Source organism: Perissodus microlepis, chromosome 23, assembly GCF_051167445.1.
Source record: "Perissodus microlepis isolate ML-2025 ecotype Zambia chromosome 23, ASM5116744v1, whole genome shotgun sequence".
NCBI classification, from domain to species: domain Eukaryota; kingdom Metazoa; phylum Chordata; class Actinopteri; order Cichliformes; family Cichlidae; genus Perissodus; species Perissodus microlepis.
Window position 1 is genome coordinate 3,593,404 of NC_140482.1, and position 144,179 is coordinate 3,737,582.

General features: G+C 43.2%; 5 protein-coding genes across 7 annotated transcripts in view; 1 reads left to right on the top strand and 4 right to left on the bottom strand.

Moving 5' to 3' along the window:
* Nucleotides 1–2,130: 2,130 nt before the first annotated feature.
* On the bottom strand, nucleotides 2,131–33,642 carry LOC146360756 (double-stranded RNA-specific editase 1-like). Its single transcript, XM_084921998.1, has 8 exons — nucleotides 32,598–33,642; nucleotides 28,137–28,251; nucleotides 17,421–17,589; nucleotides 16,495–16,649; nucleotides 16,207–16,375; nucleotides 14,268–14,449; nucleotides 11,567–11,745; nucleotides 2,131–10,534 (listed from the first exon to the last, which is right to left on the bottom strand). Exons 1-8 carry the CDS (start codon nucleotides 33,639–33,641, stop codon nucleotides 10,358–10,360), a joined length of 2,190 nt encoding a protein of 729 aa, XP_084778124.1. The 5' UTR covers nucleotide 33,642; the 3' UTR covers nucleotides 2,131–10,357.
* A 16,947-nt stretch (nucleotides 33,643–50,589) lies between these two features.
* slx9 (SLX9 ribosome biogenesis factor) lies at nucleotides 50,590–63,795 on the bottom strand. The gene is made up of 7 exons (XM_084922006.1): nucleotides 63,391–63,795; nucleotides 62,775–62,895; nucleotides 60,930–60,962; nucleotides 55,232–55,300; nucleotides 53,285–53,459; nucleotides 50,951–51,016; nucleotides 50,590–50,859 (listed from the first exon to the last, which is right to left on the bottom strand). The coding sequence occupies exons 1-7, from the start codon at nucleotides 63,559–63,561 to the stop codon at nucleotides 50,733–50,735; spliced, it is 762 nt and encodes a 253-aa protein (XP_084778132.1). The 5' UTR covers nucleotides 63,562–63,795; the 3' UTR covers nucleotides 50,590–50,732.
* A 4,787-nt stretch (nucleotides 63,796–68,582) lies between these two features.
* On the bottom strand, nucleotides 68,583–112,404 carry plcd4a (phospholipase C, delta 4a). 2 transcript variants are annotated; one of them, XM_084922243.1, is made up of 15 exons: nucleotides 112,380–112,404; nucleotides 111,721–111,879; nucleotides 111,052–111,280; nucleotides 106,925–107,054; nucleotides 106,141–106,372; nucleotides 105,787–105,988; nucleotides 97,604–97,748; nucleotides 93,382–93,534; nucleotides 93,071–93,238; nucleotides 75,040–75,196; nucleotides 74,839–74,955; nucleotides 73,559–73,737; nucleotides 73,314–73,446; nucleotides 72,693–72,842; nucleotides 68,583–68,798 (listed from the first exon to the last, which is right to left on the bottom strand). In XM_084922243.1, exons 1-15 carry the CDS (start codon nucleotides 112,402–112,404, stop codon nucleotides 68,707–68,709), a joined length of 2,271 nt encoding a protein of 756 aa, XP_084778369.1. In that variant the 3' UTR covers nucleotides 68,583–68,706. The 2 variants fall into 2 exon arrangements, with proteins under 2 accessions (XP_084778369.1, XP_084778370.1); XM_084922244.1 differs by lacking the exon at nucleotides 74,839–74,955.
* A 22,991-nt stretch (nucleotides 112,405–135,395) lies between these two features.
* Nucleotides 135,396–136,316, top strand: LOC146360759 (uncharacterized). The gene has a single exon (XM_084921338.1). It carries the CDS (start codon nucleotides 135,396–135,398, stop codon nucleotides 136,314–136,316), a length of 921 nt encoding a protein of 306 aa, XP_084777464.1.
* Nucleotides 136,317–140,346: 4,030 nt separating this feature from the next.
* Nucleotides 140,347–144,179, bottom strand: part of LOC146360760 (histone-arginine methyltransferase CARM1-like) — a 15,343-nt gene continuing 11,510 nt past the window's right edge. The window contains exons 10-15 of one of the 2 annotated variants that reach the window (XM_084922078.1): nucleotides 143,255–143,340; nucleotides 142,659–142,748; nucleotides 142,291–142,428; nucleotides 141,804–141,893; nucleotides 141,667–141,701; nucleotides 140,347–141,549 (exon numbers count right to left, since the gene is read on the bottom strand). In XM_084922078.1, the coding sequence (XP_084778204.1) occupies nucleotides 141,542–141,549; nucleotides 141,667–141,701; nucleotides 141,804–141,893; nucleotides 142,291–142,428; nucleotides 142,659–142,748; nucleotides 143,255–143,340 (447 nt within the window). In that variant the 3' untranslated portion in view covers nucleotides 140,347–141,541. Of the gene's footprint in view, nucleotides 141,702–141,803; nucleotides 141,894–142,290; nucleotides 142,429–142,658; nucleotides 142,749–143,254; nucleotides 143,341–144,179 lie in introns of both variants that reach the window. The other variant, XM_084922077.1, reaches the window with a different exon arrangement.

Consider the following 144,179-nt stretch of genomic DNA (forward strand, 5'->3'; position numbering starts at 1 on the left):
ACCTCCTCTGTGTAGGCTGAATCACTGTTGTTGTCGACCAGTCCTATGATGGTGGTGTCATCAGCACATTTTATAATGGTGTTACTGGTGTGGGTTGGAGAACAGTCATGGGTGAAAAGTGAGTATAGGGCTTTGGAGTTGATGTCACGCCGCAATGTATTGTGGGAGCGCGGCACCATTTTAGCAGGTCACGAATCAAAACAAACACACTGTGTTGGAAGGAAGATTGCTACGAACCATACAACATACAAAAGAAAAAGGACGGTACAGAGACAGATTGTGTCCGGATGCAAAGAGACGGTACTTGCAAAAAATAGCGTGCATTGGAAATGTGGACCCCGAGGACCAACCGCTATTGACTTAGCCTGATATATTCTCGTACCTGTGGAGTCAGCGCATACACGACGAACCAATTTTGCCATGAGGCGTACATCCACCAAGGATGGGTACAAGATTTGGGGCACACCATGTACCCCAACCAGAAGCCTTGGATGAACCGGGATGTTCGTCTCCTCCTGAAGGCCCGCAACATCGCCTTTAGGTCAGGAGATGCACACGCCTACAGTACAGCCAGGGCTAATCTAAAGAAGGGTATCAAAAAAGCCAAACACCATTACAAAAAGAAGGTAGAAGAACACTTCTCCAACTCCAACCCCCGACGCATGTGGCAAGGACTCCAGACCATCACAGACTACAGGACCACCAAACCCTCCCCCACATCCTCTGATGTCTCCTTCCTCAACGAGCTCAACAACTTTTATGCTCGTTTTGAGCGAGGTAACCGCACAGCCACAACCAAACAGACATGACGCCAGACCACCAACCTCTGACTGTCTCCCCCACCGATGTAGGAGCGGTGCTGAGCTTCTGTGGAGGAGTTGGATCAACTGATGGGAAAATATTTCTCCAAGCATAGTTCTGTTCTGAATAACCCATAATGTTTTAATTTAGGGGGGGCCTGTAAATAATTTGCATTTACTGATTATGTACTTACTAATTACCACTGTTCAAAAGTTGAATGAAGAAACAAACAAATGTTTTCCTATTTTTAATTAAAACCACTCTGTAGAACATCACATCAGTTACAATGTAGAATCAATGTCATGAATAGTTTACAAATGACAAAATGTTCACATAAAATCATGACAGCATTTATATAATATCACCCACTATAGCATTCTGTAATTTACTGTCTCTTTTGAAAATGTATCACTATACATATACAGCACAAGACTTTTAAGAGTATTTAAAAAGAGCATTTTTCCCTTGTTTTACTACCACACTGGGGCACATGTTCACCAAAACGCGGCAAATCTTCACCATCAGGAGGTTCACCTCTTCACCCTGACATGGACGAAGTAATCTGATTGGCCTGATGGTTTGTAGCATGTGGTTTGAAGCAGGGATTTCGTAGTGCCCCATGTGTAGCGTTGGAACTCAGTCACGATGTGTTTCATTCATTTCATAGGCTGGTTTGCTGCAATAATGAAAAACAATTAGCAACTCTATAAATAGAAGGTAGTTCTGCAAAATCACTCATTAGGATGTTGTTGCCACGGTCTGGCTGGCAGACCGTGGGGATATGGGGGAATGAGGACCCAAAACGCATGGTTCTGCGATGCAAACAGTGCACTTTATTTACAGTGAAGGTAACAGATGCACAATAAATCCCCTTTGCTCCCTAGACTCCCATGTGTGTGTTCCCCTCCGACGTCCGTGCTCGTGCTCCCGGCAGTTGTGTTTCTGCACACCCTGTGCGTGCTGCCCTTCTGGTCCCTCGTTCCACCTGCAGGACAATAACAGAAGCAGCCGTTAAACTCTAAACCCGCGCGCACCCACGACCCGCACTTCCTACTACTACACACACTGACTTGGAGTCTTAGCTTAATGATCCCGCGCCGGTGGGAGCTCCAACACTCTCCTAAGTAGCTCCCCCGACGAGCCCTGATCACCAACAGGTGTGTGGCAGGAACTTCAGGTGTGGCCAGTCCTCCTGCAGGGCCACACCCATCAGGCCTGCATGTGGCTGTTCTCCATCCTCCAGCCACACATGTACACACCCTGCCTCTACATATGAGTGGAAACCCGAACACAGCATAGTGCAGAAAAACACACATCCCCAAATAACAACACTAATAATAATAATAATAATAATAATAATAATAATAATCCATCCTGCTCACGGACCCCCGAGTCCTCCAGAGCCGGGTCCGTGACAGTTGTTCTAATTTGCCATGACCTCAGAGCGCATTGAAAATAAAACTAATAGTCTATAAAGAGTGATATGAACTTATTTAGATCTTACCTGAATGAAAATGTGTGGAGCACCAACAGATATCTGTGGATGGTAGAGAACTGGATATCAGCTCGTCTCACAGCTGCTATCCAGGCTAGACGCCTTCTTTTGGTAACATCCGATACATGAGCTCCCTCACGTTGCTTCCAGGTGAGGAAATGATAAAAACAGAGCCCATTTTCCAGCTTATTCCCTTCCCGAAGTGCATGCCATTGCTGATGCTATCTGTGTGCTTTCGCTCCTTCAGCCCTAAGCTTGACCTGCTAAAATGGCGCCTCGGCGGTTACGCCCCCTCCCGTGACATCACGCTCCAAAGCCCTATAAGAGGGGACTGAGGACACACCCCTGTGGGACACCTACATTCAGAGTGAGGGTGGAGGAGGTGTGCTCTCCCATCCTGACGTTCTGGGGTCTGTCACTCAGGAAGTCCATTATCCAGCTGCACAGTGAGCTGCTGGGTCTCAAGTTGCTTAGTTTATTAACCAGTTTGTGGGGTTGAACTGTGTTGAAGGCCGAGCTGAAGTCCACAAACATCATTCTAACATAGGTGTTACGACTGTCCAGGTGTGTGAGGGCTGTGTGAAGAGCTGTTATTATGGCGTCCTCTGTCGACCTGTTTGCCCTGTATGCAAACTGGTGTGGATCGAGGTCTGCAGGGAAGGCAGCTTTAATGTGTGACATGATGATTTTCTCAAAGCATTTGGTAATTATGGGTGTTAAAGCAACTGGACGATAGTGATTCAAGCAGCTCACTGTGTTCCTCTTGGGCACTGGAACAATGGTGGCTGACTTAAGGCAGGATGGTACTACAGACTGTAGCAGTGAGAGGTTGAAGATGGTGGTGAAAACCTCTGCTAGTTGGTCTGCACATGCTTTAAGCACTCTACCGGCTACACGTCAGGACCAGCTGCCTTCCTCGCGTTGACTCTACACAGTGTGGCTCTGACCTGATGCTGCTCCGGCTGGATGGGGGCGTCGTCCCTCTCTGTAACGGCAGGATGGGTGATGGTGTCCCTGTTGTGTTGGTCAAAGCGAGCGAAGAACTGGTTCAGGGTGTCAGGTAAGGTGATGTCCGGGGAGTTTGTTTGTGTGCGACCGTCTTTGTCTGAGTGAGTGTCTTGATCCCCTGCCACATGTTTCTGGAGTTGTTTGTGTTCCTCGATGAGCGTTTTGTATTTGCGCTCGGCTTCCTTTATGCCTTTAAGTAGAGGTTGGCGTGCCTCTTTGTAGACTTGTTGGTCTCCTGATCTGAAGGCGCTGTCACGTGCTCTCAGTAGGGCTTGTACCTCACTGTTGAGCCATGGCCTCTGTTTCGGGAACACTGTAACAGTCTTTGTTGTTGTTACACTCTCACTACAGAAGTTGATGTATGAGAGTACGGCAGACGTGTGGCCCTCCAAGTCTGATCCTTCTACAAATACACTCCAAAACGTGTTATCAAAACAGTCCCGTAGGGCCGTGGTGGCTTCCACGGTCCACACTTGTACTGTTTTTTCAGATGGTTTTTGCCTTTGAATTAGAGGTCTATAAGCAGGGATCAGGGACAGAGAGAGACGGTCAGAGAGTCCGAGATGAGGCGGGGAGGGCTTTGTAAGCATCTGGGATGTTGGTGCAGACTTGGTCCAGTGTGTTGTTTTCCCTCGTCGGAAAGCTCACGTTTTTAAAAAAATCCAGGCGGGACAGATTTCAGGTTTGCGTGGTTAAAATCTCCTGCCAGGATCACAGCGCAGTCCGGGTGCGTTGTTAGCTGTTTATTAATGGAGCGCTGGAGTAGCTCCATGGCTGACTTAGCATTAGCTTGCGGCGACACATAAACTGCTATTATTGTGATCGCTGTGAGCTCTCTCGGCAAGTAGAAGGGTCTACACTGAACCATCATGTACTCTGTGTCCGGGCAGCAGTGGACGACTTTAACTGTGTTGTTGGTGTATAATGTATATTTTATTTTACACACACACACACGCACATACATATATATATACATATTTGGTATATTCAGTAATGTGCATACATTCTTGTACATATATTTATTCTTATAATTCTCAGATTCCCATTCTTATATTTTGCTTTGTTCTTATTGTATTTTGCACACCTCTGTTGCTTGTGAAGCTCGCACACAAGAATTTCACTCGCATGTGCTGTGCCAGTGTACCTGCACATGTGATGTTACAATAAAAGTGATCTGATTTGTTGTTCACTGAGCGTGAGTTGGTGAGGAAGAGACTCGGAATAGCCGGTCTGTGTGGGTTAGCACGTAGCCTAGCCCTCAGTCCCGCTCTCTACCCTGTGCCTCCGTCGCCTACGCCACTTCAGCGGTGGCATGGTGAAATTAGAGTCCGTGTCACTTTGGATCTCTGGGGGGATTGAGTCCCAGTCATTGTCAGCGAAGGTGTGCAGGTTTTTGTGGTTTAGAAGCGTGAGCAGTTCAGCCTTACTGTACTGCATATGTGCTCCTGCATGTCGGAGGAAAAGTGAAACAAAAACACACAAAATAAAAAGAAAGCCGCAAAGTTGTGGAGAGCACCGGGCAGCTGTGACTGCTCGCGCCGCCATCTTAGTTAAGATAACATCATTAAGATGTTAAACTTGCCGTTTAATAAATCAGGACGCTGTCACTTGTACAGCCTACTTTTCCTTTATCTTTCTTTGGAGGACCAGACCTGGATCACTCTGTTAGAGAAGTATGAATGTTTACAGGGCGGTCAGGACATTACCATTACCATGGCAACCATCTTTTGTCCTTCAGTCGGGCCTGTAGACTTGAAAAAGGTGGGAAGAGTGCATTCCTCAACAGGCCCAGGCCACATTCCTTTGAGGGGGTCTGTCAGTATCACAGTGTTACAGACTGCTTCCACCAACACCAGCGGCTGGCATAAAACACGATGTTCTGGCACGGTTTCCCCGACGTTTACGGGGCCGATTGATTAAATGGTGATTTTTAGGATGGTAGCGTTGTCTTTGGAAGGAGGAGGACTGATTATAAAGCCTAATGCTACGTGTGACCAGGGTCCTTGGGCAAGTTCACTGCACTGGTTTGTTTAGGTACTAATTCTCTCTGGATTGGTTAAGCAGGCACACTCCACCCCCTGGGTGGATTCTGGAGTTCCCCACTCCTCAGACAGACACCTCATCATCTCTGTTTCTTACAGGGGGAGAGCCTCGTTTGGTCTCTAAATGGTCCACACTGTTCGAGTCCAAAGAACAAATCCTTCCAAAGCTTTTCGTCTTTCTTAGTCAAACATAGGATACTAAGGGTGAATATAAATAGTCTACTTTAAGACATTTGCGTGACATTTGGGAGCAACTCCTCATTATGAAAGGCAAGCAGCAGTCTTTTAAGCAGTGCTGAAGGATCGCGTACACTATGGGAGACAGAACATGATTTCAGATTGATGATACAAGACTGAGAACTTGTTTGAGCTGACTGATCATTCGTAGTGTTGGAGATTAAGAGTTGAGTGCTAATCAAAAACACCCACAGACGACCTCTTTGGTGACATTAACAGTGTTGGATTTTCGTGGGAAGCTCTGGACTCTCACATGGCCTGAAGTTTGCACGAATATTCTGTTTACAAAGTTACACTGCTGGGTCTAACTTTGTATCAAAACAGTGTGGTAAGAGGGAGTATTCAATAAAGTCACGCTGTCAGACTTGTAGCTCAAAGATACTATACATCCAACTTAGAGTTGGATGTCTCAAGAGTGGTCTTGGTCTCGATCTTGGTCTCGCTGTCTCGGTCTTGCGTTCTCAAATCCACATAGTGTTCGCGAGATTTGGAGTCAACCATCAGCGGAGCGGGGGGGTGGCACACTGGGCTTACACCCGGGTCATTTTTTCAGAAGCATGGGGTCCTTTGGAGTGTAATTTGTTAGTTAGATGCCTGACTGACAACTGTATAAAACAAAAACAACACACGAAGCACAGAGCGCACCGTCGTAAATTCCCCCTAATTTTGGTATGATCCGAGCTCAGGCACTGGGCGACTGAGCACAGCACCCATGTGAGCGAGGGGGGAGAAGCTGCTGCCTGCGAGTTTGCTGCAGACAGAGGAGAGCTTAAGTTTGACCAGGTACCAAAGCAAATCATTCGTACTGTACAAATAATGTAAATATGAAGGTGAATCATAAAAGATTGATATCAAACTGATCACTTGGTTGCGTTACTTGCTCTTTGAGTGAATCAACAAATGGATAAATAAAAAGCCGAACAACAACAATGCTGTTTTTTTAGAGAGTCTTAGCTTACATTTCATATTTTCAGTTGTTTCCCTCCACGGCTAAACAAACTCTCTAAATCGGTTTCAGTTGTGTACTGATGAACACAACAATGGACACAAGGAGCTTCTTTCAAAGAAAAAACTCTGGTAGATGTTATTTTATATATTATGCTTTGGATGTTGTTCAGTATATTTCTATGCAAAACAAGAGAAATTTCAATACACAGCAGTATATTCACAGTTGAAACCAGATATTTACACTTTAGGGAGAAAACATAAAAACTTTTTTACTGTTAAACATCAATTTAGAGTGAACTTGTTTTGATTTAGATAAAATTCCAGTCTGGTTTTAAACCTCACCACAGCACCGAAACAGCCCTACTGAGAGTTTTTAATGACCTCCTTGTAACTGTTGATACAGGGCGTCCTGTGGTTTTAGTTCTTTTAGACTTGTCCTCTGCCTTCGATACGGTTGATCACGACATCCTCCTTTCAAGGCTTGAACATGTAGTTGGTCTTAAAGGCAAAGTACTTTCATGGTTCAAATCATACTTAAATGAGAGGACTTTCTCTGTCTCTATGGGGAATCATTCTTCCTCCTCTGCACCCCTCTGCTGTGGTGTGCCCCAGGGGTCTGTGTTAAGTCCTACCCTGTTCTCTTTGTATCTGCTACCCCTGGGACAAATTTTCAGAAATCACAATATTTCTTTCCATTGTTATGCGGATGATATCCAAATCTATTTTCCTCTGGATTTGGATCTCCAGTCCCCGCTATTGCCGCTGTTCAACTGCCTGCTGATGTTAGAGACTGGCTACTGCACAACTCTCTCACCCTTAATGAAAACAAAACAGGAATGATCATCTTTGACAGTCACATGCCCTTCAAACAGCTATCGGATACCTTGGGATCCTATGCCAGTCATCTTTCGTTTACTGTCAGAAACCTTGGAGTAGTGCTGGATAGTTCCCTCAAATTAGACAAGCAAGTGGCTGCAGTGGTGAAAACCAGCTTCTACCAACTGCGCCAAATCTCTAAGGCAATGGCCTACTTATGACATAATGACCTTGAAAAGCTCATTCATGCTCTTGTAACTTCGAGATTGGACTACTGTAATTCTCTTTATTTAGGCCTCCAATTTCCCTCATCCAACGCCTGCAACTAGCCCAGAATGCCGCAGTACGCCTTTTAAGCGGCACCAGAAGACATGACCATATCACACCCACCCTCGCCAACCTTCATTGGCTTCCTGTCAAATACCGTATCGTTTTTAAAATCCGTTTATACACTTTTAAAATTTTAAATAACCTGGCACCCAGCTACTTAATCGACCTCCTTGACCGATACATCCCCACGAGAGCTCTCAGATCCTCTAACCAGGGGCTCTTAATGCAACCAGTGTCTCGACGGAAGAGAAGGGGGGATCGTGCTTTTGCCGCACCAAAACTCTGGAACAGCTTGCCGATTGATGTCCGTGCGTCAGAATCCATCCAATCCTTTAAATCACATTTAAAAACCCACCTGTTTAAGCTTGCCTTCCAAACAACTTAGTTTTTAACTTTTCCCCGGTTCATGCTTGTTGTCACGTCACCCTTTTATAACTGTATTTCTTTTACTGATAATTGTATTTCCTGCTCCTTTACTGCTGTAACCCCACAAATGTGGCTCGTCTGTGAAGCACTTTGATGTACATCAAATGTAGGAGCACATATACACTAAGTTTATTGTTAATTAATAAGAAAACTCTGGACGATTCCATTCTGAGCTGAAGAAGCTTCTGATTGGTTAGTAGAGTCCATGTGAGTAAATTGGTGGCACAGCTGTGGATGCATATAAGGCAAAACACAGAGCCTGTTTCTTTGAAATGGGAAAATCAAGAGATGTCAACCAAAACACCAGAAAAAGAATCGTGGAGCTCCATAAGTGTGGCTCAGTTTGAATACAATTTGGTGCCATTTACAATTAAGAAATACAGACAGTTTCTCTCTTTACTCTTAAAGTTAACAAATATGTTTTTATGTTTATCTAAAAAATAAACATTTAGTCTGATTTGATGTTACAATTAAAAAAGTGTTTTTATCTGAAGAGTTTGTATATATCTGGTTTCAACTGTATATTTGATGATGTTGGTGTTTGGCTTGAACACACACACACACGAGAGAGAGAGAGAGAGAGAGAATGAGCAGGTGAGACACACATGTTAGTCACATGGTTGTTTGCCAAAACTCATCAGAACATGTATCCAGTGCCTAGTGTAACTTTTTAGATGCCATTTGTTACTTTTCAAACTATTTATTAAGTTTTGCAGGCTTGTTTGCACAACGAGGCTAAATAATTATATAAACTTTTCTGAATCTAAATAGTGGACTTTGGTAGAATTAAACAATAAGTGTAGTGCAGGTCTATGATAATTTTTAGTGCTACTATCATCTAGTTCTGGTTCTTGTTCTGTCTTGGTTAAATCCTAAGTAGTCCTGATTTTGATCTGTTGTAGTCCTGTTTTAATTCCGGATCAGTTCTGGGTCTGGGTGAATTGGGGTTTAGTCCTCGTGTCTTGATGCAGCCCTGACTTTGTTCTGCCTTGCTGCTTAATTACAAAACTAGTTTAAGGTGTCCTGCATATGTGATATTTATTTTTTTCCTATATGAAGTCATTCTTTTTGAACAAAACTCAAAACAGAGCCTATTAATCTTTCAGTCATTTCTACCCTCACTTCATTTCCTTTCGCTGCTCAGCTCTCACACAGTGGCTCAGCTATGCTCCAATCCCTCCATATTGTGGCCAATCACATGCGAGGATATAGGATAATATCATTGTGTGAAAAACAGAGAGGGTGATGGACGCGACAGTCAAGTGGAGCGTGCATCTGTCCTCTCAGTAAGTGAGTGAGACAGTAGACAGCGGTGAGGAGGGCTGTGTGAAAGCAAAAACACATAAATATGTCTGAAACCCGTAAACGAAGCAGCATCTGGCTGCAGTTTAAAGACTTTTTTTGACTGTCTTGGTCTCGTCTCGACTTGGTCTTGGTCTCGATACCCTCTGGTCTTGGTCTCGGATTAGGCGGTCTTGACTACAAGTCTAATCCAACTTAAGCCAGACTGAAGAGTCACAGACTGCTAGAGTGTTTGTTTACTGTGAAGAAAGATGGGATTGAAAGATATTGAAGTCTGCCCGGCTTACCCTTCATGAAAAACTGAGCTAGACCGCAACACTCTGCAAATCTTGCAATTTAGAAATCCTGGTAACTCCAAAGTGTTCACAAAGGTCTTTTCTGTCTTTTTTTCCCCCACTGGAACTCAGGAATTATTCTTCATTCACATTTCAGTTTCTGTAATTTATACGAAATTGACTAAAAGTAATTAAAATATTGTAACTGTTCCAACATTTACTTGGTTGTGAACATGGCAGTTTAAGCGTGCCCAGGCACGTTAAACCGCCATGCATAAAAATAAAGTTGATAAACAGACTGTAGGTGTGCTTACCTGAGAACAGAAGATGCAACGACACACATTTTTCAAGCAGATAAGACATACGAGTGTGTGTATTAGAACTCAGAAAGAAATGCTGTGTCCTTGTGAGTTTAGTCAGTGAGAGATGTGCAGCTCTGATCATTAGAGCTCCCAATACAGAATGTGAAAACAAAGGTTTTCATACTTGATTAATTTAGCATAACCATACCTGAGAAAGAACTAACAGTTTACGAAGTTACTGCTATTCTCAGTCTGTTTTTACATTTACCCTTTGTATGAAGTTGTATAATTGACTGAATATTGACCTTTTTAACATGTAGTCCAGGCTAAGAGGGAGTAGCACAATGCTACAAAATGAAGGTAGAATGAGGTACATCAGCTGGAGAGGGCAAACTGGTCCTGCTCTATAGGCTTCTTTATCCACGCGCCCAGTCCAGCATTGTGGAAGGCCCTGAAGAGTGTCTGCTTTGCAGAATGATATTCCTTTGCTGCCTGTTTGGCCTCATGGTAGCTTCTGGGTCTCACCGTTCTGATTCGCAGCATGGAGGAGAGCTATGGTATAATGGAGAAAAGCCTTCACTTAGACAACAGCAACAATGTGCAACAACCAGGAATGACTTTTTAAAAATACATCTTTTTGGCAGTGCAGGAAGAGAAAAGGGCCATGGGTCGGGCTCACGCGCAGGCTTTCTGGCCAGACCTCCTGCTCACACACTTTCATTATATATCCGGTCGTTAAGTCTGACGTCATTAGCCGTAACTGGGCCTAAACTCCGCTGCAGGTCACACAATCACTGGGGCATCACAGAGAGCTAAAAACTGTCTAAACTCTTTCATCTGTAATAAAATGATCAGCGTTGCTGCTTTACCAGGTATAACAATGAAGTTTAACATCCAGGCATCCATGAAAACAGGATTTATTAAATTCAACAGAGTTAGAAGTTAGCAGGAAGTTAGCTCGCTAGCTTCCACCTAAACATGATATAGCATGTTCTGACAGAGATTTCTGAAAGAATTCAAACGTACTGCTCTGCTGTCACTTCCAAGATAAATGAAGACAGGAAACTAAACAGTGACGTTTGTAGGGTTACTGAAGTTGGGCTAGCTGGTATATAATGATGTGCTACGTGATCACTAGTGCGACAAAGCTATGTTAGCATAGCATAAACAGTGAAGCTGGAGGACTTGATAAAAGTTAACGTGAGGGTTGCCGATGGTTAGGGACAAATGCAATCGCATGGCAGGATGCTGTAAACGGACCAAACTTCAGTCAGGAGAACAACTGAGATAATCCATCCACAATCCAAGGTTAGTCATTAATATACTGCTGCATGGGCTGGGCTGTAGTTACATCGTAATTGTTTAAAAACTGAGCTTTAAAATGAATAGCGGTAATAAAAACCGAGGCGCCGACAGTGATCACTGACTGTTTTTAAAACATGTTAAAAACACAACAGCCTTATTAAATGCAGACTACTTTCGGCCCGGAAGCAGGATTCAGCACGTCATCACTTAAAGACCGGATAGATACAGTATGCAATCTCACACTACAGTACATGCATTGAAAAATCAGCACTGTGTTACCTTGCAGTGTAGATTCATCCATCGGCTGTAGAGGGCATGTTTGCAAAGCCTGGAGGGTCGACCCAGATCATCTTTCCCAGTGGTGGCATTGATCAGCTCTAAACCCTTGTCCCCCACTGTCCAGTTCACACTGAAGTTTGGAGCTTTTCCTGGCTGACGGGCTTCTGTGTTACTTATTCCTGCATATTGGGCACATTAAACCATTTTAAAAAACATGAATGAGATAGCTGTTTGGCTGTACAAAAGGCCCGAGTTTCAGAGTCGGCTCATTGAAAACACCAATCCAGCCCACCGGACAGTTTTAGAAAAGGTGAGGAAATGTGTGTGTGGTGGAGGTGTGGTCCCTGGCGTAGCTGCAGGGGAGGGGTGGAGTGGTGAGCTCAGGGGGGTGGTACCGGGAGGCAGGGGAGCCACAGGTGGTGGCGATTGTGTCATGAGTGTCTTCCTTCTGTGTGTCTATATAGTGACGGCAGAGTCGAGCGGGAGGCTGGCTGGACCGGAACGAGCTGTCACGGTCCATTATTATTATAAATAAACACTTGATCGTGAGCAAAAACGGTGCGTGTGTCGCATACTTCACAAGTGGTGCTAAAACCCAGTGTGGGATGTCTGACCCCCACGATGCGTCGCCCACTCAGCCTGTGCAGTTGTTGGCACAGATGCTGGCGGAGTTGGTGACGATGTGCCGGGACCAGGCCGTGGCCCAGCGGGAACATCTGATGAAGCTCCAGGAACATTCAGACCACCAGACCAAGGTCCTGGAGCAACTGGTTAAAAGGTGCTGCGTCGCTGAAGTCGCCGCCTCTGTTAGTGGCGATGCCCAGGATGGGGGACGGTGACGATCCCCAGGTTTTTTTGGAGGCGTTCCGTGCGACGGTGGAACGTGCCAGTGGCTGCGAGCGGAGTGGGCCCGCAGCCTGCCGCCAGCCTCGTGGAGCAGCTTCGACGACGTGTGCCGGGCCGTGTTGGACCGGATGGGCCTCACCCCGGAAGACCATCGCCGGCGGTTCCGTGCCTGCAAGCTGACTGGCGAGGATCGGCCGTTCGAAGTGGGGTGCTCGACCTAATTAAAGAAAGCTGGGAGGATGGTCCGAGCCCCGCAAAAAGACGAGATTCAGTACGTGTTGGACCTGAGAGCGAAACTCCACACTTTGGGGAGGTTATCACGGGAGAATTTGCTCCAGGCTCAGCAGCGTCAGCAGCGCCTGTATAACAGAGGGGCTAGACTCAGGCAATTTTCACCAGGAGACAAAGTGCTTGTATTACTCCCTTCTTCTAGCTCAAAGTTACTCGCCAAATGGCAAGGTCCCTTTAAGGTCACACGGCGAGTGGGGGACGTTGACTATGAGGTCGCACGAATGGACAGGGGAGGGGCCACGCAGATTTATCAACTCAACCTCCTGAAAGCATGGAGGGAGGCTGAGTCTGCTTCTCTAGTGAGCCTGGTTAAGGAGAGAGATGAGTTGGGGCCAGAGGTGCCAAATTCTATCATTCCCGCCTCCCTCCATTGTGATGACCATCTCACAAAGGCCCAGAGAGCGCTGCAACAGCGCTTTGTGGATATGTTCTCCCCCCTGCCCGGCTGAACGTCTCTCATTGAGCATCATTTTGAAACACAGCCTGGCGTGACGGTGCGTTCATGGCCCTACAGGCTCCCTGAACACAAAAGGCAAATCGTTCAGAGGGAATTGGCCGAAATGCTGAAGATGGGAGTAATAGAAGAGTCGCACAGCGCCTGGTGTAGCCCCATCGTTCTCATGGTGAAGAAGGATGGGTCTATACGGTTCTGTGTCGACTATCGCAAAGTGAATGAGGTGTCACAGTTTGATGCTTATCCCATGCCCTGGGTCGACGAGCTCCTGGACCGGTTAGGCATGGCCCGTTTTTTCACGACACTGGATTTAACCAAGGGCTACTGGCAGAGTCCCTTGTCTGCAGAGTCCAAGGAGAAAACCGCCTTCTCCACTCCGTACGGTTTGTGCCAGTTCATCACGCTTCCGTTCGGCTTGTTGGAGCCCCGGCCATCTTTCAGCGCCTCATTGACCGGATGCTGCGTCCGCACGCTGCGTATGCTGCCGCCTACTTGGATGACGTGATCATCCATAGTGACACCTGGGCGGAGCATGTGCAGCGGGTGGCCGCAGTCCTGGAGTCCCTGAGGCAGGCGGGGCTCACGAACAACCCGAAGAAGTGTGCGGTTGGACGGAGGGAGGGGGGGGCTCCCTGGCCTCAGTTGTGCGGTAGGGGTGTGTGGCGGAGGTGTGGTCCCTGGCGTAGCTGTGTGTCGCATACTTCACAGTGTGGATTTTAACTTTTAACTGTATTTTTGTACATTTTACTAATTATTCTAATAGTAATGAATAAGTGAATACGATCCATACTACTGGCCCACTTCACATCAGAGTGGGCTGTACATGGCCCATGATGTAAAATGGGTTTGATATCAATGCTGTGTATTGTACACAGGTTCAAAACATGTGAACACATTTTGCCAGCCATTTTCATTGCCTCATGGATTATTTTACTAATTAATTGGCAACCTTTCAAATGTTAAAAATTAAAACAAAAATAATATCTCTTGGTTTGGGAATTTTCCATAAAATCTGTGAGCAGGACCTGGTTTCAGATTCTCAGAACAATCAGGTCCGAATGAACAGATCAGAGAAATCAGTGAACTGTGGAAAAGTACAGTGCCTCTCACCACTGAGCAGTGGCCTGTTCAGGCTAAAGGACTGTGGTAGCTCTTCAATTTCAGTAATCCGCTGGTACATGGCTCTGGAGAGGTGGTCGGCATGGTACAGGCTGCCCAGGATGATGCTGGAGAAATAGATGGGCTCAGTAAAGTAGCTCAACAAAGAGCCTTGAAATCCGACAACGTTCCACCTGAAGGAACAGAGTAAAATCTTCAGAGAACAGAAACAAAGAAATAAAGCAGATTAGTATTTCCTGAAAATATAAATCTGATACAGGCACAGAGGGGTCTGCTGCTGTTAGTGTCCTCCTAGATTCAGCCTCTGTACACATCAACAGGATTCCCATTGATCTCTTCCAAAACACTTCAAACTAAAGAGATTCTGCAGAGCTGGTTTTAATATTTAGAGCAAATGGATAGTACAAGGCTATAAATATGAAGATGGAGTGTTAAACTTGTGCATTTAGACGACAGCATAGACAATGGCTAGTAGAAATGAGTTCACACCAAAATCTATTTTGCCTATTCGACGACCTGTGCAATCAAAATTCTTCTTCGCCGCCTTCTTCTCCTCCTCCTCCTCCGCCGCCTTCTTCGCCGCCTTCTTCTCCTCCTCCTCCTCCGCCGCCTTCTTCTCCTCCTTCTTCTTCTTCTTCTTCTCCTCCGCCGCCTTCTTCTCCTCCTTCTTCTTCTTCTCCTCCTCCGCCTTCTTCTTCTCCTCCTCTGCCTTCTTCTTCTCCTCCTTCGCCTTCTTCTTCTCCTCCTTCGCCTTCTTCTTCTCCTCCTTCGCCTTCTTCTTCTCCTCCTTCTTGCCATTAGCTCACTCTGAATTAGGAGGAAACCAAATGTGTCCAATAATGGATGATGACAGCTGAGCCCATTTCATTTAAGTTTGCCTGGCTAATGTTATCTCACGAGGTGGAAGCATAAGATGCTTGTTCATAGTATTCCCAGAGTACTTTATTTAATAAAACATTAAATAAAACCATCATGGATGTACTTCTATTACATATTGTATCGGCCCAGCCTCTCAGCAGTGCCTTGTATAATTTTCTTTCCAGCCACAAAGGCCACCTTAGAAAGTTAGTAATTAGGGCACATACCATATTGAAGAAGGTAAAAAGGGTTAGTATGTTTATAAATGCTATGTTGAAAATCCCTTGCTCAGCTAAAAATGAACTTCAGAAATTTTTGACAAAACTCTCAAATTTATATGAGGGGGTGGGGAGGGTATAATTTTAATGTTATCTGTATATCTGTGAAGGTTCTCAGTCATCCAGGTCATGGTAGTCTAAGGAGCTTGGAAAGAAAAGCGTCTGGACTTCTTTCAGTTGCTTGAAGACGTTTCACCTCTCATCCGAGAAGCTTCTTCAGTTCTAGAACGAAGCATCTATGTCCACTGTGAACAACCATCTTTGAACAGGGGGCGGGGCTCACGACACCAACTATCTGCCATCTATAATCCAGTTTTGAGATCCTTCCCAGATGCCTTAACTCCCACTCACACCCTGGGCCATCTGACCTCAGGAAATCACGTGATAGGGTGGGGCCAGGTTTCACAGTAGGTCCACCCGAAACCTTAGCTGATTGTGACCCACGCCGATTTTCACACCTTGCCTTGTGTGATTAGGTAGTGGATCATAAGGGGGTCCATGACCGTCTTGGGGGGACACTCCCATAGGGCTTAAAATCTGGTACTCTCCACCAATTTTTCTTAGAATTGAAGAACTTCTCAGATGAAACGTCTTCAAGAAAACTTAAGTCCAGACGCTTTTCTTTCCAAGCTCCTTAGATTGTTATCTGTACTTTCATACTTTACAAAGATTATATAAAGGGCCCAGGTATAAGAGCTTTTATGTCCTTATACCTGGCCATAAAAGCCCCCAGAAAAGGACAACATGTGATGTTGCTAATCACCATGTGAGCATGTAACAAACAAAACAGACACCTTGCAATCTTGTCGCTGCAAGACATGGTAAGCAGCCTTTCTCCGTGAAGAACACCACCCCATGTCTTGATGGTGTTACTGGAGTGCACAGGTATGGTTCCCTCACCAGACTCAATTTTAGTGCGCAGCTGCCCACGGGCCTTTCTGTTGGGATGTCCATCTCCCTGATCTGACACAGGTAAAAAGTCACTGACGACATAACAGTAATCTACATATTTTCAGGCAAAAAACAAATATTGTTTCATCACTATGAATCTCTATTTGTAACGATCATAATAATCCACTTACCGTCCACTCCGCCTTCATGAGGTGAAAAGATGCGAGCATCTCCACAGGGGGAGGTGCTGATATACAGGTGGAATTGGACATTTTCTTTTACTCTGAAGCCTTGACTGTTATCACACCGCATAAACATGGATTTCTGATGTTCTTCTTCACTGTTACTAAAACAGAAATGCAGACAAAAGACTGGTAGGCTAGCAGTGCTTTCTGAAATGTTCAGAACGGCTGGTTGACAGTAATTGCTAATTTGTTAAAACACTAGAGTGGTGTGAAAAAGTGTTTGCCTCCTTCCTGATTTAATATTTTTTCCATTTCTATTACACTTAAATGTTTCAGATGATCAAACAAATATAAACATTAGAAAGAGATAACACTAGTAAACAAGGTCAAAACAAAGTTTTGACCTGAAACCGGTTGAGATGCTGTGGCATGACCTTAAACAGGTGGTTAATAGTCGAAAACCCTCGAATGTGGCTGAAGTACAACAATTATGGAAAGTGGGCCAAAATTCCTCTGCAGTGCTGTAAAAGAGTTATTGCTAGTTATTGCAAATGCTTGACTGCAGTTGTTGTTGCTAAGGGTGGCCCAAAGAGTTATTTGGTTTCGGGGCCATCGCCAATCACTTTTTCCACACATGGCCATGTAGGTTTGGATTTTTTCCTCCTTAATAATAGACATGTTTACTTGTGTTATCTTTGTCTAATATTTATATTTTTAATGATCTGAAACATTTAGGTGTGACAAACATACAAAAAAAATAGGAAATCAGCAAGGGCCCAAACACTTTTTCACACCACTGTACAAACAGTCAACAGACCAACTGTATTTAGTTCTTTTGAATCAGTAAGTAAGGGTAAAGACTGGTTTGGTAGACTCAGTTCTATGTACAGTGTGTGTAGGGAGCACTTTGAAAGTAGGTGGGAGGCTTTTACCTGAGGAAATACTCCAGCTGGGAGTACAGGAACCTAATGAGAGACCGACGAGCTACAATCTCTGCATGGCAGTCATTGAGGGCCAAACCTCGGTTACTCATGTATTCACGACCGATGCACTTTGTCCCTGTGGATACGCAGATGACCTGAGCCTCCTTCACATCTGCACCTGGATGGGTAAAACATTGCACTGGTTCATAAGGTCCCTAACATCTTGTCACTTCAGCCGAATCAATTTGACCGCTTCAACTTCAGCATATTTTATTATCCTGAAAATTTAAGATGAATAGTGTCTGGAACAGTTTTTCTTCAAGGAAAGATGTCCTGCTGAGAAACCACTCTCAGAGTAACCAGGCTACCACGTGCCTGTATTTTATGTGGCTTCAACTGAAAATCCCCCTGTTTCTTTTATCTTTCCACATATCTCATCTTCCATTCTGCATAATAAGTATACCTGTCCAAACATGGCCCTGTCTCCCTCCTCTTACCCCAGCCAATTGCTTCATATGGCTGCCCGTACCTGAGCCTTGTTCCACCAGAGGTTACTTCCTGTTAAAAGCTGTTTTACCTTCCTACTGTCACCAAATGCTTGTTTATAGGAGACCAGTAAGCTCCAGTATGAAGAGTTGGACAGCATCAGGCCCTGACATGATTCATGCCGGCTGAAGGAGCTGCCTGGACTCCACAAGCGTCTGGCAGCACAAACCAGCTGATCTGGAACCACATAACTACTGACCATTTTCTCCTGACCCATTGTCTGCAACAGAATGCCAGTTTTCCTTCCTGAAAGATTCAGCCTATTCATGAGCCCTTCAGTACAAAATGAAGCTGAACTCCCAGGATCTAGAAAAGCAAAGGTTATCAGTGACTGATTGCCTTTCTTGGACTTCACTCTAACTGGTATTATGGACAGAGCACTATTTTGCTCACCGGCCCCAGTAACACCACTGCTTTGCACAGCACATGAAGGACCTTCATCTGGTGGTTCTCCCTCTCCTTTAGTTTGCGCTGAAACACTTTCCCTCTGCTTGGTGTGGACATGTAAGAGTGTGGGGTGTTTCTGTTTACAGACTTTACACAAGAGACGTTTCCTGCAGTCCTTGCTTCTGTGCCCAATGCGCAGACAACCAAAACACACCATTCTCTTTCAAAAAAGATAATCTTTCACAGTGCAACTTTCTTTCAAATGAACGACACAAATCCAACATATGCCCTGCTCCACAAAACAAGCAAACCTTGGTCACAACTGAACCACTCTCGCCTCAACGCTGGCTCAATCTTCCCTTCCACCTTGGCCACTGTAGTAGCAAAATTACTCCTCTTAGCCTTAGGGTAAAACTGAGACTTAACATTCCTCGCCTCTTTTCTGATGTCTGTTGGAGGATCCTGTATATCTCCAAACAATGGGTCACTTGCGATCTTAACTTGCCTTTCCACAAACTCAACAACATCGCTAAAAACCACTTTACGTTGAAACCTGTCCTGCAGATCGCAGACAACATTCCTCCATTTATCCCTGAGCTTATAAGGTAACTTTTTTATAACTGCTTGCATATTAGCAGAGACATCCAACTCATCCAAGGACTCAACGTCTCCCATTGCATTACAACATTGCCTTAATAAAAACCCATATTCCTGCAAAGCCTTCACATCATCAGATTTTATAGGTGGCCATTTACTGACCCTTTCAATGTAGGCAGCAGCAATTCTCAGCGAATTGCCAAAGTTCTCTTGGAGCAAAGATTTAGCTTTAGCATAACCATACTCAGCAGGCATATACTGACAGCTTCTGACCATTTCTCTTGGATGGCCTCTAGTGTATTGCTCGAGAAAATATAAACAATAGAATAGAATAGAATAGAATAGAATTCAACTTTATTGTCATTGCACATGCACAGGTACAGGGCAACGAAATGCAGTTTGCATCCATCCAGAAGTGCTTTAGTGATATAGATATATTACAATATATATTAGCAATAATATAGATATGTAAGTATATTACAGAAATGGGTCTATTATGGTATGTTATAATGTAAACGGTATGACGTATGTTGTGAATATTCTATAACTATAGGTATGTACAGGCTGTAGTGAGTACAAGCCATGTACGGGCTATGAACAGGATATAAATATGAAAAACTATACAGAATATGAAATAAATAACTTTACAGAAATCTGAGATATACAGTTATACAGAAATGGGAACTATGCAAGTTGTAAACAGTTGTAGGGTTAAAAATTATCGTATGTACAGAATGATTATTTACAGAGCTATACAGTAGTGCAGTTAAGATAAATTAGATATGTGGATCATTTCTACAGAGGCTATATAAAGTGCTAGTGGTTGTGAGTGGTGGTTCAGTCCATGTTATTATTGTGTGTTTGAGGGTACAGTTGTCCATTGTGGGTGTGTGTATGTTCAGTCCATGTGTTAACGTGGGTCAGATGTCAGGAGGCAGAGTTCAGGAGTCTGACAGCTGTGGGGAAGAAGCTGTTCCGGTACCTGGTGGTCTTAGTCCGGAGGCTCCTGTAGCGCCTCCCAGAGGCCAGGAGGGTGAAGAGTCCATGTGATGGGTGACTGGGGTCTCTGATGATTTTCCCAGCCCTTTTCAGACACCGCTTCCTGTAGATGTCTTTTATGGCAGGAAGTGGTGCTCCGGCGATGCGCTGGGCAGTTTTCACGACCCTCTGCAACGCCTTCCGGTCCGAGGCAGAGCAGTTCCCGTGCCAGACTGTTATACAGTTGGTCAGGATGCTCTCGATGGTGCAACGATAGAAGTTCACCAGGATGTCTGAGGACAGGTGGTTCTTCCTCAGAGTCCTCAAGAAGAAGAGGCGCTGGTGAGCCTTCTTGACCAGCTTGGAGCAGTTGGTCGTCCAGGTGAGATCCTCGGAGATGTGGACTCCCAGGAACTTGAAGCTGCTCACACGCTCCACAGCCGTCCCCTTAATGTGGATGGGTGGATGTGGGTCAGCATTCCTCCTGTAGTCCACGATGAGCTCCTTGGTCTTCTCGGTGTTAAGCAGCAGGTTGTTTGTGTCGCACCACTCAGCCAGACGACCCACCTCCTCCCTGTAGGCGGCCTCATCGTTGTCACCGATGAGGCCAATCACCGTGGTGTCATCTGCAAACTTAATGATGGTGTTGGAACCATCAGCAGGTCTGCAGTCGTGGGTGAAGAGGGAGTAGAGGAAAGGGCTCATCACACAGCCTTGTGGTACACCGGTGTTCATTGTGATGGTAGATGAGCAGCGGTTATCCAGCCGGACATGTTGGGGGCGGTTGGTCAGGAAGTCCAGTAACCATTTGCACATGAGGGAACTGATGCCCAGGTCTGTCAGTTTCCTGATGAGTTGTGAGGGGAGGATTGTATTGAACGCTGAACTGAAGTCTATAAACAGCATTCTGGCGTAGGTGTTGTTGTTGTCCAGGTGTGAGAGGACAGAGTGCAGTGCGATGGAGACTGCATCCTCTGTGCTCCTGTTCTGGCGGTATGCGAATTGGTGGGGGTCCAGGGTGGGGGGGAGACAGGATTTGAAGTGTGCTAGGACCAGCTGCTCTAAGCACTTAGTGATGATGGGGGTGAGTGCTACTGGGCGGTAGTCATTGAGGCAAGATGGGTTGGAGTTTTTGGGTATCGGGACGATGGAGGTGGATTTGAAGCAGGCCGGTACCACAGCGTGGGCCAAGGACAGGTTGAATATGTCTGTCAGCACTCCTGCAAGCTCCCCAGAACACGCTCTGAGAACACGCCCGGGTATGCCATCAGGGCCTGCAGCCTTGTGGACATTGATCCTGCTCAGCACCGCTCCTACATCGGTGGGGGAGAGAGTCAGAGGTTGGTGGTCTGGCGTCACGTCTGCTTTGGTTGTGGTTGTGGGGTTCCCTCGCTCAAAACGAGCATAAAAGTTGTTGAGCTCGTTGAGGAAGGAGACATCAGAGGATGTGGGGGAGGGTTTGGTGGTCCTGTAGTCTGTGATGGTCTGGAGTCCTTGCCACATGCGTCGGGGGTTGGAGTTGGAGAAGTGTTCTTCTACCTTCTTTTTGTAATGGTGTTTGGCTTTTTTGATGCCCTTCTTTAGATTAGCCCTGGCTGTACTGTAGGCGTGTGCATCTCCTGACCTAAAGGCGGTGTTGCGGGCCTTCAGGAGGAGACGAACATCCCGGTTCATCCAAGGCTTCTGGTTGGGGTACATGGTGATCCGTTTCTGGGTGGTGACACTGTCTGTGGTTTTGGAGATGTAATCCAGTACAGATGAGGCGTACTGGTCCAGGTCTGTGTGGGTGAACATATTCCAGTCTGTGTTTTTAAATCTGTCCTGGAGCACTGCGTCTGTCCCCTCTGGCCACACTTTAATTGTCCTCACAGCAGGTTTCACACGTTGGATGAGTGGTGAATACCGAGGTGTGAGGAACAGGGAGAGATGGTCCGATTGTCCAATGTGGGGGAGGGGTGTGGCTTTGTAGGCTCCAGCCAGGTTGGAATACACATGGTCTAAAGTCTTGTCTCCTCTGGTGTGGCAGGAGACATGTTGGTGGAATCTGGGGAGGACTGTCTTTAAGTTGGCGTGGTTGAAGTTGCCAGCAATCCTGATCACTGTGAGCTTGACTCTCCACCATGTTCTCAAAAGCTCTCATAAATGTTTGATATTGCAAAGGATCACCATCAAAGAACTGCATGTCACGCCTTGGTAGCAAAAACAGAGACTGCTGCTCAGCCAGTAAAGTTGTAATTTCATTTTGTTTCTTCAAAACTGTGACTAGATGATCATGACCCTCACTACCTTGTGCTGTATGTGTAAGAGGTTTCGATTGTGCGTGAGACTGCGACATCATCCGAGTAGTCGAAACTGCACCTGGAAATACTTGATGTAACTTCGTCTCTGACTGTTCCAACAAAACGACCTTAGGCTGAGAAATATTTTTAACCTTGGGCCTCACATCCAATACATGCGCTTGATGATCACTTGCATCAACACCCTGATAGGGTCGCTCTGGTAACACCGAACATCGGAGCATTAGGATTTAAAACACCTAAACTCCCCTGTTCTTGTTCTCAATACGAATTCATTCCATCAGATTCACCATTAACAGCACTTGAGACTCGGGACACTTCAGAAGCTTTTAAAACCTTCACCTTTGCTGCCGAAGCTGCTATTTCAGTTTCTAAGTCAAGCAGCTCCTTTCTTTTCTTAAGCTGTATTTCTTGTTCTTCCAAAGCATGCTTTTCTTTCAACAACCTCTGTCGAACAAGAAGGGCGGCCATGTCAGCCTCTGCCGTTATGCGTGCTGACAAGGCAGATGAAACCATGGAGCCACTGAGTGATGATTTGCTTTTCCTACAACTTCTGTTTGCAACATTAGAGATGCTATCACTTGGATTAACATCATCTATCACAGCACCTTTACCAACATTCCCGGTGTGCCTAGAAGCACCAGAACCATTTCCAGCAGGTAATACATCAGAGGACTCAACACCAGGTGGATTTAACTGTGGCAAATCAAGCTCAGACTCCTGATTTGTACTCTGAGGGGTTCCCTTTGCATCATGAAGCCATTTCTTTATCTCTTCCAGAAACTCAGTATTATGTGCTCGCACACTTATAAACCAAGCAGTTTGTTTTTCTTGCTCTTCTTGAGGAAGCAAAGGAAGCAAGGTTTCATGCAGACGAGTTGCCTCATTAAGCAACACAGACAAATTCTCTAACTGAGCCTGAACAGCAGAAACATTATCTTCAGATTGCTTTAATTCTTTAATAACATTTATGACATTTTTAATTGTATTAATCTTAGTGTGACGTTCTGTTTGCAGCCTTTCAATCTGATTCTCCAAAGCCTTAGCAGTCGGGTTTGGCTGTCTTTTCTTTCCATCCACATCAACACATTGTATTAATTGGTGTGTCTCCATTTTTCTTCAAAACATTACAAAATCCAAACGCTGAACTGCACCTTTGACACACATTCCCTTCAATAAACCCTGGACACACACAATTAACAGGAGCAATATCCCCCACTATCTGCCTATTAAACCTAACTAACTCAACCTAGTCTTCCGTACATACTAGCGGTGGGTATTTATGTACCTCCATACCGTCAGCTGTGAGGAAGACAAACTGTCTTAAACACAAACTGCGGCGGTACTCCCAAGCCAATGGCTTCAGCCGCCTGATGCACAACAACTAGAAAGCAAATCAGTACAACGCCTAGTGCAGCTGTACTGCTGAAACCTAACAGGGAAATAAGACTCCTGAGAGAAATCTGTTGTGTGTAGCCACAGGCCTAATCTAAAAGCTGGGTGGACAAAGGCAACAGCAAACCATAAAACTCTCACCAATAAAACTCATCTATATATAAATAATCCAATAAAACTTACAAACGCTTCTGTTGACAAGTTATTGCGGCTCCTCCAACCAACGGCCGCGGCAGGCTAAACATGAGGACACAGACGCACAACAATAAACACATAAGATACACTTCTGGACCATTTGCTCCTTTTATTCCACATGCAACTGTCCAATATACAAATCAGCACATGGGATTAACTATTAAAAAAATCTACAGACTGCACAAATAAATAACTGCAACTCACAAAGAACTGCACCAATTACTATGCCAAATTACAACATTGGCCTATGGCATCAATTAGTGCATAAATATACATAAACCATCAAGTTACAGTCAAAATACATCAAAATAATTCAAGCTGCGGTCAACAGAAGGTTTTGCCTCATGCTCGCCCTACCTTTCTGCTCATCAATATCAGGTGCTGTGAACAGGTGAGTGCAACCACATTTATCACCTAACACACCCATGAGACACGCCCCACACCAATACAGTGAGTCCATTTAAACCAACGCACTTAATCAAAAAAGGAACAACTCATATGGCTCCTACACCCCCAAAGGAGGTGGAGAATGAACGAGCTAAGATCCTGTGGGACTTCCAGATAGAGCTTTCTTGCTGCAACTCGTCCTGTCAAACCTGCAGCTTGAAGTTTTCTCTTCACAGCTGAAACTGAGACTTTCTCACTACGACCACTATGAAGCTGCTTGAAGCTGTTGTCCTGTGAGCTGCTGTCACACAGCAGTTAACTCTCAGAAACTTGTCCTCTGAGTCAGTCGTGTCTTTGGGTCTGCAGACCTCCTCCTGTCACAGTTTCTGAGCCTTTGATGGTGAAGGAAACTGGACTCACTGACACCTTGACTTTCTTTGCAGATCTACATTTATAAGTGTTATGATGGTCTGTGTCTCTTCCACTGTTAATTGCCTGTTTCTCACCATGTTTGTAGCAACACATTACTTTCTGCAGTACAATACTGTTCAACTGATGCTCACGAGGGTACATCAGTGTGTTGCAGCACTGCTTTTATGCAGACAGAGGGGGAAGTAATCCAGAAAAGTTGGAACAGCTGTAGGAATTAGTAGCAGCAGCTTTGAAGGCTTGATCAACCTCCATTGCTGCAGAACAGCTTTAAACTGTTAACCCATGTTGTCCCTGAAAAAGGCCTTTTTGTATAATTCTGAAATGTACATTATTCTTCAGTTTTGGCTAACCTTACCTTTTTAGCCTCTGGCAGTTCAGCACTTACCTTTGTACCATTTAAGCTGTTCGTTGGACTTGAATGACTTGAACTGCAATAAATAACTTGAAAAATTGGGCTGTTCTGAAACTTTTGACCAGTAGTGTATAATGTTACTTGTACTATGTAAGCTATTAGTTTGACTAAGTTGGTGTTGTTAAGACTTTTTAAACAAGAACAAAGATATACACTTGGGCTTAATTTGGGCTTCTTAAATGCTTATGGCTTAGTTACACCATTTGTAAATGTTGTTTGGGCCATGGATCAAAAGTCTTAACCTAAGTATTGTGCAGAAATAATATCATCAGAGTCATTGTTTTTTACCTTTTTGTAAAACATTGTCATATCAAATCTTGTTTGCAATGCAGGGAACGTGTTTTGCATAATAGCTAACACAAACAAACACTTTACAATGAATTAATTAATTTTGGCAGCAAAACTAATATGGTACACATACCTTCTTTTTATAGGCTGTGTATATTTGTTCACGAAGCCTCAAAATCAGAAGAGTAGAAAACATAAACGGTGATTTTCAAATGCTGCTAAAAGTCATAACTAAAATGTGCCAGTTTCACTTATCATGTGACCGAGTTCTTGCAGGTCGTAGCTGTTTTTCAAGAGTCTCCTAGTTTTTGCTCTCCTTGCAGTATCCTTGAGCAAACTCAAATCCAGGCTTGATCTTTGGGATTAACCTTTTAAATCAGAGGTTTCTCAGGCAAAGGGGTAGCTGTAAGTAGGAAGGAGGTCCCTATAATTAAACATCTAAAATGTCCTTTTGTACATTTTTTCCTTCATTCCTTGGTGCAGCATGAGCGCATGATGGATGACTGTCCCTCCATGAACATGGTTCTACCAGATGTTTCTTCCTCTTAAAAGATAGATTTTCCTTCCCACTCATGCTTGCTCACATGAGCCATCTGTTGTTGTGAAGTAGTGCTTTCACTGAACTGAAACTTATCAACTTGGTAGATTAGTGTTTTCTATCTATAACCTTTACTCAATTTTGATGTAACATCGTCCATAACCTCTTCACTAGTACATTTCTGATCATGACATGACCTCGAACAATTAGCCGGCCCAAGTTATGATAAATCGGATTTGCATTGGTTCTTGAAGAGCACTGCAATGCACAATGAGCAGCATGATTTAAACTTGGAACTTTTAATTACTTTAGTTGAAACACCTCCACACAATAATCAAGCTGTGACTAAACTAATGTATTCAAAATATTTGGTGTCATTTATTTTGGAACTTTTCCCACCGCTGACAGAGCTCTATCCATTTTACTCACAAGATTATCAAGTTGTGTAGCCCATGTGCATAAACTGTAAAGCAGATATAGACCATCAAACATTATACCAGTCTATTGTTGTTGGACCTTGTTATGAAGCATGATCATGCACCATGTTTGGTTTCACTCGTGTCTTCTCACTGTTGAGACTGACAGAGACTGCTGATTAATTTTTAAGTGTTTAATCCCATATAGTCCCACACGGGGGAAATTTCTAGTCCTCTGCATTTAACCCATTCACTTAGTGGGCAGCTACCAATCCAGCACCTGGGGAGCTGTGTGTAGAGATGGTACCTCAGGGTAACCGCTCAGTGGATTCAAACCCCCGACCCCCTTCCGATCATGGGGTGACCACTCTACCTACTGAGCTATCCCTGCCCCAGCTGGTTTAAAGAGTTCAAATTGGTTGATTTGATTAACAGCAGTTGCTTGACCTCCAACCGACGGCCACTTTGCCCCTGAACTAATGGTTCAGCTGATACTCTGATTTAGATGCATTAAGATCAATGCCAGGCCACCAGATGTTGACATGCTAGGAGTAAGGGTTACCTTATCTAATGTAAATGTATTATTTTCATGCCTCCTCTCAATGCCTCCCCATATTGTACCTGTGTCCCTTTGTGTGCCTGCTGTCATGTATAGAAAATATGCTCACATGTACAGTTACAGTGCAGCCCAGAAGAAACAGAATATTAAGTATCCCAATAGTCTGGTCTTTGTAAGAAGTGTAAAAGTTTATCAGTAATTGAATTTGCCTAATTTACATATTTGATTCTAAGCTGTAGTTATAGTAAGATTGATCTTTCTGAATTAAGCCAGCTTTACATGTAGTACTAAGAGGCTTTCATTCAAACTAATACTTCAATATTTGACTTGTGAATAAACAGATTATAAAGAGAGACGGCATCCATCCCACCTTGGATCCATCCCACAAATTTATTAAACCCCCCAAAATATGACTATCCAGAGTTGGGACCAGGAAGCAGAGTCGCAGTCTTACACGCCTCTCTGCAGCTTCTCTCCTCCTGCTACCCCCCAAAACCCCGTCTCCATAGAGACTGTGTCAGCTCCCAAACAGACAAAAAACAAACTAAAAACCAGCAACAAACAACTTAAACACTGAATTCAAAATCCTGCTCCTCACATACAAGGTCTTAAATAATCAGGCCCCATCTTATCTTAATGACCTTGTAGTACCATATCACCCTATTAGAGCACTTCGCTCTCGCTCTGCAGGCCTACTTGTTGTTCCTAGAGTATTTAAAAGTAGAATGGGAGGCAGAGCCTTCAGTTTTCAGGCCCCTCTTCTGTGGAACCAGCTTCCAGTTTGGATTCAGGAGACAGACACGATCTCAACTTTCAAGATTAGGCTTCAAACTTTCCTGTTTGCTAAAGCATATAGTTAGGGCTGGACCAGGTGACCCTGAATCCTCCCTTAGTTATGCTGCAATAGGTGTAGGCTGCCGGGGATTCCCATGATGCACTGGGAGTTTCTGCTTCACTCACTATGTGTTAATAGACCTCTCTGCATTTTCCTTCCCACTGTCACCAAAGTGCTGCTCATAGGGGGTCATATGATTGTTGGGTTTTTCTCTGTATGTATTGTAGGGTCTACCTTACAGTATAAAGCACCTTGAGGCGACTGTTGTTGTGATTTGGTGCTGTATAAATAAAAGTAATTTGAATTGAGTTGAACAAGTACGTTCAGGGTCGGTGGCATGAGCCTTATGTACACATTTAAACTGCTGTGTAAGCATTTTTGGAAACTATCTGAACCCAGAACTCTCGGAGCAGCTGGGATCAGCAACCTTCTAATTAGGAGATGACCTGGGCTGCAAGAATACCTGCTGTCATGACAACACCTGCCAAGACTTTCCGTTGAGCATGTGGAGCCCTGAAGTTATCCGTCAGTTTGCTGAACTTATCAATAACGAGATGAGAGACTGCATCTGCCAGGACCTGAGGAGTGACACATAAGTGCAACAGTGAAATTATGTGAAATAAGACATAACAAATATCCAACCAACAATTTTAGAGAAGCAACTGTTATTCAATTGTATTTAACAAACATTAGCAAAAGAAAATGTTAGTGAAGGAGGATAAGAAATTACTTTAAGCAGCTTAAATCCATATTTCAGTATATCATTCCTTATTTCATTAAGGCAGACCTTCCCAAAGTGTGGGGCCCGCCCCCTAGGGGGGGCGCAGAGCCATTTCAGGGGGGGCGCGGCATGAGAAGGGGAAAAAAACAACAAAAAACAACAACGCTTGGACACTGCTAGCACGGGGCGCCCACAGAAACACAAAGCAGGAGATGAAGCATCGCTGAATATGTTTCCAAACCAACTTCATTCTAAGCCAAAGACTAGAAAATATGGTGAAGCAAATCTTCCCTTTGGCTTCACCTGCACAAGTGCCGAGGTAGGTCTCCCTGCAGGATTGGTTTTCCCTGTCAGGAGCAGCGCTGGGCTGTTCAAATCACGGACAAACAGGATCCCACATTCTTGATTTTTAGTTCACAAACACTTGTTGTAATGACTAACTACTCCTGACATTTTGGAGATGTTTGCTCTTTATACAGTAAAGTTACAGCGGGATACAAATAACATCAGGCTGATCCTGCCATGATTTGTTCCCCCGGTTCAAATCACGGACAAACAGGATCCCACAGCTGTTTATGTTTTTGAACCCATTTTGCAGAGGGATTGAAAAATGTATTGACAGCAATGTTGAATATTATTACACAGGAAAAAAACAACTACATGTAAAATAATCACACCGTGACGCCTCTGCCTTTGTGAATGGAGGGACAGTAACTGCGTGTAAAACCTGCACAGTCAGATTAACAGTGTTTTGTCTCTATCTCCATTCTGCAATTCATCTCATGTAAACAATAACGTGGCCACAGCGTGACGTGGAAAAAGGCACATACCTTTGACGTTGTGTGACGAACTCTGTATTCCTCGTCCACACGTAAACCCCAAAAAGAATTTTTAAAAAAATCTTCGTTTTCGGTGATTCGTAACGCCGTTTACGTGGACAAAACAGCTGCGTTTTCAAAAATACCCGTGTAGGTGCGGACTCAGCGTAAAAGAGTTAGTAGTTTATTTTATTACTACCTGTAATTTATTGCAGATTACTTGTATTTAATTGTTTACTAAATGTTTGAGGTGTGAAATAAACTGCAATGGAGCAAAATATGGGTGTGTGTGGTTGGAGGATGTGTTCGTGCGTGCGCGAGGGGGGGCGCGAGCAGTTTTCTTGTAAAACAAGCGGGGCCCAGCAAAAAAAGTTGGGGAACCACTGCATTAAGGAATGCTGCATAACTGTGAATGCCACGCAGGGATGTGAGTAGCTTCAAAAAACACCCAAATCCTTTAATTCAACAAATGACTTGGAAAGGCTGGTATAACAAATCGCAGTGTTTGAATAGCACACAGAGGGTTAATATAGCAGCTTTGTTGTCGTATAGGAATTAGAAGCATGTTTAAATAGCTTCTCAGCATCATGAAAGTTCTCTCCTAAAGCTATCATCTTCAATCAGCCTTAGACAGGGTGGTCATGAGCAATGAGGATCTGTCCATGATCAATACAGCCCACTGCCTCATTCAACTCAGGCTGTAGTCCAAAAGAAATCCTCACTCCTGATTTCTTTTTCTTATATTTGTCACACTTACATGGTTCAGGTAATCACTTTAAATCCTCCTCATTAGAACAGGAATGGATTTGTTGCACAATCACATCCGTATTCTCCAAAAGTTGATTCTGTTCATCTGGATGTTTTCAGTGGGAGAAACGTTTCATCATCATCAGGTGACTGCAGGTTTCAATCTTATAAACAGGACATGTGCATAATGACTGAAACCAGCCCACTGAAGGAACAATGGGCTGGGAGGTCAGTTCCTTAATCTTAATTATGCAAATTCTCCTGACCATTGATCAACAACCACTGATCAATGTCCATGAGTCCCTTTCACAGAGAGTTGGGGAATGGCTGCAATCACAGCATTGTAAGATGGTGACAGATGTACCCTTAGGCCCCCTCCTCCATTCAGAGACGGTCTTTCCCTTTTCACGTAAATGGCCTCCTTGACGCCGCGCTCAAACCAGCGTTCCTCCCTGTCCAGGATGTTACATCCTCATCATTGAAAGAGTGTCCACTGGCCTGTAGATGTGAACAGACTGCAGAGTCCTGGCCTGACGAGGTGGCTCTTCTGTGTTGTAGCCAGAGGTTGTTTGGTTTCCCTGATGCATAAATCCTGTCAATCCTCCTATGGCGTTATTTTTGTGCCACTATTCTGGGCTCACGTAAAAAAAATTTGCAGGTGCAAGTGTTGCATTTTGGGGAGAAATTTATTTTGAGCGAAGAAAAGCTGAATTTGAGTGAACAAACTTCATTCCTGCGTGCAAAACATGTATTTCAGTGTTTGCTATTATCCACACACACACACACAACAGCAGCCCCTCCCGCTCAGTTTTTGTATTTGCGCTCGTTCACAATGTGTTGCTCGCGCTCTCAACGTTTCTGCCCGTGCGCGCTCAACTCTTTCTCTACACCGTTATATTTGTGTCACAAAACCAGCCAATCACAGACTTGGATGCAAAAAAATCTGATTGACTGTTTTGGTCTCCAATCAGCTCGAAATGACGAAATGCAATATCCCAGAATGCATTTCATCCAAAACTCAAACGAGGCAGTGGCGGAGGAACACAGAGTGGCGGAGTTTGAAATATTTCTCTTTCTGGGTCACAAAATAAACTTTTAAGATATTTTCATGCGAGAATGTTTCTGTGTAAACTTCAAATATCTGCTCGATTCATCAAGACATCACATATTTGCATAAGTGCTCTAATGTTTTCGGAGATGCCTGTTACCCACCAGCTGACCGGGTGGTCACTCGGGTTAAACATAATATAAAAGGCTGAACTGACAAAACCACCACCAGGTATCATAGGAAAAGCCATAAAGCCTTTGAACTAAAACAAACGCTGCTGTGACAGTGAGGTACACTGTCTTGTTGGTATGATTTGTATCACCTTCATGTTTCCAAACCGATATCATGACCAGCAGCTTTTACAGCAATTTTTTTTTACGTGCGCTCAGAATAGCGGCACAAAAATAACACCATATCCTCCTGGCACTTAACAGCGTACACTGTGTTACTCTGTTTGTGTCGGGGACCCGATCCTCGGGGTGGACCTGTTTTTAGCACAGCGTGTTTTGGGGTTTAAAAGCCACAGAGACCCGGTGTTTAGAAAAAATGCGTCTCAGCTGTTGTGATACTCCTGACACGTACGGGATCACTACAGGTTTTCGCTTGGGCGGCGGTTGTCCTTCTCTCCTGGATCGGCTGGAGCTTTCTTTAGGAGCCTTTCCAGCTTTGACAAAAGTCCAGCTGGGATAACCACATTTACTCAGGGCCGTCTTGATGTGCTGTTCTTCTGCCTCCCTGGCTGCTGTGTCTGTGGGGCTGGTGTTCGCTCTGTGTTGTAGGCCTAAGGGTACATCTTTCGTCATCGTACAATGCTGTGATTGCAGCCATTCCCCAACTCTCTGTGAATGGGACTCATGGTCTTTGATCAGTGGTCTTTGGTCAGTGGTTGTTGATCAATGGTCATGAGAATTTGCATAATTATGATGAAGGTGACCTCCCAGCCCATTGTTCCTTCAGTGGGCTGGTTTCAGTCATTATGCAAATGTACTGTTTATAAGGTTGTGGAAACCTGCAGTCAGCTGAGACTGAAGACGTCACCTGGATGATGACGAAACGTTTCTCCTGGATGATTGAGCGTGCATCAAGACACATCCGTGTTCCACTTTTCCATTGTTTCTGGTTAGAGAAAGGGGCTCTTACAGAGTTCAAGAACTCTCAAAATAGAGCATCGCTGAAGTTCATCAGAAACCCCGGCCAGCAAATTAGATAAAAGATTTAAACATGAGCTAAGATCAAATGCAGGGTTACTCTTCTATGTAGTTACGGTCAGCTAAGCACCTCGAAGAAACTGTTGTTGTGATTTGGTGCTATTTAAATAAAATTGAATTGAACAGTCTTTGCTGCTGGTCCCAATGCACAGACATGTATAATTCTGGCCCTGTGTATTAAAAGAAATCCAAAATAAATACAAACTTGTGCACCCAATTCTTGTTTTTTAAAGTTGTTAAAGATGCTGTATAATTATCTCACCCTCACCAATGATGATCTGAAACATGTGTGACAAATATGCTGTCATCAGGAAGAGGCCACACATACGTCAGTCTGTCAGTGAGTCAGACGGAGGGACAGACTGATTTCTTCCATGCTCACCTGTGGCTGGTGAAGCTGCAGTCCCTCCCTGGGTATTGGCTGTTGTGATGGTGTCTGGTCCAGCTGTATCTTAAAGAGAGCAGACAGAGCAGCTTGGGCAGCCCGAGTCTTGGCCAGCTTCTTATTGCGCCCAGAACCCTGGAAATTCTCAGAGTCTACCGTCACCGACATGACAAAGTTCTTGGCATGACTCTCCCCGCTTTCTGACACAAAGTCATACTTGAGGCCTGGCCGCACCTCATTGAGAAACATGACAGGATTCTTGCCAGCTGTTAGGGAGATGAAGGCGGAGGGTGCTGGAGGTAAGGGAGACTGTGCCAGGTTTGGGACAGGAGAGGATGGCAATGGGTACTCTATTCCCAGTGAACTGAAGAAACTGGTATTGGAACCAAGGTAAAAAGTGTCTTCTGTAGGGTTGAATGTCTCCGATGCATTAAAGAGCATATCTGGAATGGCATGGTCCGAGGTGAAGTCCGTGTGAGCAGACAGGGTCCGGCCCATGGCAACATGTGCTTCCGATGCATTAGGAAACTGGACGAAGGAGCACAGTGCCTTTTCTGCTGCACTCAGCTTAGCCTTCTTCTTGGTAGGACCCTGACCTTCAAAAACCTGCCCATTGACCTCCACAGTCATCTCAAAGACTGGTGCATGGACCGGCCCGGTCTGAGAGAGGAGCTTATACTGCAACCCTGGCTTGATCTCGTTCAGCTGCATAAGAGCATTTTTGGGCAGTATGGGCCGAGGGACTTTCTTACGCTTCCTGGGCCTGTACCTGGAATTGGTATGCCCATTATTGCCCTCTTCTAAGGGACGTTTCCTCCCATGCCTCGCATTCCCACTGGGGAGTTGAACAGCCTCAGCTGCAATTCCCTCTTTGGAGACGTGGTTGTCCAGGTTCTGATTTTCCTTAACGCTGCATGAACCTGCAGTGCCCAGAAAGAGTAGCTCACTATGGCTTTGTTGAAGGATCTTGTAAATGTAAAATTTAGAGATTGCTTTATCTTGAGGATGTAGATTGCTAACATTTAATACTTTCCCTAACATGGAAAGCTTAATATGTATCTCAGTATACATTACTCACTATGTATCTTTCCTGAAGTCTTTCTCGGAATGATTTTATATTTTGGGAATACAGTAAAAGGAGCTTGGAAAGAAAGTGACTTTAAGTTTTGTGAAGACATTTCACCTCTCATCCAAGAGGCCTCTTCATTTCTAAAACCCAAGGGTGGAGAGTCATAGGTGTTTAAACCCTCGTGGGGGTTGTCCCTACACTGCTTCGACCTGGATGACTGAAAACCTACATAAACAGTCTGGGAGCACACATCACAAGGCCCGGTCAACAAAGCCAAACTTGGTGCCAATTTTCATTTATAACATCCTCACGTAACAGCTTAATAGGTTACTCTGTCCAGTGTTACGTACAGAAAACATTCCCATAAAATGCAGGATTCACCTTATATATATGTAGCAAAGGTTTTAAGGAAATTTAAAATGTGGTTACCAGAGATCTGAACAAATGTGGAGTAAACCCATAATCTCCCCTTCTGTTTACAGACTATTATGCTTAAAATGTTATCTTATTTAACAGAAATTGTATTCTAATTACTTTGTAAATTCTGGATATTTGGCCAAAAATATCCTGGAAGCGACGCTGGAGGAACGCTGGGCTTACACAGGACAGGGACAGGATTACTGCTGTCTAACACGAATAAGAAAGTGTGTACTGTACTACTTCTGGAACGTAACTCTTAGGGGTCTTTAGAGGGAACTTCTTTAAGAGCAAGGGAACAAGCATAATCTGCCATCAAATCAGACTGAAGTCTCATAGTAGATCAATCCTAAAAAAAGCTAAAGATGAGACATGTTCAAGGACCATCCTATGTGAATATGTGGGATATTTAAATAATAATTGTGTTTCCTCATAAAATACCTGGACATACATTATGTATTATTCATTTAGTTTTATATTTCAAATGAAGACTTTATCGTTAGCAGGATTTGAAACAAAGACATTAGTGACTCACTCATGCTTTCTACTTTGTGTCCTCCAATGATGAGCAGCCCTTCACCTGCAGGAAACATGCAAAGTTGAGTCAGATATGTTACAGGTGTTGACCATTTCTAATAAAAAATGTAAATATTGGATTTGGTGGAAGAGACTCTGTTTTTTCAGCACTGTTATATTCATATCGTCTATAGAGTCGGGGTTGTCAGCAGAACTTCAGGCCAAACTCAAGCAGCAGTGCAGAGGTGGGCGGAGTCAGAGAAGAGGGGTTGTATCAACTCCTCCTCATCAAGGAGATCATCTTTGGTGGTTTTGGCCCAACAAACACAGTCCTTGTACTGTTTACTTTCTGAATACCACCAACCACTAGACTAAATTTAATGTATCCTCATGGGGTAAAATATTCTAAATCGCTGTGCCTTGGCTTTTGGTGGCAACAGCTGAACTCTGAACTCATGTGAAGATTAAGAGCCCTCCAGTTCTGCAGACAGTGAAAATATTAGCAGCTGTTGCACAATGAATGAATGAATCTCTGAAACTATGGGCTTGAACACGAAGAGTGTCAAACTGAGCCAAATCGGTTGACCATACATACTGTATATGGGGAGCCAGAAGCACCACATCCATGTACCATAGATGCCAAAATTGTTATTGCACCTTGTCATTTACTTGACTTTATCCACAAGACCTCACAGAATGGATACAAATACCTATGGTTTCATGAAGCTGCTGATCAGCACCATCGTAACATTCTGCATTCTAGTTAATATCATAAAGGTGATGAACAGTTTGAACATTATCCTGAGAATGTTTAGTGGATGTGATGCTCCAGTGTTTAATCAAGCAAACTTGACCTGCCTCGTGGAATCTGTGGGAGCTCCAGCACTGCAGAACAGTGGGATGAAGAAAGGGGTGTGTAAAAATACAGTATAGTTAGTAATTCAAATCATTTAAGCCACTCCAGAATCTGCTTGTATTTCATGTCATGTGTGATGTCAAAGAACATCCAAAGAATTTTAAAGCTATGGGATAGAAATAAAATAACCAAAGTAATTCTGAGGTATGTGCTTGATCTTCTGCAATAAACACATTTTCCCTCAATCTTCAGTCTTCAGCTCAAGTTCCTTGCTGCCATTTTTCTTTATGTTGGGAGCTTTTATCTGTAAAGCCACTCCACTGAACGAGTCCCCAGAGCATTGCTGAATTTCACCAGCACAGTGGCCGTTCGATTGACTGTCTCTTACTGTATTGGAAAATGTCTGTCTTTGAGCCGGGTCTGTCACAACCCAGCTCAAAGGAAGTGACAAGCAAGCGGGAGACCACACACAGGCTTTTAAAGGCTGTACGATATATTTAATGAAAATAAGGTGAAGAAACTTAAACACAATTGAAATGATATAACAGCCATAACTGAAGCCTCAAATAAACACGATGGATGGAGACAGCCGCCCATGGTTCAGTCAAGGTGTCTTTATATACTGGGACTGGCCTTCTCAGGTGTGCTGCATCTATAATTGGGTCAGCCCCACCTACCTGCAAGAAACAGGTAACAGAAAAAAGCAAAACAAAAGGCCAGCCCACTGGCTGTCACACTCCCCCCATAGAACAGAGTTTCACCCTGAGTCGACAAACACAATCATGTACATTATGAATTTGCAGCTAGAAGAACATGTAGAGATTAATGTCCAACATATGTACACCCACGCAACACCTTTCTGCATGCTCAAAGTCCTTCCATCTTCAGCACATCTCCAACCTCAGCAACCTTGGTACCTAGGAGCAATTTAAGAGGAAGGAAAACGATACTGGAGAGGACATACTTCAAAGCATATGAGGAGTGAAGCTGCTGGTTACAAAGGAGCACGGGACAAAGCATCTGCCAAGACATTATCTTTGCCCTTAATGTGCTGGATGTCCAAAGTGTAAGGCTGCAAAAAGAGAGCCCAATGCATGAGCCTCTGATTTGGGTTCTGCAATGAGTTCAAGAAAGTGAGAGGGTTATGGTCAGAAGATACCTCAATTGGCCGAGCAGAAACCAAATATACTCTGAAATGCTGCAAGGCCAAAATTAATGCCAAAGCTTCCTTTTCAATGACTGAATAATTCAGCTGATGGGAGTTTAACTTCTTGGAATAGAAACTAACTGCATGTTCAGTACCTTGCTTGTCAGCTTGGACTAGAACAGCACCTGCACCAATGTGGCGTCCACATACAGCTTGAAGGGCTGATCCAGACGGGGTGCTAAGAGCACAGGTTCAGAGCACAGTAAAGCTTTTACATCCCGAAAAGCTTGCTGGCATGCCGCAGACCAAATGAACTTTACTTTGGCCTTCAACAAATCAGTCAGAGGAGCAACCACTGTTGAGAAGTTTCGACAAAAACAGCGAAAATAACCGACCAGACCCAAAAATCTCATGGGTTCTTTTTTGGTTACTGGAACAGGGAACTCTCTGATGGCCAACACCTTTGCATCAACTGGCCTCACATAACCTTGGCCTACAACCTTACCAAGATAGGTCACAGTTGCTTTCGCAAATTCACATTTCGTCAGATTTCCCCAAACTAATCGTTCAAACAGAGTGCGAATACGATCCAGATGATCCTCCCAGGTGCTACTATATACCACCACGTCATCTAGGTAAACAGCACAGCCTTTCAGCCCATTAACAACCATATTCATGAGTCGCTGAAATGTAGCTGGAGCATTGCGTAAACCAAAACCCATGACTGTATATGAATAAAGACCGGATGGCGTGATGAAAGCAGATATTTCCCCAGCTCTGGGAGTCAGTGGCACCTGCCACAAACTTGCTCACATATTCTGCTGCACCAACTCTGTCAATACAGTCGTCAACGGTATGAACGGTGAACGGTATGACATGGCCCAGCCCTAGTCTTAATACAGTCGTCAACGGTATGAACGGTGAACGGTATGACATGGCCCAGCCCTAGTCTTAATACAGTCGTCAACGGTATGAACGGTGAACGGTATGACATGGCCCAGCCCTAGTCCCAACCCCATTAAGAAGGCAAGAAACTCCACCAATGAACCCTGACAGGCTCACCTGTGAGGTGAAACCATGTCAGGTGATGACATCATGGAGCTCACTGAGAGAAGGCCGAGGGTTTGCAGCGCTGTCAACACAGCAAAGGGCGGCTACTGTCAGGAATCTAAAACATAGTTAGAGTTATTTATCTTTTTTTTTTACATGATTCCATATATCTTGCTTCATGTTGTTGATGCTCACAAGCCGCAGCAAGATGTCGGGCGCAGCTACAGGCGGGTGGCGTGGTGAAAATTTTTGGTGATTCTAATTAATTTTATGTAATTCTAAGTATCCTGCCTGGAACTAGGTAACAGTAACAAAGGCAAACGAATAAACTAAGGATAGATATTTAAAAGAGGAGAAAATGGCAAAAATGAAGAAAATCGAAGAGGATTTGGAGGAGATCAAGCTTTCACTTAATTCATTGTCGACGGATGTCGAGAAAGTAATTAAGCAACAAGGATTACTTACGTCTCTGATGGACCAAATTAAAGAACTAAAAAACTTGATTACGGAGAAAGACAAAAAAATCCAACTCTTAGAAAGGAGAGTGGACGAGTTGGAACAGCAGACACGACTTGAGGATGTCATCATTACTGGTCTGGAAACCAAACATAGGAGTTACGCGAGAGTCATCGAGACTGGGATCGGTGTAAAAACTGGTGGTGATGAGCCCCGATAGAGAAGCTGCAAACACTGGAGCGGCAAGTTGTGGAGTTTTTTGCCCCTGCACAGTAACAACATTGCAGCATGCTATACCCTTCCCAGAAAGAATGCTAAAGCACCTCCAGCGATAGTAGTGAGATTTGTAAATCGAAAACACAAAACTGACTTACGAGGCAGTCCAGACAGCTGAGAGGAAGCGGAGTATACTTGAATGAACATCTTACAAAAAAGAATGCAGACATCGCCAGACAAGCTCGCATATTACATTATAAAAAATCCAAGCAACTTGGACGAGAAACTGTAAAGTGATGATAAAGCTTAATGGAACACCAGCAGAAGCTGAGGTCATCACGATTAAGGATCTCGAGGAACTGGATAAATATAAGTGACAATACTACTGGAGTCGACTATGGAAGAGGACCAGAGTCAGGTTGTAATTTGGACATGGGACTGTGGTCACCGGATTTTCTCAAATGCACGACTGCTAATGTTGTTTTGTTTTTTGTTTTTTTGTTTTTTTGCGAGAATAATAGTCATTTAAAGAACACTCATTTATAATGAGCGATGATTTAGATTATAAATCATATGACTTTGAAGCCAATATTGATCTAGAAGGGTAAGTGCCTAACACGATTAATGAGACGTGAATATTATACGGAGGAGCAATTTAGAGATAACGTTGATATAAGTAATATATTTTCTTTCATTTATTTTAATTGTAGAAGCTCTATAAAAATTTTGCTCCGATTAATGATTTTTTGCATAGTTTGAGAGGCAAGTTTAAAGTAATTGCTTTATCTGAAACATGGCTAGATGAGAAAAGGGGCTGTGAGTTTTATATTGATGGGTATGAGTTATATTACATAAATAGATCTAATAAGAAGGCAGGAGGGGTGGCACTTTTTGTTAACTGTGATCTGAAGTGTAAACAACTTAAAGATATGTCTATGGTTATTGACGACTTAATGGAGACTGTTACAGTAGAACTAGAAATGGAAAGAAGAAGTAATATAATTGTTACGTGTATATATAGAAAACCTGGAACACTGACAGAAAAATTTATAGATGTAGTGGAAGATTTATTAAGTAGGGCTAAAGGAAACAAGACTTTCTGTTTGTGTGGAGATTATAATATTATAATATTGATTTTCTAAAAGAGACTAATCACATGGCATCAGAATTTATGGAATTACTACTTGGAAATGGATTATACCCTCTGATTTCAAAGCCGAGTAGAATAACGGATACATCAGCAACATTAATTGATCATATTTTTATTAATAGTTTAGGGAATAATATTAAAAGTGGCCTCATCATAAATGATATAAGTGATCATTTACCTGTTTGTTTGTTTTTTACCTTAGATTACAATACAAGAAATCGTAAGGAGGAGGAGGAAGATGTATAAGGATAAGAAATCAGGATGCAGTAAATAAATTTAGACATGACCTCATAGAAGAAGATTGGAAGGAGGTTTATGTAAATGATGCCCCGTTTCTGTGGAACAGCCTCCCTCAAGATGTTAGGCAGGCATGCTCTGTGGAGGTTTTTAAAACTAAGCTGAAGACACATTTGTTCACCCTGTCTTACATGTCTTAATTCTATGGCTTTTAGTTTTAAAATTTTTACTGTTTTTAACTTGTATTGTGTCTTTTACCTGTATTGCTATGTATCGCTTTTATTATTATTTTTTTAAAATCTTTTTAGTTTTAAATAGTTGTACAGCACTTTGTTTGAAAGCGCTTTATATATAAAGTTATTATTATTATTATTATTATTATTATTATTGATGTTAATGTTGCATATGACGTGTTTTTATATACTTACTTGGCCTTGTATGGAAAACATTGTCCACGGGTACCACTTAAGTTTAAGAAGAAGAAAACCAATTTTAAACCATGGATAACTAAGGGGCTAGTAAATGCGTGCAAAAAGAAGAACAAACTATACAGTGATTATATAAAACTCAGAACAAAGACCGCTGAAATGAAATATAAAGTCTATAAAAATAGGCTAGCATTAATATTGAGGAAGGCCAAGAAAGAATACTATAACAAACTATTTCAAGAAAAGAAAAATAATATAAAGGGTATTTGGAATATTTTCAGAGAGACATTAGGCAATAAGAACGTTTCCTTAGATTTGCCTAATTATTTTTATAAGGAAGATAAGATTATAAAGGACATGAATGAAGTGGTAAATGAATTCAATTCCTTTTTTGTAAATATTGGCCCTAATTTGGCAAATCTAATTAGAAAACATGATAAGCTAGAACAAAAGGATGATTGGAAAGGTGGAAGCAGAGTAGTTTATATTTTTAGCTGATATCACTGAAAAAGAAATTGCAGCAATTCTAAAAAAGACTAAAAATAAGACATCTACTGGTTGCGATGGTTTAGATATGGTTATAGTTAAAAAGACATTGGACTGTATAATTACTCCTCTTTGTTATATTTTCAATCTTTCATTCCATGCTGGCGTATTTCCTGACAGAATGAAAGTGGCACAAGTGATACATCTGTATAAAAAGGGAGACAAACATAGTTATAATAACTATAGGCCAGTGTCACTTCTGTCACAGTTTTCTAAAGTACTTGAAAAACTTTTTGTGGAAAGACTTGATAGTTTTATTGAAAAACATCAATTACTAAGTGAAAATCAATATGGATTTAGGAAAAATAGATCAACGGCATTAGCATTGATGACGACTATTGATGATATTTCATGTGCAACAGACAATAATAAATATACAATAGGAGTATTTATTGACTTAAAAAAAGCTTTTGATTCGCTGCAACATTCTGTTTTGATTTCTAAGCTTAATACTTATGGGGTGAGAGGAATCACATTAAAGTGGTTAAGTAGTTATCTAGAAAATAGGTCCCAGTATGTGCATTATTTAGGCAATTCCTCTGAAAGACTGAAAATTGAATGTGGGGTTCCTCAAGGGTCTGTTTTGGGACCAAAACTTTTTAATTTATATATAAATGATATTTGCGATGTGTCCAAAATGTTAAATTTTGTTTTGTTTGCAGATGATACAAATTTTTATTGTGCTGGGGATAAATTGAAAGAATTGGCTGAATTAATGGTTTCTGAAATGGAAAAACTAAAAAAATGGTTTGAGGTAAACAAATTATCTTTGAACTTGACAAAAATGAAATTTATGATTTTTGGAAATCAGGTAAAAGAGGATGAAGTAATCCTGTCCATTGATGGAGTTCCGATTGACAGAGTTACTGAACTCCAGTTTTTGGGGATAGTGTTGGATGATAAATTAAAATGGAAATCTCATATTGAACATGTTAGAAAAAAGATGGTTAAAAATATTTATATTCTGGGTAATGTCAGAGATATACTAGATTATAAGGCAATGCGTATTTTATATTTCTCACTAATTTTCCCCTATCTCAGTTATTGTGCTGAGGTGTGGGGGAATTCATATGCGACTAACATAAATCCTCTATACGTGTTACAGAAGAAAGTGGTACGAATGGTTCATAATGTTAAATATAGAGAACAAACAGATAATCTGTTTATAAAATCAAAATTGTTGAAATTTGAAGACTTAGTGAAATTACAGACATTATTATTCATGTGCAAGGCAAGAAATAATACATTAAGTTACAAAGTTTGTTTGTATTGTGTTCAGGAAGTGGGGACAGTAGAAGGAAGGTTGACTTTAAGCATCAGTTTGCTAAGACCACACAAAGGCCAATGTGTCCGACAGTCAAAGGTATAAGAATATGGAATTCTCTTCAAGATAATCTCAAGAGTTGTACAATTATGCACCGTTTTAAAAGTGTTACATACTTAACAGGATAAATCAATATGAAGAACATGAAAGTAATTTGGGCTAAATGTGGAAGGAAAAATTTTCATTGCCATTTAATGCTGTATATTGCTGATTATACTGATTTGTTGTTTAGTTTTGCATTGTTACATAAAGATACATGTTAGAGGGTTTTTTGGGTTGTTGACGCCCTCTTGTAAGAATATTTGGATTGCAGATAGGAGGCAGGCGCTAACAAGAATTTATTCTTCTTCCTGCTCCTTTTCACCCACGGCTGCAGTGTTATATTAATGGGAAGGAGGTTCTGTATGTAGGAAAATGAAACATTGTTGAACCATGTGTGAAATAAATAAATAAATAAATGAAATGTATTTGATGTCTTCAGTTTGTATCTACGATGTAGAAAATAGTAAAAATAAAGAAAAGGGGTGTCCAAACCTTTGAGTGTGAGTGTGTGACATATAGGGCTGCTAAATCATGCAGTAATTAGAATAATTTGATCGTTAAAAACCTTCAACATGAATTATTTGCTCAGTTCTTTGCTTAATGCGCTGCTCTGTAGCGTCCCATTGTCACCCTGTAATCGCAGGTGCTTCAGATGTGTGTGTGGAGTTCATCTAACTGTTACTGAGATGATGAGGTCAGGCTGAGAGAAAGAAATGTGTTTGTAGCATCCAAAGCAGGAGCTCCTGTTCCTGTAACGACAATTAAAACCTTTACTGGGAAAACGCTGCGGGAGTCCTTCCTCAAAGCAGCTGCTCCAGACGTTAGTCTCTATGGTCCGATCATACAGCGTGCTGAAGGCTGACAGCAGCCATCCTACTTTACATGGAAGCAGGAAACAGCCCTGAGTCTAAAGAGGTGTACGAGACCATATTTATTTCAAGGCTTTTGTAACATTTTTCAGATTAAAAGTGAAATAAAAAAAACAACTCTGTTATTAAATTGATTTCATATTTTAAAAATATAAAAATAAAATATTTTTTCACAAAAAAATCTAAGTACATGGGCGAGAAAATCTCTGAGCGTTGTCCGGTTGGACACATTAACGTCTACACCGCCATCATGTCCTGTTTTCAGCAGCACAAAAACTGCCGAAAACAGTTTTAGGCTCCCGTTAATGCCAGTGAGCCTCCTAACAGAGAACGTTTTTTATGCATGTATAGCTCATATTATTTAACATAACTATATTTATTTTTACAATTAAGAAAATGTTTTCTTTAAAAAATACAACTTTAATAAGGCTTTAATGTAAATACTGTATTAGTTGATTTGGACAGATGTTGCATGCAGTTACAGTTTAAAACTTTGCAATTTCTAAAACTGAAACCAATGACAGATCATTTGGAAATGCCCGTGTTTTTTCTTTTGAATATTTATTACTATTCATTAATAAGGAAAAGAAATCAGATTACTCGATTAATCAATGGAACAATGGAAAACAAATGAAAATACTTGTTTACTAAAATAACAGGTAACTAGCTTCTGTGGCTGAATACATCACATGCTCTTTTTTTTAGTTTCAACAGGGAAATCATGAGGAAGCATCATGGAAGTCATATGAGCGCTTACTTTAATTTTTCTGATGACGGCTATGTTTTATTCTTCGATTAGATCCTTTTAAAAAACCTTTCAGAATATGAGTCGGTCCAAACAAGCCACTGAGTGTCCCACAGTAGTGTGAAGGCTCAGCGCAGCCAAAGCAAATAGATGTGATAATATTATGAATGTGGGGATGATCGTAAAGACTTAGTCAGCGTCTCCTGGAAGTGACATATTTGATGCCGTTCACATGAAAAGTGAAGTGTTGTATTCAAAAATGTTTATTAACATCATCCGACAGCGAGGAGATGTTTCACATTATGATCAGAAATATTCCAGCTGGCTCATATCAGCCTGGATGGACAAACGCTGCACCCACAGCTACAGCCTGCCAGCTCCCCTTTAACCTTTAAATGCTCCGCACTGTTTCTTTGTCTGTGCTGTCAGCCTCAGGGACAGAGATGATTCATCCTGAGGCTCTTTTTGCTTTTACAAGAATATTGTAAATATCTTTTAATAAATGTGACATGTAGAATATTAATAGAGTCATGTTTTCCTCTTCATTTCTTGTCCTTTACAGCAAGAGTGAAAGTCTGACTGATGCTGCACAGAAGAAGCTGCTCAGCTTTACAGGAAATTCTGACGTCAACCATAAGTTTCAATTTGAACTACAGCAGGGATGAAAAGCTGGACGGAGGCAGCGGGACAGAAACACACAGACACTGCAGTATGCATGTACCAACACATAGCATCTGTTTGAACTGCAGCCTGCCCCTGTATAACCCAGGCCCGTCATCGTGTGAGGCAACCTGAAGACAAATGTGAACCTATCGTTTTCTGTAAGCACTGAATATGAAACCCGATGATTACTTCTTCCATAAGTACTCACTGTACTTACTGCACAAACCTGTCAAAAATAATTTTTTTCTCTGAGGCAACAAAGGCTGAAAATCACAAAACTTTGTTAATTTCATCTGTAGACAGAAAAACCAGAGTTCGAGGGCAGATTCACAGATCTCCATATTTAGACTGATGCCAGTATTTCTGTGATGCAGCAGATTCAAATAATATGAAGGATCATATTTCAAATATGAATCTAAGCTCTAATGATATTCCACGACCATGTGAACAAAGAGTGAAATATTAACCATTGTTTGTTTGTTTACAACGCTATTTAATTAGACACAAACGTGTCACAGCAGGGAGCCAAACCTGTGCTAGAGGTCGGTGTGTGTGACCTCCCCCGAAATATTGATCTATTGACTGATTTGTTATATTTTAGCTGTCCGCCCAAATCAAACTAGGCCCGAGTGCACCGCGTGCGTCTGCGCACTTCCAAGCACTCGCGCCAAAGTAAAAGGATTTTAAAAAAAGACACTAATTAAAGAAAACGGGATCCTAAAGTTCAGAATAAAAGACACATTTTAAGCAACATGACTAACCTGATGCTTTCTTGCTAAATCTCTTGTCCTGTTTACTGACCGCGCGCTCTGACAACACTGACACTGACAGCAGATTTAAGGAGGCTAGAAAACCAACTAATGAACTAATGAGAGCTACTCACAGCGGGCTGCGTGACGGCGCTGAAGCCTCCTCGGTGTGACGGCGCCTGCAGAGCGTGAAGGTTCAAAATCAAACTACTCTGGATGCTTCAGGGCTGCGCTTCTCATTGGACAGCAGCGGCGCCATATATGGTAACGATTAAATGTTTGCAGCATCACCTCTGACATCCAGCTTCATGCAGCGGCTACATCACCTCTCCGCGCAGCTAATGAAAGGAGGAGCTGCTGGACAAAACATTAAGAACATCATGGCAGACGAGGTGTGTTTGTTTTTAACAAACTTCAGTTCATTGACATATTTTTTATTCACTCTGTAATTATTGTGTGACTGCAACTGTTACTCGTTTCATTTTTATTATTCTGAATAATGCATGCTTGTTTGGCGTTTGTTCCTGTCTTTCTCCCTAAAAACTCCCTAAAATTAAGATGTGAACTGTTTCAGCTACAGAAACTATAAAAATGTTAGTTTTGGTGTTTGTGTTTCTTCTTTTTCTTTTTTTCTTGTGTTATTTACTGCACAATAATCTTACACGCTGCAGGATGATGCCAACGAAGCTAAAAGAGCTTGTGTAATTCTTTATCTCAATGAAGACCCAGAAACCCTCATAAAGGCGTACATGGTAAGTTTAGTGACCTCTGCTTTCCACAGATTTAGCTTTTTTAAATGTTGTGATGATGTTTACATTTTTAAAAAAAAGTGTAATTTATTATTAATTATTCATTCTTTTCCTCGTTGATATTAATAAAGTATTTTTATTTTCATTTCTTTCTGGGATCAGAACAGATGTCCATGGCCCACAGAATAAACCCTGTCGGGGTGCATGCACAGAAATACAGAATATCTGTTCTTCCCTCAGGACGACTGTATGCAGTAAAGATCTCTTCTCACCAACATTAAGAATTTATAGACTAACGTTTAACAAATGTTTTAAGGGATGTGCTGTTGAGTTTTCCAGTGTAGCCTTTGTCTTATCCATGGCTGGGAACAGATACCAACAGGCCAAAAGTGGATATTAGCACAGCTGGAAAGCTACACCAGATATTTACTGTGGTTTGTGTTCTGGCTGAAGGTTTGTTTCTTTTGTTTTTGAGGATGCTGAGGAGAACCAGGAGGCAATGCGGCAGACGATCCTGAATCTTACCATTAGGAAGGAAGGTGCAGAACCCACCGTGACCTTGAAGATGTCGGAGTAATCACTGAAGATGCTGAAATGCTTCATGACCTTGGTAACACTGCAGATGCAGTCGCTGTTTCGTATGGCCTCGTTTACTTACTGGACTGGAGCCTCCCCACAAAGCTGAAGTACACATCTGAGGTTTTACAAAGAACTGTGACGGAAACGGTCTCTCGACAAAAGCTCAGGTGGTAAAAAACAAACTGAATGGATCCACACACTGAGCTACTCATGCGCTTTGAAACTATGTCTGGATGTTTTAACAGACTTTCCACTTGTTCGCGTGAGGTTTTCCTTTTATGTCGGTCAGGGAAGAGGAAAGAAATAAAACGGAGAGTGGAGCAAGTGAGGACAAGCATTTCCTGTGGCACAGCACTGTGTAACCCTTTGAAATACTGTTTGAAAGTTTCTCTGGGTTTGTGCAGGTCCAACAAGTCCAGAAGGTTTTTGTTGATTGCATGTTTTGATCATATTTAGAGGCAGAGAAAATATATTCAGTTTTGTACAATCTCATAAACTGACTCCAGTGTTTCCTCTGGTTCTGGGAGTTTATCTTAGAATATTAATGACAGCTGATGGTTGTTAGAGCTGAGGGGTAAAGCTGGGGATTTCCTTTTTTCACATTAATAGACAACAGATTCAAAGTAAATATATTTATTCTATGCATTTTCTGTTTCTCTCCACTTCCTTTCTGCTACGAGTCCATTTGTTGTTGGTTTGACAACAGTAACAAGTTTAAAGCAGCATAGAAAATGGCAGCTTTTTGAAATAGAAACACTTTTCCTACTTATTTGCTCTTCAGTGAAAACTGTTAAACATTAAGCTCGGTGAAGAAGAAAGAACATGTTCACTGATACTCAGCAGAGTAAACAAACATTTCTTCCACTAAAGTGCTGTCATTTCAGTTTACTTAACTACACTGTGTGGAAGCTGTGGACATATCCTGGTTTAGTAAATCAACCTAAATATTCTACGGTTATACCACTTCAAACAGGTTTGCTAAAATAAAACCCAGTGACTGCCTCACTAGTGTCAGTCAGGTAAGTGTGAGCTGCAAAGTTTGACTGGTTTAACTAAAGTTGTGTTTACATAAGTGAGTTAAGCCAAGTTAATGAAATATATTTATGTCTGGATTCATCAACACTTTATTTATGTGAACACAGACTTCAATCAGAGCTGAGCAGGTGACCTGATCTGGTTATGTTGGTTACACATGTTACACACACACACACACACACACACACACACACACACACACACACACACACAGTGTGCCTGTGGACAAATATACACACTGTCTTCAGATGTGACCTTGTTTTAAATTATTCTCTTTGTGTGCTTTTGGCAGTGTTTTAATGTTGCACATGTTTGCACTGTATACATTATTTGTTTCTCTCTAACATAAAGAAAAGTTTTTTTGGGTTACATTTAAAATAAAAAAACAAACAGTTACATTTACTGTCCAGTCATTATTTCTGGGTTGTTCCTAAAATTGATGATAGTTTTCACATTGGCAGATAGAAACCAGTGACTGCTTAAAGGACATAAGAACATGGAGGGATGGGGAGGGCAGGATGACAGCCTACATGACTTCATTAGTGTGATCGCCCCTGACACATTTGACCACGTCAGCTCACCCAGGATCACATCTTTAATGATCTTAGCTTAGAAAAAAAGATGCTGGAAAACTCTTGTAAATCACAGGACTGATTTCAGTCGGGGACGGTACAGGTGCGGCTGAACGAGTCTGTGGCTCTTTGTAGAACATACACAGGAAAACGTTTGGAGATGATTGGCTAACAGCTAATGTCACATACTGTGAAATCCATTTCAAACAGCTTATCCAACTGTGTCCCGCCCTCATGTTCCTGGACATTAATATCACAGTCACTGGGGTGCTTTTGTCTCTGCAACATCGATATCAGGAAATATCTGTCATAGTGTTGTCACATGAGAAAGACTAATGATAATATTAACTTTACTTATAACACAGAGTTACAAAATGGTTGTGGTAATAAATAAAAGCCAGTGTACATGTTAAAGCATCCAGACGCACAGACCCACACATAATCAGCCAGACCAGCGCGCACACACACACACACGCACACACACACGCACACACACACACACACACACACACACGTATGCATGAAGAGAAAAGATTAAGTAAAGGGTAAAATCACACAGTGCTTTATACAACATGCCTCATTCACACACATCGCTTGAAACAGAGCGAGGCAGTCTCACAGTTTGGGTGCAACAACCTCAAAACCACCTCTGGTTTTAAGATCAGAGCGAGGGACAGTTAGAGAGAGGCCAGCAGCACTGATACGGGCTTAGAAAGAAGCTCTGCTGTGTCAGCAGCGGTGTCCAACTCCAGGCCTCGAGGGCCGGTGTCCTGCAGGGTTTAGATGTGTCCTCGATCCACCACAGCTGGTTCAAATGGCTAAATGACCTCCTCAACATGTCTTGAAGTTCTCCAGAAGCCTGGTAAGGAACGAATCAGGCCCTCGAGGCCTGGAGCTCCCCACCCCTGATGTAGACAGTTATACTGCAGTAGTGAGAGAAACCTTCAGGAGTTCTAACCTTGAAGTAAGAACACCTGGATATTTCATATTCTGAAAGTATTTATACTGAAACTTCAATCTTTTCCTAAACTGAACTAGGTTTGGTGCCTGAATCTGACTGTAGCTTTAAAATAAGAAGTCATTAGCACATGGGCTACAGACCCAGCCTCCACTAAATTCTCCTAACGCATTGGATCATTTTGCTTTGTCCTAGTGAACCCAGCATCTGTAGCCTTTCAGGCACTATTATTATTGTTGTTGTTGTCACAGTTCATTCACTCACTGATGCTGCCACACTTGAATTGTGATTGTGTTCTTTCATAGCTGCGTTTGTGTCTGTTGTATGTTGGTCATGAAATATTTGTCCTTGCAGTTTAAGGCTGTGAGATTTGAGAACAGTGGAGTCACAGATACAAGCCTGGGAAGCGCCGTGCTTCATATATTCACTTCATTTCGAGGCTGCTAACAATGAGCTCTGGTTACTTTAATTCAACACTGCGCTCGTCCCATAGATTCATTATTAATGAGTTCTAATGGCAGCACTGGACTTTGTATTGATTAGGTTTTTCTTGCCTCTGACTAATTATAAAAGGGCTTCGGGGGGGTGGGGGGGGGGTGGGGGTGCGAGTCGATGACTCTGGAAACAAAGGAATACATTTATTAACTGGATGGTTTTCATACAGTAGCATTGTCTCTCTAACTGATCCATACTAAGAGCCTTCATATGGCTCACATGAGGTCAGACGGCTCTCAACATGATCCCTACGCTTGTCCCCAGCACAGGTTCTGCAGCACATTGAACATATGCTGTAAATGTAATTGAATTAAAAGGCGGTGATTTTGAATTGAAACTCTAAATATAACCCGTTTAAGACCAGGTTTAGTGTTAAGCATAAACGACTAATGTGATTTAGCTGTTTAAATAAAAGCAGAAAGCAAAGCTCTGACTTACCATTAACCCCAGTTTGCAGTACAGCCGTGCACAGAATGACGAGTAGGAGTTTGTTTGTATTCTGAACCACAGACAGAATCCTGGCATCATCGCCCAGGCCGTTTCCTGTTCACTGTGCTCTTCTTCTCTGTCATTCACTCCTGTAATGTTTGGTTTGTCCTTCGGTGCATTCAGAGCCTTGATCGTATGTTGTGGCTTCACATAACTGTCTTTGATTGCAAATTAAATACTTGGGAGTCAAATCCAGACCTTCATTCGTTCATTTCATTTATTAAGAATTAATGAAGAAGAATCTAAAAAAGAGCAGAAGCTAAAATCACACATCAAAGCTAGCACGTTGCCTTGACATTACTTATGTCTTATCTCTTCTGATTTCTGCATTTCCTGTACGTCAGACTTGGGTTTCACACTGTTATTTCATTTGCATCTACAGCGGAGAGTCAGCACGGAGACATGTGCCTGGGAACACACCAGGCTGAAAGAAAGGGGAATTATCAGAAGCATCCACATTTTGTATGTTAGAGGCATGTGCATGTGGTGACAGTTTGAACACTACTGTCAGGTCACGGCCTTATTCACAGGCAAGCAGCTGAACGTACACATCCTGGGATGTTATTATTATTTTTAATGAACACAGAGTGATTAAAGTTTGTGACCTTGTAAGAGAAATGAAACAGAACATGTTGGGTCTGAATGTTGTGATTTATTATTTCAGAGAAACCCTGCTGTCACCCACAGGTATCAGGGTTGTTGCTGTTCGCTGACAGTTAGAAATGTTTGTGTGTGGATACTCTTCAGCCTCCCACAGTCCAGCTTTGGGATCTTGCTAAACGCAGCTTTGCTCTTCCTCCTGTCTCATCTTCTTCCTCAGCAGCTCACCGATATCAGCCAGAGGGTTGGTTTTACCTGAGAGCGTCCTCACTGCTTTGCTGAACCTGCTGGTCTCAGTTTCCCTGTAAAAACAATAAAGAAGAGTGGCAGAGGATTTCCACACAGGAGTGTAGGTTGGCTCTCAATCACTGTAGGTAAGAAAGAAACTCTTACAGCAGCTTGCGTTTCTGTGAGCGTTTCATCTGACTGAAATCTGTGGGCTCTGGTCTCTTCACCGGGCTAAAGGGAGGACATCGGACAGAGACATGGGGACACTTTAACACATCAAGAACAGTGGACAGTTCCTTCTAATGGTGTCTCCTACTGGTCTTCCACACAGCAGGGAAACGCTCTGGGCTTTATTTATCAGGCAGTCACTACTTTAATGTTGCTTTGACATCAGTATGTGGTGGTCACATGACCGCAGAGTGTAAATCAAACTAAAGATGTTTTTTTTAATCACAGTCTGTGGGAGAAGCTGCTCCTTCAGGTAGCTCCACCCAAACTCTGTAAGACATCTGACGTAGGCCAGGGAAAAGAAATGGAGCTGATGGGCACAGACAGGGACGGACGGGGACAGAGAGGGACAGTCACGGACAGAGAGGGACAGGACAGGCACAGAGGGGGACAGACAGGGACAGATGGAGACAGAGAGGGACAGATGGAGACAGAGAGGGACAGGACAGGGACAGGACAGGCACAGAGGGGGACAGACAGGGACAGATGGAGACAGAGAGGGACAGGACAGGGACAGGACAGGCACAGAGGGGGACAGACAGGGACAGATGGAGACAGAGAGGGACAGGACAGGGACGGACGGGGACAGAGAGGCACAGAGGGGGACAGACAGGGACAGAGAGGGACAGATGGAGACAGAGAGGGACAGGACAGGGACGGACGGGGACAGATGGAGACAGAGGGGGACAGTCGGGGACAGGACAGGGACAGACAGAGACAGTCGGGGACGGACGGGGACAGAGAGGCACAGTCAGGGACAGAGAGGGACAGGACAGGGACAGACAGAGACAGGACAGGGACAGTCGGGGAAAGACAGGGACGGACGGGGACAGAGAGGCACAGTCAGGGACAGAGAGGGACAGGACAGGGACAGACAGAGACAGGACAGAGACAGTCGGGGACAGATGGGGACAGACAGGGACAGGACAGGGACAGAGGGGGACAGGACAGGGACAGACAGAGACAGGACAGGGACAGTCGGGGACAGAGAGGCACAGTCGGGGACAGAGAGGGACAGGACAGGGACAGACAGAGACAGGACAGAGACAGTCGGGGACAGATGGGGACAGACAGGGACAGGACAGGGACAGAGGGGGACAGGACAGGGACAGACAGAGACAGGACAGAGACAGTCGGGGACAGATGGGGACAGACAGGGACAGGACAGGGACAGAGGGGGACAGGACAGGGACAGACAGAGACAGGACAGGGACAGTCGGGGACAGAGAGGCACAGTTGGGGACAGAGAGGGACAGGACAGGGAGAGACAGGACAGGGACAGTCGGGGACAGAGAGGCACAGTCACGGACAGAGAGGGACAGGACAGGGACAGACAGAGACAGGACAGGGACAGTCGGGGACAGGCAGGGACAGACATTGAAGCTCATTTAATTACTAAAGGTTCCCTCTCTCAGACAGACCTGCGGTCATGAGAGTCAGCTGACTGTACTTCATCTGACACTGATCCAAATGAAAGCATCACTTAGTGTTTGCTTTTGATATTATTATTATTATTATTATTATTATTATTATTATTATTATTATTATTGTTGCTGTTGTTATTACTGAATAGTGTTAAAGTTGGACTTTGACCGAGATGAACCCAGGCCTGATTACTGCTGCTTGAATAACACATTTACAGTTCAAGGTTTGTTTTTTTTGTCACTCATCATGAACACGACAGAACAAAGTGAAGTACAAATTCTCTAAAATACAAAGAAAGTGATTGAGACTAAAGATGTGGAAACCAGCACATCAGTGTACAAAGATGACAAAGTTTCTGAGGACTGTGGTGGACCATGGTGACAATGGAAAAAACCGACTGGACTGACGACTCATCCGAGTCCAGAAAAAGATGTAAGTGCAGGCCTGTGTCAGCAGTAAAACCAGTGGTGCTTGTGCGATGGTCCATAATTCATTTTGTGTCAGTATAGCAGGCACTGATGGACACGCCTGCGAAAAATCTCTTTATTATTGAAATAAAACGTCTTATTTTGGCCTGATCAGCCCAAAGTAAGCTCATTTTTCTAACCTCTGCTCATTTCTACTAAAATATTTGGTCATTAAGAAACGGACAGCGAACACAAGTGAGAGCAGCCAGTAGATGAAGCCTCATCAGCCACAAACATGCTGTAGGATGCCATTAGTCCTGATTTGCTGTCTTCAAGGACAAAAGAAACGGGATCATTTTGGGACGCTGCACTTGATAATCAACAACTGTCATGTTGACACTTGATGCCTGGCTTGCTCAGCGGTCACCTTGGCACTTACACTTTGATTTTCCTGCTTTTGCGGCAAGCGACGGGGGCTGTGGAAGCTGGGGAGATGAGCTGAGAGAGATCCGGTAAGGCGTCAGCCAGCGGCCTCATGTCTCCCACTACAGGAGTGGCCTGTCTCCGGACCTCGGCTGCTTGGAGCTCTTTCGCCTGCTTAATGGAGCTGATCTCTGAGAAACAGCAGCGAAATTATTACAGTGAGACATATAGTTACAGAAAATGTCAGTACCAGATGTGAGGTTTCTATATGGCATTTAGCACACTGCACTCACTGAGTGCAGCCTGTCATTTTAGATTCTGCTCTTTTACAAAGGTCATGTTCATGTTAAGCTAGCTTCCTAGCTTTCCCCACCGTGCACGGTGGGGGTAACAACAATAACAATAATAATAATATTTATATTTACAACAAGGTGCAATAATGATAATAATATGAAATAATAACACTGTGCAACAAACATACACTTATTATTACTGAAGTTACTGTGATGTGCCGTCGTGGGACAGTTATCAGTGTCATTGTGCTATTGTACCACGTAGGACTGTGCAATGACACCGTTATCTGTAGTTGATTTAAACTGAGACGTTACATTGAGTAACACACGCAGACAGTGTTTGCAGACTACAGAATAAAGACGAGGGACAGCTGACAACAACAAGCCCAACCTGTGAGCGACGGCGTTCTCAGCCGCTCTGCGATGACAGCTCTGTGACATCACACATGCAGACTGTTGCACATGAATAAAGCCTCTGTGGTACCTTACCAGGAGGGTTTTATCCATTTTACTGTCACTTAATTCTTTTCAAACTATTTTCTGGCATCACAGTGAAAATGAGCGACGTGTCTACCAAAACAATAAGAAGTATTGATCCCAAAGGAACCTTCATGCCAACTAAACTCTCCACAGCTGACGACCAAGTACCAGGATTCATTCTTCTGTCAAACAGCTGAGCCCCAGTGATGTGGAAACAAACCATTAAAGTATGTACTGCATATTTCTTACTCCCCAAACATCAGAATTACTTTAAGTTTAGCAATTCTGGAAATGAATCTTCTTTCCTTAACGTGTCCATTCAAGCTGTACATTTAAAATGAAAGCTGGATGTCCTTGGCCAGTGGAGCCCAGACTGTAACACTGGGACGATCCACTGTGGAGCTGGTTTGGGGTTTCAGCAGGGCTGAGACATGAAGCCATTAGTAACTAATTATACGCCTGAAGAGGAAACGTGTCGTGTTACTGAAGAATTGATTGGCTCATCACAGGGCTACTGTTACAGGCTAATCCCAATTAGCTGAAATGATCGTGGAGAGAAGATTCCTAATTGGAAGAAGATGTCGTTTTTAAAACCTTTAATAAGCTGTGTTACATGAAAACAACTAAGATCACACAAACTGTTCAAAGCTTCACACACAGTTTCCAAACACGCGTGTCCACGGTGAGTGGAGTGTGACGGGTTCACCTTCTCCACAGAACGACGCGTCCCACTGTTTTTTCACGAGCTTTGAAATCAGTTCTAGCAGCACTGAGGCGACACCTGGACCGTACACAGGCCCACAGGCAGCCGAGTCCCTCTGGACGGCAGATCGAAACCTGCCATTGTTGTTTCTGATGTTTTTGAAGAGTTTGTGGACTACAGTGGGGCTCGAGCACAGAGCGATCAGACACCAGTACCTTCACCTCAGCCTCCCTGCAAACTAACCCTAACTCAGTAATTAAAACAGTGTAATAGTGAAGTGATCCAAGACAGACACTGACAAAAATATTACATTAATAAGAATGAACACAAGCCAACGTGGCAGACTCCAGAGTGTGTTTGGACTGTTTACTTAGATGAAAATATGTGTTGGCCTGAGATTTTTGGTAAGAAATGGAGCTGTACGACTGAACCACAGCTGACAGAGTAAATAAGAGCAGGTTACATTGTTGTGTCCATGTGAACTCACTGCTGAGCCACCGCTCCCTCCTCTCCTTCATCTTTTCTTTCTTTGACTGCATTTTCTTGATTTCTGTGCCTGTAGAAACACAAACACACACAAACAGGAATATCAGTCGATATAACAGCAACATCCCTCAGCAGTGAGAGGGGCCTATGAGAGGCAGCTTTATGCGACTCATCAAAGATGGCTGCAAACCTTCCTTCTTGAACAGAAAACAAAGCTTCGTGCTGCATAAACCAGCGCTGACCCTCCGTGCATGTATCAGGATCAAAACCCATGCAGGGTTAACCCAACGTAGAAACACAGTTCTTTCCTTTTGGAAATGAAAGAGTGAAGACAAAAGGCTGTAGAGGCTCTGAGCAGTCCTGTCCCTGTAGCTGCAACAGCATCAGAAATATATTGAAGCTTATTGATCCATGCTTTAGCAGCAGCTTCAAACATGCTATTCTTTGCTCTACGTCCCTTTTTTTAAATCATAGCAGTGCCCAGCACTAAAGTAAAAGCTAGGTCAACACTGACCCATGAAGCACCCACACAGGCAGCTTTACCCAGTCAGTGTGTTCTGGTATACGGTGCACTACTGCTCATATTGGGGTTAATTACATTATAGATGCAGTATTCTGTCAATATAAACACTTTTAAATAAAATCTACTGACTATATGTTGGTGTTTTAAATTCCATAACAACTCCCTCTTGTTTAACATTAAGGCTGAGTGAGTCCACATTTGTTCTGTGAAGACATGCGGTGAAATACGAAGCAAATTAAAAATGATTCAGAGCTCACAAAGTCCGGCGGTCAGGTAAAACCCAAATCACCCGTTTTGAAATGCTGAGAATAACCAAAGGGACACAGTCCAGTACAAAGAGTTAATACTGTGATGTGAGGCTGTTTCCTGCTAAGTGTCCAGGATAACTTCACTGAGGGCCCGAGAGAGAACCATCTATCAGAAAATCTTCCCTCAGCTAAAACACTGTAGAGGTGTCATGGATGGATCTTCCAGCACGACAAAGAACCCTCAAATTTCCACATCCATAATTCTGAGGCAGGTATACACAGGGACTAACCAGCGCAAACACAGGGGTTCAGAGCGGATCCTAATGGAGGTGATGGCCAGCAAGCATCCAAAACAATCAACACATATGGAAAGATGGAACGATAGAACAAGAGGTGATGAGATGGAACTGAGTATGAACCGAAGAGCTGCCATGAAGCTGAGGAACTGATGCAAACAGGAAACTAAAAGAACAAAAGAGAGATGTTAGATCCCCGGTTACACCTGTACAGGACGCTCAGTCATCCAGGTAAATCAAATCACTTTTATTGTCACATCACATGTGCAGGTACACTGGTACAGTACATGCGAGTGAAATTCTTGTGTGCGAGCTCCACAAGCAACAGAGATGTGTAGAAATACAATAACATAAGAGCAAGCAAAATATCAGAATGGGTAAATCTGAGAGTTATATGAATAAATATATGTACAATATAAGAGTATGTGCATTACTGAATGCGTATACTAAATATATATATATATATATATATATATATATATATATATATATATATATATATATATATATATATATATATATATGTGCGATAGGAGAAGGATCGTTGAGTGCGAGAGGAACTGACCTGAAAGATAAGATCATGGCCAAGCTTGAAACCTGGATCCCCTGTAGCCGGTTACCAAGATTACGTGAAGTACCCTCAGAAGGTCTGCTAGATGATGTTAATGCAGCACTACGGACGATACCTACAACCACGATTACCGACACTAACAAGCTGATCTACAATACGGCAGCAGTGATCAGTGGGATGCTTGGCTACAAGTTGAACAGCCAAGAGGGGCAGTACCCCCCATGGAGAAGGAGGCTAGAGGCTAAGATCAAGGTAGCAGAGGGAGGTTAGCCAACTATCTGAGTTGCAGAAAGGCGCGATGAGGAAGGTGCCTAAGAAGTACAGGAAGCTGTCCACACCTCAGGCCTTGGAAACTGCCAAGCAAAGACTCACAGCCTTGGCCAGCCGCTTGAGGAGGTACACCAGAGAGATAGAAGGCAGGAGAATAAACCAGCTGTTCTCCACGGAACCAGCCAAGGTGTACTCTCAGTGGCAGGGGAACGATAAGAGAACAGCACCACCAAGGCTGGAGGCAGAACAATACTGGAAGAGTATATGGGAGAAGGACGCAACCCATAACAGCAATGCTCAGTGGCTAGTGGATCTGAGGGCAGACCATAGCGACCTCCCTGAACAGGGTCCAGTAACCATCACAGTGGCAGATATCCAAGAAAGGGTCTCCAGTATGAAGAGTTGGACAGCACCAGGCCCTGACATGGTTCACGCCTACTGGCTGAAGAAGCTGACTGCACTCCACGAGAGCCTGGCAGCACAAATGAACCAGCTGCTAGTTGACGAGAGACACCCGGAATGGCTAACCGAAGGTCGAACGGTCCTGATCCCCAAGGACCCCAAGAAGGGACCGGTCCCCTCCAACTACCGACCAATAACCTGCCTCAGCACCACGTGGAAGCTCCTGTCAGGCATCATAGCGGCTAAGATGAACAGGCACATGGGTCAATACATGAGCGGGGCACAGAAAGGGATGGGCAAAAATACCTGAGGCGCAAAACACCAGCTACTGACCAAGCAGTCAGCCGAGACTGCAGGACCAGACTGACCAACCTGTGCACTGCCTGGATTGATTACAAGAAGGCCTATGACTCAATGCCCCACAGCTGGATCCTGGAATGCCTAGAACTATATAAGATCAACAGGACCCTGAGAGCCTTCATCAGGAACTCAATGGGGATGTGGCGGACAACACTACAGGCTAACTCCAAGCCCATAGCACAAGTCACCATCAAGTGCGGGATCTACCAAGGAGATGCTCTGTCCCCACTGCTGTTCTGCATAGGCCTGAACCCCCTCAGTGAGATCATTGACAAGACTGGCTACGGATACCGACTACGGAACGGAGCAGTTGTCAGCCACCTCCTGTACATGGATGACATCAAGCTGTATGCCAAGAGCGAACGAGACATCAATTCACTGATCCACACCACCAGGATATACAGCAATGACATCGGGATGTCGTTCGGGCTGGAGAAGTGTAGTCGGATGGTAACAAAGAGAGGGAAGGTAGTCAGAACAGAGGGGATCAAACTACCAGAAGGCAACATTGCAGACATAGAGGACAGTTACAAGTACCTGGGGATCCCACAGGCGAATGGGAACCATGTTGCGAGCTGCCGTTGAGATGCTTGCATGTGCCCGGGGCTGTTGATGGTTTGTTTGGTTGTAACGATGGGCGTAGCTGTGGGAAGCTTATTGTTTTTTGTTGATGAGTGAGTATAGGGGTGGGATTTAATACGTTTTCTTCGTCCCACTCCTTTTCAGGTAATTTTTGTTTTTTGTTTTGTGCACTTTATGTTCAATATATGTATTTTGTTGTGCCTGAAATGAATAAATGAATGAATGAATGAATGAATGAATGAATGAATGAATGAAGAGGCCGCTAGGAAAGCTGCAACCACCAAGTACCTGCAGAGGGTCAGGCAAGTCCTGAGGAGTTAGCTGAACGGTAAGAACAAGATCCGGGCTGTCAACACCTACGCCCTGCCCGTGATCAGGTACCCTGCTGGGGTAATAGGCTGGCCAAAGGAGGAGATAGAAGCCACTGACATCAAGACAAGAAAGCTCCTTACCATGCATGGAGGGTTTCACCCCAAGTCCAGCACCCTGAGGCTGTACGCTAAGCGGAAGGAAGGGGGCCGGGGACTGGTGAGTGTCAGCACCACAGTCCAGGATGAGACAAGGAACATCCCAGAATACATCACAAAGATGGCCCCAACTGACCGAGTGCTCAGTGAATACCTCAGGCAGCAGAAATCCAAGAAAGTGGAGGAAGGCGAGGAACCATCATGGAAGGACAGGCCCCTGCACGGTATGTACCACCGGCAGATAGAGGAGGTGGCTGATATCCAGAAATCCTACCAGTGGCTGGACAAAGCTGGACTGAAAGACAGCACAGAGGCACTAATCATGGCAGCACAAGAACAAGCTCTGAGTACAAGATCCATAGAGGCTGGGGTCTATCACACCAGGCAAGACCCCAGGTGCAGGCTGTGTAAAGATGCTCCAGAGACAATCCAGCACATAACAGCAGGGTGCAAGATGCTAGCAGGCAAGGCATACATGGAACGCCATAACCAAGTGGCCGGCATAGTGTACAGGAACATCTGTGCCGAGTATAACCTGGAAGTCCCGAGGTCAAAATGGGAGACGCCTCCAAGGGTGATGGAGAATGACCGAGCTAAGATCCTGTGGGACTTCCAGATACAGACGGACAAAATGGTGGTGGCTAACCAACCGGACATAGTGGTGGTAGACAAACAGAAGAAGACGGCCGTGGTGATCGATGTAGCGGTTCCGAATGACAGCAACATCAGGAAGAAGGAACACGAGAAGCTGGAGAAATACCAAGGGCTCAGAGAAGAGCTCGAGAGGATGTGGAGGGTGAAGGTGACGGTGGTCCCCGTGGTAATCGGAGCACTAGGTGCGGTGACTCCCAAGCTAGGCGAGTGGCTCCAGCAGATCCCGGGAACAACATCGGAGATCTCTGTCCAGAAGAGCGCAGTCCTGGGAACAGCCCAGCTCCCAGGCCTCTGGTAGAGGACCCGAGCTTGAAGAGTAGACTGCCCGCAGGGGCGACTGGGGAATTTTTTATATATTTTATATAACAGGAACTGCCAAGGACTTGTTTAAGCTAGCGATGCGGAGACATGCCTAACTCAACATCTTGTACGTTTGCTCACTTACAAAGAATGAGCTGTCTATCATTTTTATCATGTTTAAATGTAATGGAGAGACAAAATACCAACCAAGGCAACAACAGACTGGCTAAGGAAGAGGCCCATTAAAGGCTCCCCAGTCTCCAAACGTCAATCCTCCAGGACATCTGTGGAGGGAGCTGAAGCGTGGAGTTGTTTGTCAAGTGGAGTGGGCCAAAATCCCCCGAGATGTGTGCAAACCTGCTGCCTATCCAATAATTATTTACCCCACTGTATGTCAGCCAGTGTTGTTCAGACAGGCATGTTATCTCCACACTGTGAACAGTGCAGACATCCTAGCAGGCCTTTATCTACCAGCACAGCACCAAACAACACAAGTGTTTTAACAGAACAGGCAAAGATAAGCATCTGCCACTGACTACAACTGTGAGCACAGGTGGAGAAATCCAATCTTTCACAAGTAGGTGGGGGTTTCCAGTGTGTTTGTTAGGCAGGGGGCATGCTTTACCACCACTGTTCCCACTGGGAGCCTCATTTTTCCACTGTCAGATGAAATGGATCTCTGTGATTGAGGTGGGCAGAAGACGAGTTCACCACCTAACCGTCGTACATCCACCACACCGCACACACTGCAGAGTAAGTGATATCGAACAGCTGAAGGCAAATGAGAAAACAACACCACAGCAGGGAGACAGAAGACTGGTTCAGCACATCACAGCTTTGCAGCTGCTTTAGACGACTCTAAGTAGTGACGAGCATTTCAACAGTTTCATGGAGGCCTTCATATACACGGAAGAACCAAAACAGGCTCATTAAAGACACACACACAATTATGCTGTTTTTCTGCCTCTGTACATTTCAAACTTGAAAGTGCTCTATTCTCAAATTACAGGTAAGAAGTCTTCTTACCTGTTGTTGCTTTTTCTCTGTTGTTCTCAAATGCTGAAATAAAATCAAAACACTGAGTGAAAACCAGCATTTACACTCCGGGGCCTGAGCACATAAACCTAAGATTAACTGCAACTGGTTTCACAGCTGAACAAGAGAGACACTCAATCAGCTCAACAACTCGACTGAATTTCATTTTATTTCTAAATCACATCAACAGTTTACAGAGATTCAAGCATAGTTTGTTCCTGTCACACCATTTTTTAAAATTTGTAAATTTCTTAAGTAACCATATCGAGCAGCTGTTAGGTCCCAAACACAAAATATTTCTCTCATCAGCATTCTAATAACACTCATTTTAATGAGTCAGACACTAGGGGTGGGCGATATAAACGATATACGATAGAAACGATATAAATTTGGCCAACGATAGAGATTTTGACTATATCGCTCTATCGCAATAGCGCATGTTGATGATGTCATCAAGCTGCGCCTGTTTTGGTCGAAAGCATCGCAGCGGCTAAAACCATTATTATCTGCAAATTATGGCGGGCGACAGTCATAGCAAAGAGATGAAGCACTTTTGGAATATGGGGAAAGCCAAAAACTGCGCTTCCTCCACTTCCGTAACATTGACTCATTAATGTTGAATTCTCTCGCAGCTGCTCTGTTCCCATGTTGTTGCAGTATATTAATGACTAACCTCGTATTGTGGATGAATGATCTCAGTTGTTCTCCTGACTGAAGTTTGGCCCGTGTACAGCATCCTGCTATGCGATTGCATTTGTCCTTGACCACCAGAATCCCTCACGTTAACTTTTATCGAGTGGAAAAAAAGTCGGCGTTCATCCTCCAGCTTCACTGTGCTAATGTTATGCTAACATAGCTGTGTCGCTAGAGATCACGTAGCACAACATTATATACCAGGTAGTCCAACTTCAGTAACCCTGCAAAGTTTTCTGTCTTCATTTATGTTGGAAGTGGTAGCAGAGCTGTACGTTTTAATTATCTTCAAAAATCTCTCTGTCAGAACATGGTATGAAATGTTTAGGTGGAAGCTAGCGAGCTAACTTCCTGTTAACTTCTAACTCCGTTAAATTTAATAAATTCTGTTTTCATGGATGCCTGGATGTAAAACTTAATTATTACACCCAATAAAGCAGCAATGCTGATGATTTAATTAAAGATGAAAGAATTTAGAGAGTTTTTAACTCTCAGTGTTTGTTTGACTTTGGGACCTGAACCAGACGGAGTTTTGGACCCAGATTACTTCGTGAAGCTCCTCACTACGGCAGCCGTAATGCTCTGACAATCCATCAAGCAGTGCGGCTTACCAAAGTTGTACTAAAACATTTTTAACAGATTTCTGCAGCCCAAATCGGTTCGAGGTCAGTAAGCACAACCAGAATTCATACATAAGGCACACTCGATTTTTGAGAAAATTAAAGGATTTTAAGTCCTTATAGTGTGGAAAATACGTTATACAGAAGAAAAGAATATATTGCGATATATATCGTTACCGCACATGCTTCAAATTATATCGCAATATGAATTTTAGGCCATATCGCCCAGCCCTATCAGACACCTTACAAATGTCACTGATATAAATAAATAATGAATCGTTTTCATTTAACTGTAGCAGTTTACCCGATTAGGAATACATTTTCTGAATTATTTACATGTAGGTTAAGACTCAGGCACAGAAGCAAAGGACACAGAGCTCTGTGTTCTTCAGTGCAGCTTTAGACCTGAGCCACACTTATACCGTCTTTACAGTTGATACCTTAATTTGCTTCACTGACCTCTGTGGGTCATAATACAATAATCAAATAAGCCATCACACTGACATGGACAAACGTCTCTTACCTTTCGTGACAGGTGTGGGCACATCTGGAGCTTCATCAAACTTGAGTGTCTGTACCAGAGCTTCAGGAGAGATCTTAGTGCCAGCAAAAACACTGGAGGGGAAGGATGCCAATGCAGGGGCCTGCAAGGGTTTAGAATGAAAGTGCATCTATAACTCAAAGACTTCTATCCACCACATTTGTGCTAGAATGGAGCCTAATGTGTGATTCTGTCTGTCTCTATGTGTAATGGTCTCGAGCTGCTAATTAGTTACTCAGTAATTCAGTAATTACTTCCTCCAAACCATCAACGTGTCTTTTAGACCCCATTCCTACAAAACTGCTCAAACCTATCTCTAATAATCAGCTATGTACCACAGGCCTTCAAGCTGGCTGTAGTTAAACCTTTACTTAAAAAGCATCTCTAGACCCAGCAGTCTTAGCTAATTATAGGCCAATCTCCTTCCTTTCATATCAAACATCATTAAAAGAGTCAAACAGCTAACAGATCATCTGCAGAGGAATGGCTTATTTGAAGAGTTTCAGTCAGGTAAAGGTTGATCTTGTCACGTCCGTCCCAAGAAAGTGGCAGTGACAGATTTGGACTGTTCGTTATGTCCATGGTTTTAAACACACACCTGTCTGTGAGGCTTGCTCCCCAGTCTTAGATTTGCTGTGAGTAGTTCACCAGGATCCTTCTGTACAGTAGAAGACACCAGTGAGCCGTGCTGCGCGAAGCCGATCGGCCCATCGACCTTTACGGCCTCGTGGTGAAGCTTCTGCCGAACATATTTTATCTTCCCAACCATTTTAATACCGCCGAACCAACTTTAAATCCACTTCTTACACGAACTCCCTCGTGTTGATATTTCCATTAGAGAGCGTGCAATGTCGGTCAAGTCGTCTAAGCTAACACCGGAAATCGTTCTGTTTTGCCTTCAAAAATGTTTTCTCTCCTTTGAACATGTTGCCTCAAACAAGGTTTTGGTATTTTCCTAATGGAAAACACGCCGCGTACTTAACTTCCCCCCTGTCATCGCAGCTGCCATCGACGGTGTTAACATTTTAACTGACTTAGAGAGCGTATAAGAAGCTTGAACATATTTTACTTTGGTAATAACTACCGGAAGTAGTTATAGTAGTTCTGAGACGGCTGGTGTACCAGCTTAGTGCCTCGGTGTAAAACGAGGAGGAGTGAAAGTTCCTAGTGATACTAATTTCCAAAAGTTGTTCTCCAAAACTTTAATATATATATTGGTATAATTTCGAAAAAAGGTTTAGTACCAAGGTATGTTATTTAATTTTTTTTACCTTTTAGAAAATGGGAAAATAATTACTTCCTTAAATTTGTTGAATAACTTGGTTTGATGAAATAAAAATAGAAAACAAATAGTAGTTAACATTGCAACTCGAGGAGAGTGCACAAAATATTTATTCTGATACATATTTTTATATTTTATTTTCTATTTATACAATAGTTGGAAGTAAGCCACAGAGGTAGCCAACCAATTCATATTCACATCATCTGCACATTTAAATTCAGTATGACAAAACATTTATTTATGTGAATAATTTTAGTCTTCTTAAATATAACTCACGAAACAAGTAAAAGTACAAATGCGTATACGTTACAGACGTCCTATTTAATAATTTGTGCATGACTATTTTGGAATGGTTTGAACTGTGGGTTAAAGGAGAAAGAGATTAGGGACTGAACGCCTGTAAGTGTCAATGTGAGCATGTTTAATTGCCTCAGTGATAGACTGGTGTGCTTTCTCTCTATGACAGCAGGACAGGCTCCAGCGCCCCCACAAACCTAAAATAAGATGCAAGATTTAAAAAAGAAAAATAAGCGAAATATTACTGCCCTGAGTCTCTTATTAGAGTTTTCTCAGGATTTATTTGGTTAGAAGCAAGTTTTCCCTGTAAACCTCTGGCTGTTCAGCTCTGCCACTGTCAGGAATAATGATTTTATATGGACATTGCTTTATGCGAGTTGGCCCTCCATGTAATAAGAGTCAAAAGCATCGATCAGCGCTATGACTGAAGTGAGTTATTGAGAATAACAAGTAGAGACCAGAAGGGATTTTGCAAACATGCTTACACATCATAGTTAAAGTCAGGGTGATATTTTCTCTGGGCCGAACAGAATGCCCCAGACTTGGATTAATAGGTAATAAGATCATCAGCATGCAAGAAAACGAAAGATAAAATAGTTCCATCATTACGTGAAAATGATGTTTATTTGTTGCTGGATTTAGCAATAAAAAAATAACCAGAGTCTTTTCAGCACTAGTGTGCTACACTGTACATTATGTGCCTGTGTAAACAAACACAGACATGTTGAAACACAGCTGGATAATAAGAACTCAAGCTAATCGTCTACAATCATTTTGACTTTTTTCTTTACTGTGGGGGAAATGCACACAAGCAGCCGTGCAAACTGTTGGGAGGTGTGCTCATGCTTTTTCATTTCCAGCCTCCAGCTGGTTCACAGTGGGACAGTACAAAGCTGTATTTAAGAAATTCTTTACCAACTCAGTCTAGTCACTTACTGTTGTCAATAAAAAATAAAATAATTCAGCAGGTTTTTAATAATGACTCGTTTACTTTATAAGAAGCATTTCTAACGGGATCAGCTCTGCTATGATTCTGCTGTTATGAAGCTTTTACTTACACAAAGTGTCTTCCTAAACATTTGTATGTTAGCACTGGGGACAAAACATTAAGAACACGTATTTCAGTAATAGGTGTAAAGTAAAATATTCAACTTAACAACATATAATAACATAATAATCAGTTTATCATGAGCAGATGCTCTCTTCAGCTTCCACCCGCAGTCAAACACATGCATCCACATAGGTTAATGAGTGATTCCAAATCAATGGCAGGTGTGAATGGTTGTCTGTGTGTTAGCCTGGGACATACTGGCCTATGGTGTTATTTTTGTGTTACTACTCTGAGCGCACGTAAAAAGAATTTGCAAGTACAACTGCTGCGTTTTCAGGAGAAATTTATTTTGAGCGAAGACAAGCTAAACTTGAGTGAACAAAATTCATTGTTGCGTGCAAAAAATGTATTTCAGTGTTTGCTATTATCCACACACACAACAGCCCCTCTCGCTCAGGTTTTGTATTTGCTCTTGCTTAGAAAAAGAAATATGAACATGCAGATGGATACACAAAAGTATCGCAATGTTTCCAAGTGTCAAGAGCTGAACTGATAAGTATCATTGAGATGCTCAAAGAAAGCCACACAATTAAGAACAAGCCTGGCAGAAGTAGGGGGAAATAAATAGTGAGAGATGTATCTAAAGACTCCAGAACAGCTGCCAACACACGAGTGAATGACTTCAGGAACTGTAGTCTCAAAGCCAATGATCACCCAAACCCAGCAAAACTGCTGGTTAAGGACAGAAACAGATCGAGTAAACTCAGAATTCACGTCAACACCCACTTGTGTCAATTGGCGGTCTTCTTAAATAAGAAAAGATAGTTCTTCTTATTAGGAAAGATTGGATGGAGAACATTTGATGTTTAGAAATCTGATGAAATTTATTAAACCCCCCAAAAACTATTGAGAGTTGAGACTAAGAAGCAGAGATGCAAAAGCTCTTTTCAGCTTCTCGCCTCCTGCCATCCCCACAGAGACTGTCTGGTCCCAGACCACCAAAAATCATCACAAACAATCCAAGCATAAAATATCACCACAATTTAGAGAGAGAACAGTATTCAAAACAAACTAATAAAGAAAGTAAGAAAAAAGTTGAAAACACAGGAGCTGCAGGCTGGTTGACTCGGGCTTGTGACACCCTGTGGGAACCAAAGACTGAAGCAGTTAAATGTGGACAATTAAACATCATGTCTCTCTCTTCTGATGACCTGTTAGTGAATGATTGATGTATTCTGCCTCACAGAGACCTGGTTACACCAGGATGCATCAGTTAGTTTAAACGGACTCTGTCAGTCCTTAAAGCACATATGCCGTAAAAGGAGGAGGAGCAGCAGTCTTTCAAACCTACGTATAGATTAACCAAAGACAGTCATTTGAAAGTGTGACTGACAGAGCAGCTGGTTAAACTCTGTTCCCACAGAGGTGGATTATATTGGTCATAGTGTTACATCCTCACTGCACACTACCCTGCACATTGTTGCTCGTCTGGAAAGGAAAGCCTCAGTTCAGAAGTGCTTGACTCCCTGTTCACAAATGTGCACCTTTAAAAATGTAACCTGTAAGCTGGAGAAGAAATGGTGCTGGACTAACCCAGAAGATCTTCATTTAGCCAGGAAAGAGAGTTTCTTCATCTATAAAGAGGTCTAGGGTGGTGTGGGGTGCTGGTGGATGCTGGCTGGCGTCTGCTGCAGGGGAGTCTGGGGCCTTGGTGTTCAGGGTTACCCGTTTTCTGGTTGATTCCCTCCCTCCATGGGAGTGATCTACCTCTCGGTCTCAAATATCTTTGTGTGTTCTTGTGTCATTCATTTGTGGGTGTGTGTGGGTGAATGTCTATATTTGTGTGTCTGTGTGTGAGACTATGCCTGGGTGGTCGTTTAGTGTGGGGAGGTCGTCCCTCCCTATTTCTCTCTGTAGGAGCTGGGTGACTGCAGCTCAGGAGGTAGAGCAGAGAGTGATTCTCTCGCTGGCTGCCTCCCAAAGGATCCTTGATGACCCTGATCCTTTGTTTACTTGTGCTGCAATATGCCGAGGCTGCCGGGGGCTTCCCATGATGCCCTGAGCATCTCTTCTTCATCAGCCTCTTTTCACTCTGTGTTTATACACCACTTTGTATTCAGTCATTATTAAACTCTAGCTCTGCTTCACACTGTGTCTTCCTGTGCTCCCCCCAGACCGGTCAGGGCAGATGGCTGTCCCTCCCTCACTTTTCCTCCTGTTAAAAGTTCTTTCCATTCTTCTTTGGTGCAATGATTGACCAAAGAAGAATGGGCTGGGATTACTCAGGAGATGTGTGTGAGACACAACAAATACCTGCAGATACCTGTTATCAGCAATAAGCAAACTTGATTTTATTTTTGTGAACTAATTTTGTTTCTGTGTGCAAAGTAAAACGATACAGTAACAAAAACATAACTATGGTAAAATCCCTTGTTTAACAGCAATAGGAAAATAATTGTTAAAATAGTATAAAAAATAACATTTTCAAAGGGGGGCGAATAATTCTGTCTTCATGTTTGACCAGAGTTAAACCTGAGGACTGGAGAGTATTCATGATTGTCCAAGTAAAAATCTACAGTGCACTGATAGAAAGGAGCACATTCACCTGTACAGCAGGTGCGCACAGTCCACCCAACAGGAGCAGTAATGTTGGGCAGGGAGCAAAGAAGAAATATGCACATTTACTTACTAACCGTACGACCCACACTGGGCTGTGTATCAGTGATGTCAAATAAGACAACAAATACAAATGTTTCTATGATTTGGACGTATTCTCTCATCTCATCAAAGCACGAGTACAATAACTGCAGCTATAAAGTGAAGCCATCATATTATTCATGATTCCTTTCATATCAACTATTTTATAATGTGGTCAACATCATTACATGAGCGTAGGACCATTTAAAGTTGAACTGGAAATGTTTTCTCCAGTGAAGGATCAAAACAAACAGTACAACAGTACTATTACATCTACATCAAAATAGTTCTGATCCACAACTGAAACTATGATTTCTCATGATATCGATGTTTATATTTGTTCATAGAAAAAAAATTCTGCACAAAATCAATATTTTGAGATTTTTTTTATTTCAAACATTAAAAGTATGACAGAGTAGGAATAATGCAAAATTCCTGTAACTTCATATTTTTCTCATCATGAATGTTTTGACATTTTGTGCAGCTTCATTAAATAAAGTGATTGTTAAAAAATGATCTGAATGTAACAGGATCAGGTGGGAACTGTTTTCAGATTAATGTTATAGTATGAAGAAAGAATCCCACAGCTATTCCAGGTGTTTGATCCTGAGGTAAACAAATAAGGAGGAGGGAGGTATACTGGTTCCATCTTTGGATAACAGGTGAATGTGACGATAACCTAAGAACACAAAAGGAAACAATTAGGAGGCAACGAGGTATATTTATACACACCGACAGATGAGAGACAAAATACTGCAAATGTCATGCTATGGTTCTACTAGTGAGGGTTTTCACCACATCTTTCAGACTCTTATTGTATTATGTAAAATAAACTGGTTCCCAGTAGTCCAGTTCCTTGGAATCGTTGGTCTGCCTGCCTATTGATCCCGCTTATCAGTTCCACTCTCACTACAATCAGCTGATTTGTGTGTCAGAGGAGGAAAATAGTGGCGCAGTGTACAGTGTGGATATGGAAATTACTTTTATTATTATTGCACAAAGGACGAGAGCACGATGGTAAAGTGCAAACTGCATCCAGGACAGAGAGAAATGCGTTATGTTGCTAACACAATCTTCTCTGTGCAAGCATCTGCACAGACAGCATGCTAACACTAGGTTAGCTTTAACATCAGTCTGGGTTCGTGGCTCAGTGAATGGCGACTCCAACCCAGCAGCCAGACCCTGAACTTCAACAGGTGACAAAAGCAGCGATGAGCCGTCAGGCTAAATACTAAGAGAAAGATCACATGTGTGTCCTCACACGTAGGGATGTGTGTATGTGATTAGGGGTGGGCGATATAAACGATATACGATAGAAACTATATAAATTTGGCCAACGATAGAGATTTTGACTATACCGCTCTATCGCGATGGCGCATGTTGATGATGTCATCAAGCTGCGCCTGTTTTGGTCGAAAGCATCGCAGTGGCTACAACTAGTGATGATAAATTTGATTCTTTTTACCGAATCGAGTTTTAATGAGTCACTCACCAAAGTGAATCGGGTTTTTGAGTCATTTGATTCACTGAGTCAGTTGACCAGAGAGTGCAAAAAATTTACATTTTCACTCAAACTTAATTTGTTTCTCTTTTCATGTAAATCCCACTGCTAAGATGAATGATTCTAAAAAAAACAAAACAACTATTTTATAGAGCAAAAAAGAGCAAAAACATTTCTAAAATTAAGCAATTTCCTATCAAAATTGCTTAATAAACATTTATTTTGTTTATTTTTATTTTATTAGTATTTTCCTTAAATGTGTTAAATATATATTTTCTCATCTAAATGTCCATTGAGCTGTGAGCCAGGGGGCGGTAATGCGCCTTAACATTGGTTGCCAACCAAGAAGAAGAAGAAGCTGTGAGCCAGGAGGGAGGGGGTGAGTGAGTGAGTGATTCGTTCGCTCGCTCTATGATTCAGCACAGGAGGAAGGGGGTGAGCGAGTGAGTGATTCGTTCGTTCGCTCTATGATTCAGCACAGGAGGGAGGGGGTGAGCGAGTCCTGAGTGATTCGATTACGTTTACGATTCAGCACAGGAGGGAGGGGGTTAGTGAGTCCTGAGTGATTCGTTCGCTCTATGATTCAGCACAGGAGGGAGGGGGTTAGTGAGTCCTGAGTGATTCGCTTACGCTTACGATTCAGCACAGGAGGGAGGGGGTTAGTGAGTGAGTGAGTGATTTGTTCGCTCTATGATTCAGCACACGAGGGAGGGGGTGAGCGAGTGAGTGATTCGTTCGTTCGCTCTATGATTCAGCACAGGAGGGAGGGGGTGAGTGAGTGAGTGATTCGTTCGTTCGCTCTATGATTCAGCACAGGAGGGAGGGGGTGAGTGAGTGAGTGATTCGTTCGTTCGCTCTATGATTCAGCACAGGAGGGAGGGGGTGAGCGAGTCCTGAGTGATTCGATTACGTTTACGATTCAGCACAGGAGGGAGGGGGTTAGTGAGTCCTGAGTGATTCGTTCGCTCTATGATTCAGCACAGGAGGGAGGGGGTTAGTGAGTCCTGAGTGATTCGCTTACGCTTACGATTCAGCACAGGAGGGAGGGGGTTAGTGAGTGAGTGAGTGATTCGTTCGCTCTATGATTCAGCACAGGAGGGAGGGGGTGAGCGAGTCCTGAGTGATTTGCTTACGCTTACGATTCAACACAGGAAGGGAGGGGGTGAGTAGCTCATATTGTGCTGTTAGCATGTTAGCAGAGTGATGCTACTGTGAACCGAGGAGCTATTTTCTTGATGTGAGCTTCTACTCAGGCTTTTTTCTTCCAGTTCAGAGCAGAAATGCTTTTGTTAAGAAACTGGCTGTTGTTTCCCCCCCCCACACAATTTTAATTATAAGCTAGATATATTTCTACTAAGCAAATTAGTTTGCTAACAGAAACAGGGATGAGTCAGTGAGTCAGTTGGGCTTGTGAATCATGATTCACGAGTCAGTAAAGGGATTCTCGAGTATTGAACGATTCGTTCACGAATCGAACATCACTAGCTACAACCATTATCGTCTGCAAATTATGGCGGGCGACAGTCATAGCAAAGAGATGAAGCACCTTTGAAATATGGGGGGAGCCAAAAACTGCGCTTCCTCCACTTCCGTAACATTGACTCATTAATGTTGAATTCTCTCGCAGCTGCTCTGTTCCCATGTTGTTGCAGTATATTAATGACTAACCTCGTATTGTGGATGAATGATCTCAGTTGTTCTCCTGACTGAAGTTTGGCCCGTGTACAGCATCCTGCTATGCGATTGCATTTGTCCTTAACCACCAGAATCCCTCACGTTAACTTTTATCGAGTGGAAAAAAAGTTGGCGTTCATCCTCCAGCTTCACTGTGCTAATGTTATGCTAATATAGCTGTGTCGCTAGCGATCACGTAGCACAACATGATATACCAGGTAGTCCAACTTCAGTAACCCTACAAACGCCACTGCTGTTTAGTTTTCTGTCTTCATTTATGTTGGAAGTGGTAGCAGAGGAAGTGGTAGCAGAGCTGTACGTTTCAATTAGTTTCAAAAATCTCTCAGTCAGAACATGGTATGAAATGTTTAGGTGGAAGCTAGCGAGCTAACTTCCTGCTAACTTCTAACTCCGTTAAATTTAATAAATTCTGTTTTCATGGATGCCTGGATGTAAAACTTAATTATTACACCCGATAAAGCAGCAACGCTGATGATTTAATTAAAGATGAAAGAATTTAGAGAGTTTTTAACTCTCAGTGTTCGTTTGACTTTGGGACCTGAACTGACGGAGTTTTGGACCCAGATGACTTCGCGAAGCTCCTCACTACGGCAGCCGTAATGCTCTGACGATCCATCAAGCAGTGCGGCTTACCAAAGCTGTACTAAAACATTTTTAACAGATTTCTGCAGCCAAAATCGGTTCGAGGTCAGTAAGCACAACCAGAATTCATACATAAGGCAAACTCTCGATTTTTGAGAAAATTAAAGGATTTTAAGCCTTATAGTGTGGAAAATACGTTATACAGAAGAAAAGAATATATCGCGATATATATCGTTACCGCACATGCTTCAAATTATATCGCAATATGAATTTTAGGCCATATCGCCCAGCCCTATATGTGGTGTGTAATTGTAGCCTCAGGTTCACATTGTTAAATGGTAATTATGAGACATTTAAGGTTATTTTATAGAGAAACGCCAAAGTAGCAGTTCAACATTGTTTTCTTCTCCAGGGAGTAATTAATTAATGTACTCCATTACAAAAGTAATGTGTGTGTAATGTGTGTAATATATGACCGTTTCTGAATAATGACTGCAACACTGATCACAAACATTTGTCCCCACATCATGCAGTAAGTTTGCATAAAGAATATAATGTGTTTGATGCTTCTTAGCAATGGTGATGACTCTCAAAGAGGAGCACATGAAAACCCAATGAGAACATGGGTGGGTGTATCCTTGTAGGGTCTAGCTCACAATATTAACCACCTTGAGGCAACTGTTGTTGTGATTTGGCATTATACAAATAAAAATGAACTGAACTGATGGACTGGACGTTGTTTTAAATGTTAATGTGAATATGAAAACAAAGTTTAAAGAAGAAACTGATCCGTACCTTGCTGCATGCAGCTCATAGGGAGTGTGTACTGGCCCACAAAGTCATTCTTAGATGTCTTGTCATAGTCTTCCACTACAAAGCGCACCATGGCCAGCTCAGGTGTGTGAATGGTGAAATGCAGAGTGTCATACCACATGGGGTTAAACCCTGTGAAAAGGATGAACTGCTCAGCACCAGCGCTCAGACAGGGTCTAATATATCACATTTAAAATGGTTTCTGATGAAGCTTAAACATAAGTGCAATAAAGAAGGCCTGTAATCACTCAGCTACCTGCTTTCCTGTTCTTCACATGACTACTGCCGTACCACGCTGTCAGTGTCAATGCTGACATCATTGCTAATCTAATCTGAGCCAATCAGCCTCCGCTTTGCACGGTTTAAATCTGTGCTCTCCGTCATTCTCCCTTTAAGACCCAATAGGAGGTCTCCCTCTTCCCCATCTCCACCTCAGACACCTCAGCCAGAGCTCCTGGGGGGTCCGGTCCTAAACCTATCACGGCTGGGTTTCCATTCTGCCATGATGGGTAATCGCAGTCTAACTTTTCTATCTCTATAAATAATGTCCAATTCTTCCAAGTGATCTCTCCTTATCAAACTGAAGTCAGTGTGAGTATGTACCGTTGTTCTCAATATATCTCGTCTCTTGCTTGGCCTGGTCCATAGGAACTCCATGGACCTCCACTCTGACCAGAGGATCCACTATAGAGTCTTCTTTGATGTTGACTTTGGGTAACTGCTGACCACTGATCACCTTCATTACATTTAATGAAAACACACATTTTGTTCAGCGTGTTAAAGACGTCACTTTTAAAGAGATCCATCGATTTTTTAATGAAAATATATATAAAAAATCTCTCTTTCACCTGTATGGTGAGGACAACAGGATGGTAGTGATCCCGCTTTTGAGGCATCTCAGGGTCAAACCTTACGTCCGCCTCTCTCATGAAGCTGGGCTTCAACACATAGCCACAGCAGCCGTTCTGACTAAAAAGTCCATCGTTCACATCCATCCCCTCCCCTGCTGTCTGGAAGTTTAAAGCAACTGAGTGGAAGAGGAGAAAAATCATTTTTTGTGGGGATTTTGGGGAAAGGTTTGGGTCTGTTCAGTTCTGATTAAGTGCATGATGTGCTGGGCCACTAGGCATTTTGTTGTTTTATTATTAAAGCTGCACAGATTTTGGCTTCAGCCAGGATCATTCAGTATAATAAGTGGTGACATTATGTGGACAGATATTATTTATGTTTTATTTGAAGGAAAAATATTTGTTTCATCTTAAAGTAATTTTAATTTTCCTTTCTGGATCTCCTTCCTCATCTCTCACTGACATTTGAATTTAAATGAATAAAAAGTGTTTTACGAAAGTCTCCTTACATTTGTATCAGTTTCTGCCTGGGACGCCTAACTGTCTCTTTTTGTTTGTCAACAGGCTTAGTTATGAATTTAATTATGTTAATATAATATAATTATATTAATTATGAAAAAACTGAACAAAAATGTGAAAAAAATAATTATTATATCCAAGCATATTTGTTAGAACTCAGAAAATCACAGTTCTTGTGTAAAAGATTAATAATAATTCAATACAATTATTTGTTGGTGTCAAAGAAAAACACAATAATAATAAAGATAAATAAAGGGTTCATTTTGCAAAGCTGAGTTTCTACTATGGAAACTTAATGACCATTGACCCACAAACAATACTTTAGACCGTGTTGAGCCTGCTGACCAACCCTGTTTGTAACCCTTCAAACACGTCATCAGTACGTCATTATAAAAAGCTGAAAAAGTGCATCTTTGTGAATGTACACACAGAACTCAGATGGTGGCTGCTGCTAAACATAGTGTTAAAATAAGGACAATACCGACTTTCTGCTTTAGTTTTGCTTCAGAAAAGATCTAAAGACGCTGAAAGGAGCCTGATTTAGGGGATTCCTGCCAGCAAACCTGGTATTTCTGTATTTCACCTGGACTACCATGAAAATAAAACTCTTAATCATTCCAAATTAAGAGTGAAATTATATCATCAAGCAAAACATATCACAGTGAGAAGTGAGTGATGAACTAGGCATTAATGTAAATGATCTGAGAGCAGCGTTGAAAAATGCTTGATATAGACTTAAATCTGTCTTATTGTTGCATCACCAATTTGGCAACCAGCATTCCACATTTCCTGAGGATTAAAATTGGAAGAGTCTGTTCGAAAACCACTGGGATAAACTCTGCTCAGCTGCCGTGAGTTATGGTGCACAAATTCAGCCCCTGAAATAGATATCAGAAAAGTTACACTCTCGTCTGGTCAAAAACAAAATCTGTATCAGAAAACAAGCATGTGAGTGAACTAACCGGCGTCTCTAAGGTGTTTCCGGGCTTTAGACTCTGTGAAAGAAGCCACCTCATAGAACTTGGAGTGAATACGTGAGTGTTTGAAGCTAGTGAAATGGACACTTTTGCAGTAAACAACACAGTCTGACAGCTCCTTAGAGAGGCGTTGCTTTGACTTCTGTGAAAAACACAAAGGATAAATGAAGTAAGACACGGAATGAAGGTATATATAGTCGTTGCTATGCAGACGATACCCCGTTATAGGAAACCAGAAACCTATCACAAATCAGTTAATTGAAATATATAGCATTCTTAAAGCCCTGGGTAAACTGTAGTTTTCTAAATTCAGACAAAAGTTCTTATTGTTCTTGGCCTTAAAAATCTTAGAAACCTGATGTGTAACCAGATGCTAACTGTGGATGACCTTACCTTAGCCTCGAGGAACACTGTGAGGAACCTTGGAGTCATTTTGATCAGGATGTCCTTCAGTGCACATATTAAACAAATATGTAGGACAGCTTTCCATTCCATCATCTGTTCAGTTGCTAGTTTTGCAATATGATGAGGTCCTCATTATTACACAAAATTAGAAGCATCTCCAAGTGTTGCTGAAAAAGTAGTTCATGCATTTGCTACTTGTAGGCTGGAGTCCTATAATTACTTTATTATCAGACTGTTTTAAAATCATAATTAAAATCAGCCTAAAAGTTGATCCTTAACACTCCAGTGAGAGTAATAACTACGTCTAGAAAGAATCACCATATTTCTCTGATGTCAGTTTCTTTTCAGGGGAACTACATGTATGTGAATGAGAGGGAAACGGGTCGAAAGGTGAGCGTCAAGGACAAAAAACGGGGAAGATAGGTGAATTTAAATACCTGGGGTCACCCATTCAAAGAAACGCACAGAGCACAATAGAGATGAAGAGAGTGCAGGAAGGGTGGAGTGGGTGGAGACAGGTGTCAGGGGTAACGTGTGAAAGAAGAACAACAGCAGGAGTGGAAGGGACTGTTTAAGATGGTAGTAAGGCTGCTATGATATGGATATACTAAATAAAGGATTTTAAATATGGAGTTGGCAGGCAGGAGGAAAACAGGAAGACCGCAGAGAAGATTGATGGATGTAGTGAAAGCGGATATGCAGAGGCTTGGAATGACAGGAGGGTGACAGGGATACGGTGAGATGTAAGGAGATGATCGGCTGTAGTAACTCCTAAGAGGAGCAGCCTTTTAGGGGAAGAAGCTACTTCTCCTTGTTGGCATCTGTAAAGTTCATTTAAGATTATTTTCCTCCCAAACTAAATCTTGAATAATGACTCTAAAACACTGTATTATCCAAATAAAGCACCCTAGGAAAAACTGATGCAGGCTTATTTGTTTGTAGAAATAGAATGGGAGGCGGAGCCTTCAGCTATCAAACACCTCTCCCGTGGAACCGGTTACAATTTGGGAGAAAAACACAACTGCTACATTAAAGATTCGACTGAAAATTGTCATTGTTATTAAAACTTAGAACAGGATAGGCTGATCCTGAACCATCTGTTTGTTATGCTGCTAAAGGTTGCTTTATCCTTGTCTATTTTCTTACCCATCTTCTCTTTGCTGAGCCTGGTTCTGCTGGAGGTCTCTTTGTTTTAAAAGGGAGTTCTTCCTTCCCACTGTCGCCAAATGCTTGTTTAACAGGGATCATGATTGCTGGGTTTTCTCTCTTGTATTATTAAATACTATGTTTCAGTTATTTCTAAAAACCAGTCAATATTCATTCCTTCATCCTCCACGCTCATGAACAACGCCCAGTCTCAGGTGGATACTCTGCTACATGAGGCCTAGCTGGTTGAGGTCTAAGCATCCCATCCATCCATCCATCCATTCACTACCGCTTATCCTTTTCAGGGTCGCGGGGGGTGCTGGAGCCAATCCCAGCTGTCATAGGGCGAGAGGCAGGGTACACCCTGGACAGGTCGCCAGTCTGTCGCAGGGCCAACACACAGGGACAGACAACCATTCATACTCACATTCACTCGCACATTCACACCTAGTGGCAATTTGGATTATCCAATTAACCTATCCCCATGTCTCAGCATCCCCCCCAAGCATATTTCTTCCCAGATAATTAATGCCCCAACACAAAACATCTCATGCTGAACGACGTTACAGGCTACATGACTTTTGGCTTCCCCTGACCCTTTCCTGTCTGTCACTTGTGCTCAGGGTGAACCTGCTCTCGTCTGTGACTCTGTGAAGTCTGTTTCTGATTGTATGGTCAGAGGCAGGTCCAGCACCTCAGCTGTCCTACAGTAACTGCTGTCTCCTCGAATTTCCTCCATGCTCTTGAGACTGTGCAGGGAGTGGAAAACTGGTGAAAGAAGAAAAAAAAAACAAAATCCAGAAAAGATGATGTGGAAAAATGTGTTGCCTCCACCTGTGAAACGTTTCCTGTTTTGGGGTTGTTTCATTGCTGCTCCTCTGGTGCACTTGTTGTTAATTTTATTAACACCAAAGCAGCAGAAAATGAAGCAAGCTCCTGTGCTACTTAACTACCAGGTCAGTATCCCAACAGTTTAACTGACTTGATGCTATACTTTTTAAATAGTGCTCCTTTTCATCTTTTTCTTTTTTTCTTTTTTTTGGAGTAGTGAATATCATGGGGGAAACGAAAGAGGTCTGAGAGCAGTGAGTTGTTCATGCTCATCAAGCTTGAAAAGGCTTACAGAAGCATCTCTAAGGACAGTTAAATAAACTGTATTCATGAACGGATAAATGGTAAATGGACTGCTTCTTATTTTGCACTTTTCTACCCTACCTGAGCACCTCAAGCTATTTATATAACATGCCTCATTCATTCACACTCACTCATACAAGCATTTTTTCAGTTGCTTTTTCTATGTAGGTGATTCCTATCTACTGTTACTCTTCTAACAAAAGAGCCTAGCTCCATCTGTGAAATATGGTGAAGGCAGTTTCATGGTTTCAGCTTTGCTGTATCCCGGCCACTACGTCTCAGCATCAAAGACAGAACAAAACAATGTTGAATTACAACCACTTCAATTTCTTACATAAAAGCTGTCTGACAAAGCAAAGCAGGCTAAACGATCTCAAAAACAACATATCAAGTCATCATTTAAAGAAGCTATAAACTATAGAACAGAAAACGATAAAACAAAGTAATTGAGATCTATCAGTCTGGAAAAGCTTACAAACCCACTGCTAAGACTCCGAGCCTCCAGTGAACCATGGTAAAAGCCATTATCCACAAAGAGAGTAAACTGGAACAGAGGTGAACCCTCGCAGGCCTACAACAATTATTCCAAGAGTGCATCAGCGACTCATCCTGGAGGTCACAGAACCCAGAACAATATCCAAAGAACTGCCCACTGTTAACACAGTTAAAGGTAAGTGTTCATGAATAAGAAAGACTGGGCAAGAATGGCATTCAGGAGTTCCAAGACGAAAACCACAGGTGACAATAACACAAAGGCTCGTTGGCCAATAAAACAACTTAACGATCTCCAAGACTTCTGGGAAGATATTATGTGGACTGATGAGACGAAAGCTGAATTTTTTGGAAGGTTTCCATCCCATTCCATCTGGTATGAAACTAACACAGCATTTCATAAAAAGAACATCATACCAACAGTCAAACGTGATGATAGTGTTATGGTCTGAGCCTGAATAGGTGTAAATGAGATAAAAAGGATCCGGTTTTCAACATTCTTTTATTTTCCTTCCATGGATCATGTGATCCAGCCAATATTTGTCCTGGTTGTGAGAACTGGAATCGGATCACTCTGATTGACTTACAGACTTTTAAGGATGACCAAATCTGGATATTTGGTACTCTAACTGAGATGCAACGAAAACGCTAAAAAAAATGACAAACAGCAAAAATTTACTTTCTTAAATCTGCACACTACCGATCAAAAGTTTTAGAACACCCCAATCTTTCCAGTTATTTATTGCAATTCAGGTCGTTTCCTGTCCAATGAATAACTTGAAATGGTACAAAGGTAAGTGGTGAACTGCCAGAGGTTAAAAAAAGGTAAGTTTAGTTCTTACCTTTGCTTTAGGGCAAAGTGGGGTGATTTGTGCCAGCGGGGAAGTTGTGCCACCCCTGTTTCTAGGGAACCATAGAAGAAATTGGTCATGTGACCACACATTTTTGCAGAGCCAGCCATTTCACTCATCCTGCAAAGAAGAGAGCCTCATTGTAGCTCAGAGTAGCTCACAAGAGATTTATAGTTTCATTCCACTTAACAACAACATTGACTGTGAGAGTTCAGACATCCAGAATGATGATGATGATGATTGTGACAGGAATCTTTCTGCTGGGAGTTTGCCATGATTTGCTGGTGGCTAACTGCCAATGTTTTCAAAGTATGTTTTGAAATGTTTGAGTGTCATGCACCACTCTTTTGAAAAAAAAAGATGTTTGGCTTCAATTATTGTGGTCTAAATGTGCAGCAGGGCCCCAAAGCAGAGTTGGATAATGTTTTGCATAGTGATGTTTAGGTTGAAGCCTAACATCAGGAACAACCTCTAGCACTACCTGCCTATGATCATTGATTTTACACTCAAAGCAGCACGGTGCTGTAATTTTTGCCTCTCAGCAAGAACGTCCTGAGCTTGATTCCACCCTCAGGCCAAGGCCCTTCTGTGTGGAGTTTGCATGTTCTCCTCATGTTTGCATGGGTTCCCTCCGGGTACTCCAGCTTCCTCCCACAGTCCAAAGACATGCAGTTAGTGGGGTTATGTTAATTGGAAACACTAAATTGCCCATAGGTGTGAATGTGAGTGTTTGTTTGTCTCTTTGTGTTAGGCCTGCGACTGACTGGCGACCTGTCCAGGGTGTACCCTGCCTCTCGCCCTAAGACAGCTCCAGCACCCCCACAACCCTAACAAGGATACAGAAGAGAATAGATGGATGCAAGTTTCATCAGTACTTTCATCAGTAAATGTAGGGTGCAATGCCAACTCCACCACAGCCCGGTACTCTGTCTCATTCACCCTCACTGATGAATCCAATCACTGCAGAGTCATCAGAAAACTTCTGAAGATGGAGGTCTCTGTGCAGTAGCTGAAGTCTGTGGTGTAGAGGGTGAAGAGGGAGGGGGAGAGGACAGTCCTTGTTGCTGATCACCTTGTCAGGCACACAATGTTGAAGACACATATTGTAGTCAGCAATGCAGGCCACGGAAAAGGCATCCACCTGCATCGCTGTCAGCTTATCACCCAAGAGGGTCGGGCTGGTGGTGTTCAATACACTGGACAACAACATGACACTCACAGTGGTCACCAGCTGGTTCAGCTGGGTGTAGATTGAGCCTCCTTAGCTCGAGGAGACTAAATTGGATCCTGATGTGGTCTGACTATGGGTCGGAGCTGGTCCAGGATGAGTCTTTCCAGGGCCACTGGGATGTGGCGTATTTGGTACAGGAATCCGGCATGACATCTTCCACAGCACTGGGACACTGTGCAGACTCATCATGAACACTTTGTGAAAGACTCCACAAAGCTGGGGTGCACAGGCCTGGAGGACTCACCCCGTCTGGTCCAGCAGACTTGCCTGATTGGAGTCTTCTCATTAGTCTCTGAACCTGGCCATGAGTAAAAGTGACAGGTGGGGGAGGGGTGTCAGGACTCTCACAGGAAGCTATGGTACAATATGGAGAGAGAGGGAGAGACACTGGAGTGGCTGTGGATTGCTGGCTGACTGCAGTATTGAATCTGTTGAAAAATGCATCCAACTCATTTGCTCATGCTGTTCTGAGTTTCCACTCCAGCTTTCTCCAGTACTTGTCCTTAGCCTCTCTGATCTTGCCCTTCAAAAACATCTGAACCATTCTCACCTGCTCTCTATTGTCCATTGTTACACGGCTTGTCATCTGGGTAACAGTGGACTTGGTACAGAAGTTTATGTAGTCAGTGATACTGTCAGTAGGCCCATTGATTTCCTCACCATAAGGTTTATAGAGTGTCTCCCAGTCTGTAAGCTCAAAACAGCCTTGCAGTTCTGCTAAGGCTTCCTCCGATTGACATGTACATCACACCCACCCTGTGGGCTCAATTTTTTCGTATTTATAGGGGGTGTTACTGAGCCATGTTGCCCCACCCATGTCTGAAACCATTAAAATATGTAAATTACCTCTAGACTTGACATGTCCACAAAATGTCAGTAATTTTTGAGTATGTTAATGCCCCCAAAAAGGAATAACACGTCCTATGCCAACTGGGTGGTGATGGAAAATACCATCTGACCAAATGGTGATGGTTATCATGATCATGTGTGACACCAGCAGTTAAAATTTCATATAGATTGAATGATGTTTACAACCTGCTCCGTATTTCCTGTTCCCACTAGGCGGCACTCTAACTACTGCTGACAGTGGGCATATTAATCTGATTGGGGCTGCTCTCTCATCATGACTGTTAAGTTTGGTAGAGACTGGACAAGTTACCACAGTTTCATGCCCCATGCAACTGGCCTTTAGGATATGGCTCCAAGAAACCTTTTTCTACATCACGTCACTCCATAATATGGCCCATGCCCTGAAAATACAGGTAATCATGATAAAAGATGGGGAAAAATAGTTTGTTTTTTCAGATATTACTTAGAGCCAGCCTAATTGGGCCTAGGACTGTGAATGCTTCTCTATGTCTGTTTAAGCCCTGTAACAGAGTGGTAATCTATCCAGGGTGTGCACTGGCTTTTGTCAAAAGTCAGCTGGCAGAGGCTATTCAGTTGGATCATTACACAGTGAAGTCACATTGCAGCATTGAGGTTGACCAATGAACTGGCTCCGTATTAACATCAGCGCACTTTTATTTCAGCCCTGAACACATGATAGGGTAACTCCTTGTGATGCAAAGAATCCTGTCACAGATGCAGCAGGCACGGTGAAACCCTGAACTGTGTAAGTGATACTTGACCACAACACCAAGCAAAATGAGGTGTGCTGCCAACCAACCTGCAAGGTACCACCGCTTGTTTTCACTGCTCCACCAGCCTTCAGAGAATCCCTCACTACCACCACAGTACAGTATTAGTAAGAGCACACACTATCACCGCAAGGCTGGCTTTACCGCTACTGACCATATGGACAGGACTCTCTTTGTGGGGCTTCATGCTTCTCAGATACTTCACAAAAACGTGAGTTTAAGTGCCCTTTGCTCGATTCATGTCCAAGCATTTACCTTTACCTATTACAACGCTGTCAAAATGGGCCCAGCTAGTGAATTAGAAAAATGTATATACTACATATACTGATGCCAATTAGAACCTAAAATTTCAAATCTATCACCTGTTGGCACTGATTGGACAGGCACCTATCTAACACTTGTAAAACTTCTTTTGTCCTTCACTTGTCTACTTTCCTGTTTGTTTTTAATAACACGCCGCTGAGACATGCCAGGTTTGGGGCTAAAAGTTCTCTGGGAGTAATTACATACAAAAATTGTGTTGTTTTTTTTTTACATTCATGATAGATTCAAGAAAAAATGGCACAAAGCACATGTTTTTACAACAACAGGGTGCCTAAAATTACAATTTTAATTTGTCTGCAGTGTGCAAACAAAATACTCATTCATCACTTGAGTTAGGTGCCCTTTTTATGCTTGAATTTAATTTTAACTGATTGTACCATGTACAATATTACCATAAATGTTTCAATTTAAGACATTGTACTACAGTTATAGAAGTACAGTGTGTCATTTTTTGAAAAAGAATTTTTTACCATTTAAATTGGCACTCATAAAATAGTGCAACATCTTCTTTGCCAGCTGACTGCACATCTTGGTACACCTGGTCTGGTGAGAAAACGCTGGAGTGTAGACCTCCAGCTTGTCGGTCTAGTGACTCAAACAGCAGACCCCCTTAGACTACCTTTAATTTTAGTCCCCTTGTTTTCCAGTGAGTTATTGGTTCTATCGCTAGGTAGCCACTATAAATTTAAGTCAGTCTGTTAGCAGCAACCCACCAATTCACATACAGTTAGGAGCACAGAGGATGCAGTCTCCCTCTTGCTGCACTCTGTCCTCTCAGACCTGGACAACAACAACACCTGCGCCAGAATGCTGTTTATAGACTTCAGTTCAGCGTTTAACACAATCCACCCCTCACAACTCATCAGGAAACTGACAGAGCTGGGCATCAGTTCCCTCATGTGCAAATGGTTACTGGACTTCCTGACCAACCACCCCCAACATGTCCGGCTGGATAACCGCTGCTCATCTACAATCACAATGAACACCAGTGTACCACAAGGCTGTGTGATGAGCCCTTTCCTCTACTCCCTCTTCACCCACGACTACAGGGAGGAGGTGGATCGTCCGGCTGAGTGGTGCGACACCAACGACCTGCTGCTCAAAACCGAGAAGACCAAGGAGCTCATCGTGGACTACAGGAGGAAAAGCAACCTGACTGTAATTCCGAACAAAGCGTCTGTAAAAGTTTGCGAACCCCAAGAAGCTCTGCAGCTGTTTGCGTGTAGTGGGTTCTGGCCATTCTGTTACTGCTTTGACCTTAGCGGGGTCTGTCTTCCCCTGCCCTCCTGCCAACACATATCCCAGGAATGTGACTGTTTGTGAATGAATTCACATTTCTCAGCTTTGACAAATAGTTTGTTTTCCAGAAGCCGCTGAAGTACGGCACGAACATGGGCATGGTGCTCCTCAAGATTCTTGGAAAAGATGAGGATATCATCAAGGTAAACAAACACAAATCTGTCTATGAAGTCCCCGAGGACGTCGTTTACCAGAGCCTGAAACACTGCAGGTGCATTTGCAAGACCAAAAGGCATAACTAGATATTCGAAATGTCCAAGATGTGTGTTAAATGCCGTTTTCCACTCAACCCCTCTCTAATGCGAACTAGATGATATGCGTTTCGACGGTCCAATTTAGTGAAAACTGTTGCTTCCTGTGGTATGTCAAAAGCAGAGGTAATGAGTGGCAGTGGATATTTGTTCTTTACTGTGATGTCATTTAGGCCGTGGAAATCTATGCATGGCCGGAGTGACCCATCCTTCTTTCCCACAAAAAAGAAGCCTGCCGCAACTGGAGATGATGAGGGTCTGATGATACCAGTAGCAAGGGAGTCCTGGATGTATCTCTCCATAGCGAAGCGTTCAGGCTTGGATATATTATAAAGTCGGCTAGTTGACAAGGGTGCGCCGGGGAGCAAATCTATTGCACAATCATATGGCCTGTAAGGGGGCAGTGACTGAGCTTTGCTTTTATTAAACACTTCACGTAAGTCATGGTAAATGGTGGGGACGGCTGTGAGGTCGGGTGCCCTCTCACTCAAGGGAGTGGCCTCATTGGGCCTGGGCACACGTGCGGAGGTCAGACAGTTTGAATGGCAAAACAGACTCCAACTTATCACCTTCTGTGCCTCCCAGTCCAGGTGGGGATTGTGGAGTTTTAACCAAGGAAAGCCTAGAGTGAGGGGCGAGTCTGCTGAAGGGAGAACATAAAAGGTGACGCTCTCTCTGTGATTACCTGAGGTGACTAAAGTGACGGGTTTGGTGATGTGAGAGATCTGGGCGAAAAACGGATTATTTAATGCACGCGCTGGAATGGCCTGCTCTAGTCGAGCCAGTGGAATTCCTTACTGTGTGGCAAGACCTGTGTCGACTAAATTCTGCTCAGAACCGGAGTCCGCTAATGCCTGCAGGGAATGGGGAGCTTGATTACTTCCTAAAGTGACTGTCAGCATCAGTCTGGGTTTCCTGGTGAAGTGTGAACCGCCCACCCGTACCCCCGAAACTACAGGCGGGTCGCTCCATCTCTTCCTGAGGCAGGATGAGACTAAAAGCTCCTGCGAGCCACAATAAAAACAGGCACGAGAGCTCAATCTCCTCTCTCTTTCCTCTGGAGATAACCGAGAGTGGTAACCCTGAATGGGTTCGGGCTTAATGTCCACGACGGAGGTGGACGCTCCGGCATCCAGAGGCTGAGGGACCATAAGCATGGGCGCCAGCGAACGCGGCGGGGTGCGGGGAAGCGAGTACTGTGATTCGCGGCTTCTCTCCCTCTCTCTTTCCCGCAACCGGTTGTCAATGCGGAGAGTGAGAGAGGCCAGCTCCTCAAAGGAAGCAGGCTCATCACGGGTAGCAAGCTGATCCTACATAGCGTCATTTAATGACTGCAGGAATACTCCCTGCAGTACTCGCCCTGACCAACCAGCCTCAGTGGCGGCGGAACCCGACAACCAGACTCAAATGCAGATCACACAGAGGCACGGACAAGTGTAATAAACAGAACTTTATTTCCTAGGGCCTGACAAATACTGTGAACTATGAGGAATAACATCGGACTTCAATTACGGTGGTAAACAGGAGTGACGCTAAACTATGAGGAATACTAGACTTACGAAAGCACCAGAGAATTGTGACGAGGGGATATGTACAGGGGCACGGGGCAGGAAACATGACCTGGAGGCTCTGAACACTAGAATGAGGAGACAAGTTTTAGTGACTGAGTCTGTGAATCCTGGTGAGTATGAACCATAAAGAAACATTCTTACTTTGGCAGGCGGAGGAATGCCAAGGAAGGGGTGAGTGGTCCGAGTGAGCAGTTTTTGGTCTCCAGGAGATGGTGGTCCGATTGAGTACTGTGACAGGAGGGCAGGGAGTGAATCCGAGAGGTGCTGTGACGCAAAGAGCTGCCAAGCACAAACCAGCTCCAGGATGAAAGCGTGTATTGCCAGGAGATGGAGGTGGCAGACAACAGGATACTGTGGTTAGCTGAAGACTTGGCGAAGAGGAGTGGTGAGCGCTGGTCTTAAGTACTGGCAGCTCAATTGCCAGCAGGTGTGGAGACATGCAGGAAAGCAGCGACTCCGCCCAGGGGTGGAACTGTGACTCAGTGGAAAAACCCCAGCACTCACCCAGACCACCGTGATGTTGCCAGACCTTTGCTGCTGCAAGCCTCCACAATCCGGTGGGATATCCTCTGATTAGACAGAGCTTTACAGAGATGGCTGGATTAGCAAGAGCAATCAAATAAATATATAATCTGAGTGTGGTCAATATAGGTATGAAGCGCATACACCAGACACAAACAGTGTTGGGAAGGTTACTTTTAAAATGTATTCCACTACAGATTACAGATTACATGCCCCAAAATCTATTTTGCAACATATTCCGTTACGTTGCTCAATGAGAGTAACGTATTATGAATACTTTGGATTACTTAATATATTATCATGCTGTTTACAACTACATGAATGTACTACTGCTGTTATTACTATCACTGAAGGCTACTCACCATACCAATACCCAGTAGCGGCTTTTGATATGGGCGACACGGGCGGTTGCCTAGGGCGGCATCGTGGTGGGGGCGGCATCACAGGCATCGGCAAAAAAAAAAGTTGCTGGTACTCATGCTGCCTCGACATCATGTCAGCAAATTATGGGGATGTCACAGGCACCGATCGGTTTTCTATCGCCCATTTGCTGGGAGTAAGGGCGCCCTCTGTTTGCAAGGTGCGCCTGCTGCTTGCGGCACAGGGAGGAGAGGGCGGGGCGGCGGGGGATTCTCTGGCTGGCTGGAGCAGCGTCTAAGAACCAACTCGCAAAATAAAACAAAATAAAAACAAAACAACAAACACGAAAACACCAGACATCATGATACAGACTGATAATTTGCACCGATGTTTTTTCAAAATTCTGTACACGAAAAGTGAGCACGAGAGCCCTCGGTGCGCCTGCTCGCTGCTGAAGTCAAAGTAAACTTTATTGTCATCTCCGCTACATACAGTCCAGCATATAGAGAGACGAGACGACGAGGCTCCAGTTACAGCAGTGCAAGTAAACAAACAATAAATAGAAGAAGAGTAAGAAAATAAATATACACTTTAGGACTCGGGGTAAAGGGATCAATAACAATTTAAAATGTATAATTTACAGTTTGATTTAAAGTCTCACACACAACCTGTCGAAAGGGGAGGGGGGCCGGCTGCTACCAAATAGAGCACATTTCATTCATAATGTTGTAAATCCAAGCCCATCATGTATTCATGATTTGATTCCTGGGTTGTGTGAAGTCCCAGAAATAAACCCTAAACAAAGTGAATCTGTGAACTAAGGTGTAGGTCTATTAGGTTATGTTGTGGGGATCCTCGGGTTGGGGGCTGGGTGTTCATACTTAGTAAAACCAATGGAAGATGGTCAGTGTTGCTTTTTGGTAATCTCAGTCTCTCAGTGAACGTGCTCCTGTGCCCAGCCAGCACGTCATGGAGTAGCTGGGAGGAATTATCCATGACATCCAAAAACAGTCAGTGATCACTGTCGGCCTCTCTCGGTTTTTATTACCGCTAATCATTTTTAAGCTCAGTTTATAAAACCTTGTGATGTAACTACAGCCCAGCCCTGCAGCAGTATATGAATGACTAACCTCGTATTGTGGATGGATTATCTCAGCTGTTCTCCTGACTGAAGTTTGGTCCTTTTACAGCATCCTGCCATGCGATTACATTTGTCTCTAACCATCAGGAACCCTCACGTTAACTTTTATCGAGTGGAAAAAAGTTAGCGTTCATCCTCCAGCTTCACTGTGTTTATGTTATGCTAACACAGCTGTGTTGCTAGCGATCACGTAGCACATCATTATATGCTTCCCAACAAGCTCATCTTGTAACCGGAAGGTTTATGGTTCGATCCCCAGCTCTGTCTGTCTTGGTCGTTGTGTCCCTGGGCAAGACACTTCACCTACCACCTACTGGTGATGGCCCGAGGGGCCGATGGTGCGATATGGCAGCCTCGCTTCTGTCAGTCTGCCCCAGGGCAGCTGTAGCTACAACTGTAGCTGCCTCCACCAGTGTGTGAATGTGAGAGTGAATGAATAGTGGAATTGTAAAGCACCTTGAGGGTCTCGAAAAGCGCTATATAAATGCAATCCACTATTATTATTATTATTATTATTATTATTATCTACCAGCTAGCCCAACTTCAGTAACCCTACAAATGTCACTGCTGTTTAGTTTTCTGTCTTCATTTATGTTGGAATAGCAGATAGAAGATAGCAGAGCTGTACATCTTAATTTGTTTCAGAAATCTCTCGGTCAGGACATGGTATATTATATTTAGATAGAAGCTAGCGAGCTAACTTCCTGCTAACTTCTAACTCCGTTAAATTTAATAAATTCTGTTTTCATGGATGCCTGGATGTTAAACTTAATTGTTACACCTGGTAAAGTAGCAACGCTGATCATTTTATTACAGATGCAAGGATTTAGACAGTTTTTAACTCCCTGTGATGCCCCAGTGATCATGTGACCTGCAGCGGAGTTTGGGCCCAGGGACGGCTAATGACGACAGACTTAAAGACCGGATAGGATGGTCATTTGTTTCCTGGCTTTTGGAGTCTCAGTCGAAGGCGTATCCTTCAACTGAAGCTGGAGTTGCTCCTGATGCATCTACTGGAGTTTGAATGTGTATCTAAATGTTAGAGAAGGCACTCGGGTATAGGAAAAAGCTTGCATGAATATGCGTGTCATTGGGTGAATGACACTTGTTGTAAAAATTACTTTTCAAAACATCAACCCTAGAAAAGGACAACATGCTAATCCTGGCAAACACTTGCTATTCATAAGCATGAAGGCCCTTGGTGGACGAAGCCCTTGCACTTTGGTTGCAGAGATCTTATGATCACATTTGACCTCTAAAAAGACAAGACAGAAAAAGCGCATTCAGATTGAAAGGGAGTGTCCCCCCGTTGCTCTATGTAACCACCGTTGGACTGTCTTTTCTTAAATTAGAACTGAACAGAAACATCTCTAGAGCTAGAAAAGTGTCTAGCAGCTCTAAACAGCTGATATGGAGCTTGCATTGTGCTGTGCCATCACATATCACATTTTGAAAATTTCCCTGGCCAGTTGCATTCAAAAGTCACCAAACTTTATTGATCCCCATGGGGAAATCCTCTCTGCATTTAACCCATTCACTCAGTGAATCAGTGGGCAGCCATTGGGCGCCTGGGGAGCAGTGTGTAGGGATGCTACCTTGCTCAGGGGTACCTCAGGGTAGCCATTCAGTGGATTCGAACCCCCGACCTTCCAATCATGGTGGTGTTTATTTCCTTCCGTAGTAATGCTGCTGCCTTGTCTCCCACAGTAGTGTTTGTTAATGGGAGGAAACATGGTGGCCTGACCCAGAACTGTAACCATTAACCTTGAGACAGTTCTCGCTGCCCACGGTGGGTGAGGGGTTGTCACTCCCTAATACATCTAGAGACAAAGAAGATTTGCAAATGCTATTTGATCTATTTAACTATTTAAATAATATGCAAATATAATACTGTCATATTTTGGGATTTTTCCAGTGTTTCCTCCAGCCACCAAGTCCAGTCTCTGTTTTTCACCTCCCTGCGGGGCCATTTTCGTCCAGGCCCAGACAGATCTGCAGTTCATCTTCTGGACTCAATCGCAGGGATTTAAGGAGCAGCTTGAGCTGCCATTCTGTGCCAGATTTTCTGCTACTCTTTAGTGGTAACTTGGCTTCTCTATGTCATTTCTTAGATCTTTTGACTTCTCGTGGCTAATGATATTCTCTCCCTGTTTCCAGTCTGTCTCAGTTTGGGTCCAGGTTATATCACTTACCTGCTTGGTTCACCTGTACACTCAACACTGCTCTTCTTCTCTCCGCCGCACTGGTCTAAGCTCGGTCACTGTTTCATTACTCACCTGTCTGCCCTCCTGGACCCTGTCTCCCGCTGGAATCGGAGAGAGCGATTGTTGGAGCTGAGAGAGTCTAGCAGTTGCTTCCCCTCCCTGAAAATCACTCTACTCTGCTCAAGTAAGCAAAGTCCACCACCTCCAATCAGTGTAACTGGAAGGTTTTCCCCTGGACCAGTGACACCAACTCTATTTCCCTCTCTCCTAGTGAGCCCCCTCCTTGTGAATCCTGTTCTGTTTCCCAGGGTGGGTCTGCCTTTGAGTTCCATTGAGTGCTCATGGCTGTTTCAGCCTTGTGACAAACTTGTGTGAGGTGTTTGACACTTAGGAAATGAAAAACAGGAAGAAACCTCTGGCAGAACCAGGCTCAGGAAGAACTGTCATCTGCTTTGACCGATTGGGTTAAGAAGACAGGATAAAGACATGATGTGGAAGAGAGACAGAGATTAATATGATACAGTGCAGAGAGGTCTATTAACACATAGTGACTGAAGAAGAAACACCCAGTGCATCATGGGAATCCCCCAGCAGCCTACACCTATTGCAGCATAACTAAGGGAGGATTCAGGGTCACCTGGTCCAGCCCTAACTATATGCTTTAGCAAAAAGGAAAGTTTGAAGCCTAATCTTAATAGTAGACAGGGTATCTGTCATCCAAATCCAGACTGGGAGCAGGCTCCAGAGAAGAGTGTCCGGAAAGCTGAAGCCACTGCCTCCCATTCCCATCAAAGTCATCTGTTTGAGTGGTACAATGGCGGGTGACGGATGCAACTGGGAGAGGGTAAATTATTATATATAGTATATGTATTAATAGGGTTACACCTATGCCTTGGGAAACCGCAGGTGGGAAGCAAATACAATGTAAACAAAATTGGTGTTAGCACATAATGCTGTGGAACTCCAGTTTGTCCATGTAAACAGGGAACCTTCTTCACACAATAAGGTTAATTATGGAGTCTATTATTCCATAATTGGTTGGAATCATATATAGATATGTGAATAAAAGTTTACAGATTTTAGCAAGGCTATCTCTCTGCTCACTGTAACTTCTCCCAGGGACTACTTCTGATAAGACTCATGGTTCAACCGGCATTTGACTTCCTCAGGAAACAGTTTTCAATGCAAGCGATTTATCGTAGAGATCAAAACAAATGATCTTGAGTAAATCCCGTGACCTCTCCTCCCATCTCTCGTGTAATGAATGGTTGGAACACTTAACTTCATTTTGAAAAAAGGTGAAACCCCACCTTTCTAGAGGATGACTTTCAGTGATCCCTGGGAGGATCTCCAAGGAGGGCAAAGATTATCAAGGAAGTAATAATTATAGACCTTTAATATTCATTAAATGGTTACATTCTTCAATGATTGGTTTGAAGTTGATGTTGATTTATGCTGGTAGATTTATTTTTCCATGAGGAGTATCTAATATAGTCTTGAACTAGATGCTACAGAAAAGCTGTTAAATAACGTAGACTAAACAATTTTAGCTCCAAGTCCTAGCTAAAATATAGTAAATTCAGTCATTACAAGATTTTATTTAATCAAAGGGAGTGCTTCTGTTTTGGAGTTAGCTTAATCTAGTAATGGTTTTTATTCATAGACCGTGGTCCATTTCCTGATTTGCCTTGAGGTTTTATCATCAGCATAAAATTGACTACTAGAGTTTATCCTGACAGGGTGGGACATTTATATGGATACGCCGTAATAACATGGGATGGTTGGTGATATTAAAATCCTGTTTGTGGCACATTAGTATATGTGAGGGGGCAAACTCCTCAAGATGGGTGGTGACCATGGTGGCCATTTAGAAGTCGGCCATCTTGGATACAAGAGGGCCATGTGACACATCAAACTTATTGGTAATGTCACAAGAAAAACAATGGTGTGCTTGGTTTCAACGTAACTTTATTCGTTTATGAGTTATTTACAAGTTTCTCTTTGTTCACAGCCATTGACATGTCGAAGAGGTTAACACGTGAGGAGCGGATCGAAATCGTGTTGATATCTGGTGAACGCAGTAACCGGGTCATTGCAGCAGATTTCAATGCAAGACACCCTACGAGACCACCCATCTCCCATGATACAGTCAGCAAACTGCTTGCTAAGTTTCGTGAAACTGGTTCAGTGTTGGATTTGCCAAAATGTGGACGCAAGAAAACTGTCAGTAATGAAGAAACATCAGTGGCTGTCCTAGCTTCATTCAGCAAGAGCCCACAGCATAGCACTCGCCGCATGTCACTGGAGAGTGGCATTAGTCGAACATCCCTTCGGCGGATATTAGCTACTCACAAATGGCACCCTTACAAACTCCAGCTACTGCAGCATCTCAACGAGGATGACCCAGATCAGCACAGAATTTGCAGAATGGGCAAATCAAAAATTGGAACAGGACCCTCAGTTCACGCAGAAGATTTTGTTCAGTGATGAGGCAAACTTTTATGTGAATGGTGAAGTTAACAAACAAAACCACCGCTATTGGTCTGACACTAACCCACATTGGATGGATCCCTCCAAGACTGCTGGAACAACAAAAGTGATGGTTTGGTGTGGTATATGGGGTACAACGATAGTGGGTCCATTCTTCATCAATGGAAACCTCAAGGCCACTGGATATTTGAAATTGCTACATGATGATGTGTTTCCCTCTTTCTGCACTGAAGCTGGCACGTTCCCTGAGTTTTTCCAGCAGGATGGTGCACCACCACATTATGGGTGCCAGGTCCGAGCATTCCTAGATGAACAGTTTCCTGGAAAGTGGATTGGTCGTCGTGAGCCAGTTGAATGGCCCCCAAGGTCCCCCGATCTGACCCCCTTAGACTTTTATCTTTGGGGTCATCTGAAGGCAATTGTCTATGGTGTGAAGATACGAGATGTGCAGCACCTGAAACTACGGATACTGGATGCCTGTGCTGGCATTTCTCCTGCGGTGTTGCCATCAGTGTGTGAAGAGTGGGAGAAGAGGGTTGCATTGACAATCCAACACAGTGGGCAGCACATTGAACACATTTTATAAGTGGTCAGAAACTTGTAAATAACTCATGAAAGAATAAAGTTACGTTGAAACCAAGCACACCATTGTTTTTCTTGTGACATTACCAATAAGTTTGATGTGTCACATGGCCCTCTTCCTATTGAAAAAACAAAAGTTGTATCCAAGATGGCCGACTTCTACATGGCCACCATGGTCACCACCCATCTTGAGGAGTTTGCCCCCTCACATATACTAATGTGCCACAAACAGGACTTTAATATCACCAACCATTCCCATGTTATTACGGTGTATCCATATAAATGTCCCACCCTGTATATCAGACTGGATCATCAGCACATGCACAGTGGGTTGTCTGAGAGTTGTGAGACTGTGTCAAACATCTAGACCCACCTTGAGTCTGCAATGGATACTCTCATGGTGTGGGTGATCTTCATCAATTTCAGCTGCCTCATCTTCATCGCTGACCTCCCCATTCAGAGAATCTTCCACCATCCCACTTAAACTCTGCTCTAAACCACCATCTTTCTTCGCCTTCACAAGAATCTTCCCCTTAAGATCCTAACATAGGGGTCAAAAAGTCATCTTTAACATATACCATAGGTGTTCGGGGTTTCTTTGAATTTAGCATTCTAGTAGTTGATAATTTGCATTTCTATCAAATGATATGGCATTAGAGTTGGACAATAGATTACAGCCCTCACCTCAGGAGAGGGCAGTCTGATGGGGGCCTTGCCATCCAGTATAGTTTTCAACAACCTGTCACCGAGAATGTGGTTTAGATGATGTGCCATAACTCTCTGTTGTTCAACACTGCAATGGTTCTCAATGGACAGGATGACTGGATATTGTGATACCTGAATGGGGGAGAGGAGGAGGAAGAGAGATCGAGGGAGTGAGTACCGTTTGTAATTGAAGACTGGAAACAGTTACAGTGAAATGGTAAAAATGGTAAATGGCCTGTATTTGTATAGCGCTTTACGAGTCCCTAAGGACCCCAAAGCGCTTTACACATCCAGTCATCCACACATTCACACACTGGTGATGGCAGCTACATTGTAGCCACAGCTGCCCTGGGGCGCACTGACAGAGGCGAGGCTGCCGGACACTGGCGCCACCGGGCCCTCTGACCACCACCAGTAGGCAACGGGTGAAGTGTCTTGCCCAAGGACACAACGACCGAGACTGTCCAAGCCGGGGCTCGAACCGGCAACCTTCCAATTACAAGACGAACACCCAACTCTTGAGCCACGATCGCCCCTACAGTGGTGTGAAAAAGTGTTTGCACCCTTCCTGATTTCCTATATTTGTATGTTTGGCAAACTTAAATATTTCAGATCAAACCAATTAAAATATTATAACACAAGTTAACACAAAATGTAGTTTCAAAATGAAGTCATTATTATAAAGACAGGCCCTGTGTAAAAGTGACTGGACCCTAAACCTACTAACTGGTTGGCCAGCTTAGCATCTTAGCAGCAACAACTGCAATCAAGCATTTGTGATAACTGCAAGTGTTTTACAGCACTGTGGAGGAATTTTTGCCCACTCATCTTTGCAGAATTGTTGTATTTCATTCACATTGGAGAGTTTTCAAGCATGAACTGTCTTTTTAAGGTCAAGCCAGAACATGTCAGTTGGATTCAGGTCAGGACTTTGACTAGGCTACTCCAATATCTTCATTTGTTTTTCTTAAGCCATTCAGGTAGATTTGCTTGTCCATTTTGAATCCAGAGCCAAACCCAAGTGCACATTAGCTTCAGGTCACAAACAGATGGATGGACATTCTCCTTCAGGATGTTTTGCTACACAGCAGAATTCATGGTTCCATTTACCACAGCAGGTTTTCCAGGTCCTGAGGCAGGGAAACAGCCCCAGACCAACACACTACCACCACCATATTTTACTGTTGGTATGATGTTCCTTTTCTGACAATGTGTTTACAGCTGTGTTACTTTTATGCCAGATGTAATGGGACACATGCCTTCCAATAAGTTCAACTTTTCTTCTCGTTATTCCTCAGAATATTTTCCCAAAAGTCTTGGGCATCATCAAGATGTTTTCTGGGAAACCTGAGACTAGCCTTTAAGTTCCTTTTGCTCAGCAGAGGTTTTTGTCTTGGAACTCTGTGTCAAGGTCTGGCTGTGTGGCAGCCAGGATGAAGACCCAAATGCAGGACTCTGGAGACAAAACCTGAACTTAAGCAGCTTTATTGCCGATAACTACAAACTAAAAATACAAAACACTAAACTCTTGGCATAGTAGCTAGACACTAGAAAGCAAAACATGGAGCACACAGCACAGGGGTAACATGACCGGAGGACTACCTGAAGACTGGTGATGTGATGAGGAGCAAATACAAACTAAGGACTTAAATACACTGGATAACGAGAGGATGGGCAACAGGTGGTAACACAGGTCATAACAGACAGAGGAGACAAAGGATGAAATATAAGGAGAGTAACATGGGAACAGGTAAGGGAGACGAAACAGAGACATGGCTAAGAAACAAAGAGAGAGGGAGCGAGAGACACAACAGGCCAGGGAGACTAAGGAGTGCGCTAAAGACAGAACACAGAGACAAAGACTGTGGGAAATGAGAACAAGACTGACATACACAGGAAACAAAGGGAAAGGAAAACACTCAGGGAACTAGACCAGAACCACAAGGGATAAACACAATCAGAAAATCTCAAACACATAAGAAAACTGAACTAGGAAATATAAGCCTATACCCTAGGAATACGACAATAATGAATAACCAAGATTCAAAAGTCTTCAAATGCAAAACACTGGGTCAAAACCCAGGACCATGACACTCTGCCATGCACGCCATTTTTGCTCAGTCTCTTTCTTATGGTGGAGTCATGAACACTGACCTTAACTGAGGCAGCTGAGGCCTTGTTTGGATGTTGTTCTGGGGTCTTTGTGACCTCTTGGATGAGTCCTCGCTGTGCTGTTGGGGTAATTTTGGTCTGCCACTCCTGGAAAGGTCCTATGTTTTCACCATTTGTGGATAATGGCTCTCACTGTGGTTCACTGTACTCCCACAGCTTTAAAAATGTCCTTATAAGGCCATAATAAAGCCATATAATGGTTTTCCAGACTGAGAGATCTCCATAAATGTGTTTCATATTAATTCCTGAATTTCCTTGGATCACAGCATGATGTCTGGCTTTTAAAGGTTCTATTGGTCTACTCCACTTTGTCAGGCAGGTCCTGTATAATGATTTCTTGAATAAGAACAGGTGTTGGCAGTAATCAGGTCTGCGTAGAGAAACTGAACTCAGCTCTCCAAAGATGTCAGTTTATGTTAAAACGAGGGAGGGTCAGTCATTTTCACACAGGGCCACGCAGATTTGTTTTCTTTCCTCTTAATAATAAATACCCTCGTTTAGAAACTACAGTTTGCGTGTACCTCTGTTATCTTTATCTAAAATTTAAATTTACTTAATTATCTAATAATAAAATAATAATAATAATGGATTGCATTTATATAGCGCTTTTCAGGACCCCTCAAAGCGCTTTACAATACCACTATTCATTCACTCTCACATTCATACACTGGTGAAGGCTAAAACATTTAAATATGACAAGCATGTAAAAAAATTGGAAATCAGGAATTGGAAAGACACTTTTTCACACCACTGTATGATAACAGAAAACTTAAATGTCTGCACATCATCTCGGGTTGTGCCTGACTGGCTGTAAGACCAGCAGATGGATGGGCAATATTGAGTTTCCAACAAATATGAAATTTGGAATTAGATTCCTTTCATGTAAATTCAACAACCCATGCGTATAGAATTCAGCAGCCTTGCATACAAAGAAGCCATCATGCATGGGACAGTGTCTGCTTTGCACACGCTGCTATACTCTTAGGCTCTCACAGATAGCTCTCTGCACCTTCTGCTTGATGAATAAACTTACTTTTGACTGTCTGGAGGCAGAGCCCAAAGGAAGACGGGGTCTAATACGATTGGCCACTTTGATAGACATTTCAGGTTACATTAAACTGAATTATACTGTGGCAGCAACAGAAACCCTCTTTTAAACTGTATTTGTTTACAATTTGAAAAATGAGATTTGCCAAATGAACTATTAACAATTATTGTTTGCTGCGCAGTAGTGGAAATACTGACAACTGTCACTGGGTTACTTTACTGCTGAAGAAATATTTTAAACCAGAGGCTTCTAAGGCAAGTTCTGAAGCCACTGCACTGCTGTCCCATTAATCTGTCATACAGTATAACATACAGTGGCTTGCAAAAGTATTCGGCCCCCTTGAACTTTCCCACATTTTGTCACATTACAGCCACAAACAAGAATCAATGTTATTGGAATTCCACGTGAAAGACCAACACAAAGTGGTGCACACGTGAGAAGTGGAACGAAAATCATACATGATTCCAAACATGTTTTACAAATAAATAACTGTAAAGTGGGGTGTGCGTATGTCCTGTGCGCCAGTGATTGTGGAGTGTCAATCACTGGCTCCCACAGACAGCCCACTGCAGCCTCTTAATGAGTTCAGAGTCACCATGGGTTACATTCTCCACGTAGCTTACTGTGCAGCTCTCTCTTTCAGCACGGAGGGATGTCTCTCTAATATCCAAAGGACAGGGAGGTAATGAATATTAGTAAGGAGTAAAGCCATGTGAGTGGTCTGGAAACAAACAAAGGTTGGTTTATGACTGTGATGACGGGGATGTATATGTGCAGGCAGGGCCTCACATGTGCCATTACAGGTCATCTGCTTTAAAGGTGTGAGTAGATGTTTCTTCGGCCAGGACACATGGGGGTGTGATATCCTCAGGGAGCAGAGGTTTTAGGCAAAGCATTCTGCTTAAGCTGTAGGACAGCCATCAACCAAAACACTGCTATTCCCTTATAAAAGTGTAAAATAACCCACTCAGGTGATCCTACCTTGAAGGCATAGTTTCCAACTGCACTAACCACATCCTTGAAAAGTATCTTGGAGGTGAAAGTGTGTCCATGATATACAATGGGCTCTCCATTGGCACCATCCCAGCAGTCTACTTCAACACATCGGCAGCCACGATTCAGAGCCCTGAAGAACAAGGACAAATACAATCTTTCCTTTATTATTGATTCTGTTCTGGTTCACAGAAAGGTAAAAAAATACAATGGCCATGAATATATCCTTCATCTTCTTCTTCTTCCTTCGATTGCTCCTACAGTGGATCATCTGCCTCCGTGTCACTTTATTTTTAGTATCCTCCACTGTCACACCAACCCTTTATATGTCCTTCACTACATCCCTGAACTTCCTCTGAGGTCTTCCTGTGTTCCCCCTTCCAAGCAGATCCATAATCATAATCCTTTGTCTAATATATCCACCATCTCTCCTCTGCACAAACCATTTCAACCTTGCTTCTCTAACTTTGTCTCCAAACTCCTCTACATGAACTATCCCTCTAATATACTCATTTTTTTAAATGAAAATGTTATCACTGTCAACTCTGCCACCTCCGGCTTACCATCCTGTCTTTTTGTCAGTGCCACTTTTTCCAAACCATACATCATAGTCAGTCTCACTATGATCTTGTACACCTTCCCTTTCACTCTTGCTGCTATCCCTGTGTCACACATCATCCCTAACACTTCTCTCCACCCAGACAACCCTGCCTACACTCACTCGACCCTGTCTGCCTTTTATTCACACATTCTGGATTCTGTATTGCTTCTACTGACTTTCTGACAGGATCCTGTGTGAAAAAATCATTGCACCCCCCTGTTATAACATAAATTAATGGTGGTGTATCGTATCTTTGGAAAGCCGAGTTCAATTTCTCTAGCCACGCCGAGACCTGATTACTGCCACCACCTGTTCTCAATCAAGAATTCACTTAAATATGATCTGTCTGACAAAGTAGAGTAGGCCAAAAGATCCTCAAAATCTAGTACAGCGATGAAGATGTTAGAAAGACCCAAGAGAAACATCCAAAGACCCGAATGCCTCGCTTGGTTGAGGTCAGTGTTCGTGACTCCACCATGAGAAAGAGATCCTTCATGGCAGAGTTCAAAAACCACTGCTGAGCAAAAGGAACACAAAGACTCATCTCAGTTATGCCTGAAAATATCTTGATGATCCCCAAGTCCTTTGGGAATATACTCTGAGCTGACGAGACAAAAGTTTAACTTTTTGGAAGGTGCGTGTCCCATATCGACATCCAGTGTAAAAGTAACACAGCATTTCAGAAAATGAACATCATACCAACAGTAAAATATGGTGGTGGTAGTGTGTTGGTCTGGGGCTCTTTTGCTGCCTGCCAGGACCTGGAAAACCTGCTGTGGTAAATGGAACCATGAATTCTCCCTTCTAGCAAAACATCCTGAAGGAGAATGTTCAGCCATCTGTTTGCGACCTCAAGCTGAAGGACACTTGGGTTCGGCAGCAGGACAGTGATTCAAAGCACAGTTGATCTTGCAATGGCTTAAGAAAAACACACTGAACACTTTAGAGGGGCCTAGTGAAAGTGCTGCCCTGAATCTGATTGAGATGCTGGCAACAGGTTCTAATCCCAACGCATTATATACTGACGATTGTGACAAATCGTCGCTATTTTAGGCGTTGGGAGTGCAAAGTCGTCTGCATTTTATGCATTGGGAATGACAGCGGGCTGTTGGGAATGAGAGCGGGTTGGAATGAATCTATACATGTGCTTTACGTGTGAAATGGAAATAATAAACCTAACAAAGTATTATGTACCTAAAATCTGTTGGAATTATTTGCAATCACCGTATTGACTATATGGGTTTCTTGGTCTGCAGTGAACATGCTTCCTCTGCCCCAGCATCTGGTCAGCTAGCAATTCTGTAAAGGAACAATTTCAGTATTGTTACATCTGTGGTATTGTTGTGTTCCTCATCAGCATACGGCAGTGCTACAAGTCTCAGTGCAAAGTGACTGTACTAACGACTCTCATTTTGAAATGTCCTTATGATGCTTGCTGCAGTGTAGCGGCTCGAGTTAGGCTGAACCCGTTGGCCAGCTTCCCTCAGGGTCATTCCACGGTTGATTACATGGTCCACTATTGTAGCTCTGATGTCATCAGCAATTCTATTTCTTACTCTTCTTACCCTTCCTCTTCCCCCTCCTCATCCTCGTCCTTGTCCTCTTCCTCTAACTTGACCTCCTTGTCCTTGTCGTCCTCTTCGTCCTACTTCTTCACCTCCACGTCCTCTTCCTCAGCCTCCTCTAATTCTCACTCTTCTCACTCTTCCTGCTCCCTCCATTGTACTCCACACGGACAGCTTACCTGTAGCTTATTTATAGTGCGTAGGCTGATTGCAAAGTGAACTAATTATCTAAAACAGTTTTCACATGAGACAGTGTGCCAGACAGTTGGCAAAATACTGTAAATAACAGCCATAAATGTGTATAGTTTTGCTAGGAGTGTGTTGATCATTTGGAACTTGAGTGTAAAGCAGTGAGTTGTGTTTACAGTTCCACAAAAAGAGTGCTGTGCAGTGGATTGTACCTACAGGTTTGCAAAGTGTGTGTTACAAAATGGCAAACTGAGTGCAAAGCAGTGTTTGTGCTTTTAGCTTTGCAAACTCAGTGAGTGGTTTTGCTATAAGCATTAATAGTTTTAGAAATTGTGCTGTAAGAATCACAGTTAGGGTTTAAGCATTCAGAAAAAACTGTATTGCTTCAGTCTTAAATATGATCAACCTATCTCTAATAATCGGCTATGTACCACAGGCCTTCAAGCTGGCTGTAGTTAAACCTTTATTTAAAAAGCATCTCTAGACCCAGCAGTCTTAGCTAATTATAGGCCAATCTCCAACCTTCCTTTATATCAAACATCCTTGAAAGAGTAGTTGTCAAACAGCTAACAGATCATCTGCAGAGGAATGGTTTATTTGAAGAGTTTCAGCCAGCCTGAGGTTAATTATGGATTACATGCTTCCCTTAGGCAGCATCATTAGAAGACATAGCATACATTTACACTGCTATGCAGATGACACCCAGCTCTATCTGTCCATGAAGCCAGATAACACACACCAATGAGTTAAACTGCAGGAATGTCTTAAAGACATAAAGACCTGGATGGCCGCTAACTTTCTGCTTCTTAATTCAGATAAAACTGAGGTTATTGTACTCGGCCCTGAAAATCTTAGAAATATGGTATCTAAGCAGATTCTTACTCTGGATGGCATTACCTTGGCCTCCAGTAACGCTGTGAGGAACCTTGGAGTCATGTTTGACCAGGACATGTCCTTCAACGCACATATTAAACAAATATGTAAGACTGCTTTCTTCCATTTGTGCAACATCTCTAAAGTTAGAAATATCCTGTCTCAGAGTGATGCTGAAAAACTAGTTCATGCATTTATTACTTCCAGGCTGGACGACTGTAATTCATTATTATCAGGATGTCCTAAAAACTCGCTGAAAAGCCTTCAGCTAATCCAAAATGCTGCAGCAAGAGTCCTGACAGGGACTAGAAAGAGAGAGCAGATTTCTCCTGTTTTGGCTTCCTGTTAAATCCAGAATTCAAAATCCTGCTCCTCACATACAAGGTCTTAAATAATCAGGCCCCATCTTATCTTAATGACCTTGTAGTACCATATCACCCTATTGGAGTATGGCGTTATTTTTGTGCCACTATTCTGAGTGCACGTAAAAAGAATTTGCAAGTGCAAGTGTTGCATTTTGAGGAGAAAATTTTTTTGAGTGAAGAAAAGCTAAACCTGAGCGAACAAAATTTATTTCAGTGTTTGCTATTATCCATATACACACATAATAGCAGCCCCACTCGCTCAGATCTCTGCAGACCTGCTCGCAGTGTGTCGCTCGCACTCTCAACATCTCTGCCCCCGCGCGTTCAACTCTTTCTGCACACCGTACAGAAAACCAACAAAACCAACCAATCACAGACTTGGATGCCAAAAAACCTGATTGGCTGTTTTGGTCTCCAATCAGCTCGCAAGCTACTGTAGCCAAACCCAGGCAAATATCCCAGAATGCATTTTGTCCAAAACTCAAACAAGGCAGTTGCGGAGGAACGCAGAGTGGCGGAGTTTGAAATATTACTCTTTCTGGGTCAGAAAATAAACTTTTAAGATATTTTCACGTCATATCCCCTGATGTAAAATGTTCTGTTCTTATTTAAACAGCTGACTTTGAATTAAATCTAACATTAAAAAAAATATTTAAATTAAGGAGGAAACATTTTCATAATATCTTATCTTAATGACCTTGTAGTACCATATCACCCTATTAGAGCACTTCGCTCTCACACTGCAGGCCTACTTGTTGTTCCTAGAGTATTTAAAAGTAGAATGGGAGGCAGAGCCTTCAGTTTTCAGGCCCCTCTTCTGTGGAACCAGCTTCCAGTTTGGATTCAGGAGACAGAAACTATCTCTACTTTCAAGATTAGGCTTCAAACTTTCCTTTTTGCTAAAGCATATAGTTAGGGCTGGACCAGGTGACCCTGGATCCTCCCTTAGTTATGCTGCAATAGGTGTAGGCTGCCGGGGGATTCCCATGATGCATTGAGTTTTTCCTTTCCAGTCACCTTTCTCACTCACTATGTGTTAACAGACCTCTCTGCATTGAATCATACTTGTTATTAACCTCTGTCTCTCTTCCACAGCATGTCTTTATCCTGTCTTCCTTCTCTCTCCCCAACCAATCACAGCAGATGGCCCCGCCCCTCCCTGAGCCTGGTTCTGCCGGAGGTTTCTTCCTGTTAAAAGGGAGTTTTTCCTTCCCACTGTCGCCAAAGTGCTTGCTCATAGGGGCCATATGTTTGTTGGGTTTTTCTCTGTATCTATTATTGTACGATCTACTGTGCAATATAAAGCGCCTTAAGGCGACTGTTGTTGTGATTTGGCGCAGTATAAATAAAATTGAATTGAATTGAATATTGATTTCCAAAATAAGACTATTAGCAAATCCTTCATGGTATCCCTTGTATTATTCTAATATTTTCATTGATACATTTAATGGATGAGAAATAATCACTTAAAAATAATATGATGTCAAGGCCCTCTCTTTATTTTATTAAACTCAGTGGAGTATAGTGATAAGAATGTTTTCCAGTTAGAAAAGCTAGTCTAGTTAGACGAGCGAGTGCCCACAGTTACCGGCAGCTATGCCAAATTTCCAAGGCAAAGCCTATATTCCACATAAAGACTTTGAAAAGCTTATCCACACCTTCATTAGTTCTAGATTGGACTATTGCAACTCGCTATATTTCGGCCTCCAATTCTCTCTCCTCCAACACTTGCAATTAGTTCAAAATGCCGCAGCACACCTCTTAACTGGCTCTAGAAGGCATGATCACATCACCCCTGTTCTAGCCAATCTACACTGGCTCCCCATCAAATACCGTATCGTTTTTAAAATCCTTTTGTATACTTTTAGAATTTTAAATAACCTGGCACCAAGTTACCTCACTGACCTCATCGACTTGTATAGCCCCATAAGAGCATTTAGATCCTCTAACCAACTGCTCTCAGTGCAACCAAGGCTCCGCCGAAAGACTAGAGTATCGATCCTCCAATCGATATTCGCACATCAGAACCTATACAATCGTTTAAATCGCGCTTAAAAACTCACTTGTTTAATCTAGCCTTTTAAGCAAATTAGTTCGGACTTCCACCTGGTCTGCATTTGTGCTACATAACTGTAACTGTTTTTGTTGTCTTTTGTTGTAACCCGCATCCCGGCACTTGTGTGAAGCACTTTTATGGACACTGGTCCTTTTTAAATGTGCTATAGAAATAAACATTGATTGATTGATTGATTGAGAAAAAAATTCTGAAATCAATTAAATCATTGTCTACTTACTTTTAAAATTTAGAATTTTACATTTAAATTTAAAAAGTAGACGTTGTGGGAAGCATTAAGCCACTTTGCTCTGTTTTAAGTGCCGTAAATAGAATTGAATTGAATTGCCCTTTATTTCCATTGTACATGTAAAATGAAATTATGGGTGCTCCACACCAACTGTGGATAAATAAAATATAAATAGTAAGACAGCAGGTATAAATAACAAACAGGAGAAATATATACAATCAAGACGAATCTATTAAAAACAATAGAAAAGGAACACATTGGAGAACAGGCTGCAAAGTAGAGCAAAGGACTTGGTCTGAGTAGAGTCTGTGTGTGATTGGCCTTAGTGATGAGAGTTACTCAGACCATGGCTCATATTGATGAGGTGGGTGGGCAGGGGTGGGCGAGGAAAGTGTTTGCTGACAGTGTTTGACCCCTGTGTACCAAACATCATAGCAGTAGGAGAGAACGCTTTCCATTGAGGAGTTGTAGAAGGCCAGTTGCATCTTCCAGTACAGGTTATTCTCCCTGAGGACACAGAGGAAGTGAATCTGCTGCTGGGCCTTCTTTACCGGGGTGATGGTGTTTGTGGAGCCATTCTCCATTTGTAAGGTGGGGAGTGGACCTGCCTGTGCCTCCCAAAGTTCATGATAAGTTGTTTCAGGCCCTCCCTGGACGACCGGCTTGTGGTGTGCTTGTGTGTGTGTGTCTCTCCCTTTTTTCCTTCTCCCCGCCCTCTGGGTCTGCTTCCGGGAGAGTGAGAGTGTGGCGACCCCTGACCCGGAAGTGTCTCCGCTCAGCAGCCAACACACCTGTACCTAATCTTCAACCCAGCTGTCACTAATCAGCCCCCATTTTGGGCTGAGGTAACGGTGTGTCCGGATGGCAGTCGACACTGGATTGTACTCGTAAGTAAAGTGTGCTCGTTATTGGTGATGTAGCTTTAGCTGGCTAACCTGCTCATCTGTTGTTGTCGCTTGTCTTTTAGGAGGAAAAGTACGGGGAGGAGGGTTGGAGAGAAGAAGCTTGCTAGGATTACCACTGGGGAGACTCACCTGCACCACCACTGGGAATTTGGAGAAAAGCACTGTTGGACTATTGCACTAAGACCGTTTTTTTGGGACTGTAAATAAACACTGTCTGCTTTGCATCCAGAGCTTCAAGAGTGAGTCTGTATTTCCCATTACCCGTGATAGGATGTTCAGTTTTCGGTTATTTTCTGAGCACCAAGGGGACAAGTTCTCCAACAGAAACCTGGACTCTCCGTAGCAAGTGTCCAGTTACCAAGACCCTCTGAAGGTCTACTAGAAGATGTGGCCTGGCTCCAAAATGAACAGCTACAAGAAGAAGTGCCCTCCATGGAGAAGGAGACAAGAAGCCAAGATCAAGCCATAATGGAGGGAAGTTAGCCAACTATCTGTAGAAAGGTGCGATGATAAAAGAGGTACCTAAAAAGTGCTGTTCATAACTGAAGCCTTGGAAACTCCCAACCAAAGACTCACAGCCTTGGCCAGCTGCTTAAAGAGGTATGCCAGAGAGAAAAAAAAACAAGCTGTACTCCACTGAACCACCCAAGCTGTACTCTTAGTGGCAGAGCACACTTAAAGACAGCACACTTAAAGGAAAGAGGAACAATTTTTTTGACTGACCAACGCGTTTCGGCTTGTGGCCTTCATCAGGGTCATAGTAACACATAGTAGAAGTGCGCTTCAGAAAACAGAAAAAATTCAAATGAACCAATCACATCTTCATAGATAAATCAGCTGACATATAACAGGTTGGTATTGGTTAATTGGTTAAGTCACGCCCAAGTAAATACTGGCCTAGATCATTAATGATGAAGAGGCGGGGGAGGAGACATAATCCCCACCTGTCTTAAAATAATACATGCATGAAATACATAAGAAGAATATTACAAATATACAAAAATGATTACAAAGGAAAGCATTTAATTATTAATGATCTAGTCCAGTATTTACCTGTGCGTGACTTAAGCAAACCAAAATGATCAAAACTGATGATAATCCAACTCTGGACTACGAATACGAACTGATAAATCTCAACCTGATGAATTAGCTGTGTGCAAACAATGTTTTGGCTTACTGCGCAATTTTACAAACCCCTACTCTTTCAAGGTACGACTCTCTAGAAGTATCTCTGGACAAGCTAGCATATTGCAGACACGCTTGGTTAGGAGTGGTTCACTAGCTACCCCAGGTCTTCATGTGAACATATTTTAGAAGAATGTTGGGGTGAATTTGATGAAAGCATGGTAATTTTAAGCCAGTACTACTACCTGATGTATCCCTCCACACTGCTTTGTCCTCTGAGCTGGTCCTCCATCAGGTAGGTGTTGTGGGACGATGAGATGAAATAATGACAGAGTGGCTGAGTCATGTCCTGAAAGATCCCCCTCCGCTGTGGGTTAAAAATGGAGCCTTCAGCTGAGCCGAGGTACATCAAAAAGCCATCAAATGTCATGGCATTCATGCGCTTGGCTGGAATGACAGTAAGATGGTGTCAATGTCTTTTAACGTAATATGCTAACTGTACCATAAAATCTCATGAGGGAATAGACTGATCCTAATGTCATAAAAATTATATTCAAACAAAACATCAAGATGCAGTGTATTCTTTACAATGTGTGCACCTTTGTCTGAGGGTTCATAGCACTCAATGAGCTGCTTAGCATGCAGTTGGATATCATCCCCCTCAAGCTGTTCCTCTCTAAGGAAGTCCTCCAGGTTGCTTTGGGATAGCTTCTGACCATCAACAGAGTATTCCTGAAATATCTTCAGTACATCCTCTCGCTGAGTCAACATCTTGTAGAAGAGCACAAACTCATCATTCTCCAGGGTACCTGATTGGGACTTATCAGCCATCTGAGACAAGAGGCAAAAAATGTGTACTGTAGCTAGGCGGACAGATGCATCAAAGTGTAAGATCTTGTTGAGAAATAAATATATATTCTTAATGCTTATTTGCTGATTAGATTGTTTTATGAGAGGCCCAGACTTCAGTGTAAAACTAGGTCGCAGGCTGACAGGAAACTGCATGCTTTTGCAAAAATAGGAGCTGCAGGCAGAACGTGAACCTAAGTAGAGTGTTTGATCGAAACTTAAAGTGTGTGTGACGTCTAGATGAAGTATATAAATAACCAAGCTTCCTGTTTTTGCCTGAGACTTGAGCTGGCGTTGCTGTGTGTGCTGAGTCTCCATATTCCGGAATATGTCAAATTAAAGATCTTTTGAGTTAGACCACTTTGAGCCGTGTCTTTCTTGTTCGTTGAAGAATACAAAGAACTGGATTTAATAATCTCCTAATCCTCGTACCAAGAACATTACAACAGAACCCAAACAACCTTAATACTGAATATTTAAATCACAGGAATGTGTATACTTTGTTAGTATACACATTTAGTACAGGTCTCTCACTGTAAAAAGGTGGTGAGCATGATGTTCATTCATGTCCACATTCATCATCTTCAGCAGGTCTTGCACTTCCTTAAAGTTCATCCTGCCATCATTGTTCTTGTCTGCCTTTTTGAACCATTCACCAATCCATCTGAGTACAACAATCAAGGAACTTTCTAATAAAACTTTTTTTTGCTACAGTAATGGTGCAATGGTCACTGTAAAGATAGACAGACAGATACCTTATTGATCTCACAAGGGAAATTGTTGCCTAACAGCATCATGACAAAGAATAAAAATAGTAAAGTCACAATAAACACCACACTTAAAAGAGTCACAGGGGCCTGGTAAGGGCTTATACTATGACAAAGTGCAGTATGTATATCTATCTATCTATCTATCTATCTATCTATCTATCTATCTATCTATCTATCTCTCTCTATATATATATATATGTGTGTGTGTGTGTGTGTGTGTGTGTGTGTGTGTGTACAGTACCTCTATTGCTTAAGCCACTGCACTGAGCTGCGGCCACAAGGTGGTTGGTGTCTGTCGTGGTGGTAACCCCCGAACCAAATGGTGGACACCAGAGGTGAAGGGAGCCACCAGGCTGAAGAAGGCTTGGCTAGCCTGTTGTACTTTGGACACAGCTGATAGATACTGACAGGCCAAGCGGAACGTGGCTCAGGCAGTGGTTGAAGCAAAAACTTGGGTGTGGGAGGAGCTTGGAGAAGCCATGGAAAAGAATTTTGGACTGCCTTGAAGAGATTCTGGCAAACTGTCAGGCGACTCAGAAAAGGAAAGTGGTGCTCTACCTGCACTGTGTATAGTGCGGGTCGAGCGCTGCTGACTTTGACTGAGAAAATTGTAGGAAGGAATACTTTGAGGACCTCCTTAATCCCACTGGCACATCTTCCGTGGAGGTGGAGTCTGGGAACGAGGGGGGCAACTCGCTTATCTCCAGGGGTGAAGTCACTAAGGTAGTTAAACAACTCCTTGGTGGCACGGCCCTTTGGGTGGATGAGTTCCTAAATGATCTGGAAGTTGTAGGGCTGTCTTGGTTGACATGTCTCTTCAGTGTTGTGTGGAGCTCAGGGGCGGTACATCTGGATCGGCAGACTGGTGTGGTGGAAAGGAAAGTCCTTGGATACAGGAGGAACAATGTGTTTTTTGTCCTGGTGGTGGAACACTGGATCAGCTCTTTATCCTCTTGAGGATACTTGAGGGTGCATAGGAGTTTGCCCAACCAGTTTAAATGTTGTTTGTGGATTTGGGGAAGGCATTCAACCATGTCCCTCGGAGTGTCCTGTGGGAGGTGCTTCAGGACTATGCGTTGCCATTCAATCCTTACACAACTGTTGCAAGAGCTTGGTCCACATAGCCGGCAATAAGTCAGACTCATTTCAGGTGGTTGATGGACTCCGCCAGGGCTGCCCTTTGTCACCGATTCTGTTTGTAATTTTTAGGCCATGGTCCTCAGCTGGAAAAGGGTCCCCACTCCGGGTCAGTATCTTGGGGTCTTGTTCACGAGTGACAGGAGCAGGAGATGGATTGGTGGTGCGGCTGCAGTGATGCAGATGCTGTACTGGTCCATCGTGGTAAAGAGAGCACTGAGTGTAAAAGCGAAGCTCTCAATTTACCTGTCGATCTATGTCCCTACCCTCACCTATGGTCATGAGCTGTGGCCAGTGACCGAAAGAACGAGAACATGGATACAAGTGGCAGAAATGAGCTTGGCTGATCTCTCCCTTAGAGATAGGATATAGGAGGAGGAGTTCAGCCATCTGTGAGGGGCTCAAAGTAGAGCTGCTGCTCCTCTACATTGAAAAGGTGGTTTGGGCATTTGAAAAGGATGCCTCCTGGGTGAGGTGTTCTGGGCATGTCCAACCAGGAGAAAGCCCCGGGGCAAACCCAGGACATGCTGGAGAGATTATATCTCTTGGAGGAGGTGGCCGGGGAGAGGGAGGTCTGGGCTTCTCTTTTTAGGCTGCTGCCCCCCTGACCTGGGCCCAGATAAGCAGAAGAAGATGAATGGATGGATGGATGGTGATAAAAATGAAAGAAAGGTAGAAATGAAGTTAGTTCAAAACAGTAAAAGTAAGGCTGATAATTTGTAAGAGAGATGTGCAAATTGCATGAAGGTATAAATACAAAAATAAGTTTGGGATCTTATGTGTGACGATGTAGTAGTACAGGTAAAGCAAAGCCGGGAGCATTGAAGGTGGATTCAAGTACTTCCATGGTGTAAATATGAAGAGAAATGGAGTAGTACTCTTCAGTATATGAATAATACTATGGCGATGACAAGACTGTCAGAAAGAATCATAAGTTTGAAACAGGCCACCTGTTCCAGCTTGCCAAAAGGCACCGGAAGGACTCCTTGTGGGACACCACATGCCAGAGAGGCTGAGGAAGATACAGAGTCACCAAAGTGGACTGAGAAAGTTCTCTCCTGAACCACTCAAAAGCTGTACCTTTGATGCCCACATGGTATTCTAAATGGGACATGAGATGGTCTACTGCAGGAGTCCCCAACTCCAGGCCTCGAGGGCCGGTGTCCTGCAGGTTTTAGATCTCACCCTGGGTCTACACACCTGAATCAAATGATTAGTTCATTCCCAGGCCTCTGGAGAACTGCAAGACATGTTGAGGAGGTAATGTAGCCATTTGAATCAGCTGTGTTGGATCAAGGACACATCTAAAAACTGCAGGACACTGGCCCTCGAGGCCCGGAGTTGGGGACCCCTGGTCTACTGTATCAAAAGCAGCAGTCAGAGCAGGTCAAGAAGAAACTACTGCTGACCAATAAGGACATTAAAGGCTCACCTCAGTTTTGCCAGAAAACATCTTGATGATCCACAAGACTTTTGGGAATATATTCTCTGGACTGATGGGACAAAAGCAGAACTTTTTGGAAGGTGTTTGTCCCCATTATATCTGGGGTAAAAGTAACACAGTTGTAACACACCTTTTAAGAAAATGAACATCATATTAACAGTAAAAAAATGGTGATGGTGGTCTGGGGCTGTTTTGCTGCCTCAGGACGTGGAAAACTTTCTGTGGTAAATGAAACCATGAATTCTGCTGTCAAATAAAACATCCTAAAGGAGAATGTCCGGTCATCTGTTTATGACCTCACGCTGAAGTGCACTTGGGTTCTACAGCAATGATCCAGCAAGTCCACCTCTGAATGGCTTCAGAACAACAAAATGAAGACTTTGGAGTGGCCTAGTCAAAGTCCTGACCTGAATCTGATTGAGATGCTGTGGCATGAACTTCGAAAGGCGGTTTGTGCTCGAAAACCCTCCAAAGTGGCTGAATTACAACAATTCTACAAAGATGAGTGTGCCAAAATTCCTGCATCACGCTGTAAAAGACTCATTGCCAGTTACTGCAAACACTTGATTGCAGTTGTTGCTGCTAAGGGTGGCCCAACCAGTTATTAGGTTTAGGGGCACTTCACACCGGGCCATGCAGGTTTGGAGTTTTTCCCCTTTAGGGTTTCCCCCGTAATAATAAACACCTTCATTTAGAAACTGCATTTTGTTTACTTGTGTTATCTTTGTCTAACATTTAAATTGGGGGCAGATGATCTGCTGTTGCAATTGCCACAGGTACACATAGAAATGAAGGCTACAGTACAACAAGCCTGACTGCTCATCACTTCCATGTTACCTGCTAAAGATCCAGCACTGGCTGCTGGCTGAGGTCAGCATACATGTAAGATCACACTGGGTTTTTCGCCAGTTTTGTGTCCGCCTGCTATCTGTTCAGATGTTTGCAAAGAGCTGACATTTTGATAGCAGTATACTGCAGTTTCTTTCCTTGACATACTTTATTACTGTGTTTTCATGCAATAAAAATAAACCCCAAATCTCCACTCCCCAAACGTTGTAGACCCGGCACTATAGTTCTCCTCCCTGCACACAAAAGAGTAGCACATGTCTGCAGGAAGAAGAAGATATGTTTGTTTTTTTCTCTTTCTATCTGACATGCAAATGTGATTATAAGATTACTGAGTTTAGTACAGTAACTCATTACATTACTGTATTACTGAAAAATGTAATGTGATGTAATGGACACCCAACACAAATTCTTTATATATAGTTAGGTTGACCGCATATGCATGTAAACTGAGTGAAGGATACTGATCGAGTTTCTCCCTCTCACCCATGTTTTCCACATTCTCAATCAGTTTCCTCATGCCCCATATCCAGGACTGTGCTTCCTCAGCTGACTCGGCCACCAGGTCCAAATTGCCCCTGCGACCGCGAAAGACCAATGTGAAGCATCTGTCAGGTGGGAACTCATCTGCAATACTGAGGAGGACCTCACTCTGGTGCCCCTCTCGAACTGCTTCCACATCATTCACAGAAACTAGGAACAAAGAAAATGGAATTTAGGAGGTTTTAGACATAAAAGTGAAGCAAAAAACAAAACAAAACAATATTGCTCACATGAAATTTTGCAAATATCATATTATTTAAAACAAAAAAAACTAGAGAAAACAAAGACAAGACAAAAAACAATCAAAAACTAAAACAGCAAAATGAACAATTGATGAAAATCAAATCCTGCTTGGTGAAAATGATGAAAATTTGGCATGGTGGATGCATGGATGACATGTTCACAACAGACAGGGAAGCAGTGAGAAAATGGTTTCAAACCTGTGTATTACCCAGATTGTGCCAGATTGTCAGCCTGCTTAATGCCAAGAACTTGTGACCCGCACACACATATACTTGTAAGTAAAACGCCCACTGTTGGATCGGGTCTATTAGGTCATTTTGGTTCTTTAATTATAACTGTTCTCTTACATGTGGAGCGGACATTGCCAGTCTTCTTAGACTGGTACCAGATGGTCATGAAGTCATCCTCCAGCTTGAAATATCGCTGCTTCTTCCAGTTACGAGACTTAATTTTCCTCATCATCGCCCCCACCAGCATGGCCTGGAGGTTATCATCCCCCTGACTACCTGTGTAAAAGAGACAGTCATCACAAATAAAAAAAAATAAAGCATGGTTCGAAGAAATTTAAATGCAAACATGCCATGTTTAATTTTAATTTCAAGTTTCTGACAGGCTAATGTGAAGTTCCATTACACATCCAAAGCGTTATGACACCGTCTAGACATCTACTACTGAATAGATATGCTAAACAAAAAAGATTAATATGCATCTTAAATGTGAATTTAAAAAAAGAACATTTCATTTAAGTCAGGTTTAACAAAATACGATTTAGTTTGTTTCATCTGTGAATCAAATATTAAGCAGATATTCTACTCACATTTGTATCATTTGTGTTCTTTGATTATCTTTCTAAAATTAGAGTGACAAGAATGAACTGTTTAAAATGAATCAGATGTTCCAGTGTACACACACAGGAAAAAGGTCAAGGGGGAAAAGGAACATATACTTATTAATCAAACAAAGTTACCCCACCCAGCAGGCATAAACAAGACATGAGCTGACTTACGGAGGCCATTTCCTGTGGAAGCCATTTGTTGTGTGGTCACTCTGCCATCTAAAGGGCATAACATAGCAGTCAGTGCAAGAAAAGGAGAACAGCTCTGACTGTAAAATATGCTTTGTTTCCAGTCACTCTTAGACGTCCTTTCTAGACGTCACATGTGCCGAGATGACATCTGGCATCAACTTTATTGACATCCAATCACCTGATGTCCAGCCACACCCTGTTACACTCTTTCTCTCTGATTTTTCACCTACCAGGTCACAGATTACTTCATTTAAATCATCTTATTACTCTGGTTACATTTCTCATGGACATAATGTGCAGACTCTCAGCGTTCATCCACATTCGAATTGGATCAGCGGTTTGGGCCTCTTTTTAAAGGGACGAAAATTAACTGGACAGTTGACTCAAAGGCCATTTTATGGGCAGGAGTGGGCAGCTCCTTTGTTATGTCAATTGTCAATTAAGCAGATAAAAGTCCTGGAGTTGATTTGAGGTGTGGTGCTTGCATTTGTAAAATGTTGCTGTAAACTAACAACATGCAGTCAAAGGAGCTCCCCATGCAGGCAACACAAGCCATCCTCGAGCTGCGAAAACAGAAAAACATCTAAGAATTTGCTACAATATTACGAGTGGTAACCAGCAGTTTATTAAAGCAAAGAAGTGGAATATTCTTGAATGGTCAAGTCACTCGCTGATCTTAACCCAATGAACAGAAAGGCCCTCAAACAAACAGCTCTCACTAGCTCAGTCACATATAGATTCAAATGATTTTTTTCAGCGTAATCATATATTTATATACTTGACATGACATGAATACACCGTTTCTCTTTATGATTGTATGATCTCTCAATACTTCCTTTTAACGCAACCCCATATGAATATCATGATTCCAATATGATTATGTTTTAACTCAGTTACATAGGAATACTTGTTCTCTTCATGGGTCTGTGGTTCAAACACAATATACTCTATATGGTTCCTTATATTAAATCATACATGGTAAAGTCAGACATTCCCTAAATGTTTGCTTGGTCATTCTGACCATACACTAAAAGCTTGTCCGCCTCAGACAAGATGTGGGCGTTGTGCCATTGTTACGTTCTCAGTTAACACAAACAGTACCAGCACAGAAGTACACACTGTCATGGTCCTGAGTCTGCCGACTCAGTGTTTTGTGTTTCTTTGTGCTTTTGTTATTCTGATTAGGTATCCCATTATTAGGTTTCTGTTCTGTGCCTGTCCTGGTCCCTCCTTCCATGTCCCCCCCGTCTGTCCATGATGTCATTATGCCTGCTTATGAGTCTGCGTCTGTGTCTCTGTCTGTCGTGTGCAGTGTTGGGACTAAGGCGTTATTAAGTAACGCGTTACAGTAACTACGTTATTATTGTGGTAACGAGCACGGTAACTAGTTATTATGCCAAAATCAGGAACGCGTTAGTCGTTACTGGGATTTAGATAGGCTCGTTATTCGTTACTTCGTGTGGTGGCATCGCGGAGCTTCCACAGATTCAATAACATTAGCAAGTGGTGGAGGCCAGCAGGTGGAGGAGGGAAAGGGGAGGCAGGAGGAGCAGAGACCCGAGGCGGCCGCCGGTCCGAGTGTCAGGTGAACTGAACTTCAGGTAAGAAGTTATGACCTGCAGTCTATCTGGTCAGATATAAACCAAGTTTAGGTGGAGTTTATTTTCGTTGTGCTGACTTTTTACCGTCAGTTACAATAACTCGTACTGTGTGCTAGCTAGCATGACGGAGTTTCTACAGCTGGGTGGGTGCTGTGGTGTTACTGATAGTGAACTTTATTTTGTTCATAAGGTTAGTTAGTAGAGTTTTCAACCGTCCCGTAAAAAGACGGAATCGTCTCGTATTCAGAGAAAATATTACGCGTTTCGTATTGAGCTGAAAAGAGACACAGTTTGTCCCGGACTTCAGCTACAATGAAAAAGACACAAAGATGGAGTTATTCTGTCTTTGCTGCACAGCTGCCTCTCCTCTCATTCTCTCCCCTCCCTCTCCTGTTTCTACTTCAATCATGAAACTGATCAATGATCAGCTGATCGGCTTTTCTCTCTTGTTTGTTTATCTCCCACTTTGCAAAGAGGAAACCAGCGGATGTCGCGGTAAACAACAGCAGCACGTTTAAGCTTGATCAGCTGTTGTTAGAATTTATTTAATATTACTTTCTAGTATCAGCTGATGTTTGCTGGAGCCACAGCTGTAAAGCTGCTGGTCATGATATCTGTTTGGATATGTGGTGAGAGGGAAACATGAAGATGAAACCAGGAGATGTCCTTACTGAACCATCAGAGCTGAACAGGTGATGGAGAAACAGGTTTACCTTTTAGGTGACATGAATGAGTTGAAGTTATGAACTGTTTCTGAGAGACAAATAACACCAGGATCCTTTTCTAAGTAGCTGACAGCTGGTAACTGTGCAGGGGCGGATCTAGCAAAGTGTTGCCAGGGGGGCAGGTAGGGCATTAACAGGGAGAGGGGGGCACAAAGAAATACTTTTCTTTCTTATTCTCATTTAAAATGTCTCACTTTTAATAAACAATTATCTGAATCTTACAACAAACGATTGATAGATTGATACATATACACCATCAGAACAGTGAACATCACTGTCACAACAGCGTTTGTTTGCATTCACACACACAGACAAAAGATCAGAACTCTGGTATCAGAAACATTTCATTGTGGTGATTCTAACTTTATTGATTACATTTTGATTAGATCTATTTAGTGTGTGAATGTGTGGATGACTGAATGTGTAAAGCGCTTTACAAATACAGGCCATTTACCATTTATTCTATCATATTCTGATTAGATTTAAGAATAATTAACTATTAGCAAAATCACACACTGTACAGATAAACTCTGGTATGTCACTCTATATAACTTTGATCATAAAAGGCTGTATGTAAAGTCCTTTTGCCCTCCCTCAGATGTATTGAGAGATAAGCCGGAGGAACCTATCTAATCTCTTTCACCTGAATAGCTGTCTCACTAGTACCTGTGAGCATTGCCACAGTGTTCAGCGTTCCACGCTTCAACAGAATTACTTAAAAAATAAATGCATAGAACAGGCCTGGACAAAAATGATGGTACCCACAACTTAATATTTTGTTGCACAACCTTTTGAGACAATCGCTGCAATCAAACGATTCCTGTAACTGTCAATGAGACTTCTGCACCTCTCAGCAGGTATTTTGGCCCACTCTTCATGAGCAAACTGCTCCAGTTGTTTCCGGTTTGAAGGGCGCCTTTTCCAGACAGCATGTTTCGGCTCCTTCCAAAGATGCTCAATAGGATTGATGTCAGGGCTCATAGAAGGCCACTTTAGAACAGTCCTGTTTTCCTCTTAGCCATTCTTGGGGGTTTCTGTCTGTTTTGGGTCATTGTCCTGTTGTAAGACCCATGACTGCGACTGAGACCAAGCTTTCTGACACTGGCCAGCACATTTCTCTCTAGAATCCCTTGATAGTCTTGAGATTTCTTTGTACCCTGCACAGATTCAAGACACTGTGCCAGATGCAGCAAAGTCTGTGAACATAGACCCGATGTGCCTTGGCAAAAAGTTCCATTTTTGTCTCATGCTTCCATAGGACTTTCTCTCAGAAGCTTTGTGGCTTGTCAACATGTAGGTTGGCATATTCCAGTCTGGCTTTTTTATTGTTTGTTTTCAGTAATGGTGTCCTCCTTGGTCATCTCCCATGTAGTCCACTTTGGCTCAAACAACGATGGATGGTGTGATCTGACACGGATGTTCCTTGAGCATGAAGTTCACCTTGAATCTCTTCAGAAGTCTTTCCGGGCTCTTTTGTTACCATTCAGATTATCCGTCTCAATTTTCCTCCTGCAGCCACGTCCAGGGAGGTCGACTTCCACTCAGAAAACAATACCAAAAAGAGTCAGTCACAGAATGAGGTGCTGGGGATTGTCAAGGAAGTTTTTGATGGGAGCAACCCAGATAGTTAAAAGCTGCTCAACCCACAATGTCAAAGGCAGTGTGAAGCAGGCAGGATTGGGGACCCAAAATGCAGACTCTCAGAGGCAGGACTAACTCAAAACACAGATTTATTTCTGATTACAAAATACAAGAAGTATAAAATCTATGAACTAAACGGATAGGCAGCACACACAGCCAGGAATAGATGGAGAACGAGACGCCCGACAGAGGGAGACGCAGACACTATACATAATAGGGGAATAGGGCAGGTCCTGCCCCAAGTGGAGGAGTTTAAGTATCTCGGGGTCTTGTTCATGAGTAACGGGAGAAGGCACCGGGAGATCGACAGATGGATTGGTGCTGCAGCTGCAGTGATGCGGACGCTGCACCGGTCTGTTGTGATGAAGAGAGAGCTGAGTGTAAAAGCGAAGCTCTCCATTTACCGGTCGATCTACGTCCCTACCCTCACCTATGATCACGAGCTGTGGGTAGTGACCGAAAGAACGAGATCAAGGATACAAGCGGCGGATCAGTAGAAGATGGATGGGAATAGGGCAGAGAGGAAACACCAGGGTAATACAATCAACTGATTGTATTACCCATCACAGAACAAGTGACTGTCAAAGTAAAACAGGAAGTATGCAAAACACACAGAGACTCAGACTAAGTGCAGGCAACAGCAGGAGCAACATAGATACAATGCTGAACAAGGGAATAAACAAGACAGTACGTGGGGCATGGAACAGCGGGGATGCATGAAAACAGAAGCCTAAAGACTAGAGAAGTGATATAAAGCGAGCGATTAAGGCACGAGAGAGCAACACACAGAGACATTACTAGGGTAAAAAGCAACATGAAGACTAGACTGACCTAACAGGGGAGGACAAACAGGACACAGAGATGAGACCAGGCATGAACAGGACCAAATGCCAGACAGCCTAAACTAGAAAAACAGAGAACTAAACTAGGAACAAGTCACACAAAACCAGTCAACAACCCAGGTACCTTAACCCACAAATGGCACTGTTTAAGCGTAAATAAACAGGCTTTCTAATGGTATAAGAAGTATTGTTATGAGAAAGAAATAATCAACCAAACACAAATTTCCTTATATTTTGCCCTGTTTAGTGGTCCTTCTAGATGAATAGAGCAATATAAAAACTGTTTCTTTTTTTTAGTAGAATGCATACTGAGTTAAATGTTGATTTTACTCTTAGCTTTAAGGGCTTAAGCATTTAAACTGGATGGAAAGTATTTGATGCTTTCATTCTGTATCTATCAATCAGCTCCACAATAATATGCCTGAAGATCAAGTTATGAGCTACACTACCAGTCAAAAGTTTGGACACACCTTCTCATTTAATAATAATAATGGATTGCATTTATATAGCGCTTTTCAGGACCCTCAAAGCGCTTTACAATTCCACTATTCATTCACTCTCACATTCACACACGGGTGGAGGCAGCTACAGTTGTAGCCACAGCTGCCCTGGGGCAGACTGACAGAGGCGAGGCTGCCATATCGCGCCATCGGCCCTTCTGGCCATCACCAGTAGGCGGTAGGTGAAGTGTCTTGCCCAAGGACACAACGACCGAGACTGTCCGAGCCGGGGCTCGAACCGGTGACCTTCCGATTACAAGACAAACTGCCAACTCTTGAGCCACGATCACTTTAATGGTTTTTCTTTATTTTTAATAGTTTACTTTGTAGATACAAACTGAAGCCATCAAATATATGAAGCAAGATATATGGAATTATATAGCAAAAAAAACTGATGAATAACTCTAAATATATTTTATATTTTACATTCCTGACAGTAGCCGCCCTCTGCTGTGTCGACAGCGCTGCAAACCCTCGGCCTTCTCTCAGTGAGCTTCATGATGTCGTCACCTGACATGGTTTCACCTCACAGGTGAGCCTGTCAGGGTTCATTGGTGGAGTTTCTTGCCTTCTTAAACAAGTCATGAACAGAATAAATTTTTGCAGTCTAACATTGTGTTTCTTCAGGAAACACATCTGATGCATAATGAGGACTTGAAAATTAAGAGGTGGTGGAGAGGCAAGGTCTTGTCTGCATCGTTTAACTCTCAAGCGAGAGGGGTCACCATTTTGGTGCACGAATCCATACCACTCCAGGTAAAGTCACCAAAGATAAATTTGGACATTACCTTGTCATTCAAGGGAACTTACTAAATGAACAAATTATCTTGGTGAACATCTATGCTCCTAATACAGACGACCCTATCCTTTTTCAAAACTTATTCCTCATGTTGTCCTCTTTTCCTGGTAAATGTGTGGTGGCAGGCGATTTTAACTGTGTACTAGATCCTGTGAAAGATAGGAGCTCGGGAACCGAAGGGTCTCACACCCGTAGTAGGGTAACTATACAGCACTTTATGAAGGAATCGAACTTAATAGATATCTGGAGGGAAGAAAATCCGGACGTTCTAAAGTTCTCATGTTATTCTGGTGCACACAAGTCATATTCAAGAATGGACTTCTTTTTGATATCTGCAGAGTTGAGACATAAAATCAAGGAATGCTCCTATGAGGCGATTCTAATCTCAGATCATGCTCCCAACTCATTGGTATATCAGGACTCAAAGCTTGTGAAAGATGCTAGGATTTGGCGTTGCAAACAAAAATGGTTGGCGGACCCTGGTTTTGTCTCGCTTTTGGATGAACAAATTAGCCTCTATTTTGAAATGAATAAAACAGAAACTTCTGCAAGCATAAGATGGGAGGCTTTTAAGGCTTTTATTAGGGGCCAAATAATTAGCATCACTAGCTCTAAAGCAAGATTGACTTTCCAAAAGGCAAAACAGATAGAGACAAAAATAAAGGAATTAGAAAATGAATACTATCAAACAAGGTCCCCTGAAATACACCAAAATGTATTGCTGCTTCGGGCCCAATGCAATGCTGAGAACACTAATGTTTTACTGTTCAGAAGAGAATGTGCCACTGTGCAGAGAGATGGAAGGGTATGCACTCAATTTGCCATTTCCTATTTACCTATATTCGGCTAATCTTAAGAAACTCAAAAGAAACAGCAACAATCCCATGGTCAGAAATATGATTGATGTGTGGCATCAAGTTAAGACTCACCTCAATGAAGTTGATTCACTCTCAGTATTCAGCCCGATATGGGGAAATGATCATTTCCCCCCAGGACGGGGTGAAGGGGGATTTAAAATATGGGCTGAAAGGGGGTTACAAAAATAGGAGATCTTTACAATAATAAATAAACACTTACTGTCCTTTGATGAAATGCTTGTAAAGCATGACATAGTCCGCAGCCAGTTCTTTAGATATTTACAGCTGAGAGATTTTATTAGAGCACAGCAAAACCAGCCCTTGTCCATTCCTGGCCTATCAACACTTGAAGAAATGATGGTGAAAGATTGCCGGGGAAGGGGCTTGATTTCCAAAACCTATAATGAACTGGTGGCTGCCTCTACAGAAACGAAGCTTGAATCCTGGAGAGAAGACTTACAGGAGAACATCTCCCTTGAAGAGAGGGAGAGCGCGTTTAAATCTCTTGCAGTACAACTGGTTAATGCGTACGTATATGACTCCAGTCAAACTTAATGCTTTCTACGGTACCATCCCGGATGTTTGTATAAAATGCGACGAGGAAAAGGGCACACTTCTCCATTGTTTGTGGCAGTGTCATGAAATTAGGAAATTCTGGGAAGAAGTGAAACAACGGACTGAAGAAATATTAGAAATAAAAATGCATTTAGATCCAAAACTTTTTCTGCTGGGCATCTGTCCAGCTAACTGTAATATAACAAGGAAACATCGCTTATTTTTAGACACAGGGCTGCTGATGGCTGACAGAGTGATTGCCATTACTTGGAAAGAGGCATATAGACCGAGAAGAAGTAAATGGATTTCAGAGTTAACATCTACTCTGCCCTTAGAAAAGATCACCTACGCAATCAGGGGCAAGCAACGATGCTTTGATAGCATCTGGGGCCCCTTCAAAAACTTCCTTGCTAATAAAAACTTGCCCCACTTGGTGGAAATTTTTGGGGAGGATTCATAGGTGGCCCTCTGCAGTCCATTTGGGAATATGTTTATTGCTTGACATTAAACAACTACTTTCTAATTTACATTTAACATATACCTGTGAGGGTGCATAATTTTTTTCTTTTTTTTTCCTCCTTGTTTGTTTTGCTTTTGTGTTGTGTTGTTTTTTGTTGTTTTGTCGTTGCTGTTTTGTTTTCTCATCCTCCCCTATATGGTGTTATGTGTATAAAGGCAGTGTATGTGTAGCTTGTAGTCTCTGTAAGTGTAGCTACTTGTTACGCTTCATAGATGTGTACACATCTGCTATGTTCAAAATAAATAAAGACACTGTTGGAAAAAAAAAAGAAGCAGAAAGTTAGCGGCCATCCAGGTCTTTATGTCTTTAAGACATTCCTGCAGTTGAACTCATTGGTGTGTGTTATCTGGCTTCATGGACAGATAGAGCTGGGTGTCATCAGCATAGCAGTGAAATGTGCAAGGTGCCTATCAATCCTAAAAGCTTTTAGAGCAAAATATGCTCCCAACTTGCATAATCTGCAAAGACTGTGATAGTGTTTGCAGATTATGCAGTCCTTCTACCAACTGAAAACATTTCACAACTAGACAAGAGTGCAACAACATATCTCTCCTAAAAGTCCTGCAGCTGGTCTCCTCAGACATTTATGGACTCTTGTTTAAAGAACAGGGTGTGGTACGCTGTCCCAACTTTTGTTGATATGTGTTGCTGCCAAAAGAATTCAAAATTAGCCTATTTTTTTTCTTAAAATGGTACATTTTGGTGGCTTGATTCCAGTCTACATGCCAAAGATCCTTAGGCTAGATAAGGATCTGGATGCATCCATTGGAGTGTGAACATTAGACAGAAAGCACTTACATAGAAAGAACATAGAGAAAGTGCTTGTGTGAATGAGGCAAGTTGTGCAAAGTGCTTTGAGTGCTCAGAGTAGAAACGTGTTATATAAGAACCAGTCCCTTTACTTTTTAAAAGATCGGTTTTTGTACCACTGTATTAATACGATTCTGTAGGATTTTCTTATATTATTAATAAATAAATTATTAAATAAATCAAACCAGTTCCTGGCCCGCATATCATTTTAGGCTGCTAAAGAAAACAACAAACAGTGAAGTGGATGCTGAAGATAAACAATCTGAAGGTGTAAAGAAAGGCTTGTTTATCCATTTACCATGAGACAAAGTTGTTTTGTATTTTGGAAGATCTGTGTTGTCCCCTCAAAGAAAGAAGGTCCTATAACATCTCCAAAAGTGGATTCTGTTCACCTGGACGTTTTCAGTGGGAGAAACGTTTCATCATCATCCAGGTGACGTCTTCAGTCTCAGCTGACTGCAGGTTTCCCCAGCCTTATAAACAGTACATGTGCATAACGACTGACACCAGCCCACTGAAGGAACAGTTTATAAGATTGGGGAAACCTGCAGTCAGCTGGTCACCTGGATGAGTGACGAAACGTTTCTCCCACTGAAAACGTCGAGATGAACAGAATCAGCTTTTGGAGATTTACTTACCTGGATGATTGAGCATGGATCAAGACGTCCTATAACATTCACCAGCCAGCTGTTTTACTTCATGAATGAATGCAGACTCACTTTCTCCGAGTGCATATTCATGAGATGCCTGCTCCACGAAGAAGCTTTCTGCCCTGTGCTGTTTATGCTGCTGGGAGTTATTTTGCTGGTCTTTCATGTTTTTATGTCTCATAATACATTTTTCATACTGTCTTTGTTAAGCTCTTTAATCCAGCTACACCTGACAAATCTCTTTTTTTCATTACCGTTAGTCATTTATTTCTTTAACCAAGCTCTTTCTGTTTCACAGAATCAGTTACAGTTGTCTCTGACATTAGTAAAGTCATTTGCTTTACCTAAACCACTGGCAGAGCTACACTATACTCTGACTACAACAAAAACCACAAAGCTGCTGTGTTACATATTGGTAAGTGCAAGGTGTTGTTTTTTATCAAGTGATAAAAGGTAACATTTTACTAGAAAACAAAAAATATGACAAAGATTCAATTCAAATATTCAAGTATTACAGCAAGTAAGTGAGCGTGCTCCTGTGTTTCTGAGGAGCATGTGTCCTTTATAGTTCATACATAAGGAATGTAAACGAAGCCATGGAAGAAAAACACTGAGGCAGGGAGGAAAACATTGGAAAATGAAGGTGAATCTGACCTGTTGCAGGATCATCCTGGTCTCCAGCTGACTGCTGCTGTGCTGTTAAAAGATCATAAAATCTGGGAGCCTCTGCTGCTGCTGTGTATCTGCATGCCACAATGCACTGATAAGAGAACAAGTCAAACCTGGGTGAGCAGGTGAGTGAGCTGCCCCTCCTCCTCACTGTTCCCCATCTGCTTCCTGTCCCCTTTCTTAAAGTGTTCTGCAAGTTGTGCATGCATTACATGTGGAGCTGAAGAAAGACTTCATTTGGATGCAAAAGTTCAGCTCCTAAAACATCATGAACAGCACAGAGTTGGGTTGAAAGCGCCGTAAATAGCCTGAATTGTTTGGTGGGAAAGGGTTTCAGTACAGTGAGTTTCACTGGCATTATGAATCCATGTGAATACTTGCACCTTGGCCATGAGCACATATGTAGTTTTGACTCACCTTGATTGTGCTCATTTCACATTTAAATGTAATAAATGATTTTAAGAATTTCCAATGCCTATTTACCGAAAATGATTTACTTGCATTTTAAATAAACATTTTCCAACTAATTGAAAGTCGGTTTTTCAATATTTAGGAAGCTGTTGAGTGAGACTGACTCACAGCAGCCAGACTCGTTATATCTCTTGTGTTGAAATATTACATAGTGTTTTATTTTTATTAAATTTTTATTGTTGTCATTCCCCCAAACTCTTTGGCAGAGAATTACACACAGACTACGTTGTCTGTGGTGGCAGGTCTAGGAGCAGCAGAACTCAAACTGATAGTGCAGCATGTGTTCTGCCCTGCGCCATGTTACTGATCCCCAATCATCAAAATTTGATCAAGTCCGTTTAACAGCAGGCTTGTGGAGAGAATACATCAGGTAATGTTTTCCTATCAAAACAATAAACAATGTGACAGATTACCAGTTGCCTGATTACTAACATTACTTATGCAACTGAGAGCTGCATTACACATTTGCCAGTTTACAACATGAATATTCTCTCTGTGCTTTTCATCTGTGTTTCTGCTCAGGTTCAGGGGCATCAATAATTTGTGGCTTCAGATCAGCTCCTCACCTCAAATTACACTCACTAAGCCAATGTTAAAATGGACGGGCTCCCTCACATCAAGCACAAGCTGTAGAACCCAGCAGTGTTCTAGGTAGCATGCTAAAAGAATTGAGACTATGCATCAGGGGGTCGGCTAGTTTATTCATCAGTAGAGTCCAAAAAGAAAACTACCTTAAGAAAGCAGTGCATAACCAAATGCCTGCATACACCAATAAACTGGCAGTTACTGCTGGTAAAGGTGGTTCCATAAGTTACTGAATCATGGAGTCAACTTATCACAGGACTCTCGTCATGGTAAAACCTTATTTTTAAATGGACTATAACTACAATAGCATCTTTAGAAATATATTTACTTACAAAGGTAACTCGTTACCAAAGTGTCACACAAGAAATGATGGGTAAAACCACTGAGCTCTCTCAAGACCTTTGCAATCTCATGGTTGCAAAACATACTAATGGCAGTGATTAAAGAAAAATTTAGACCACTGAAGATTTCCTATAATAAAAGTTCCCAGAGTTGTCAGACAAATGTAGATAATATGCACCACAAGCTTGAGCAAGCGGGCTGAAGTCTCTTTGGAGAGTTGGAGGACCATTTCCCCTGAAAAATCATCTTTATTTATTTTTAAAGTGTTTATATAGAGTGATATGTTTCAGAACAACATATATTTAAAATATTTTCTAATGGTACCATTTATAAGGCAACTTTAACATTTACATTTTAGAGATCACCTTTTATCGCTCTTTCTTTGGACCAGTAAATTGACATTGACATGCTACAATGTGACGATTTTGTCTCTCCCATTTTCAGTAAAACCTGTTGAGTAAAACTGGCAGGACAACCTATATGCTGAGGAATTCAGACAGGAACTATGGGACAGTATTCCCAAGATTCCAGTGCAATTTGAGCTCTGCAAAGTTAACGGACAGTGGCTCATTCTTCTGCTTGAAGAGGAAACACCCAGAGAAAGTGGAACCAGAAACCTTCTGGGTCGCTGTAATCCTTACATCTGTTTAAATGTTTTCAAATGTTTCACTCAGGTGGTTGATATGGCAACATAATTTATTGTTATTACACTTACTGTAACTCAGTGGCTCTCCAGTCAACAAAAAATTGGCTGAGCCATTTTTTAAAATGTCACTGTTCAGAATAGTAAATGCTGTGATGCCCATAAGACTTTCAGACATTTCTCTGATCACTCAAGTCTCAGAGAGACAGCAGTGTGTGAACATACTCCGCTCAGACCACGCCCCGCTGCAGCCGCCCCGGGCTCCCTATCACTGATTTACTGTAAATAACAGAAATGCAGTAGAGCAGGCTTGAGCTTTGGTATAGCGAATTGTAATATGAGCTAAAGTTTGTCCATTTCATAAAATTATTTTTTGGGTAGTGAGCACGTTGTTTCCAATGCGTTCCCTGGTGTTTCCTGGGTCTTTGCTTTTTGGCTTGTTCGGTTGAATTTCTGTTTTTGTTTTTTCTTCTTGTTGATTGTTGATTTTGTTATCCTATCGTGTACTTGAATAACTTAACAGTTCTGCATCCCCCAGTTCTATTTGGGTATCATCTGTGTGGTCCTGCGTTCATCCTTTGGTGTGTTTTGGTTTCGTTGGCTTGTTCTCTGTTCTTAGTGTTTCTCATTTGTTTTGTGTTTTGCTTCTTTTTTTTTTTTAATGTTTTATCCCCCAAATCACTTGGTGTGCAGTTCTCCATGTGCTTTGTCAAACTGTCTGTAACTTTCCCTGTGTGTACTGTTATCCTGTGATTATTGTGGACTAGGGTTTTGTTTGTTTTCTGTATTGAGTGAGTTTAGGATTTAGTATGACATCTGAAAGAAAGGTCAGTTTTACTGTCTGCCCTGAGACTGGGAGGGTCCACGTCCCTGCAAACCATAACAGCTAGAGTAGTTATGAGAATACATTAAATAAGTTCAATATTTATGATGTTACCAAGTCTTGCATTTTCTCACTTTTGTTAAAGGTCATAATTAAGACCTGAGACACTGACTTTTACTGATTTAAGACTTTGTAGTAATGTTTCTGCGATGTTGTCGATTACAGAAGCCAGTGAGGGCTCAACCGGTGGTCAAGTTGTGCAGCCTGAAATGGCAGTGCAAGTATTTTTTGACTGACAGCTGCCTTTGGGATGTAGCACTATAAATGCATTACACTGTCATCATTAACACTGACCATATTGCAGAGTGCTGCCTGACACCGAGACACCTGACCATAGCAGGCGCGATGTCCAGGAGCCAGAGGTTATGATATGTTTATAATGAGGTGGAATTTGAAACTTGTAAACTATTTCACAAATCATTATTTATCACAACTGTTGTACAAACTAATTCTATCAGTCTTACACTTTTTGTGTAGTCTCCACTGATATTTCCCTGTTATTTCCTCTTTTGCCCTTTGTGTGTTGTACTCTCTGTTTTTAGCGTTACTTGGCATTGTCACTGATTTTCACCTGTACCTTGTTTTCCCCAGCTGTGTCTTATCCCGTTGATTAACCCTCAGCATATATGAAGCACTGTCTACCATGTTGATGTTTTTAGCCCATTTTTGCGGGTGCTGAAGCCCCCCCCAAATGAATCAAAGCACCCCCAAAGATTTCTTACTTTTTTTTGACAATATTTGCTGTTTGTGTGACACACTACTGAAAATATTAAACCATACAGTACTTGGTTGAGACGTAATATTTTAACAACAAAAGTATATATTCCCCCCCCCCCACACCCCCCCAAATGGTTTGTTGTTTGTTCCAGCTCCCCTCTCCCTTTCTGCCAGAGCGCTAGTGATGGTAAATTTGATTCTTTTTACTGAAACGAGTTTGAATGACTCACTCACCAAAGTGATTCGGGTTTTTTGAGTCATTTGAGTCACTGAGTCAGTTGACCGGAGAGTGCAAAAATGTACATTTTCAAACAAACTTAATTTGTAATAAAATTTTATTGTATTAGTATTTTCATCAAATGTGTCAAATATATTGTAATGACCTGGCTGGGGTTGTTAGCCAGATGCATTCTGGGTATTGTGTTGTCTGTGTTTTCTATTGTTCTGCTAGTTCCTATGTGTTTGATTCGCACGTTGTGTTAGTGTTATGTTAATGTAAGCCACAGTGAAGTTGATGTGTGTTCTGTGGAGTGGGTTGAATTGGCATGGTTGGCTGACACCGCGACTCTATGTGGTGGGAGCGGGATAGGGGTTCGGTGTCAGCAGCGTTACGTGGTGGTAGAAAAAGATGGTAAATAAACGACTGGTGTGAACCACTACTGCCTCCTGCTGGATCATTTGGGGATTATCAGTCTGCTGCTGAGACGCTCGGGGTCGTGCGGTGTATGAGGCACGAGCGCTCTCCATCCGTTGCGAAGTTTAGCGATAGCCGCTAGCGCCCCGCTAGCCGTTTAGCTAGTGAGCAGTTTAGCCAGTTTAGCTCCACTAACCCACGGTCGTTACAATTGGTGTCAGAAGTGGGATTCATGAGTGTCTAGCAGACACTATGGAGCCGACCATAGGCGAATTAGAGCGTATAATCCGAGACAACTGCTCGCTTCTGGAAAGCATGGCTGCCGAGACCCAGCGGAGAAGACCCAAGCTGGGGCGGCCAGAGGGCCACAGCGCGCCCCGGAACAGCCACCCCCTGCTCTCCCAGCGACGGGAGGGGATTCCTGGGGCCGCATCACAGCTTCCTGGCAGGACGGCTGCTAAGCTACAGCACTACACTGGGGCAACGCAGCTGGAGCCGTACCTGGCCCAGGTCACGCTGGCTGCCACTCACAACGGATGGGGCCAAGAAGAGACTGCCACCCACCTGGCGCTTGCACTGGAGGGCCCAGCGCTCCAGGTTCTGCTGGACCTGCCCCCAGAGGAGCAGCGCGACCTTCGGGCTTTGACCACGGTGCTCGGCAGACGGTTTGGACAGAGACCACCAGCCGAACAGAACAGGGAGGAGCTGGCTTGCCGACGCCGACGCGAGGGAGAGAGCCTGGGGTCCTTTGCTGCGGACGTCCGCCTCTATGCCCGACGGGGCTATCCGACATTCCCAGGAGCGGCACGGGAGGAGCTGGGTCTCCACGCCTTCCTGAGGGGCCTCACGCCGGAGAGGCTGCGACAGCATGTCCGGCTGTCATCCCCCCGAGACCTGGAGGAGGCATTGAGGGAGGCTGAGCGGGCTGAGGAGATGCTGCGGGGCGAGCCAGTGACCCGACGATCGGCCAGGATGGTCGAGCGAGAGATGAGCGCGTCCCAGTCGGATGAGGAGGAGGAGGCCAGACGAGCCCAATCAGAGGCAGTTCCCCGTCGGAGGCGCCGGGCGGACTGCTGTTACCGGTGCGGGGAACCCGGTCACCTCGCCCGGAACTGTCCCGCACCTAGTCCTCGGAGCCGAGTGACATCACCGACGGGAAACGGCCACGGGGTGGGACGGTGAGGGAACCCCCACCCCAATCAGTAAACCCTCTCCGTGACACTCATCCCGTGGTGGGCCGCTGTGGGTCCACCCGTGGACTGTACCTGGACTGTATAATTGATGGACGGTCTTGCCGGGCCCTGGTGGACACGGGGTCCACCATCTGCTTGCTGCGGAGGGGGGTGCTTCCGGAGACGGGCGGCTCATTGCCGAAAGACTGGACCCCTACTCACACAGCGTTGCACACTGTCACAGGAGAAAAGACTGTGATGCCGGGGAAAAAGACTCTGCAGGTGGTGGTGGGAACGAACAGTGTGAACCACGAGTTCTGGCTTGCCGACATAACAGACGAGTGCATTGTTGGACTGGACTTGCTGGCCCACTGGGGGGCACGGGTCGATGTGCCGGGAGTTGCCATCCACATTGGTGCTGAGACCGTGCAGCTCCAAGTGGGCCGCGGTAGCCAGGGACAGACCCCCACCCCACCAGCACCCCCAAAGCCCTCGCGCCCCACAGCCCCATGCCATAGCCAGGGGCCGAGGGCGGCCAGGGTGCGGAAGAGGACCCAGGGGGTGAACGTAAGCAGGGCCAACATCCCGCAGCCAGAGTCGCCGCCTAGCTCGGCAGTCTCCCCGTCACCTGAGACTGTCGCGGCAGTAGAGGAGCTTGGGCGGCGGAGTGGGGTGCACCTCAGTGCGACACAGCAGCGGCAGCTGCAGAGCCTCTTGGCAGAGTTTATGGACACTTTTGCCGCCAGGGAAGAGGACTGCACAAGGACGGGCCTGGTGCAGCACACTATAGACACTGGAGCAGCTGCTCCAATCCGGCTGCGGCCCCACCGCCTGCCCCTCGCCAAACGCCAAGCTGCCGAGGGACTGATAAAAGAGATGGCAGCTAATGGCGTCATTGAACCCTCGGATAGTCCATGGGCCGCACCTGTGGTTATGGTGCGGAAGAAAACAGGGGGGTGGCGCCCTTGTGTGGACTACAGGCGTTTGAACGCGGTCACCCGCAAGGACTCTTACCCGTTACCTCGCATCGATGACGCACTGGATTACATCGCTGGGTCCAGTTGGTTCAGCTCGCTAGACCTCCGCAGTGGGTACTGGCAGGTGGAGTTCGCTGCCGAGGCACGGCCCAAGACTGCATTCACCATAGGGCAAGGACTGTGGCAGTTTAAGGTGATGCCTTTTGGACTATGCAATGCACCAGCCACGTTTGAAAGGTTAATGGAAAGGGTCCTCAAAGACATTCCCCGTGCCCGCTGCGTGGTCTATTTGGATGACTTGCTGACTCATGCTAAGGACTTTGAACAGGCCGTGGCTAACCTACGAGAGGTTCTGAGTGCCATCCGCGGGGCCGGACTAAAGCTGAACCCGGCCAAGTGCAACCTTCTTGCTCGCCAGGTGAAGTTCCTGGGACATGTGGTGAGCGAAAAGGGGGTGGCTACTGACCCCGAGAAGGTGGTTGCTGTGGGGGACTGGCCCCCCCCATCGAACGTCGCCGAGCTACGAAGCTTCCTGGGGCTGGCCTCCTATTATAGGAGGTTTGTAAAAGACTTTGCCACCGTCGCCAGCCCCCTGCATCAGTTGACAAACAAGGGTCAGCGGTTTGCTTGGACGGAGGACTGTGCAACGGCTTTTGAGCAGCTGAAAACTGCCCTTGTGAGTGCCCCGGTCTTGGCGTATCCTGACCCCAGCCAGCCTTTCCTTTTGGACACTGACGCCAGCAACGTGGGGGTCGGAGCGGTGCTCTCCCAGAGGGGAGAGGCTGAGGAGCGAGTGGTGGCATACTACAGCTGCAGCCTCAGCCGGGCCGAGAGGAATTACTGTGTTACCCGGCGTGAGCTGTTGGCTGTGGTCCTGGCGGTTCGTCATTTCCGACCTTACCTCCTGGGCACTAAGTTCCTGCTCAGGACGGACCACGCCAGCCTAACCTGGATGCTGAACTTTCGCCAGCCGGAGGGTCAGGTGGCCCGGTGGCTGGACATACTACAAGAGTACGACTTTGAGGCCCAGCACCGACCAGGACGGCAGCACGCCAACGCTGACGCCCTGTCCAGACGTCCCTGTTCTGCGGATGAGTGCCGGTACTGCAGGCGCCTGGAGGAGCTGGACCGGGGTCCGACATCGGCAGCAGCGGAACCTGAGGGTGTGGATGAAGGGCAGGAACCTTTCACCGCAGCGGAGCTACAGCAGCACCAGGTGAGCGATCCAGCGCTGGGGATGGTGAGGGACTGGATGGAGGCAGGGACACGGCCAGACTGGTCCGCCGTGTCTTCCCAGGGGCCTGAGACCAAGTCGCTGTACTCCCAGTGGAACAGCCTGGAGCTCCATGGCGGTGTAATCTACCGGCGGTGGCGAGCGCCAGACGGGGGAGGCGACATACTCCAGCTCCTGGTTCCCCGGGCCTTGCGGCCTGAGGTCCTCCGCTGGGTTCATGGGGCTGCAGGTACCGGCCATTTTGGGAATGGCAAGACGGTGCGATGGCTGAGACGGCGGTTCTACTGGCCGGGGTGTCGTCAGGACGTGGAGATCCATGTCCACTGCTGTGACGACTGCACGGCGCAGAAAGGTCCCAGCCAGCGCTCCCATGCCCCATTGCAGCAATACCTAGTTGGGGCGCCAATGGAGCGGATCGGAGTGGACATCCTGGGTCCGTTCCCTGTTACTGATGCCGGCAACCGGTATGTCCTGGTCGCGATGGATTATTTCTTAAAGTGGCCAGAGGCGTATGCGGTGCCGGATCAGAGTGCGGTGACGACGGCGCGGACTCTGGTGGATGAGATGTTCACGCGGTTTGGTGTACCGGAGGAGCTCCATAGCGACCAAGGGAGGAATTTTGAGAGCCAGGTGCTGGGAGAAGTGTGTCGGAGGCTGGGGGTGAGAAAAACGAGGACCACCCCCCTCCATCCTCAGAGCGATGGTCTGGTTGAGCGGTTCAACCGCACGCTGGCAACCCAGCTGGCCATCCTGACCAGCCAACATCAGAGGGACTGGGACCAACACCTGCCCCTTGTTTTGTGGGCGTATCGAACAGCAGTGCAGGAGTCAAGTCAGTGTACTCCTGCAGCGTTGATGTTCGGAAGGGAGCTCCGAACCCCGGTGGACTTGGTGTTCGGGGCGCCCCCTGAGCCGGAGATTGCTGGTGGACCAGAGATGGACTACTTCCGGCGGCTCAGGGAGCGGTTGCACACGGTGCATCAACTGGCAAGACGGACGTTGGAGGGAGCCGGGGCCCGCCAGAAACGGGCGTATGATACCCGTGCGCACGGTCCTATGCTGGGGGCCGGAGATCGGGTCTGGGTGTTCTTCCCCCAGAGGAAGCGGGGGCTGACCCCCAAGCTCATGAGCCACTGGCAAGGCCCGGGCGAGATCCTGGAACAGCTATCGGAGGTGGTCTTCAGAGTCCGGATGCCGGGACGGGGAAGGCGGGTGGTGCTACACAAGGACAGGCTGGCGCCATACCATCTGCTTGACCCCAACCCACAGGCTGGTGTGCAGCCTGGGGACTCCTTGCCCCCTACGCCCGGCCCGAATGGGGGCGCCATGGATTCCCAGTCAAGGCCGAAGCGTACTCGACGCCGGCCCGGACATTTGCTGGACTACAGAGTGGACAGTTAAGGTTGTGGGGACACTAAACCTTTTTGGGAGGGGGCTGTGTAATGACCTGGCTGGGGTTGTTAGCCAGATGCATTCTGGGTATTGTGTTGTCTGTGTTTTCTATCATTCTGCTAGTTCCTATGTGTTTGATTCGCATGTTGTGTTAGTGTTATGTTAATGTAAGCCACAGTGAAGTTGATGTGTGTTCTGTGGAGTGGGTTGAATTGGCATGGTTGGCTGACACCGCGACTCTATGTGGTGGGAGCGGGATAGGGGTTCGGTGTCAGCAGTGTTACGTGGTGGTAGAAAAAGATGGTAAATAAACGACTGGTGTGAACCACTACTGCCTCCTGCTGGATCATTTGGGGATTATCAGTCTGCTGCTGAGACGCTCGGGGTCGTGCGGTGTATGAGGCACGAGCGCTCTCCATCCGTTGCGAAGTTTAGCGATAGCCGCTAGCGCCCCGCTAGCCGTTTAGCTAGTGAGCAGTTTAGCCAGTTTAGCTCCACTAACCCACGGTCGTTACAATATATTTTCTCATCTAAATGTCCACTGAGCTGTGAGCCAGGGGGCGGTAATGCGCCTTAACATTGGTTGCCAACCAAGAAGAAGAAGAAGAAGAAGAAGAAGCTGTGAGCCAGGAGGGAGGGGGTGAGTGAGTGAGTGGCTGGCTGTGTCCAATCCAGCGACCGCATGCTTCGGAGTATGAGCAGTTCGCGTACTACGTACGGTGCGTACTGGGAAGTACGAGAAGTGCGGAAGTGAGAGGCCTGTGAAATGGGACGGTCTAGCCTTCATCGCGCTGCTCAGGTTGCCTAGCAACCATGATACTAACCGCGAGAAACGTTACATACAGCTTTGTGTGACAGAAATGAAGGAGAAAAATGTTTTGCTGGTCATTCATGTTTTATGACCTCACTTTGATTAGTTGAGTATCTGAGGCTGAGACCACAGGACTGTAAAACATGATTGTTGGGCTTCATTTCTGTGCTGAACAGTCATTTTAAGGTTAGTTAGTAAATAACAATTAGCTGATGTTGTTCATGAGACTAAAATCATCTCACTTTGGTAATGTAAATATAATGTGGCCAATATTATATTTATTGTCAGATTATTATCAGATATTACAGCAGTGAGCCTGAACTCTGTGTCAAAGATTCAAGCTGCAGTTATTTATATTTCCTATCACCTTAAATCTTCACTCAAAGACAAGTATCTTTGACAGTGTATGTATAGATGTATTATATATATGAGACAAATATTGTTCGTTTAATATGTTTTCATTATTATAGCTGATTATTAGAGATAGGTTGATCATATTTAAGATCGAAGAATTAATTAATGGCAGGACTTCTTTAAGCAGTTTTGTAGGAATGGGGTCTAAAACAGCGGTCCCCAACCTTTTTTGCACCACCGACCGGTTTATGCCCGACAATATTTTCACGGACCGGCCTTTAAAGTGTCGCGGATAAATACAATAAAATAAAACTAGTACCGGTACCGAAAAAAAGAAGATTTATTCATAACACACGTGAAAAGACCCAGGAAAACAGAGTTAACGATAAAAAACGATAACAAAATAACGCTAAAAACCGATAAAAACCCTGAAAACCATACATTTCACACCCGAGCCTCAACTCCCGCGGCCCGGTACCAAACGACTCACGGACCGGTACCGGTCCGTGGCCCGGGGGTTGGGGACCGCTGGTCTAAAAGACACGTTGATGGTTTGGAGGAAGTAATTATTGAAGTTAACTCAGAAAGATCGATTGGAGAAAAAGAGTCTAACTTAACATCAATGGTACTAAGAGTAGCTGTAGACAATATTACATCTGTGGGATGATTATTGGTAATTTTTTCTCTAATGATAAAAATGTTATTTGTGAAGAAGTTCATGAAGTCATTACTAGTTAACGTTAAAGGGATGGTTGGCTCAACAGAGCTCTGACTGTTTGTCAGCCTGGCTACAGTGCTGAAGAGAAACCTGGGGTTGTTCTTATTTTCTTCAATCAGTGATGAATAGTAAGATGTTCTGGCTTTGCAGAGGGCTTTCTTATAAAGCAACAAACTATTTCTCCAGGCTAAATGATGATCTTCTAAATTTGTGACACGTCATTTCCTCTCCAGATTACGAGTCATCTGCTTTAGGCTACGTGTTTGAGAATTATACCACGGAGTCAGGTACTTCTGATTTAAGACCTTAGTTTTCACAGGAGCTACAGTATCCAGAGTCGTACGTAGTGAGGAGGTAAAATTATTAACAAGATAATTGACCTCTGTTGGAGTAGCGTTCAGATAGCTGCTCTGCTCTATGTTGGTACAGGGCATTGAAGATGATAACAGTGGGTGGATTATATTCTTAAACTTAGTTACAGCGCTTTCAGAAAGACATCTACTGTGATAAAGTCTACTCTCCACTGCTGTGTAATCAATTATTGTAAATGTAAATGTTATCAGGAAATGATCAGACAGGAGAGGGTTTTCAGGAAACACTGTTAAATGTTCAGTTTCTATGCCATATGTTAAAACAAGATCTAGAGTGTGATTAAAGTGGTGGGTGGGTTCTTTTACATTTTGACAGAAGCCAATTGAGTCTAATAACAGACTAAATGCCATGTTGAGGCTGTCATTTTTAGCATCTACATGGATGTTAAAATCACCCACAATAATTATTTTATCTGAGCTCAGAACTAAATCAGATAAAAAGTCTGAGAAATCAGAGAGAAACTCTGAGTAAGGCCCAGGTGGACGATAGATGATAACAAGTAAGACTGGTTTCTGAGTTTCACAGCTGGGGTGGACGAGGCTCAGCATCAGGCTTTCAAATTAATTAAAAGTCTGTCTGGGTCTTTGGTTGATTAATAGGCTGGTGTGAAAAATTGCTGCCACACCTCCCCCTCGGCCTGTGCTTTGAGGTTTCTGGTAGTTAGAATGACTCGGTGGTGTTGATTCATTTAAACTAACATAATCATCCTGCTGCAACCAGGTTTCTGTAAGGCAGAGTAAATCGATTTGTTGATCAATTATTAAGTCATGTACTAACAGAGACTTGGAGGAGAGAGACCTGATATTTAATAATCCACATTTCACTGTTTTACTCTTTGGTTCAGATGTGGATACTGTATTGTTCTTTCTTTGTGATTGTTTATGTTTAAGTTGTTTGTTGCTGGTTTTTAGTTTGTTTTTTGTCTGTTTGGGAGCTGACACAGTCTCTATGGAGATGGGTTTTTGGGGGGGTAGCAGGAGGAGAGAAGCTGCAGAGAGACGTGTAAGACTGCGACTCTGTTTCCTGGTCCCAACTCTGGATAGTCATATTTTGGGGGGGTTTAATAAATTGGTCCATATTTCTAGAAATGAGAGCTGCTCCAACCAAAGTGGGATGGATGCCGTCTCTCCTAACAAGACCAGGTTTCCTCCAGAAGGTTTGCCAATTATCTATGAAGCCCACATCGTTTCTGGGACACCACTCAGACAGCCAGCAATTTAAGGAGGACATGCAGCTAAACATGTCACTCCTGGTCTGATTGGGGAGGGGACCAGAGAAAACTACAGAGTCCCACATTGTTTTGGCAAAGTTACACACCGATTCAATATTGATTTTAGTGACCTCCGATTGGCGTAACCGGGTGTCATTACTGCCGACGTGAATTTTACCCTTATTTACATACATTTACCCTTAGCCAGCAGTTTTAAATTTCCCTCAATGTCGCCTGCTTTAACATCGCTGTAGTGCAGCTGTACGTCATTTCGCGCCAGTTTGCCGCACAGTCGTATTCTACAGCGGAAGATGTCGGACTCGGCTGAAGCGAGGGCCTGTTTTATGAAATGGAAATATTCCCGTCTCTTCACTTTTCTAAAACAAGCAGACAAGAACATTACAGTAATATGTAAGCTATGTCCTGGGGAGAAAAAATTATCGGCCGCTGTCAATAGCACGAGTAATCTGCTGAAGCACCTGACACGGCAGCACAGACAAAGCCTTCTGAGTGAGCCATCTTCATCATCCATGGATAACACCGCGGCAACTCCTGCTAAGCAGACGAAACTTCATTTCACTTCAGCAACACAGAAAGTGTCTGAAGGTGAGCTTAAGAAAATGATTGCAGGCTACGTTGTGGAAGAGATGCTACCGCTGCGTACTGTAGAGTCTCCGTCTTTTAGGTGCATATTAAACAAAATACCTGTGTGTGGCAAAAAAGCAGCACTGCATGATCGAAAAACATTTTCTACTTACTTAGATAAGTGTTATGCTGACATGGAAATGGAGCTTAAAGAGACATTCGAGAGTTTGGAATATATTTCCACGACTGCTGACATTTGGACCAGCCATAACAAAAGTTTTCTCGGAATGACGGCACACTGGATTGATCCTTCTACTTTTGTACGAGGACATGCAGCGCTAGCATGTAAAAGAGTTCGAGGGAGACACACATATGATGTCATCGGCAATGAAATAGAGCAAGTGCATTCGGCTTATGGACTGAACTCTAAAGTGACAGCCACCGTGACAGACAACGGGTCCAAGCGGGTCAAGGCTTTTAGAATGTTCCAAAAATCAGACTCTGATGAGGAATCCGAAGAAGATGAGGAGGTGACATTTACTGATGTTGAGCAGACCCTCTCCACAGAATCTGAAGGACAGTTTTCTCTCCCTCCACACTTAAGGTATGCATCACACACACTGAACTTAATTTTTCATGATGTTTAGAAATGGTTTCAAGAAAATGAGGAAAAATTCATCTACAGAAGTGCAACTTCAAAGTGTTCTGCAATGTGGACAAAAGCAAACCGTTCTTCTGTTGCTTCAGAGTTGGTAGATAATTTTTTCAAGAAAAAACTCATAGTACATGTTTCAACACGATGGAATTCATTTCACGACGCTCTGTCCAGGATCACTGACATTCCCCTTGCTGAATTAAATACTGTCTGCACTCAGTTTGGAATCAAATGCTTCACTGATCGGGAGTATCTGTTCCTAAAGGAGTATTGTATCGTGTTGAAGCCACTCACTGTTGCACTAGACATATTGCAAGGAGAAGAGAACTGCTATTTTGGAATCCTTCTTCCAACTCTGGAGATTCTAATGTCCAGGACGCTGGCACTGCAGGACGAGCTTAAGCTGACAGCATCCCTCCCTGATGTCATTGTTAAGGTAATCTGGTAATCTATATATAGCCTTACCCTAAAATAAATGTTTGTTTTATTTATCATGCTCTTATGTGAAGTGTCTGATGTATTTTTTTCTCATAGGCGATCAAGGTGCGCTTTTCCTCAATGATGGACAATAAAGAAGCTCTCCTGGCTGCAGTCACTTTGCCTAAATTTAAGTTACGCTGGATCAGAGAAGAAGAGAAAAAAGACATGGTTAGGGCAATGCTTACTACAGAGTGCCGTGGGTTGTCTCTTGAAGACCAACAACCTGCTCAAGATCACAAGAACCCTGCTAACTCCACTGATGACTTTTTTTCATTTGAGGAGGACGACTGTACCTACTCTGCTGAAACAGAGGTGATGGAATATTTGAAATCTGCTGGCTCTGAGCTGGGTGTTCTTAGCCAGTTTCCCAGGATTAAGGCCATTTCACTGAGGTACAACACAGCCACACCATCAAGCGCACCAGTCGAAAGGCTTTTTAGCCTGGGCAATCACCCAGAAGGAACAGACTGTCAAGTGAACGCTTTGAGAGACTTACATTAATGAGATACAATAACTTTTTCAAAAACAAGACAGCTAAGTAGTACAAAAAATGTTTTGGAAAACATGAGTGCATACAGCATGCAGGAAATATGGTGTTTGTTATTCTGAAATTGTGTTTGTTAGCTAAAGAAAGTTAAATTTCTTACTAAAAAATGTAATTATTAAAGAATGCTTTTTTTATAGAATGTAATAAAGACGATTCAGGAAGCAAAAAGGCTAAACTATTTCATGTTGACTCGTATTTTTTAAAAAATTATTCATTATTTAAAGAGTTTAATTTCTATTGTTTGTCCACTCAAGGTTTATGGGGATTTTAATAAGTATTTAGTTAAATTACTTATTGAGTAATTAAGTTACTTTTCAGACACAGTAATTAGATAAGTATTTTAAATACAATATTGATTAAGTAATTAGTAATAGTAATTAATTACTTTTTTAAAGTAACTTACCCAACACTGTCTACCGCAGAGCGAGCGAACACCAAGTGACAGTCAACTTAATGCTTTATTGTTCAGGAAAAAAACCTCATACATCAGCTTGAAAACTATAATTCTTATGCAGTAAGTGTGGTGTGTATTAACAACATATAGAAAGTACTGTCTAAAGATTTAAAATATCATGTCACATTTGACCTCTTCTCTAGAGTCGAAAGATCTAGGGTCCAAGTGATAAAAATCCTATATAAAGCTATTTAAAGCTGTTTGTCTTTGTTTGTATTGACAACATATAGGCATATAAGGTAATTTATACATGGAGACTTTGAAGATCAACTTACTTTCTACCACAGCATGCAGAGGTTACCTGCACTGGATCTCCATCTCAGGAGAAGTGCTTTTGTTTTAATTAAATGTAATTTCATACACAGACAAAAAATATCTTATTTATTTATAAACAGAACGGGTCTCCCAAGGCAAATTGGTCCTGGGTGAGGGGCCAGACAAAGAGCAATTCAGTTGACCCCTAAGGAAAGAATAAAATCAAGGGACCAGTGTATCCTGCCTTGCAAAGCGTTACAAGGGCCCTACCCTGGAGCCAGGCCTTGGGATGGAGCTCAAGGGAGAGTGTCTGGTGGTCAGGCCTTAGCCCATGGGTCCTGGCTGGGCACAGCCTGAAGAAACATCCTACTGGGAGAATTCAACACTAAACATGGACGGCAACAGTGAAGATGGTGGAACAGACCTGCCTGATCTGAACCGAGTGGTTTTCTGACTTTTGTGAATAACAAGGACCATGTTCGAACACAGGGATGTCCATAAGGGCATGAGACACCAAGATGCCCTAGGTCGCAGGTCGATGTCTGATTTTTGTAATCATATCATTGGATTTGTGCCCATATGTTCTGTACATTTGGGTGAAGTGAGGAGCTGAGCTTTCAACTGATCGCCAGGTGGTCAGTTGCATCAGGTTTCAGAGAAGGAAGCTAGACAAAGCTGGTATGCCTAAATATATAGTGAGGGTGCTCTGGGAACACCTGGAAGAGGTGCCAGTCTGCAAGATCTTCAACTCTTTCCTCTGGCAAAACGCTGACAGCATTCTGGGGGAAGTTGGGGACAAATGGACCATGTTCTACACCTCCATCGCTGAAGCAGCTGCAAGGAGCTTTGACAGCAAGGTGGTTGGTGCCTGTCATGGTGGTAATCCCCAAAACCAGATGATGGACACCAGAGGTAAAGAGAGCTATCAAGCTGAAGATGGAGTTCTGTTGGGCTTGGTTAGCTTGTGGGATTTCAGAGGTAGCTGATGGGTAGAACAAGTGCAACATGGCGCAGGTGGGGAAAGCAGTGCTGCCCTTACATGGTTGTGCAGTAGAGGTGGGGTGGTGCTGACTTCAACTGGGGATATAGTTGGGCAGTGGAAGTAATATTTCAAGGACCTCCTCAATCTCACAGACACGCCTTCTGTAGAGGAAGCAGAGTCTAGTGACAAGGGGAAGTCCCACCCATCACTGGGGACGTGATCACCGAGGTAGTTAAACAGCTCCTTGGTAGCTGGGCCCCTAGGTTTGACAAGGTTCCCCCTGAGTTCCCCAAAACCTCTGGATGTTGTAGGGCTGTCTTGGTTGACATGTCTCTGCAACTGTCACAGGCTGGGTCTCTGGCCCAGCGCTCTGAGTTCATTTTGTATTTGTCTCATTTTAGATTTGTGATTAGTTTATGTGTCATTCCTATTTAGCTTTAGTTAAGGAAAGGCAGTTATTATTTATTGTTTCCTTGGTTTCTATGTTTGAGTTCTTGTATCGTTCATCATGTGTTAGGTCTGTTAAGCTTGTGTTGTCATGTCTAGTTTCAGTGTTTCCTGTTTTATTTTGAAGGAGTCGTGTGTTCTTTGTTCATTGTATTTAGTTTCACTTCCCCTGTCCTGTCATTAGGCTCATGTCAGTCAGCTGTTCCTCCATGTGTTCCCACTTCCCCTAATCACCTCCTGTGTATTTAAGTCCTCTGTTTTCAGTGTGTCATTGTCAGATCGTCTGCTTTGTTTGCAAGCCAAGAAGTTGCGTCAAGTTTCCTCATGTCAAGTCCATGTTCCTGTTGTAGGTTTTTAGTTAATTTAGCTCACCCAGTTTAGTTTATTGTTAGCCTTGCATTTTGCCTTTTGTTTACAGTTATTTTGCCAGCCTCAATAAACGGCTCGTTTTCTGTTATTCAAGTCATGTTTCACATTTTGTTTCCGTCTGCATTTGGGTCCACCCTTCACTCTACACACAGTCAGCCCTGCTGATTGTGACAGCAACATCACATAGAGATCTGGGGTGGTCATGGTCTTCAGCCAGAAAAGAGTATATAGTGCTCACTTCTGGCCAGGAATGACTTGCTGCCCCAAGTGGAGGAGTTTAACCCTCTGAGGTCCAGGGTATACTTGGCTGTTTTAACTACTTTGATTTTACCTCTATATTTCACCTTTAAAAACTATTTATCTTGCCTTGTTTGGTATCAACACAACCTCACATGTCTGAATTTACAGCAATTTTTTCAATTTTGACAAATTTTATTAACACAGTTGATCTAAAATCAGACATAAAACATAAAATCAGTGTAAAAAAATGTATATATTTTATTGTAAAAACCACAAACATGTTTAATTATTTTTGTTAAAAATGAAAATAGAAATTGTACATTTTAAAAACCTATGCACAACCTATGCACAAGTTATATGCAACTATTTTCCTAAAAATGCAACCAAGGCATCAGGCGTTATTTTTTTTTGTAACCATTTAAAACAATTTACAGAACAATCAGGTGTTTTGTATCAAATAAGATGCTGCGCAAATTATTTGTGCCACTCCAAAAAAATCATTTCTGTCCACCATAAGACAGAGGAGCACATAACCAGCCTGATACCTGCAGGCCTGGAAGCAGGAGGTATTTTGACACACAAAACAAAACAGACAACTACGCTAAATACTAACTACACAAGACAACAGACTAACTTCACACTCCAAACACACTAAACGTCACAAACCTCTCACATTTCAAAACTCGCTATCTTGCTCTTTCTTTTGCTCTTATGCTCTTCTTCCTGCAGTAAACATTACGATAGTATTCAGGAAAAAACATTTATTTTTATCATAACTCTGGTTTTACCTGGTCTATCAACACAATTTAAAAACTGGTATATAGTTTGAAGTCCACATTTTCAACACAAGTTGAAATGGAGACTCAGGGTGGCTGCAACTTATTGCTCTGTCATCTTAAATTGGTCATGTGATTTGGATGCGCTGGCGCATCCGTGGACCCCAAAGGGTTAAATATCTTAGGGTCTTGTTCATGAGTGAGGGGAGAGGGAAACAAGAGACCGACAGAGCGATTGGGGCTATACCAGTTTGTCATAGTGTAGAAGGCTAAGCTGTCGCTTTGCTGGTCGATCTACATCCCTATCCACACCTATGGTCACAAGCTCTGGATGGTGACTGAAAGAAAAACAAGAACGCAGAAACAAGTGCCAGAAATTATTTTTTTCCAAAGGGTAGCTGGCCTCTCCCTTAGAGAGAGTGTGAAGAGTTCAGTCTTTTGAAAGGGACTCAGAGTAGAAGCATGGAGCCAATTGAGGTGGTTCTGGCATCTGATTAGGATGCCTCCTGGGTGAGGTGTTTGGGCATGTCCCAGCAGAAGGAGGCCCCAAGAAGACCCAGCACATGCTGGGGGAGATTACATCTCTCAGCTGGCCTGGGAAAGCTTGGTGTTCCCCTGGATAAGCTGAAGGAGCTGGCTGGGAAGTGGGAGGTCTTGGAGTCTCTGCTTAGAATGCTGCCCACGTGACCCATGCCCAGATAAACAGAAGATGATGGATGGATGGATATTTATGAACATAGAACTTACATGAACTGTACAAATTGTACTCGTGTTTAAATTTGGTCTACTGACAAAATGAACTTTGAAGATTTCCACTTGGGTAACTTCTGAAGTTGAAAGCAAACAAAAAGAAACAAATCAAGATTTCATGGGCAAATTTTATAGCAAAATAATCAGCATGTATGCATTAAAGAGTAGAGAGAAGTGACCTGAAGAAAGGATTCTTGAGATCCAGGATGTTCCCAGATCTGAAGCCTGATTGGTCCACTGTAGCTGTGATGTGGATGTCATAGCTTTGTCTGGAGTGAGAAAGATAAGGGTCGGTACAAGTTGAAATCTGTAACCTGGGAAAAATTTGTTGTTGAACCTTTATTGATCCCCAACCCCACTGACTTGTCTGCGATAAGTGCCTTTATTTGCCCACAAAGGTACATAAAAAGTGATTAGGAAGGCAACTGACAGATAATTCACTGGCAAATATTGTATCATTTATATTTGTAAGTAACAAGACAGTCTGATTGCTGATTATGTATTTTTCTGTGAGTTTCTCTCTTTTCTTGTGAAAACTTGTCCAACTGGCAACTCGAGCACTTTAAGCACCTAACTCATGTGGAACTAAAGCAGGGTATTAAGGCTCCTTTGCTTTTCCCTCTTTGCCCTATTGGTAATGCAGTCCTATGGACAGCACAGCTATACCTGCTGTTAGCAGCCAGTTGGACTGTCCCAGACAAAGTCTGTCCAAGCTTGGCAAAGAGCGGCGTCTGAAGTAGACATCTGACCTGGAACCAGCGGGTCAGAGGCTCTGTGGGAGCAGTGGAGAACCATACTGTGGCCCTACAAAGAGAGCGAGAGAGATCACCTCCATACTGAACGACTTCAGGTGAATATACCTATTGAGGGGGACATGGCTTAATCTCTTGTTTGTCAGATCCAAATTTTCTGTGTGTTTGAATAATCAAAGTTTTTCTGTTGCTACAACATATTTTCGTTCCATGCATCCTTCCATTTGGTCTGCATTGAAAATCCTTCATTAAATCTTAGAAAGAAAGCATTGGATCACTTACTTGGATCCCAGGTAGGCCACATCAAACCAGAAGGCAAGTCCATGGATCAGACCAGACTGGAGCAGAGTAAACACAAAGGGAATCTCTATTCTGTAAACACAGATTTTGTTTTTCAATTTTCATCAAATAGTTAAAAACATTATAAGAAAAGTGTTGCACACAAAGGTTTTTGCATCCAGTGTTCGTTAATATGTCATTAACTTGTGTTTTTCTCAAACTGTTTGGACTATCTAGCATCACCTTACTTCCCAACCAGAAAAAGTAAAACATTAAGTAGTAACATATGTAAAGTATAATAAAGTATTAAATCATAAAGTAAGTCAATAATTCAACTTTGAACATTAAAAAAATGAAATGGCAAAGCTATCATTTATAGCACACTGTAACAAAGGAAGTCTTAGAGTTACCTGATGTACGCTGTGTTTTTACTCAGGTATGATTCTTTTATTTATAACCACTCATCTGTTTTCTGCCTATAAGCACATTCCAGTCACATCTTAAATCATCAATAATGTGACATAATCACTGCATAGATGAGGTGTAGATACAATGTTTCTGATCAGGCATTAGCAATCAAATATGATTCCGTGTATAACCTGAGTAAATCCTCTTCTTTAGCTTCCATGAAATTGATGCAGTGCTTGACAGACCTGGCCATCAGGATATGAACATCAAATGTGTCCTGGAACAAACATTTAAATTTATTACAATCTTTTGATAAGAGTATAAAATTTAGGAGGAAAAAGAAACTACCCAAGCAACAATGCCAATTATCCCACAGAGTGATGACAAATTAAAAGAGAACACATTAAAAAATGTCACAGTAAGTGTTCGTCCACAGCGGCTCCAGGGCTCCTGGATTCTGTTTGTCCCTTTAGGCTTGAACTTGAACTTCTGGCTCTGTGGACGCATTCGTCCAAAAGACATTTCCTTGTTTTCCTGTTTTGATGTCATGCACAGAGAGTGCTCAGTTATGTTGAGGAACATATTAGTCATGGTCCTGGGTGAGTTCACGCATCATTTTGCATCACTTTGATGTTTTTGTTTTAAATTGAAAAGCTTATTGTGGTTGCTGCTTTGTGTAATGTTTATAATAATTTCAGGAAGTCCTTAGTGTATTTAATTCTCAGTTCCTAGTTTCCTTAGCTTTATTCCTTGTTTTGTGTCCTTCCTTCTGGTGACAGTTCTCTTGTATTAAGTTTATGAATATGTGTTTTCCCTCTTCAGTTTTCACTGCTCCTGCTTTATTTTGTGTACCTTGCCTTCAGCTCCCTTTGTCAGTTCACCTTCCCCTCATGCAATGTTCCCTCTAATGTTTCATGTGTCTGAACACACAAACTCCCTGAGCGTCCCGTGGACCACTGTGAGCGACAGCAGACGTGTGCACTGTGGTCACGCCAGCATCCAATCCATCCAAGTTACATGTTTATTAAAATAATCAAATTACAGCATTTATGTTAGACTACTTTTAATTAACTGCTTTAGCCCACTTACAATGAAAATTAAAAACAATCTTGTTCA

Bases quoted from the DNA above. Each gene is read 5' to 3' on its own strand.
- LOC146360756 (XM_084921998.1), bottom strand. From the start codon at position 33,641: ATGTTAGGGAAAGTATTAAATGTTAGCAATCTACATCCTCAAGATAAA. The intron at 28,252-32,597 runs GTGAGCATGGAA...GTCACTCCTCAG, and splicing joins TGCAGCTTCACCAGCCACAG to GTCCTGGCAGATGCAGTCTC. The intron at 11,746-14,267 runs GTGAGAGGCACT...CCCAATATGCAG, and splicing joins GAACAGGCCACTGCTCAGTG to GAATAAGTAACACAGAAGCC.
- slx9 (XM_084922006.1), bottom strand. From the start codon at position 63,561: ATGGTTGGGAAGATAAAATATGTTCGGCAGAAGCTTCACCACGAGGCC. The intron at 51,017-53,284 runs GTAAGTGCCAAG...TCCTCCCTTTAG, and splicing joins AAAAGCAGGAAAATCAAAGT to CCCGGTGAAGAGACCAGAGC. The intron at 50,860-50,950 runs GTAAGAGTTTCT...TTGTTTTTACAG, and splicing joins TCACAGAAACGCAAGCTGCT to GGAAACTGAGACCAGCAGGT.
- plcd4a (XM_084922243.1), bottom strand. From the start codon at position 112,404: ATGGCTTCCACAGGAAATGGCCTCC. The intron at 93,239-93,381 runs GTGAGGGCTGTA...CCCCTATGTTAG, and splicing joins TCAGACTGCCCTCTCCTGAG to GATCTTAAGGGGAAGATTCT. The intron at 75,197-93,070 runs GTGGGTCTAGAT...TGTTTTTCACAG, and splicing joins GTATCCATTGCAGACTCAAG to AAGTCAAAGCAACGCCTCTC.
- LOC146360759 (XM_084921338.1), top strand. From the start codon at position 135,396: ATGTCGGACTCGGCTGAAGCGAGGGCCTGTTTTATGAAATGGAAATAT.